The sequence below is a fragment of the Atractosteus spatula genome, chromosome 4 (genome assembly GCF_055471065.1).
Source record: "Atractosteus spatula isolate fAtrSpa1 chromosome 4, fAtrSpa1.hap1, whole genome shotgun sequence".
Classification (NCBI taxonomy): Eukaryota; Metazoa; Chordata; class Actinopteri; order Semionotiformes; family Lepisosteidae; genus Atractosteus; species Atractosteus spatula.
The window spans coordinates 69,098,184-69,220,079 of NC_142709.1; the positions used below are offsets into that span (position 1 = coordinate 69,098,184).

Consider the following 121,896-nt stretch of genomic DNA (forward strand, 5'->3'; position numbering starts at 1 on the left):
TTGTTTTGAGGTGAATATTTTAATTATCCCATTTTCCAAATGTACTCTAGAATGAGAAATAAACTCTTTAAAACCACTGGTTGCTGCAGGTTAATGTCGCCTTATTTCCCTTTCACTAATGATGCCACTGGGTTGTATATGTATATTCCAATAAACAAGAAAAAATAATTGTTGTTTTACATATAGCACAATGTATCAATCAAAATCATTTCTGTTCCCACCAGGAAGAATCAAAACCTCATTATCAGTGGGCACTTTGTATTATGAGCCATATTAATGAAGCTCTGCAGTGTCTTCCCGTTAATGCTCATGCACAGATAATAAATTTTTCATTTGTTAACAATTTATATTCATTAATTGTGTTCAAGTTAGTTAAAAAGTACATGTGCCATCAGGTTAAGGTTTTGGGGTTATCTCCCACTGCTTGCGTATTTCACATAAACATTGAACATTGTTGCTCTTTCTTAAACTAATTGCGCAAAAAAACTCATGGGTTATTACCTCAATTCCCACAGTTCCCACAATTCTGTAATATATGAGGCTGTTCCTTTTTTCCAATGCACCTTATTCCATGGATGAATACTTTCACAGATTTTTAAACAGACAAACATTCAAAAACATTGTAGGAGTGGAGCAAGAAGGAAGCTGACATTGCTTAATTTTAAAGTGTGGTTTAATATTCCTCTCAACTTCACTGCAAATCACTGAAACAGATTTCATTTCTTTAGCAGTATTACATACTCCACATGGCTATTTAAACTTTAAATAGTAGGCAGGTAGGCTGAGAGGTATTGTTACTTTGCAATGATAAAACTCTGAGTTTAAGTCATATATTTGCAATAATATGCCAGGAGCTCTGTGTTATTTGAGTTTAGGATTAGATTGTGAAAAGACTTGATCAAGAATCTGCATGAATGTGCGTTCAGAGATGAATTTAATTAATGCAAGAGCAGTGAAAGATACGACTTTGCCAGAATGAGTGAAACAAGGTCGCCTGGTTGCCATCGGCATGATTGAGGGTGGCCTGTCTATGAGAGACAAGGCTGAGACAAAAAGAGGTTCTGCCTCAACAATCAGAGAACAAGTCATAGGGAAATCGCTGGAAGAAAATCTCCAGACAGCGACAGACTTTTCTCATCTGCACGAAATGCATCTGCATGTTTGGAGGCCATTCAAGGGTAACAAGTAGACAGCTAACATATAAAATCTATGTCTTCCGTTGGGCCATAGAACATCTGAGGTGGCGGCAGCAAAGCTGGTGAAGTATTTTTTCACTGATGAATGCTGTTTGGCAGATATGCCAGTAATCCGCTTGTATGGAGGTGTTATCATGCATGTTATGCTGACTTTTACCTTGGTTCAGGCCTACTGCTGTGGTGTGGTGTGAAATTGTGATGATGTGCCAACGGTTATCCCCTTCCTGTCAGTTCTCAAGGAGGACATAGTGCTCATACTACACCGGTACCACTTCAAGAAAACAATATCAGGCTCCTGCCATGGCAAGCTTTTTATCCAGACCTGAAAGACATACAGTACAGTAGACTCTCTGTGCTCTGTGGAACCAACTCACCAACAGTATTAACAGGAGATACCCTTGCTATATATTTAAACTATACTTGATTTAATCCACTTGACCTGGGTGTTCCATATCCTTTGAGCATTAGTAGGTTTTAAGGCATTCAATAAGAAAGCAGGCATAGGTACAGTATACTGTTTTAGTGTCATCTGTAATGTCATGGTCTTACAGTCATTTGAATTCTACATAAAATAATGACTGCTGCTGTGCCTGGAGAAGCAGTTCTATTTTCCAAACTGTCACTCTTGACGTTTGAGGTAACATTAGGAAAAGTTACAATGCTGTAACATTGTCCTACAGCAGATCTTCCAATCCACAGCATGAATAACACATTATCATTGCTCAGAGTCATATTAAGCAGCATGCTTGGCAGCTTCTATTTCCCACCATGTTAAAGTTTGGTGACTTAATTCAGTGACATAAATATATGCATTAATGGAAATAATAATCTCTTGATTTTTTAATGACTAATCTTTATTTAGAGATTGTAATGTAATGTAAATAATGTACGTAATGTACAGTATGTTATGTATGAAGAATTCACATTGACTCACATTGAGATCCGAGCAGGGTGCAATAAGAGCATCCCAGTTAGTGCAGTCAAGGCTTTCAAGTGTCAGGACTTGATTCCAACCATACTTTGTTTTCACAACAGCTTCTGCTCCTGGCTTGTAGGCAGGAGGAAACAGGATGGTATTATGGTCAGCAACACCAAGACCAGGCATAGAGAATGACCTATAGTACAGTATATGCACCAGGAAGAGAGCCATAATATCTGTCAAGGATTTGTTTGTGGCGTATAACACTGTTAACATACTGGTGATATTGTAAAGCACTTTCCAGAGAGCAGTGATTAAAATCACCTAAAATAAATTGAGGGGCATCAGCAGAGACGGAATCCAACTTATGAGTAACACTGATAATGTATTCAGATGCCTTATTTGCATTGGCGTAAGGATAGATATACACTAACACAAAAAAAGTTGCAGGAATTTGCGTGGTAAATAGTATGGATGGAGAGACACAGCCAAGAGCTCTCTATCTGACACACAGATTGGAGTTCCGAGACCATCAATGAACAAGTCCTGGTCAACAAATCTGGTTGTTTAGCCATGTCTCCGTAAAAGCTAGGATAGATGTATCCCTGTACTCTTGTAGATACTGTACTTGATGTTCACTTACTGTCCAATTTGTTCTGCAACGTGCGCATATTACCTTAATGCACCGGCGGTATAAATTTCCTCTTTTCTCTTAAGTCTTTTCTTATATGACCTATCTTATTATATTATTGCTTTATTATATTATTATACTGTTATATAAGGTATTTTCTATTAGTTACAAATAGTCTTCTGTTGTGATATACTTTATCACTGTTGTATGACTTTTAGACAAACCTGACCAAAGGCTAAAGATATACAGTGTGAATACCAAGTGTTATGGATGTAGTAACAACTATAATTTATAAATATGTGCTGTTGAAGTCTTTTTTTACTAAATAAACAGATTATCCTTATTGGTCTTCACTCACTAACTTTAATGAAGGAGATGCAAATGTTAATACATGACAGTTTCAAAAGTTATTTGAAAAGAGTGAAGCAGGGAGGGCAAGAGGAAGAGAGAGCACAGTTTTAGTGCTAGCGCAGCAAGATGTCAAACAGAAATCTATTAGTTGACAATTTAAAGTGCTACGCTACTTGTAAATTTAATTAACAGGATTGAATTAAAATACCTTTTTGTCACTTATTGAACCATTTCACATTGCCCCAATTGAGTTTTAATTAGGCTTTTTCATCATTCTTTGTCATCTTAGATCCCATGGGATCAAGGATGATCTCTTAGTCCAAATCTTTTGATGTTGTTCTTGAGGGCTCATTCTAAGCTTCTTCTTGTACATCCATTCCTCAATTTATGAACATCCTGTTTACAGACTTTCATGACAATGAAGCTTGCATTTTCCAAACTGTTTATCACAATTAGAAGAGATCAAGAAAATCTCTTTCAAGAAGAGATTTTCATTTCAGCAAACGTCTTAGAGCCAAACTGAAGATGTCATCTTGGTAGAATGACTTCCTCCTACACACTCCCAAAACATAGTTTCTCAGTGCATCTGCATCCTTAGAATGTGATGTGGAGTGGAGTTAGCTGATGAATGATCAATGCGGAGTGAATGTACTGTAACATTTGTTCTTGGTTACGTATTCCTGGATTTAATCCGAATTCTCAATAGTCTCTGTGGAGTTGTTGAGTAGTGCCGATTATATTTGGTAACTAAGCGCTTAGGGTTAAGCCATGAGGAGCTCCCATACAGTAGGTCTCTGAGGAGACAAGTGAACGTGTTACTGCCAGTGGTTGTGGCTTTGCAATATTCTTCAAAGGTGACTATTAATCAACTGATTGTTAATTTGATTGGAATAGTTTGATTATCCCATCATACAAGAGGATGGTTGATCTGAGAATGCTACATTTTGTTTTTGTATTTACTAGCCAATGTACAGTATTAAGTAAATTCAAGACTTTGCATCATCTTGTCCTTTCCATCAGAGAAGACAGGTTTGGAAGGCAAAGTTAGCCATACCTGTAGCTGCACTATCTGAAGAGGAGAGATTTGTGCCAGAACTAAAGTGATTACTGTATGTCATCAGATGAATATAAACCTTTTAACTGATGCTGTACATGATACTGTTCAATGGCTTCCTTATGCTCTATGCATATTTTGTGGCTGCCTTCAAAAATCCAATTCATCATAATGAGAGTATCAGGAATATATTTCAGCTGCTCCCTCAGTAACCTCCTGTAACATACAGCGCACAATTCCTAGAGAGTGGGAAAATGTGCTCAGCTATGGAAACAGTAGGGATGTTAATGGGTATCCCATAGTGACAAGGATTTCTCTGGTATAACCCATGTTGGATTATAAATTCCAATGTATTTGGCATCAAATTAAAAAAAACAAAATATCAGTAATGTCTAACAGAGTCTTAATTTTTTTAGGAACTTAAAATGTTTGTTCCATTTAGTAGCTACATCTCATTATATATCTGTACACAATTATGAATGTAATGGGTGTCTTTAAATTAAAGAGCTAGAGCCCAGTCAGCCAATACTACTATTTACTTTTAAGACAACTAAGAGTAAATGTGTCTTTCTTCTTCTTACCCAGCCTATGATTTCATGTGTTATTCAATTTCTAACTTGAGCCCAAAGGGGTAAATTAATATTATGTATTCAGCTATGTATGCAGATTTTCTGACACATTCATAATTCATGAGATAATAATTAAAATTCAGATGTTTTAGTGTTTAGGTTTGCCAGTATGAAGTGGTGGTTTTGCTGTAAGACAACAGCTACTGTAATCAAATCTACAAATTTTGAACAATACAAACAGATATGACCTCAGGTAGAAGATTATACATGCAATCATTCTGCTGAGACAGAAATCGAATCAAATAAACTAATCATTTATATGCTTATGACATTTCAAACTTTATATGCACAAAGTTATCAAGGAAATATTTTCAAATTTCATGTTAATGTAAAAATACTGCATTGTTTAGTGCTACAGTGTATACAAACATATGAAAGATACATTTAACTTTTAACACTACTAGCCTGAGGTTCAAAGTACAGAAAGCTTAATGACATACGGTATGCACACAGATTAGAAGGTAATTGAGAGTAAAAAGCAAAGGTGAAGACAAGCTATAATTACTTTAGAAAACCGCCATTAAAACAGAGAAAAAAATGCTTCTTTATTCAAAGAGCACAAATTATACTGGAAAACATTAGAATGGTTTCGTAGTGGTACATGGAGTTTATTTTGCTCTGCATAATAAAATGCAATTAGAATTTATTTACTGTATAATATACAATGATAACTTGGAAAGTTGCCTATAATGTACATAATAGAAAGTCCATTAGACCTACAAGTAAGCACTATAATTTTAAGATGATATTATGCTTTCATTGAGCTTCATAGAAAAAAGCATTTTGGAGTACACTTACTGTAGATTAACTAAAGATGTAAAAAACAACTCACATTAACAAAGCAAAAGAAGCTGACTAAAATGTGTTCACCCAAGTTACTATTGTATGAAAAGTATGCATTTCACCTAGTTTGGGAAGATTGTTTTTTAAGATTTAAAATGTAAACATGCTCAGAAAAAAAAACATAGAACGTGTATTTTTCAGATCATTGACTTAAGAAGACAAGAAAGGTCATTAACAAGAAGAACCATTCAGCCAATCTAGCCTGTGTGGTAGTTAGTAGCTAATTGATCTGGGGATCGTAGGATCCAGCTTTTTATAAGCCTGGGTATCAGCTTGAACAGCGTGGCTGGGTAGCTACAGTAGTTCCGTACTCCCACAGCCTTTAAATGAGATTTCATCCTATCGCATGTCACCCAAGCCGTTCATTAAACCACCTGCCATAGTCTACAATCATTAAAATCTAGCATCTGAGCCATATATTCTTCAAACAATGTTTGATGTCCCAGTTGGAAGTTGGAAGAAATCAAGAGGTTTTTGCTGACCACATGACCTTAATTACATTTTGTTTTGCTCCTTGTGTAGAGAAGTGTATCGGAAAGTGAGCTTATGTAAAATTGTTACTGCAGAGGTTTGGGTCAGCTTCATTTTGTACTTGCTGTTTGGTCTCAGATCTGTTATATCAGTTCTGTATGTATCAATACCAATATTGACCTATACCAATATATTGGTGTACTGTACTTATATTCCAGTTTTTAAATTGAAATGTAATATATAATGTTTCATTATCTGTGGACCTGGAAGGACAGACATGACTTTTTGTATACCTAGATTGAAAATAGATTGTATCTACAGTAAAAAAAATCTGGCAGTCTTCGGAATTTATTTATCTAATTTATAATATTTCTCTCATTAAATCTTATGGCCCGAGCATAATTTTTGTTTGCAATGAATAATGTTTGCTCAAGTTCAATATTTTACACATAAATATGTGTGTGTAAAAGAGATTCAGATTAAGTCTGTCAAGCCCTTTAAGAATGAATGCATGAATTTCCTATACCTACAGTATATGCTTCTTCATTGTTTTATTGTCATATCCAAATGTTTTATTATTCCTCCATTTTTTATGGTTGTATTTCGCTGCATCAAATCAGAACTGAAATACATTGTCAGGAAACCACAAGATGAATGATGCACAACTCCCCTCACCCCACTTGGATATAAACCTGCCCACCAGCTGTAAGCACCCAGCAGGCTGGAAGACTGCAGCGAAACAGTACATCAGTTGCATTGCAGGGGACATCGGAAGACATACTGATGTAGTAACCAAGACGTCATGACACCTGAAGAAGGCTTCACAGCCGAAACATTGTGTTTTCTCTCTTTTCAGCATGGAATTAACGCATTACTTGTCACTTGTCTTATTATTTTGAAAAGGCAATGACGGGTTTGACAATGATGTGTGTTTCTCTTTTATGTAATTGAGATTTTACGATTCTGAAAAAGAGCCTGGATAGCGTGGATAGATTAAGAAAACAGCATTATAAGAATGACACGTCAGAACACTATGTGTTCTTATATGGGCCCCTATGCGTTATACGGTAATAACCAAATAGAACAAAATGTGCTCAGTTCTGTGCTAAGCTTTTTACATATTTTCATCCGTCTGTCTGTCAAGATACTGCTTGAGCTGATTAAAAAACTACTTCTGTCACATCTTCTATCACTCCAGTAGACATCCTTAGTGTACTGTCCTTGAACAGCATGAGTACGCTCTTTATGGTTTGCCAGTTAGGAAAGAAGGATTCTTGAAAATATTTGCTGACCTGCCCCATCACTTTCAAAATTCCCAGAGATTATGGAAACTACCCTTACCTGCCCAGACCTGTCCTGCCCGTCTAGAACAGATGGTTAATTATTGGTGCTGTTCCAATAAAAACACTACTTTAATTACTGTGGATTCATTTGCACACCATCTGCATATTTAATGACACAGCACAAATTTCACATTTTGTGTACTGTGTTGCTGTGTTGATTTAAGGAATATTTTTTCTAAACACTTTCTAACACAAACCATGTAAGACATGAAATTGTAACTAATACCAGATATTATCAAAGAGCTGTCGAAGTTCGTTATGAGTGGCTTTAAAGATGGAAGTGTTTTGTTTTCCTTTCATGCAATTTTAAAACTGCCAGTTCTTATTTTCTGTTATCTAAAGCGCTTCCTTACTGCATAAAATGAAACATTGATTCCTCATTCGGAAACAGGACTCGTTTGAGCTTTTTGTGGTTATGCTGGATATGGGTGTTTCCAAGGCAGGTTTCTCAATGTTTTCTTAGATTTGGAGGACTATAGTAATCCTTCACCGTAATGTGCTGTGTTTCTGTTAGTCATGGTCCTGGGTTGTGAAATTACAGGACAGAATTCAATCACTTTAAAGTGTTGTTTGGGGCCCACCTATGGTTCACCCATTATCTCAAACATAAAAGTAGAATGTGTTTGCTGAGATTCTTAGAGGCTTCAGGCAGAGTTTCCTTTATCTTACTGTTAGTATAGCGGTGCTTTATTACGACACAGTGGGCTTCCTAATAAAACCCAGAATAACGGCAAGATTCTAATTAGCAGAGACAAAAAGTCTTGAAGTACCATGGAATAAAATTCTTTTGAAAAACACCTGAAATGGGAACGGCCATTTCAATTTAAACATAATAGCTCTTGGACAAAAACCTCCAAATATCTGGTCGTTTTGCACCACTAAAAAAATCATCCCTCACAATTTTAAACTTTATTTGACAGTCTTTTAAATAGGCACTCTGAAAGCTAATCCAAATCTTTGCAGACGTCCTGCCAATACAGCTATTTGTTTTGCTTTGCACTTTGGCATATGTTGTCTGGTGTTATCACCTGAACTGTCTTTAATCCAGTCTGAGATTATGCCAGTAGAAGCCCTTTTGCTCGGGCAACTGAGCTTGAGAAGGTAAGGAGATGTTTTAACAGTGCAGTGCGTTAAAGATATGACATTTCTAGTTTACAAGTGATGTCAGTGAGATGTTATCAGAAACGTATCCTTCAGGAACAGTTTTCATAATCCTGTTAGATGCGTACTAATAGACAATGTTGTCTTCAGACCATCACCCCTGAAGAAAAAAAAATCAATACAAGATATTGCTCTGGGTGGATAATTTGATTCACTTCATAAGTCTTAAGATGGTTAATTCTCTTGTGGAATTGATCCTCAGCAAATTTAAGATTGATAGCCTTTGCCAGGTCATTCGATTTTTTGGGTCTTCATAATTACACTAATTATGCTCATTCTGTTATTGTGGTGTCATACAGTCACAAAGTTTTATTATTAGGAGTTGAGTAGCAGAAGCCCATAGGGATTAAAATATTTTTCAAACATTTTACGGCTACATCATACAGAAAACAGAATTTCATGCTCTGTCTTTAAATTTAGGAAAGTGATAATAAGAATACATTCAGAAATCATAAAATTACAGGTCTCATATAAAGCATTAATAATATATACGGTGGCTTTAAAGGTCTATACTGTAATTATATTTATTACCACACGCCTAGTATTAAATAAAAGTGCAGTATAGTTAAATATAGTTACTGTATATATAAAATATATTTAGAAAATAGTCATCTTTTTGTAAAATAAATAAACTGCTGACAAGAAGGAGCGACCAGCCATTCCTATGTAAAAAGTGCTTAACAGTACATGACAGAGCAAGTTGAAATTGCCAGAACAAGTTATTTTTTATTTCTTGTTTTGAAAGGGTGGTTTTACATGGAGTGACCCAACAGACACAGCAGTCTGAAATGGAGACACACGGGGCTGTCTTCACCTGAATATTTGTGTAAAAGGCGATGATCCTTTTCAACAACGCGCTATGGCCATCCTGTGGCCAAGGGCGTTTGTTTTCATTGTGTCAGATTTTCTAAATGGAGGAAATAATTTGCCTAATTGCCAAAACCGAATCCCATTTTTTTTTTCCGGTCTGTTGTCAATTGCGGATATTAAGATAATGGCAAGGTTAGCATTAGAAAAGCAGATGGCTATATCATGCCAAAAAATACAATTAAAAAGTATGTGATAGATGCTAAAAGTGACATAAAGCCTTTTAGATTTCTTCTTGACTGCTTTGATCGGGCTTTCTGGAAGCTCTCTGGGATTTTGTGGAGTTTCAAATTCAACCTTTAGATTACTATAGTTCAGAGGTAAAGATAGGGTGACCTTGTAAGGGTTGCTCATAATTATTATATTATAATTATTAATCTTATTCAAAATCCAGCAACCAGACAAAGGTTTTCTGTACAGTGTTTGTTATGTATTTAGACCTTCATCAAGATAGAAATACAATACATCAATTAATACAAAAGAAAAAATATTCCGATTTTCATTTGCCACATTACTATCTACTGCAGTTTACTAAGGTGGGTTCAAGTCTGCTTTTTTAGATCATTAAAGTACAAGTATTTCAGTCTTGAAATGTTATAGTTTTATATAGCCAGAAAGCACAGTTAAATTGCAGTAAAATACAGTAGAGGTACAGTACTGTAAGTGCCATTTAAAATCAGTAGTTTTAAAAAGATCTCATCTAAAAAACAGAAGTACTAAATAGCAATTTGATTAAACGTATGTGAACGAACTGTATATAATTTCTTGTCTGCAAATAGTTCTATGTTGTACACACATTAAACAATTCAAATGATTTGTTTCATGATATTTCAAATTAACTTCCTTCAGCCAGGTAAGAAAGTTAATACAAATCCAGAGCAATAAACTTTTAAAGCTTATTTCATCACTTAAACACAAAAACATTCACTATGGCACAGTTTAACATTTTCTTAAACCCCTAAATAAATCATACACACAAATAAGCACATATTGTGTTATTTATTTGGAATAAGGAAACAAAAATTAAAATGTTAATACGAGAGCTCCTTATTTAACACAAAATTTTTGCATGACAACCCATCTGTGCTACCTGAATCTCTTAAGGTAAATTCTTCATTAAGGAAATAGACATAAATCTTCTTCTTAGCTTGCGTGCAAGCTCTGCTCTGCTTTATTGATTTCCAGTGTCTGCAACTGCAACATGGAAAAACCATGGAGAACTTCCTGCTCTCCCTTTGCCTCAAAGAGGTCATTGTTAAAGGCTCTAACATCATTTGGCCAGGACCTTGCTAAAGGTTAACATCTATTAGTCAGACGTTCGACAAGCTCCACATGCTGCAACTGATCAAACCGTGATGACACTCAGATTCCTTGATTTTTTTTTTACTTTTTGAGAATGGTGTGCTCTGAGTGCTGTGGCGCTGCATATCCGATAACTACAGTGTTCTCTAGGGACAGTGAGGGGAAATTGAAACACAGAATACAATCCAGTTTACAACACTCAGATGTATCCTGGGCCCTGAGACTCTTTTAGAACATTAAGCAGAGGCATGAAGGCAGTGCTTCCACTGCTTGTAGTTTCTCCTTTTGCTAACATCGCTTGTTCTGGGGAGAGCTTTGAGTCTCAACAATGGAGCTCAGAAACCTTTTCTGCATGCCCAGTGACTGTAATGAGCTGGTCTGAAAAAGTATCTGGCTATCATATCTTTCCTCGTGGCTTCAATCTGCAAAATCCTTCCCAAAACTGATTTGCAGATTTCTGTGATCTAAAGCTGTTCCAGTGTTCAGCTCGTATTTCAAAGGGTATTTCATAAATGCACTCATAAATATGATTTTTTTTATTTATAGCACAATCATTTACATAAGAGTTTAAGAGCCAAATTACACACTCTGCAGGCAGTTAATGTTTACTTACGCCATATCTCTGTATGTGCAGTGTATTTTATTTGTAATGTATGAATTAAAAAATAACTCATTTGCATTTTCAATTTTATTTCTAATTACCCCCAAACACTTCAACTGTCATCAATCAAGATAAAAAAGTTTTGTTGTAGACACAACAAAAAGAAAACACCAAACGTTAAATTCATTTACACATGGATAACCCATAATGACAGTTTTGAAATATCTCGCTCTCGCAGCTTATCAGAGCTCATTTCAGTGTAGGAGAGCAAATCAACAACACAGATTTGTGATTTTGCTTCCATGCACTTTACTCATGACTTAGATTTTGGAGTTTTCATTTTTTAAATTAATTTAATTGAAATAATGTAGTCACTTGGAACAGTTTATCATATAATCATGATACTGTTGCCAAGCAAGAAAATAAAATATAATTCAGTAGAGTACAGTTTTAGAAACAAATTCTCATACATACTGTCCAAGGTTTCCCAGCCCTGGTCCTGTATGCTCACATATATGCTGGCTTTTGTTACAGCCTAACTCTATGTTCTACAATTGAACCCTAATTAACTTATTAACAGGTTTAATTTGAACTGTTTGTTTTCGGCTCTTAAAGATGCTGGAGGCTGCCTTCTAGTTGTTGCATTTCCCCCATTGATCCATCCGTTTCCTAACAGCTTCTCCCAATCTTCCCATCGAGGGGGAGTCAGAGCCTATCCAGTAATGGATGGATATGCCCTGGATGGGATGCCAGTCCATCACAGGGCAGACACACAGACACAAACATTGACACACACACTCATATATAGGGCCAATTTTCCCAGAAGCCAACCTACCAGTATGTGTTTGGAGTGTGGGAAGAAACCAGTGTAGCTGGAGTAAACCCACACAAACATGGGAAGAACATACAAACTCCATACAGACAGCACCACAGCTCCTGAAGTGAACCCAGGATCCCAGAGCAGTGAGGCAGCAATGCTACTTACTGCACCACTGGGCTGCCCTATTGCATTTCATAAGTAGCATAAAAGTCTAAATGTTTGAGTAGAAAAAAACCTGCATGTGTTCCAATCAAGCAACTTATTGGTTTGATATGGCTTCAATGAGGTAATTGAGCTCAGGTGGAATGAAACCAACAGGTATGTGAGTCTCCAGGACAATGACTGGGAACCCATGACCTGGAAGACTGTTTGTGATAAGTGCTTGCATTAGTCTTTTCTTTGCAAGCAAAGATTCTGGGAGGCTTCATCAGCTGTTCCTTCGATCAACCTCAAGGTATGAAAGTCATATAATAAATTCTCTGAATGTGGTCTTATGGAGTCTGCAGTTTGTTCTATGATCTAGCTTCTTTATTCCATTTAAGGATTGTGATTGATAAAACTAGAAAAGGGTAAGAATACCTGTATTCATGATTTATAACGTTTAGTCTGAAAGTCTAATTGTCTGTCTTTTAACCTTCAAGATGACATCTGTGTAATTGTTATGGCACAGAGTATTGAAGGTGTGATCTAAGCAGAGCATTATAAAACTTCACCATGACCTCTGATTTGTTTTCTGCAGTGCAATTCCTTTCCCACAGGCACCTACACGGTTCTGCATGATGCAGGTTACATTTAACGGGCTGCATTCGTATTCACAGCATGTTACACTTTTCCATTTATTAGAGTAGAAATTTTGTTTGCTATGCATGAGCCAATTTCTGTATTTTCACTGAAATCAGCTTGGATTTATTTCTCCAGGTCCATTTGAATGGGTTTGTGTGGGTTGGTTTTTTGGGGGGTTTCGTTTTCCTATGAATGTTTTCATGCACCTCTGTATGCCAACTTTGAGAGCAGTGTAGTGTATGATTTAGCCCTTGTAAAATCCAGAACACTGCAGTGAAGGTAATGCTTCACCTTGGAGGGGATCTGTCAGAAACAGGTATCCTATAAAGAGGACAAGAATTAAAAAAGTGACAGATGCCTCTCTGAGACTTTAGCATCTTGATGCTTAATTTCTACTAAACGTACATCTGCGGAAGGCATCGTGACATTTACATTGACCGCTGTTTAGATGTGGAGTTATAGATTCAGACAGCTCCAGATTTGTCCCACAACAGACTGCAGTGGTTGGTGAGTAATTGTAGGACAATGCTTCAAAACAGTTTATCTTAAAGGAGGCTGACAACTGCATCCCTGCAGCCAGGAATGATAAAGGCAAATTTTTCCTCTTTTCATTCAAGACCATTTTAATCAGGGGTGCCTGTACAATTTCCTGGTCTGTTTTGCACCACATTTAAGGAAACTCCCTAGTCTAGTACCAGGTTGTAGTGCAATATTAAATATTTATCTGGTGTTTTTCTTCTCCATTTTGGAATTGAGTTTACACGCCCAAAAGTTTCATGCCTAATGTGGAAGAAAATACAAGAGACCATCATTGTGAATCCATTTATAGAGATTCTGCAACTAAATAACAATAGACTGGCATTGATTTGTTTCCTTTGTAGCTTGCAGGTACACAAAAACGCTTGCTGGAAATCAAAAACATCAAGCTGTACATTGTCATACAATATGTGTGTGTTTCTGGGCTACAGAACCGTTTGAACACGCGCTCGTGAATTTCAATTAGCTCACATATCTGTTTAAAAGCTAAGCCCATTACCAGGGCTGTGTGGCTCTGTTCAGCTGAAGAGAAAAAATGATGTCCAGTTTGACGGCTAAAAAATAGTGATGTCCAGGAAAGAATTTGATTAAAACTAGAAAAGGCGTTGATGATCCTGTAAGCAAAGATAAAAAGACATAGAAAATTAATAAAGAACTCCTTCATTGTCCAGTTTAGACATTTAATTTCCCATTTTATTCAGTGAATGTCCTGTCTCTGCCTTACTATTTTTAATCTAATGTTCCACATTTAAAAATGGTTTAAATGTGTAATTCGGTACTGCAGCTAGACTTTATTGTAAAATTGTTGCCTAGTTTGCATGCATTATAAAAGGGCTTTTAAGCTTGTCTCATGCCTGAGTTTGGAACAGAACCTGTTCTACAGTAAAATAAAAAGGAGTAATAAGGTCCAGAGTCTTATTATAGACTATATCTGCATCCACTAATTAAGGCTGTATTGTGCTAATGGTGATTTTCTTGTCCCGTCAAAATGATTGTGTTATCAACGTGGTACAGTGTCTGAACATTTGAACTTGGCTCAGGTTTCAGAGGCAGACTTTAATATTGCCACTCACATTAGAAAGAAGAACAGAACGTTCTGATAACAGATTAGGATCAGAATTCTACCACCACAGCAGTTGGGAAAAGTGGCCTGTTTCACTAAATTGGGGGTAATTATAAGCACATCCATGTCTAAATAAGATTAACGAAAAAGTGTTAATTAAAAGTCAAAACAAAGTAGAGTTTTTTTACAAGCTTTGCTTATTTCGTTTTTAATGAGAACCACCTGTTATTCTCATTCATTTAAATTCCCCTTTCAAAGTAAATTAATCCTCTATTCCATCACACAGTTCTTTAAGGGAATATTTGACTTTCACTAATGTGTTTCATTTGCATAGTATTATATGAAGATAAATGGCAGAAAAACAATGTGTGATTTTATTAATGTGCTGTTAAATATCATTTGTTTGATATCAAAATATCCCAGGTTGTAATTCTTAAACTGGAGCTTGTGTTACACTATGGATTAACAAAACAACAGTAAAATAAGTCAAAACAACCATACTGTATATTATTTATCTGACAATAAAACAAAGAAAATAGTTGCAATTTCTATGTAAATTCTTGCATGTGTACAGACATGTACAGTATAAGCTGTGTTTAACAACATTGAAAGCAGATGTGTCTAAGCAGGCTTCTCATTTTGCATTGTGAATATAAGCTCGAAGCTGGCTGTCACAGAAGGCCTTTTTAATGCTCATCATGGGCACAGTTAGCTCTCACCAGTGAAACCAGCACATATACAAGTATGTGTCTTACTAGCAACACCAAAGCAGGGAGTCAGTTTCTCCAGCCCTGTGAAACAGTGAAAGCTGTTCATTCCCATAAAAGTCATATACACTCACTAGCATTTGAAATCAATTTCAACAGATCATGGTTGCAAGAATGACTGTTTCAGCATTCCTGATATTATGACAAGCAAACTACTTTAATTCTCACAAAAAAAACAATACATTAAAACAGTACAACAAAGAAATCCAATATACATAACGGATAATAAACACAATATATGATCTGTGTCTGAATTGACTGACAGAGGAGTTTAGGCTGCAGCTTTACCATCTTACTACGTTCCAGCACCTGCAGAGAAATACTAACATACAGTACCCAGAACCTAAAATTTACTGTTAATAGAGTAACCTTCTCATTAGGTCAGGAAACACAAGAGACGTTGTTTGCCCTATTTTGTAGCCCTGGAAAGGCCAGAACACAACAAGGGGAAAAAAATGATCTGGCAAGCAGTTGTTTCACGAAAATCAATTTCCTGAGGATCTGGCACTGAGACAGAGCTGAAGTTCAGAAGCCAGAGTAAAATAAACACGCTGTCATTGCGGGGTGAGTTAAAATCCTGCTGTACCTTCAGCTCATTTCTAAGAGGACCCCTCCACTACGGTTCTCCTTTCTAGCTTTCTTGTAGAGACATTGATGTCTGTTGTTTTGTTTTTATTCAGCTTTTTTTCATACTCAGCACCATCTATTCTGTGAATTTTGCCTTGGACCGGGAAACAAAAAAGTCAAAGTTAAAAACAAAAAGAAAATTAAAAACAGTCCCTAAAGGAGGTTGCATAGTATCCTTTATACTGTAGCTGACCTCAGTCTTCCAGTAATTTTTTAACACCTACCATGTCTGACCAACAGCCCAGATCTCCTATGTATTAGAGTCAGGATAAAAAGCAAGAAGTAGGTGGGGAAGAAGAGGCAGATTTGAACGTGGAGTGGGTAATTTTATGACATTTCCTTTAGTACCCTGAGCTTACATTATTTGATATTCAAGTGGGAGCCAATTTCACCATTGAATATAACATTTGTACTCAAGATGTGTGCTAATGGATTGGAACTGTCCTGTGCTCATACCCATCACATTCAGAAAACGCCAGCGAGCTGCTGTGAACTAGGCCACTGCTGTGCTCATACAGTACTTGGCTCTTCTTCTTCCTTGACTTTCTAAGCTTCCGAAACTCCAAAGGAGCAGCTGAAGAGGGCACAGTTCTGATGGAGCCAGCACATACTAAAATGTCATGTTCCCACCTGACCTTCACAAGTAATACATTCACAATCAATGGACACCAAATTATAATTTATATCAGACTAAAAGACACAGTAATGGAAGATCTCATTCAAACTGATACAGGGAGATTTGTTTTTTCTAGGTTGGGCATTACATATTTCATTCTTCCAAACATACATTTTTAAGATGCTAATGATTTAATTTATACTGCTCCCACGCAAAAGATTAGAGAACAGCAGCAGTATGCTCCATGCTTGGTAGTAATTACATCACTGGAAAAGTCTAGCCATCACGAGTCGAAGCAGCTCTAAACGAGATGTGAGTAGTGCTTTGACATGTCTTTGACATGGCTTCCTGTTTTTTTAATTTGTAATTATTTGATTCAATGATCACTGGTTTTAAACTCTTGAGGCTGTCTTAACTGACACTTTAGCCAGGTATGCTTTTATTGTACTGTTGCTCTTAAGATGCCTTAGGAGCACATGTGCCAACACACATGACTCACAGATTTCCATTATTCTTACATATTACATGCTTTTTTCGGTGTGTTTTTTTGGCCAAATTGTTGTGATTTGATGAACTTGTTCACTAATATGACTCTATACCCTATAGTTGTTTGTACCAGCAGAGCTATTACATTTTCCTCCCATTTAAATAGCCATTGTGGCTATCAGCAGGAGAGGTGTGCAATGTGTCTGGTGTGTGATAAATTGTGTTTGTGTAGTAAGCGCAATGCAAAGCAGACCTTGAAAACTACCAAGCAGCTAGATCAGTTTATCAATCTCTTGCCAGGAGCTGATGCTTTGTATTTTGCACATAAACATAATTTATCACCTACAGAAAAATTCATTTCTCTCACTGCCAGATCTATGGGCCACCCAAATCTAATTAAGAAACAAATTGTGATGACAATGAAAAAAAAATGTAACTGTTTGTTATCTCCTACAGGCAAATTGGCAGGCTCTTAGGCTTTTCTTCTAATATAGTCGATCATGGAAGAAAACAAACTTGATTTTTAAATTAGGAAATGTATGGTCAGGAAAGTCACAGAAATGTCGCAGATTTTCTGAAACCTCGTAGGCTTATTTCCTCCTCTTCTACATCTCGTGCATACGATGAAGTCAGTATGTGGTTTGAAAAACTCTTGCCACTGCATTAACATTTGCTGTCAGTGTGTGGTTTTTGTATTTGTTTCATACCTAGGCTGAAGCAAAGACTCAAGGGGTGAGCTAGTACAACATGTCACAGCAAGGAGCTTTTTTCTGTTACTGTTAGTTCCACTGAGGCAGAACGCAACCTGTAGATATATCCATTCTTTAAGATTTTTATTGCCCTTTATTTTATTCAGAATCAGTGTAGCTTTCACAGCCTTGTCAGTTGTTTGAAATATCGAAAATGTTATCTTTTTTTTTTTGCATAGCCTTGCATGTAATGAAAATGCACAGCTGGAATAACAAAAATATAAATTATCTGCTGATCTACAGAAACAAAAGAAACCAGCCCATCCCAAGCTCAAGATGGAATCAGTATTGCCACAACCGATTTATTAATTGAATTTAATTGTCACATATACTTCCCATATACTGGTGCTTAAACTTGCACAATTTGATACACAGTAGAAGCTTTAGGTGCAATAGGAGGTATTGAATAATAAAGTCCTCATGAAGTGTCAGGTGTTGTCATAGACCTTCCATTAACAAATCAGCAAAATAAATTTATGAATGAGGGCATTCTCATTTAAATACCAATATTGTCCTTCCTAGGGTAATTTTGAGAGCTGTCTCAACTTAAGGCTCTCAATATTTTTTGGTGCTTGTTATCATTCTGTCATGTTCTTTCATAATCCAAATCTCCTGAAATGCTCCTTTACTGGCAGCAGAGTCTTTAGGGGCTTTTTAAATAATCAGTACTGCTTGAATAATTACGTACAGTACCTAGATTTAAGTGTGGGATAGCAAGGCATTGTAAAACTGAAAGATAGCTTTCATTTGCAGCCTTATAGAGTCCTGGGAGACAATAAACACTGATTTGACTTTTCTGTTATTGTTTCATTTTACTCTGAAGTATCACTTACCCATTTGAGTGCAGTGTAGTGTAGGTATCAGCCCACAGGCGCAATTCGCTTTTAACAGCACAAATGAAATATTGTCCTTCCTTGTTCGTCTTTTTACGTCTTCCTTTTCCATCCCAGAAATTTTGTTGATTATGTTATGGAATCAAACATTGTATTTCAGAGAAAGAAGAAAAATATTCACACATTAATCCAAAGAACAGGATTAATGCAAACAATAACCAGATTAAAGCCGCATAGTGACAGAGTGGTTAGGATTGCTGCCTCACAGCGCTGGGGTACTGGGTGTATTTCTTGGTGCACTATATGTGCAGAGTCTGTATGTTCTCCAATTGTTTGTATGGAGTTTCCTCTGGATGCTCCAGTTTCATCCCACAGTCCAAAGACATACCGGTATGCTAATTAGCTTCTGGTGTGAGCGTGTCTGTGTCTGTGTCTGTGTGTGCCCTGCAATGGACTGGCGTCCCATCCAGGGCGTATCCTGCCTTGCTCCCATTGCTGGTCAGGACAGGCTGTGCTTCCCCACAGCCCTTTATTGGATAAAGACAATGGGTGGATAACCAGATAGGGGGGAGTGTGTGCATCAGAGACCACTTAATCATATATAAGATTGAAATAGCTCAAAGTATGATGTAAATAAGAACAGTCAAGAATATGCTGGGTAAACAAGTGACCCCAGCAGGGGTTTCCCTATGAGTCTGTACTGGTAATGTCAACTATGATAAAAAAAGCCCCCATACTCCTGCCTAGAAATGTACATAATACACAGTATACAGTATGAAAAGGGCTTGTAACAAAATTATTGTACTCACTTTCCCTGCCACAGTGAATGCAATTGCTTCACCTCTTTAGTAAATGAGGCTTCACATACAGTACAATATTGTGTATATCACTACATATTTACAGAAGGAGGCTGTCGAACAGTAACTGTATCAATAAGCAACTTTAAAAAGGCGGGCAGAGTAAATCAGTTCACTGGTATAAGCAACTTAAAACAGAGTAGCTTAGATTGGGGGGTAATGCAACAGCTGCAAAGGCAAGCCTCTTACGGTACTGGTGTATTGTAATTAAATCTCTAACCTGAGACTTCAGGATCAGATCCAGTGAGTTGCAAGGGATAGAAATGGATTGTGCTGTATTGGACAGGAACAGCAGAGCGTTATCTGCATGGAACAGCTATGTTTGTGAGGTTTCCTATCCAAGCGCTTTGTTGGTGGGTATGGAGATTGCAAATGCTTGGTGTTCAGGACAAGTTCAAATAATTACAATGAAAGAACATCGAGGATTCCTGCTTTCCCTGCCAAGTCAAAATGCTGACCAGCTCTGCAATCTACGCCAGTTGATAAAGAATTGCTTAATAACACTTAATAACACTTTCGAGATACAAATCTGCTGCTACTGTTTACCTTTACAAAGCACACATTCTGAATTGTAAAGGATTATTATACATTCATCACTTTCTATTGATTGTGTGCTTGGAGAAGCGGTTTTATATATATACGACAATCAAATAAACCTATTACTCTATTTTTAACATCACATTTATTAAATATCAGTCTTTTAATAACTTATAATTAAACTGACATGTATGCCTGAAGGCAGTTAATAATATTCTGATTTGACATTTGGAAATGTTTTTTTTTTATTATTTTTTAGTTGCAATTGGATACCCTGTGTGACAGTATTTTTAAATTAAAACGAATATGGTTCTGGAAATTCAATTTTGGGATCATGCACTTACAATGATAATTACATACTTTAGTTAGTACTGAAAACAGTCTGATTTTCCAACTCATGAAGTGTATCTTAATGTGTTTTTCCTCTTAATTGTTTTTATTAATATTTGGAGTACTTCATCAGTCTCTACATGCCTATTGGGTCCCCACAGTTGGCTTTCGGTACTATAAAAACAAATGCTATTGACGTTTTACATTTTCATATATTGCCTCAATAGTTTTACAACTCTGTGTATCAGCCATATCGCAGTATCACCATAATTACAAATACTAATCTCATATACAAGTAACAAATTCATTACAGTGAATATGCATAGTTTCTATCCTAATGTTATTATTTAACGTCTGTAAAAGTTCTACTGTTAATATTGATCTCCTTTTGATTGATTTTATTTTCACTTGTAAAGAAAAAAACTTTCCTTTTCTAATGCTGATCATTAGAAGTAAGGAAAATATGTTCCTTCCAATGGTCTCAGAAAAAAAAGCTGATTTTTTAAAAAATGTAAACATACACTTTTAGACTAATTGAAACCAACACACGCTTTCCACATTTCTAAATCGGAGAATGATCATCAAGAAAATGCAGCATCAAGAGAGGCCCAGCTGAGACAACCTGTAAAACAGCTTTTCTGTCGAGAAGGAAGATCAGAAAACAGCGATATTAAGCCCATCTAGGATAAAACTCAGGGGACAACAACTTACAGAGGGAGGCAACCAATTTTACAAAATAGGAAAGGTTTCTGATAAGGCGATAAAGTGGCAATTTTAGGTTAATCTTTTCATTAATTTCCAAGGTACAAGGTAAATCCTACTCACTGGTGCCCAAGGCAAAGTGCTGCTAAAACTTGAAAGGGTCTTCTATTTTCATAGCGATTTTAAAATCATTGCTGGCTTGGTAGGATTTTGATCATTTTAGGGTTTTGGCTTGGAAGAAAGAAATCTTTACTTCCACCCATGAAAACTTGGTTTTATTTAGCATTGTAAATAATTAACTTGCACTTGCATCTTCCTGTTAATTTAGCAAAAGTGACCTGCTGCTACTAATCAGTATGAGAGGCAGTTTTAGTCTGATTAAGCATTGATGTTATGACTCAAATGAATCTTCAGTTCTGGATATCAGAAACTTATCGGCTAAGGTTCAGCTAGGTTATATGTCATCACCAATGAACTAATTAACCACTAATAATTAAGAACTGTAAGTACTTGATCCACAAGTGCTTTAGAAAGTTTTGACTAATGCACATAGACCTTTAAAAAATGATCAAATCCTTGATCCCAGGGGTGAGGGATAAGCGCAGAGCTGGCTTTCAAAAAGACCTGAAGTGTGAAAAACGGTTTAGCACAAAATCATCCAATCGGGTCATTGTTCAGTACTGTGCTGGTTGTTTGTGTTCTCTATCCATAGCAACTTGAGCCCAGTGATTGTGTTAAGACATTTTTTTACAATTGTTTTATTTTACTTACTGTTTTTTTTTGCTGGGGTACTGTTGCTTACTTGACAAGTCAATACATTTACAGGCCCATGTTATGCACAAACTGTTTTTTATTACAGTTTTTATAAATACATTGAGGTCTCCAAATATTGTTTTCAAATAAAGGAAGAATTACATATTCAACATCCATTGCATTATCATACCTGAAATCTAAACTTGAAAGTAACCAATTCATAAATATTTAAATACAAGGATCATGTAGTAGTGATCACGTTATTTAGGGAACAATACAAAGAAGAACAACTATACGTTCATAAGTAAAAACTGCCTCGATTCAAGCTTGGTATTATAAAGCAAGTATGAAAAAAGCAAGTCCCATCTTGCCCTGACCTGTGGGTTTTAATCCTGTTTGTTTTATAAAGAACACTGCACAGACTGCGCCTTTCAGACAAAATAGAATGTGTAATGTTGGGCTCAGTGGATTTGTTAATTTAATTTAATACACATTACTTTAAAGCTCAAAGCTCTATTAATAGGATAAACAAACTTTACTGGTGATTAAAAGATTCAGAAATTGACCATTTGATTCTGGGATATTTTCCTGAATGAAGACTGTGGAGAAAAAATGTTCTTTTAATTAAATGGTGTTTTCTGTCATCATGACTTGTTATTGATTTTCTCCAAAGAACTAGATAAATAAAATACCATGCATCGTTAGAACAAGAAGGCTACCATATAATCTACACCTACCTGATTCTTACTTAAGGATCAGAAAGTCTGCAGCTCATTGTACAGTATACTGAAAAGAAAATGTTGGACTCAATGGGACATGCATTCTTTCATGAAGGGATGCAATACAATGACCCAATTAGATGTTTTTTTTAAATTCTGCTTTCAACTACATAGCAGAAAGTGAAACAGACGGATAAACTGATGCACTGATTCACACTTCCTAGAGAGACTTAAACTAAAGTTCAAGCTCATTGCTAGTTTGGACATGTTGGTGCTTTTTTTAATGCCCTTACTAGAATATTGATGCTCTGATTACATTTCTAAGAGAGTGTAGGGCCTCATTCTCCACTGTGTCCCAACTGCCTTCTAACAGTTGTTGGAAAAAGAAATTAACAATTCGTGAAATCTGGTCAGACACCAAGTACTTTACATTTATTTAACAGAGAAGTACTGTACTGTAGGTAGGTCTTAACTGTGCAGGCAAACATGCATGGCATACCAACACATTATATTTCTGTGAAGTTTAATGTGGTTGTTTTCTTGGCAAAGTAATCAATGTGGGCCAACAATGAATTGTAGTAAAGACAAATTAATTGATCTTACATGCCTGCATTCCTATTGACGCAAGATATCAAAACGACAAACGTTATTTGGGGGCTGAAGTTAATTTAGTGATTATATTCTATTATATCAGAAAGTTGATGGCCTATGGAAGAAAATGCATTTGTTGGACCAAACAAAATTGTATACATTCATGTCAATTAAATACAGTAAAGTACAAGGAACTCTCTAAATTAAATGATCCTGCCATTCCATTTCATTTTCATGTTGGCTGAACAATACACATGCCAACTTCTTTAAATTGCTAAGGCCTTTCAAACATCTGAAAATAAACTTTTTTTAAAATAAGATTAACATTCTTACTCTCAATTTTTAATGTTAAATTTTTTTAGGTATTTTGAACATGTTACATTTTTTCCACAATTAGATTAATGGTCGGTGTAACTAAATGTGTATTCATGGTGTTAATTATCAATACATGCTTAATTTGAGGCAAACAGTTTCCCAATCAACCAAATATATGTTAAGAAGATTCTTAAATGAAGAAACAAGAATACATTAATTACTTACTGGCAACGTCATCCAAACATTTATTTTCAAATATATACCAAAATTACATTAAGAATGTAAAGCTTGCAAAGTTCTACAACAGGAGTACAACTGCAGCTTGTAAGCTTCTTACAAACATGGGATAAGCAACCTGATACACAGGGTTATAATAATAGTGATTGCAAATGGCATGCTTTTTTCATACCGCACCTTGGTTTTGCTTATCTGGGGGAACAAATTGATCTGGCTCTCAAGATGAAGAAAGTGTCGGACAGATACGTGTATCTATTGGTTGTTCTCCAATTCCCATTTACAGTCATATTAATGACATAACATTCTGTTTGTCTCTTAAAATCTCCTCATCTTCATCATCTGTGTGACCTTCAACATCCCAGCTTCTAAAAGATGAAAGCATAAGCAGAGATTTAGCAACATTACTGGAACAACTTAAAAAGAAGGCAAAGACTTACAGGCACTCCTGAATAAAACATGAACACAGCTAAGCATGTATAAATATTTCTATACTACAGCATGAGAACTGTTATTCTTTTTCATAGTTGGCAACAGTATTTTTAGACTTTTTGAATGGTTACTTTAAATATTGCTGTTTGCAAGGTTGCAGGGACTACTTCACCCCTATTTGCTAAAGCAGGATAATAAACTCAGGTCCTCAGGGGCCACAGCCTGTTCTGGTCTTCACTCTTAACTTTGCTCTTTCTTGCTTCATTGACCTACTTATTAGATTAATGAACATTTTATCCTCTCTAGTGTTTCGCAAATAGCTCTCAAATCAGCAAGTTGGATAAAATGACACTAAAAATTTAATATGAAATGAAAAAGACCCTGCAGAATAAGACAGTTGGATTTTGATAACAGTGAACCTAAATTTTAGCAATCTTGCAATCTACAGATTACAAAATCTCAACTATCTAAAAGATTTTAGGTAATTTAAATAAACGTAATTATTATCAAATCATCAATAAAGGAAACAAGAACTCTCGTAATCAAGCAAACTTTTATAAGAAAAAAATTAAAAGACTATTTTAATCTTTACAAAATACCTACTTTGTAGAAAAGGTCCTCATATGGTTCTGTGATCTTAATCCATTTTGACTCTGATAGACATGTGGATCATGCAGTGATTTTATCACGTCTAAATATATTAAAACAAAGAAGAATTTTATTCACATTGATAACAAAAAATAGTTTACCTCAAAGTAAAAAAAAAATGATTTTGTGGGCTTCAAAAGAGTCTAAATACTGTCAAAAAGCCATCATGAATTCATAATCTGATTCATTGATGTTTTTTTAAATTGCACAGTGATTGCCAGTTTTGACTTTGCTCTTAAGAATCTACAGTATCTGACAGCCTAAATACAAGACTTTGAAAGGGAATTTCATTAGTCTGTACTGAATCTTCAACCATTCCAGAAAATTATTCACATACTCCAGAGGAAGATATAAACTGCCAATAAGCACAATTAACCTTTTATTAAAAAATATCACACAAGCTTCCCTGAGGAAAGCATTTGGGTGTTAAACCATAGTACAAAGAACAACTATGTCCATAAAAAGTTAATTCAGTGCACATTTGCTTTTAGAAATAACTTCACTTATATTTAAGTATATTTAAACATAATACATTCAGGGGGCTATAAATGGATGAGAGTTCTTTGTTAGATAGTTTCTCCCTAAAGAAGATTGTTCTACTGAAGTTTACCTAAAAATCATGATGTATTCCTGTCTCAGGAATACATCATGGAAAATTTACCATTAATAGTGAAACATTAATTAGCATTAAAAAGAAATATTGACCAGTGATAAAACAAAATTTCAATGGGGCTTAAGTCAGGTGAGCAAGGCATAGCTGACACATTTAGAAAGAAAATCATTGTTATACAAGGTCCACTGCTGGAGAGTCCACCTAATGTGCTTTTCCAAAGCAAAGGGAATTGTTCTTTTGATAACTGGGAAATACTGTATTGTTCGTTCTTGATTTTCAAAAGGCTAAATCACCTCATCACTTGTATCCAATCAACTTTCTCATTTATTAGGCGATTTAATTAATGCAAATCAAAATGACACCTAAGACATTTAAACACTATTGAAAATCCCTGTACTCTAGTGTTCTAAAATCATACATGCATTAATAATGACATACACCCACACCTCTTTTTACAAATGTTCTTTTTATGGAAATTCGATACTATGATTTGTTACCCGCATTTCGAATAACGAAAGCCAACTTTCGAAACTACGAAGAAGTGATACGAAGAAAAAATTCTAAACCTCCGCCAAATGTAGAGTGAAGGGAAAGGTGTCATAAGACTTGTTTCATAATGAGTGTACGCATCACATTCCACTAACTAGTGTGGGTGAGAGCGAGCACAGAGCCTACGGAGTAGCCTGAGAGAGATGTGCGATGCAGTTCACCACGTCTTGCTTCGTGTGTTCACTATAGTGTGTGCTCTTACTTACGTTACATTATTACGAACCCTAAAGGTTTTTAAAAAATGAAAATAGTGAATGTGTGTGTAATTACACAACAAGCAAATGAAGTGGTTAATATACAGTACTGTACTTAGATATGATTAATGATGTCTAACTTGGTAAGCAGTGTTTTTTATACTAAAAACACAAACCACAGCATGAATGTTAGTATTGTTAAACAATCAATTAATAAAAGTAGGGCTGAAATTTTGGGGTCTGGAACGGATTGTAATTTTTCCCCATCAGAAATAATGGAAATAGGTTTCTCTTTCTCTACAACTTTTTGCTAGCGTTTGATGCATATAAAAACAAAATTTGCGGGTTCTTGGGAATGCAGCAGGGAAAGGCTAACTCACTGGCTAGATTTGTCTCATGATTTAATTCTGTTGCACCGCTAATTCAAAAGCTGCTGTTAACAACTTTGGTTTCATCCCACTCTGCTCTTCTTCCTTCCAAGACCCTATTGGCCAGACAGAATTGCAAATAAGCAATCTTGAGATCTTGAGACCCTATTGTACATTGCATTGCATTTTGGAGTTGCTATGATCACAAGTCTTACAACAGTTCCACTGCCTATGTCTTTGGTATAATTAGTTGTGGATTTTTATGTGTTCTATGAAGAAATAAAACAAAGTATTAATCCTCCTTATTCCTCTTAAATTTACAATCTGTAATATAATTACCTTTGTCATTAACAAGCATTCTGAATTCTTCTTCCAAGCTTGCCAGTGCATTCTTAGCAGCTTCATCTTCTAGGTATGGATCGTCATTCTCTGTACAATCAATGGATTCGATTTCCAAAATTTCAACTGCAGCTCTGGAAAGTGGCCGTGTATCTGCACCAGCTGATCTAGAAGACTTAGATTCTTTCTTCGCAGTTGAGAACCATTTCTCATTTTCCACTGGAGTTCAGAATGGCAGGCATGCAGAGACAGTTCAGCATAAGTATAGACTTGTTTGACGTTCCTTTAAACCTCATTAAGTCTGTTAATATGGCACAGCTGGGGCATTTATTCTGTTTTGCAGTGCCAGAATATGGGGAAAACTCAGCTAATTCTCCATAATTTTAGTCATTTTACAGTATATCACAAAACGGCATGCCTTCATAGGAAATACACAAAAAATTTACCAATTCTGAGCATTGTTTAGAAAACAAATAACATGAAAACACAGCTATTTATACCATGGCTTATAAACATTATATCCCCAAGGGCTTTAGCAGTAACTAGAGCAGACAAGTCCTACAAAATATTAAACATAAATTTTCTTTGCAATTTAAATATTCCTTTTCTAATTCCTAATAACTTCTATTCCGGCTGTATTAAAAATGTTAACATTTTTTTTTTAAATCTAAGAGAGATTATTAATTTTGACTGAACCTGTTTTATTTTCACAGCAGTGGCTGAGTTCAGGCACTTGAAGTAAGCCCAAAATTTGATTTGTGATGAAAGAAATTAGACCTGTCACAGAATGAACGGATTATTTTTACAAGCCTTTGAGTGATCTGCAGAAGAACAGACTTACCTTGGAAAGGGTCCTGCATTATATAATGTATTATTTTTTAATAGAAGAATCATTGCCAAGGGATCTATTTAAATCCAAATTGCATACTAAATTAGTTTGAGGAACAGCTACTATACATCTGAGTTCCAGTAGCCCCAAATGTAAATGAATAGCTGCCTTATTTATAAAAAAGGGCTCTTTAGTTCTTAAATATTAATGTCTTTGTGGCCTTAGGAATATGAAAAACTCTATCAACAGTGAATTAGGTGTCTCATAAAGATCTGCAAGGGTATACTAAAATTGTATTAGGTAGTAATTCTTATTATTAATTAAATTCTTAAATTATAAAATTTGGTTTTAATTGGGAAGAATCAATAATTGTACCATTTCACCAAGAAACCTGTAGTTAAGTTATTAGTATTTAGTTATGTAGTTAGTTTTTCTTTCTCTACAAACATTATGAGCTTTACTCATACACTAAATATAGTATATAAATTACTTACTGTAAATCAGTCATCATACTATATAAATCAGCTGTTTTAATACATTAATCACCTGCCATATTTGTATTAAAATATATAGGGGATTCTTTATTGGCTCGACTACTAAAGAAGCTTAGTGCAAGCACAGGTTGAGACGCATACCCAAGCCATTACCTGACTGCCATCAGGACCCACGCATCAGTGCACAGATGGTTGAGCACCTCCAGGGTTAGCTGTCAGGGAGGCAGATGGGTTTGCCACACAAGCAGTGACCCTCTCAATAGCTCCAAAATATATACTGGTTGGATATCCAATACTGTCACTATTCTTATGAACTTCACATTGTTCATTATTGTTAACCAACTGTGAATATGATGGTGAGTCTTCAATGCAGCAGTTCATACTAGGAGCACTCCAGCCACAGTTCTGAGAAAGGTTTCATTTAAGTACATATGAAAAATGTAACACTGTATTTATAGACCCACTATGGGGAAGGAATTAATAAGCTAAATGCAATGCACACTCCCTCATTACTCCTGACTCATCAAAAATTATAGTGTACTTTCATACTTTCCTACTGAGCTCAATAGTAATAAAATAACCCCATTGAACAAAGGTTAAGTTAAAAATGTTAAATGAGAATTTAATTTCAAATTAAAGGGTGCATTCCAGTGAAATTCATTTGCTGCCTAAGCTGAAGCTGTTATTAATATTTGCAAAGCAGCAGGTGACACTGATTTTCAAAAATTATAATGAATAATAAGAGAACGAGATGAGTTTTACAGACTGAAAGCGTTCAACATAGTGAACAGTTGCTTGAGACACAGCAAGCAACACAGAATATAAAGAAAGGAAAAAGCATGATAAGAATGTTTAATTTCCTACCTAGCAATTGCTGTCGTTGTGTAGATGAGTCTGGTCTAGCAGCATAGATCAGTTGCTGAGGACTGCTTAATGGTCTGCTCCAAACACTGCCAATTACACTGCTGACAACTGACTCATCGGCTTGTTCTGTAAAACTGCTGCTAGGTCTCCAGTCCTCTTTTCCAACTGTTAAACACACACATACCTGTTGAGACCCGTTTGTTTTTTTTCCCAGGTAATTTAACTGCACATGATCTATGCTCTGCTCATTCACCCTCTCTCCGACTACATTGCCCTTTTAGGAACATGTAAGCTATCTGAAAATAATATGGAAATGAAAATGGAAATGAGGAATTTGAGATCAGTGATGTGTGTCATATAACGTAATAAAATGTTTTCTTTTCCTCAGATTTTAAAGCCGATAGTCATTTAGCTCAGCTACCACATACCAGCCCAGATTTTACATTTAATTGAATTGATATCCTAGTTTAATTGCTCCTGAAGCATGCCAGGTCTGAAAATGTCATACCACTAATCAGAGTCCCATAGTTATTCTAAAGACAGCAGAACATTTTTCAGTGGACATATACAGTATATATATACTGTATATGATCCTCCATAATCTGATGGCTCCTCTTTAGTTTGTGTCTCATTTCCCTATAAAATATTTATACTATTACACAAAACTGTTTTTATCAATACAGCACTGGATGTTTTCAGTAACTAATATACTATAGAAGGCTCACATTGTCAGTAAGCTACAAGGAGTTAAAACTTCATGATGCAGTCAACAGGCATTGATTTTACACAATAGACGTGTTATGTTACTTCAACATATTATTATACTAACTGGATATAAACAGGCAAATACAGTATTTATTTTAAAAAAACTATATCCCTGGCCTTATCGACTTCTACAAGCTGACATGTTGTAATTTAAACTTTACACAGTTAAGACCATTCTAACAATCATTTGAAAATAAGTAGAATATATTTTTCTTTCTTTAAAAAAGAAAGAAAAAAGTAACTATCAAAAGAAAATAAATCAATAGTTCTTTTCTGACTTGCAGAATCCTTGCTTTTTATACTGTGGGATGAAGCATTGAAGCATTGCGAGTCTATTCAAACCCTAAGATAAGTAAACACACAACCCAGTATCAACACTTGTATTTAATTATCTGAGATGTAAGATATAGATGTAAGATCCTGCATTTTGTAGTTATCTGCAAACCTTCAAGGTCATTACTTAGAAAAGTGATTGTACCCTAAGTCTTATATACTATTATCTATATCGCAATAAGAACCTGCAATAAGAACCACCATTAAGCAGTATACAGATTAATACTTAAGAAGCCATTTTTAACACATTAATTAATTACAATATAAAATATAGCCGTCTGGGTATGCAGTTTGGCCCTCAACTTAATTATTTATCTAAAAACAACAGCACTGCAGTGTCCTTCAGACATTCTTGATAGTGTGTTTAAACTTCTGGTCACATAATATTTACACTTGCATCTGTTCATGTTGACTGTATGCTCAGAGGTAAAAATGAAAAACATAAAGATTTTGGTACAACCAGGGATTTTAAAACAAAATCGGGATGGGTTTGTAAACAAAAGGTTCCTTCAGAATAATTCCATTCCCTAGACCTGGATATTCTACAGCACAAATTATGCTTTTTCTTTCATTATTCCTTTTTGTTTTTATGCCGTACAAATATTTTCCCCACTGTCTTCATATAATTAAAATACAACAATTTCAGGTTTATGCAGTTAATTTTAGCTCCATTTAAGCTTAAGATTTCCTTCCAAGAAGTACTTCATCCTCCATAGCAAGTACTGATTGTGAATGAGATCTAACTATGGGAAAAATTGTACTTGCTTTTGTGACCTTTTAAAAAGTCACTTTGATCAACAAGACAATATAAAGTATTTTTGTTTGAGTTTAAAATAATTTTGTTTCACAGGTGCCTTTTCTATAACTTCAGTAACATCACTTTTATATTGCATCCTTACAAAAATGCTACATTTTTAAAACCATTTAAACTAACCTGCACGCAGGCATTCCTCATTTCTACCAGTTTCCAGTGAAGTTTGAGGAGGAAAAGGATCAGGACAAATACTTTCAGGTTCCAGGCCTAAAGTAAGAAACCCATTCAAGCCACAATACTGGTCTCCTTTCATCACTGTTCTTTGAGCAAGACTGTGCAGTGCCTACCGGGAAAATTGAAAATGCATTAGTAGGTCATGTATACTGGAGCTTAGCTGGTCACCCTGTATTGCTTTTTTAAAATCGAGCTCATGCTGTAGCCTCTGAAAAAAAATGGAAAACATCAGATCGGACCATTCACATGCTAGTTGACATATTTAGTAATATTTAATATATTTAATAACTTAATAAATCATTTTGAAGTAGCTGTGAGAGGAAATAAAAGATAACTTTTATTACGTTTCAAAGAAGCAGAATATGTTTAATTTTTTAACATCTAAATACCTGTGTTCTGGAGGTAGTATGAAAATGGGGAATAATTATTATTTTTTTGCCAAAGGAATATAATTTCTTAGATGCAGTACAAGTCTAAGATGACAACTGTCTGTGATCAAAAATGTAATTTTACACATTTAATAAATGTTACTTTTTTCCCCTTGCCTTGCAAGAATTGTATCATTAAAACTAACAACAAGTGTTACTTTGAAATTACATTCTCAAATGCTTTGGGATTTCAAAGTAGTCTGCACTGCAGCAAGTAACAAGATATAAAATTAAATTATTTAAAGAAGAATTATCTCTAATTAATCATTTTTTGCATCGTTAAAAACCTGTGAAATGATATTCCATGGTTCTGAATAGCTTATTGTTCACTACTGACTTACTTTCTCACTCATCTAACAAGCTGACATTGCCATAAGTGCAATTAGAAGTACAGTATGTGAATTTTGACCCAGACACGCGCTTTTGTCCTGCTTTAATGCAATTATACTTTTTAAAAAATGTTTAGCCAATTGTTTCATAAACCCCTTGTGTGCATCTAAGTGGCCATTAAAGCCCATTGAACACAAATTACTAGAATAATTAGTATATCTTTAAACCATTTTGCAATCTGACAGAGGCTACAGTCTGCAGAAGGGAAATTAACCTTTCATTTTAATCTTTTGTGCTTTTGTGCAGCACTAGTTCAACATTATATTTAATGACCTGAATATTTTATGAATATTTTACCTTAGATGGTTGTAATGTAAGGCCCAGGCCTGTAGGATTGCTACTCTCAAACCAGTGATTTGGGTTGGATCCATTCTCTGAAGTGGATGGTGAATCTTCAAAATGCATGTCTAACAAAAGTGATGCTGTCTGAGTACAAGTATGAGAATTCACAGGTGAACTTTCAGTTTGCTTTTCTGTTCTTTGTCTCTGTCTTTGTTTTGGTTTCTGTGGATATTCATGAGCCCTTCTTTCCATTTTAGAAGAATCCTTCAGAGGAGTTTGTCTTGATGTTTTAACAGAAGCTACATGAAAAAACATAAATTAGATTTATTACATGACCTATTCATGCTCTTGCCTTCTTAAAGTGTTAAAAATATATTTTGGAAGGGTTTACACGAGCTATTATTAAAGCAAATCCAGTTTATATAACATTTAGCTAAGCATCAACACAAGAGTTTTGATTACGCCTGTCACTAAGACATTAATAATGGTTAAATGGTCTTCAGCTTTTTGATAATGTAACATGAAAGTATATTTCTCTATAAGATATAAGGTAATCAATAAAGCCATTTACTATATACATGAATATGGTCAACGGCAGTGCACAATTAGGCTTTATTGCCACAATAGGTTGTCTGATACTTTTGCACTGTGTGGAAATTGCCAATTTACATCATTGCTTTTGTCAACTTAAAACGCTTCCAGATAGTTGTAAGGTTTTCTAAATACCTGCATTTCTTGGTGAGGGACTTGTCCTATCACCTGAAGACAGAGGTGTTCTTTGCAAGGATGGAGTACACATTTCAAGCTTCTTCAACTGTTTAATCTCTTTGTTTCCTGTCAGTTCTTCAGTTTCCAATAAGCCATGCAATTGTGGTGAGCCCCCCCCAGTCCTTTCAGCTTGCTTTCTTCTTGGGGAACAAATCATATACCGAGTGACGCTTTGTGACATGTTACTCCAACCAAGACACATATTTGAATCTAAACTATTGTAGTCTTTCCTTAGATTTAAAAACTAAATACTTACTGTACATGCAGCCCAATTCTGTTGATTAAAAACGTGTTTTTTAATCTATGTAAAAACAAGGCTGTACAGACATTCAGCTATCAACTCTAACACACTTATCATCAATACCTGCAGTTATTTTGTTTTTACACGAGTCATGTATTTCACTACAAAATGAAAATAAATGTTTAAAGCCTGCTGATAAGCTTGAAGTGGTTTCACATTAAAGTGGTTTCATTCTAAATTCTGCCTGTTGAGTCTGTTAATACTATTAAACACCAAACACCAAAGAAAATCTTTTTTTATTCCTTTACCCTTGAGTACCCCTTATTGAAAGTTATCTTACTCTTTGGAATCCTCTTCTTGCACTACACAATAGGTTCTTTTCTCCAAATGGTCTTCAAGCACCTGAAACATGAACATAAAACATGTGTCCCAATAGCCTATCATTTGTCACGTAGCTATAATTTTAATGTACATATTTCTCTCTTGTATCAAAAGTACTTCTATTCATTTTCAAATTGTCTTAGAAGCATTGATTGGGATGTCATCTTTATTATGTATGAAAACTATATAAAGGGATTTGTACACAATAACGTCTTACATCACATGGGACCAGTTAGAAATATACTTACCTCATCTAACTCCAACATACTTAAGCGTGATTCTGTACGCTGAATATATTGATCTATCTTTTTTTCTGTAAAAAGCGAAACACAGTATCTGTGTATCTCCAGCTCTTCAGCTGCAAAATGAGAGAAAATATTTTAAAGTCAGAAAACCTCAGTGTAATCAAACCCTATGGACTAAGGGCTATGATGTAAAGGGTGAAGTTAGACTGCTTTGAAAATATGTCCACTTAGAATATGAACAAAGCAATGAGCAATGAAGGTCAAGAAAACGTTTTTGTTTACTCTGCCCATTGTGCTGAGAGTTAAGTTGCTATACTTCAGGTTTAAGAACATGGTTTAAGTACACCACATATACAAAAAAGATAATACATTACATAACTCGTAACTCAAAAGCCATAACACATGTGATTATTGTTTATTCACAAGCTTAAAAGACAGGGATTTTGCCACTTCAAGTGGTCACAAGCATCTCTGTAGAGAAATCTGACAGGTCTGTAATTTTGTATAATTTAAGAAGGCAAAAAAAAGTCAAATGCCAAGAGCAATGTTAAATAAATAAAGCACCAGTTTACAAAAATGAATAATAAAAACTGTGATTGCTTTCAGGATAATCATGTGTGTGTCAACACTTTCATTCAAATACAAATTTAATTGAAACTGCTTGTCATAATTTTAAGAGGTGTCAGGTACTGGAATGCGTGACAATATGTCAAAAATACAGTTTGGTCGTCCCCCAGTTTTCTGATGGTTGACCAAAATCTTATCATACAGTCTTTGAGAGACAAAATATGGATCCTCTCCAAAAGACGTTTAATTATGTCTGGTCAAGGCATACTTGTGGGTACTTTTTTTTCTTCCAATCACTTTTTTTCACCTTTTACCTCAAAAAAAGAACAATACATTTCAGCAGGGAGATTAATTGAAATATGATGTAGACTTTTGACATGAGCAAAACAGAACATGACCTACAGTAAAGTACTGTATTGTTTTTAAGAAAATTAATTTAACCTGTCAAACTTAAACCTTCTTCATCTATCAATCTCTTTGAATCCATTGGAGGTCTTTGAAATGAAGTGACAGAAGACACGGCTTGATATTGTTCTACTGGAGTTCTGGAAAGAAAATAAAGGTAGGAATTTATTTAAGTGCTTCTAAAATTAATTATCTTGTTTTTTGTCTTTTGTAACCCCCAGATGGATAGAGGACATCTGGCACTTCATTATTAGGTATTTCAAAGATTAAAACAGACTTGAACCATGGGTTTAGTCAGAATATATATGAATGAATTGGGATAACTTAGAAATATCTGGACATAATGTATACTGTATTTATAGTGGTGCCGTTCATGCATAATGGCTCCATGTTTCACTCAGGTATGTGCAGTGGTGAATTACATGTCTTCCCCTACATGTAAAGCACTTTTGAATCTTTGAGAGTGAAAAGCACTGTATGAATGCAAGGAAATAATATCAGTAATTACAGTACTTCTCATACATTATCTCCTGTAAAATAATACATACACTGTGAGGTCTGTATTTTCAGACTTTTTTGTCCAAAATGCTTTAATACTGTTTTCTAGATGTTATTAATAAGATAACATCCTGAACTTTCTAAACATTAGAATTCAGAGTATGTTATGTGCAATGAACCCCTAAGGCACACTATCAAAAGTGGTGATCTTCCACACCACATGTTCTTCTGCATTCAATACCATGTTGCATTTTAACTTATTTAATCAATTAGGTTGCACATCCTCAATGTAAGAAACATTACATGAAGAAATGCTCAAAAACCCATATTCTGAAACAATTATGTAACTTAATAAACACCACAAAATGCAAAGTAAAATTAAAAGCAAAAGCAAAAATCTAATCCTAAAATCATTTTCTATGAATATAGCAGCAAAAAATGTGCATTTTAATCTTTTTTTTTCATACTGCTTCCAATAAACACTTCACAATTCCATATATTCTGACTTGTTATGATATGAAGGGATGATCTGACATGCAGGCAAGATGTCATGGTCAAATTATGGGACAATTACCGAGGCTTTTTGTACACTGAGGTTTGTGCCTTGTATATTGCACTGTCCAGATCCGAAGATTAGCACTTGTCTTACACTGCTGATTTTCTCTTGCTGTCAAATGAAGGTTTTCTACTGTCACTGCAAACACCACACTTCCTTTTGTCATGTGCTGGGGATTTGTCATCCGTATCGAAGGCTCTTTGCTAGACACTTAAACAGCAGAGCCTCAAGCTATTCTGCCCTACTTCTACAGCAAGCTGTGCTTCCAAATGTGTACAATACGGGAAAATGGATTACTACATTGGAATAAAGAAATTAAAAGGAAATTGTTTATCATATACCATGTAAAACATATGTAAAAAGGCCTAAAATGTACAAAGATTACATTAAGAGACCTGAATACTGGGATAACGACAAGGTTCCTTACTTATTATGTAAAAGTTGTTTTATGGTATTAGCTTTCTTCATTTTTATACATTGGTAGAACACAACACAACATATAAGAATATAACCATAAGCAATGCAGTTATGTTACTTTTGACAGAGCCAATGTTAACTCTCCTAAAAACACACCATATGGTGGAGTTTGGACAACTTTTAAAATAATGCTTAATTTTATTACACAGGTTCAAAAGATTATCATTAAGATTTACAACTGAAATATATATATTTATAGACCTTACCGTCTGTGTTTTTTCAACAACAGCTTTTCCATATAGCTCAAACTGTGTTCCCTAAACTCAATATCAATTGGTTTTCTTTCTTGCACAAGGTCTGCTTGAACTGCAGACGCTTCTGTTGACACTGAAAACAATGACACAAATTTAGAATTTTGAGTTATTAAATAAAGCTGGACTACTCTGTATGGAACTATGTGAAACAAGATCTGGCCAAATACTGTATATCACAGAAAAGTTAAAATATAGAATTACAAATGTCAGTGCTTGCTTGAAAACATTTTTACTGACAAACTGACAGCACTATTTATTTTATGGTGACTGGCAGATTGAAAATTTTACTCCTACTATGTTCAGCAAAGAATTTTATAATGCTTCTGCAATGGGCTTTAGAACACTCAGTGAAGCTAATTTCCTCCACTATACATTTTCCAACAATCACCTTTTGAAATTCTGCTCAAAAGCTATTTACAGAAGCAGTAGGCACAGTAAATAAAATCCAAGGAGAAACAACAGAAAGCAGAGATCATAAAATAGCGTACACAAGAAAATGGAACAAAAATAAAAATAAAAATGATATACAGTATAAGCCACCGGGCCTTTCATTTTTTGCAGACTAGTTCTGATTTCTACAAGAAAAACTGCTGCTTTAAATTACATGTGCATTAATTGCAGATTTCCACATGAAACAGCACTGTTTCTAAACTAAGTTCTTGGAAGTAAGCATTTCTACTTTGGTGCAGTCAAATTCTCCAAAGACAGGAGTCATTACCTAAAAATGCAAGTGTGTTAAATTTATCTCCACTGCAAAAGTAAGCAGTTTTACCATACAGTGGGAGTAACAGAAAATGATGCAATAACAGAATTTCTGTAGCCTGAGAAAAATTCACAAGCTATGATTTCTTTTTAACTAAATTTCAATGGATTTGAAGTCAATGTTTATGGAATTCGCTTTTATAACATGTATTTAATTCAAGTTTATATATTAGCTATTAACAATATAAAATTTTATTTCAGTATCACCAGGATATGATAAAGGAACAGGAAAGCTTCATTTCAGAATAAATCAAAGGAACATTAAAGGAGAACTGCAATAAAGAAATACTAATAATTCAAAATGAAACAATACTGTCACTGTCCATGAAGGCAAGAAACATTTTTGATTTAGCTACTTTCTTTACATAAAATATGAAAACTGTATTATAGCTTTATTATATGATCTTCTTTAAGCATTATGGGGAGATTATGCACCCTTAATCAAAACAGTGGAACACTGCAGAAAATGTACACTGAGAATATACTGTGAATCAGAAGAAATCTATCAACCTATGCAAATTTGCTATGTCTGCACCAGGAACATGGCAAAATATGTTTTTTGTAGCTGCACTGACATTTTATTGAACAGACATCACATAGGTAAACACATTATACTGACTGACATTTATCATCAACCAGAGGATTGATCAATTGAGGGTCTACTAATGTATAGCGCCACTAGGTGACTAGAGTGTTTGACCACCTTTGAAAGCTGTCCATACATGTGCTTTCCTGCTGGTATATTATCATATAAGATTATTGTTTCTCAGGAAGAGTAATAACAAGCGAGGTCCCAGGACTTTATAAATGCAGTGCCTACTACTCATGGTCTCCCAGACATTGACAAGACTGTAACATTATGCCAAGTTAGACCCTGCTGGTTGAGAAGAGTGCAGATGGTGAACAATGCTGTGCTGACAAAGTCCAATCTCCTACATACTGATGTTACCACGGTATTTTCCTCTTAAAAAACAGGGTCTTTTTGTTTTTAACAGGTTCAAACATCTCCACGCCTGTGCCCAATCACCTCTCTCATGAATGAGTTTACTTAGTGCCCACGTAACAAAATCACAAAATTTAATGTTATCTCGAGTCAGTTATGATCAATTAAACAGAATGATGGTAAAAAAACTTTAATCGATATCCCAAAACTCCTTTTTCTAAAAATATCAATGTACTGTATGAATACAACAGAGGTTTCTGTTGATGCTCCGTATAGTTTGTTGTTTTTTTAGTCAAATAATGAGGTTTTTTAAGTATTCAGATTGTATTGTTGATAATGAAGTTCAGTCTTTGCACCTATTGTCTGTAGTGGTTAATCCTTGTACCTGGGAGGGATTCCAATGGTTTCCAATTCTGATTGTTCCTTCCATTACTAGCTCTCCATTCCATTAGTACTTCCTGAAAGGAGTTTGCAGATTCTGCCTCATCAAATGCACCACTTAGTAAGGACTGGGTCTCATCACTTGTGTCAGGATTTTCAAATTCCTCCTCAGGGTCTAAGGTTAAAATCTTAAAAAGCAGCAGTAGTAAGACTGGATGTACTGTTGAAGTCATTGGAATTTTAAAATATTACACATACTATACATAAACACGTATATGAACATACTGTATATACTGTAATAAACTAGGTCAGTCCTAGAACAAAAGAAACAATAAAACATTACAGAGCAACATAAACTATTTTTCTCGGTGTACAATGAAGAGTTCATTGGTGTACTGGAGTTACAGCTAAGTATAAAAGATTACAAATGAAGTTCTTAAAATCTAAAACAAAATCTTTTAATGAAAGTTAGAGGAGAGTATTTTCATGTAGTGGTTAGTGTATGACCATCTTTGGTATGACAAGTGTGGAGTTACAAGCAATGTACACGCATTGTGATACAATGGGAAAGTAGTGCTACTATGGTTTTAAAGCCAAGTTCCTAGCATAATGCCTTGAAAATGTATGAGTTTCTCATACATGTATAAATACGTGTATAAATAATTATACAAACTGCCTGACTAAAATTTTACATCAAGGCACTGACTAGTTTAAAGTCATTCATTAGTTTGTTCATGCAAGTTGAAACATTATCAAATTTATTCCCATGAAATTCGGTGCTTGGTGCACCCATCATCCCGGTCATTGTACAAATTGTCTCTTTGAAGTAATTATTTTTAAATTAACATTATTATCAAATGCAAATTGGTGGAAATTCCAACTTCTGTAATGCACTTCAAATTAGCAGAAAGACCCCTACAAACTCATTAATATTAAGCCTTAATTTTTTACCTCATTTTGTTATAGATAATAGTAAATGACATTTCCACCTCTAGCGTGTGAGCACCTAAATTATTAAAAGTCAGCAGTATATTTAAGTTTTAAACTCTAGGAGGAATCTGCATGGTGTTTGAATACAGAACATACAGTATGACAATATCTACTGGTTTATGTATTCACTGACCTAACATAACTTGTTATAATGATGAATTTTTAATCTAAGCAATTGGGTATCTGCTACATTTTGAATCAGTGACTGTGTAATTACAAATTTAAAATTAAATGAAAAAGCAGAAAAATACAACTATTGGAGAAACTTAGATGCACATGTTAAACATGAAAAAGCAAACAATCACAATTTACCTTAAAATGTTGCACTTTTTAAGTTCCCTAGTAAAATCTATACAACATGCTATACAAAGGCATACAACAATGTTTTCATCTACATTTAAAAATTACAGTTTGATCTGAATTTTTAATTTTATTACATTAAAAAATCTTCCCTTTTAAAGCTTGCAGTTAAAGCTGCATTGGGGATAATCCCAATTTAGGAAGCAGAACCTGCACTGGAAACTAAAACACAATAATGTGCAAAATGTTGAGAGAAATCACTATCTATTTACTACTTCAGTGACCTCACTTACCTCAGCATTTCTATTAATTTCAGGTGACGGATTTCTTACAGGTGGCTGCTTGCCCATTACGGCATCCTTCTGTTTGGTTTTCACAGCTGATTCTTCAGGATCAATTTGTTTCTTAAACTGACTAACAACATCTAATGTGCTGACGGAAGTCTGGATCTCCATCTGTTAGGTGAGCAATAAAAGATATAAATTAAAGATTGACTTCTGCATCCTTCGAGGCCATTTAATTACAATTCAAATTTAACCCGTCAGTGAATGTAATAGTCTTGTTATCTTGTAATGCAGATTAAACAAGAGTGTTGTTTATTAAACTTTAAAAGTTAATAAACTATAAAAGAGTTAAAAAAGAACATTAATATAAACTTTGTGTACCATCCAATAACCAATGTTTGTTTATTACTGTCAAAGAAATTTACTTAACTTCACCTGTTAAAAATAATTAGTTTGCTAGACAATTTGTGGGAACAACTGCACTACAATGTCCATTTAAAAAAAAAACTTTTTTTATAAAAAAGAATACCATAATCAGTTGAAAGTCTAATGTTATAAAACATAAAAAGGAGCATAAAACAAGAACAAGCCATTCTGCATATTCGAGTTAATACACTACATGATTCTACTGAATTCAATTAGCCTGTAGAAAGTGGCCACGTATTAATAATTGTCCGTAAAACATTAAATTAGGGGTTGCAAATGGCATTTCTGAATTCTTTATAAATGCTAGTCAAGTACTAATAGGGTGATAGAAGTGTGATAAAACCAAGTTCTAACGTACAGTAATTGCATGTTAGTAACAAAATCCTAATCCTGACCATAGCCAGAACCAACGCACCTAACCCTGGAATTACTGAGAAGTTAGTTCTTACCATTTATAATGCTTCATTGATCTTTGAGTTAATTATACATGATTGATCATATTTTGACTGAGATAATTAATCATTACTGAGTCTCTTTGAAATATAACTGTGAATTTCAGATCTATAACTAAGTAGTACCTCATCAAAATCAATCTGAAATTTCAAGTTAGCAATATCATAAAGCCTACATGTGCCAACGTTTACTGCAGCTACTTTAAGAAAATGTTAAAACCTAAGAAAGATACCCATCTATTGAACACATCTTTTTATTATACTATAGTTTTTTAGATAATTTCTGTTTGTATTTAGTAACCGATTCTATGTTTTACACATTAAACAAAGTGTCCTTATTTTCCTAGGTTATTTTCTTACATCTGTAAATTCCACTTTTTGGTATTAGGGCACAACACAAGAATGTCAACAATAATTTCTCTAGATTTAAAAATGCTAACAATAAACAGCAGTTAAACACTTGTATATGGCTTTTCCAATATTTCCGATACCCACGGGGCAAATACTGTCAAGCCCTAGCAAGACATGTTAGTCTTAAAAGTTGGTAATCTAATACTATATTTTAAGTGTCAAAGACATCATTGCTTGCAATCATTGATTACAATATTGTCATTAAATAGTGCAATGACTAATAAAACAAAAATAAACAATAAAATTAAATACATAATTAAATGTTATGCATTTAAAGTTATAAATTGTAAAGTACCAGGCATAATCAAATCCATTAAATTCATTGTTCACATTTCCATTTTCCTGAATTTCTTGATTCATTTAAACCCTGCCAAGGTACAAACTCAACTGTAATTGAGTACTTGAAAGCTAAGATAATAAGGTATAAGTAATTAAAATATTACTGTAATATGTACAGTACAATGAAATTGTGCTTAAAAAGTTATGCTCAGAACCTTCCATTTCAATGACCTAAAAACGTAAAATATAAATAACCACATGAATGCCTTAATACAAATTCTGATTGGATTTGTATTTCTTACTATAAGCAAAACATATTGTTCATGAAAATTAATCAAACATGACCAGTTAAAATCTTTTTCTTTACCTATAGGCCTGAAATCTGTCTTTCACTGATACCTAGAGGTAAAAAATAAAACTTGCAACTAAACATTGAACTGCATTGAACTGACAAAATATTGCTTTGGCAATATAAAAACACACATAATTTAAAACACATATTTTGTGTACTAACTGAAGGCAATACTGTATAAGCTGCACAGTAAATACATTCTTATTGGAAGTCTGGCCCACAGTTTTATGTCTAGTCTTTCTAGATTTAATTACCTACAAACATACAGAGATGGACTATGATTTTAAGTTACACTTTCGTCCACAGTGCTGCATCATTGACTCAAAGTTATCATTCGCCTCCGAAAAGAAGAGTAGGTTGAAATACCTGCCCCAGGAGTTAAAGCTGCTTGTCAAACTGCCACAATTGACATGTCTGAAGCTCCAAGACCGTGCTGTGGTCAAGCTGAGGATCCCTTCTGAAGTTGTATGGGCTACAATTGTATATTTTACTGAATTTATCTTGTCTGGGTGCTCTTAGCTGAGCACTGAAGATGCCCAGAGAGCCAAAAAAATTACCTGTTATAATGAACATCATTCCAGAATGGCTCAACTGGCAAATTTGCTTAGAGGTGGGACAAATTACGAAACATAGATCAGCTATTGTCAGGACTAAGATCGAGTATATGATTAGTCACCTAAGACCATTCTCTGAGCAGTGGTGCCTGAGATTTGTTGGTTTCCAGTGAGCTTCCAGCATCATTAGCAAGACATCCAATATTCTTTCAATTGATGCCACCTCTTCTGCAAGCACTGTGAAAACTTGCACTGTAAAAATGGTGGATGGTTTTGACATGTACGTTTTTCAGAACATGCTTCTCCTCCCTACTGCTCTAGTACACAGTTTTGCGAGTTCAATCACAATTTGTGATTAAAGAGAATTAGGTGGGTGTATTGCTTTAGGTTTTTAAACCATTTCAAAGTATGATTTCAAGATTATAAATATATAGTTCATTTTCAATTAATTAGGAGGAGAAGTCTAAAATGTTCTAGAATGTGGATTATTGTTGTACAGTTTATTCAGTTTTGATTTAAATTAGTTTTTTTCTATACACGGCCAATTTGGACGAGCCAATTTTTGTTTTAACTATATCAGCTCACAGCCATGAATCCCCATGTCCACACACAGGGGAGAATGAGGAAGAGTTAGAGAGACTCCTTCAACTAACCCATGTGGCATCACGCGGGGCATGTTCAGCGCGGAGGCAGAGCCCTTTTCTGAGGGTGACGCGTTGCCTTGGCCAGCACAGCTGGGGCAGTTAATTTTGGAATAGCCACAGCTGGGGAAGTAGGTTGAGAACAGACTGAACACTTCCCCGGAAGAACCAACTAGCAGGACTAGTCATGAAACCCCCGCAAAGAGAGCGACAGTCCCAGAGGTGACTGTGAAGAAAGAGGCGTAAGGCCATCTTTTTTTTTTAGTTTTTTTTTCTCCTCCTCTTCTGTCCCCACTGTGTATCCTTATCAGGACAGGCTGAGCTTTACCTCCCCTGTCACGCCGTGTATGCTCACCGGGGCAGGTTGAGTGTTTAGGCCTCGCTCTCTTTTTACTCCAGCCAGGACGCCACTGTTCCACACAGAGACTTTTTTCTTCCTTTTCTCCTTCTCTTTTTTTTGTTTTACTCCCTTTTTTTTGACCTCACGCCGGTGCCTTCAGCCCTTTGAAACTGGGCATTGACTTTTACCAGTGTTCACCGTGCCTCCTTCCAAGAACCCGCATTGTTACAGTACACACAGCTTCGAGCTAATCATCTTCTAACACATCTCAGCCCTCACTGGAGGTCCGAAGCCAGCTGGAGAAGAGGGGCATCCCTCACTAGCAGCACTGCATGCCTGCAAGCACTCAGGAGGTCACTGTGAGAACCTGACAAATCCCACCATATCCAGTCAATTGTGCACCACTGCTTGAGGAATTCCAGTCAGTCAGCAATCAAGATGACCCTGACTCAAACCTATGGCCATAGAGGTCAACCTGTGCAAGCATCTTTACCAGTTGAGTTATATGGGGTTTGGGGGTATTTTTGTACTGGGGGATCCTTTTGCATGCAGACAGCAGTACAGCTTAACGCTTTTTTACCCAGACTAATCTCTTTCCTGTAAAAAAAATGAGATTCTTAGATTTTTCTTCATTGTCAAATCAAGACTGGATTATTAATGAATGCACTGTCGTCTCGTTACATAAGCAATTTTGTAAATAGGATACTGAATATGGCCTCCTTATTGCTGTCAGAATACATTTTTCACATTTGCTTCACCTCTATTAAATATCCACATGTCCTTGAAGCATTATAATCAGCAGAATACTGAAAAATATATGTTAAGTGAGAGGGAAAACAATTCATATTCATGTTATTTTTCAAGATTCTTGATGACTGAAAACTGTTCAATTTCAACAAAAAAGAAACGTAGGTGCACTGTGAAAAAGGTTATAAATTTAGGCCATGTGATACTTTCACTGACTGACTGCTCTCAGCATGAACTTAATTCTGCCATCTATGTGCCTGAATTTCAAACTCAGTGGAATCCACATGGGGTGTAAGTATATAACCTTTCACATCAAAAACTTGTCATTCATGACTGGCAGCAAGGATTTGTATTCTTAAAAGAGCAGTCTTTGTATGTATAAAAAATAACCTATCTTTAATTCACCAAAATGTCTCCTGTTAAAAGTATGCAACACATACTGTATATGGATAAATAACCTCATACCTATTGCACAGATACAGTTCACATAAAATCGCATGGTTCTTTGTGAAAACACACAAACAGTATACTGTGGATGCTGTATATCTTGTTTTATTTTTGCTGTGCAAGTACTTTATGGACTGGATTTCTGGACTATTTTTCAGACAAATGGAGCCCATTTATCCTGAGTTGAAATAAAAAGGCTAAAAGTGTGCCAGGTAATTTGTGTTGGATTTTATTGGCATGTTTAATGATGTTGAAAAGCAAGCTGGAAGCAAATCAATGTGACCACAAGAGATATGATTAGGTATTTTCACTTAATGGTATATACCTTTTAATGTGCTTTATCATAAGACATAAAAAAACTGCACGCACCATTTCTACAAATACCTGTATCTCTCTACAAACTCTGACAGTATCTATTACAGTTGAAAAGGCACTTTATGCAATTTCTAGAACATTTCCATGATTAATTGCAGCAAAGGTACATGAGAAAGAAGAAAAGAACATTATGATTATTACATTAATTTAAAGCAAATTGCATCACTACCCTGTAAAGCTTTCAGTGATGCTTAATCCAAGTACTACTTTTTGCCAATAGATGAAGCTGAATGTGTGCATATGTGCTGATTTTATTTTGTTGTTGCCATTGGTTGTTGTTTTGAAAAAGGAAAACAGAAAGTTATGACATATAGTTAAAGGAGTAGAATTTGAGTCAAACAACGTTATGTGAAACTGCTGCATGTACAGTACAATGCACTAGACTTTATTTCAAATTCTGTGTACAATTTTTGTTATCACATTGCAAAAAAGATACTGCTATCATGGAGCCAGCCCAGATGGGAGAAACTACATGCAATCGTGGTCTTAAAGAAATGTCCTACTCTGACAGACTAAAAGAACAGAACCTTTCTAATCCTGAACAGAGAAGAATACAAGGGGAGCTGAGCCAAACATTCAAAATTCTTAAAGGCACTGACAACGTCAACCGAAGTGGCACTCCCAAGCATCTACAAAGTATTTATAATACACAATTCCTGCACCCATTTATTGCTCTACATCAGTTAGGTTGATCCATTTGGGTGTGTATTAAATCAAGCAGTCTAAATACATAAATTCAATAGCAATGTGAACAGCACACCTAACCTGCAGTATTCACACAGCAATGTAACAGTGGTTGGTGTTAATTATAATGGCTAACAGCAGTGTAAGCATTTTGGTTCAGATTTGAAATCCAGCCTTGAGTCTACTTTAGTAAAATGCTTACTAACCTAGCAATGTTAAGCAACAGTGCTTCAGCAAAAGGTTAAGACAGAAAGATTGAACCGCACTTTAAAATGCTGGATCAATTTTATTTGACAAACATGATTCATCTGACTAGCATGACATTCAGTCACAGATACAACCTTGTTGTTAACATTCTCTTGGAGTTATCAGCATTAGGTTAAAGAGTAGAGACATAATACATATGTTTCAAAATACTATTGGTATTTAATGTTTCTTATATATACTGTCTTCCCATTTGCATGCAATTTTTAATTGCAATAATTATAACATTAAACAAAGAGCAAAAAATAGGGTTGTAAAGTGCAGTTTTTGTTTTTAAAGAAAAATTAAACAAAAAAATACAAAGTCCAGGTTTATTTTTTTATAGTTGCCAATGTCCATTGCAGGGTACACATGCAAAGTATTTGATGTATATATGGATACTGTGATGACAATTTTTTTTTAACTTTACAAAGGAAAAGAAAGCGAGGTAAAACAAAAATCCTCACTATATTTAATTGTTCTCATTGTATTAGAAATGTATATGTTTAAATACTCACTGTACTGTACATTAAAACCTCTAAGATATAGGATTCAGAAGCTCAGACCAGATTAATTCTTGGGTTGCCAATGCACAAGTGGCCAAACAAAAGGTACTACAACACAGAATATAATAATTAAAGTAAAGCGTACTGGAAAATGTTTCGACATGAAGTGCAAGATATGCTAGCAGCTCTGTATGTTCTGCAAAAAGATGTAGTGTTTCTTGAGTTTCATATCACCATAATAGTAACGTAGTGTGCTGTAAACTGGCAGGTTTTGATAAAACCAATTTTTTGCCAAAACATTAAATCTGAAACAATTAGACAACTGGAATGTATAAAACCTTTTTATGTTGCAGTTTCCAAAAAGTATTACACTTTTATGAAAAATTCATTAGTTCTTCTGTCCTGCAAACAAATTATTACATGTACTGTATCTTCACCATATCTAGTTTTAGAAGTTAATATTTTGTGACCAGTTAATTTTAATGTGAAAATGGTACTGAGATCTTCTCTTCTGCATGCTTTGTGAAAACAAGAAAACCAGAAGTCATTCTGTTGTCCTAACTACTGTAATTATGACTTTGAGAGTTTGTCATACCTGAATAGGTATCAATCTGTGGAATTTCAGTGCCCCCTTCTGGTGGAATCTGGCAAAACACCCAATGCAGTAATCTTCTCCACATTCCACACACATCTTCAAACGAGCAAAAAAAATCTTCAGAAGATCGTCTTAACAGTAAAACTGAAATAATATATATAATTCTATATCATCCAGAATAATAAGGTGCACATTTTATATAAAAATATAGCTCTAACCTAAAGGGACCTAATTATTTCTAAAGACACAAAATACTACTTAAACTCAGGAAGAGCTAAATGAAATAAATAAGAAACAAAAAATACAATACTCTAATATTCTAGCTTATCATAAGCACACAACCCTATCCATTACAGAAGCTCTTTTGGGACCTACTGATGTTTTGTACCACCTCTGTGTACTTGCAGTGATATGCCCCCTTTGACAGACTTCATGTTTGGCAAGCTAAATATGGCAGCCTGTTTCTATTCACTGTTAGGAAGAAACGCAGCCTGATTTCACAGCTGTGGCCATAATTGACAGAAACAGACAAGCTTTATTTTGTGACATAAAAAGGAATAAATAAGGATTAATTCATTCAAGCTACTGTGTTAATTTGTCTTGGTTTATTCAAGGTTTGCGTGATTCTATTGGTGTAATAAAAAACTTGTTTAACCTTGTGCTGGTCACATTCTCAATAGAATTATCTTTCCAACTATGTGTTTTGTGGATATGAAACAAAAGACTAAGTCATTATCTGCATACCTTACAGGAACAGCAAGGTTGTTACCAGCTCCGTTCACTATTACAAACAGCAATGAATATACTGTTATACTCTCACTTCAGTGGCGTTCTTGGAACATGAACTTGGTGACTGTAATTGAAATCAATGCCTTGTCTCTGAGTTTAACTGTAAATGTCAATGAGAAACTGAGAACTAACGTCAAACTTACCATGCATGCTCTGTCTATAAATAACTTTGCCATGAGCTGCTCAATTAACCTCATTGAGCATGAATGGGCTATACGTCCTAGTGCATGGATTTCCTGGAGCTCTCTCTTAAGATTCTATGCCAGGAATGCTTCATTTTCCCCAGGCAAATATTGGAAAAAGGAAAATGCTACTTTAAATTTATAAGAATATTTGCACCATGCATAAGGAAAAATGCAGCTACAGTAGATAACACATTAAACCCATTTGTATATTACCACTGCTTCCATATAAAAAAACAGGTGCTGGTAAACAAAGGCAGCAATGTACTATAGTCAAATATTTGCATATTTAACATAAAATCTAAACTGGACTGATTTTGAAATTATAATTATAAGATATTGTAAGATCTTGAAATTATGAGATAGGAAAAATACATTTTCTTTTATCTTTATTATCAGCTTGTCTTTTACAAGATTGCCTGTTAAATGAAAGAAAAACATACCACAATTTCCGCAAACTGTAATTTTCAAACAGTCTCATCAAATAAATAACACTGTCCATGATATCTGTATGATGTAAGGTCTGGATACATTGATCTGCAAATGTCGTTTGTACATTCTCTCAATTTATTTTTTACATAAAACATTCACGTCTCACCACAGGTTTCCTGATTTATATGCTAAACAATCTGAGACTCCTTGGAAATGCACAGGCAGCTGTTAAGTGATTTACTAAACTGACACCTACCACCCCAGCCTTTCTTGATTCGCACTGTCCACAGTCTTTTCCCTTCAGTTTAGTTTTTCGACTTGGTTCCAAACTCACTGATGTTTGCTGTTTTGCCATTGTTTTCTTGAACTCTGCAAAAGCAACATTAAAAAAATCAAAACCTTCACGAAAATAACTTGCTTAAATTACATTAACCACGGTTATCGCAAACAGCATTTTTCTTTGCTTGCACAATGCCTATTTCAACAGTACAGAAAAGTGACATTTTTAATATAATACACATACCTTCAGGTTGATCTTTGAGAACTTTTACCTTCATTTTTCCAACTGAGAACTATAACGAAAAGAATAATGCACATACATTTGTACTTAATTAAAATATTAAGTTATTAGCAAAGCTCCATTGTTAATTGTGCAGAATATTACAAACAAACCAGAGTGTCTTCTGTTTTTTACTGTAATTTGCTGTTGAGCAGTTAATATGATAACTGAATGATATCAGAATGATAATAATACATATTCTTCCTTAGCAAGGAGGAACTAGCATTGAAAAATATTGTAATTAGATATTAATTAGAAATTTCAAGCATTGTGCTGCAGCTTCACATTTTAGGCCTTACTAACGGTCCTGGTAGTTACTAAGGATGAAGAGACTACATCCAGAACTAATTGCTACAAGTTGACCACAAAAAACATACATTTCTGTGAAACTTCACAATTAACAGTAGCTACAGGGTGGGAATTCCAAACTACAGGGTTACTTCAACAAATTAAAACAGTTAATTATTTTTCTGGTATGTAATTACACATTATTCACATCATTACTGTATATGAAACACCTTGATGTCCCAGCAGCCCTACATAATTAGCTGAGCACTACTAGTGTTGGATGGGACTAGGGAAATCTAAGTTCACCATGTTGAGTGTAATCAGAAATGGTCTTGTCTATCCTCAGGCAGAAAACAAAGCTCTGCTGCTTGTGCTTTTGGCATGCAGACTGCAAAAAGGCTTGTCAGATACTTTTCACCAGACACCAACAACATGATACCAAAACAAACCATGCCAATACATTAAAACTTTGAAGAACATCAGTTGCAAACAAGAGGTAGCCATTTCATTCGAGGATCTCATCCATCTGTATGATGAAGGAAGGCAGGGTATCAGCTTCAACAACATGGCTGTGTAGCTTTTTTCACACTCTCACAACCTTCTGTGTAAAGAAGTGCCTTGTGTTCTCTGTCTCAAATGTACTGCTCCTTAGTTCCCACTGTGTTCTCTATGTGTTAATTGTTTTACTCTTGATCCTGAAGAAGTCCCTGGGTTTCCTCACCTTTTGAAAACTGTTCTCCTTATTTTGTGCCGGTTCTTGGGTTTGATTACTCAGTTTACCAGCTTGTCCTGACTTCCAGTGATATACTTCTGAATTTCTGAAAGACAGAATGATATGTACTACAGAATAGAGTAACAGGTAAATAATAGTGATTTAAGTGGAGTAGCATCAACTACGTTTCCTGGAAATATAGAATGATTTTACTTCCTTTGTCATTTTATGCAACATTCCATATTTAAGGATATTTTGAATGCCTTAGATGGAGAACTGTACATGGCAAAACATGACATCCACAGCTTTATGAAAATACTTTAATACAGATCACCTTGTCCTTAAGACTGAGAAGACATGGATGAAGCCAATTAAAGATATGGACCACAGTGTTTTATAGCCTTACAAACATTTAAGACATATTGAATATTATAATACTACTTTAGATTTAACCTACTGTAGGAAGTAAATGTGTATCAATCATACATAAGGTCCAAGTAAATTAATGTTTTGGATGGAACAATGCAGGACTAGCTCAAGGGAAAGCAACACACAATGGGATGGGAAATAAAACACAAGGATGAATAATCTGGACTAATTTAGGTTGAAATCTTAAAAATGAAAAGTCCCTGCTTGCACCCCAGCTCCATCTTTTGAAAACTCTATACATGCTAGAATATATTAATGTTGTTCTGTATTCAACCAGCCTGCATAACCAATGCAACCACTGCTTCGGGGAGATAAAAATCATGATTTAAACATACAACAATCACAAATAATCCAACTCATCTATTCTAAAAAGAAATCTAAAATCTAAGGCAAATGCTTTAATAAACAAGTATATCTTCTCAACATAGACCATGGACTATGAATTTAATATTTCCAGTCACTGAATTCCTAACTCCATGACATTTTTGCAGTACCATTATTCAGTATTTTTCTAAATTATATATACTGTATGTATTTAACTATTATGTGCATTTTTCACTACTTTTTGCATAAGCAGTTTCTAAATATATCTTCATCACATTACACTGTGTAACTTACATGCAATGATAAATGAATTTCACTGAACAAAGCATATGTGTTATGCTGAAATATAAACTTATCTTGGTATGCATTTCCCCATGGAATTCCCATGCAATTTATTATGATTGAGCATGTGAGGTGGAATTATTGTACAATGTATTATGATTGAGGATGTGAGGTTTATAATGTGATATATGCACTATCCTCTACAGCAAGCAAAATTTCATTAAATAAATTATGCCATTGTGTATTTTGACAATATGCCCTCAAACGGGTTCTTCATAATCCACAGCATGGTAGTCTTTGGGTAAAAATTATAGCCTTATTAATGCAGGGGATTTTCAGAAAATAAATGTACAGGCCAGAGGGTCTTGAACGGTGAATGTGGAGAGCTACAGGGTTGTCAAGTTTGCATCCAAACCCAGGTCTCAGTTATCTAATAGAACCAAGTAATGCCTTAAATACTGAAGACAAGGATGATATGTAATATGCATCTAATTAAAGATACTTATAATCTCCAACATCAGTGGCCATGTTTATCACCCACCTCTTAGCTAGTTGAACATCCCTTGAAAAACTAAAAAGTCTGACTTTCTGCTGATCTGTTCCTCTGTTTTGTGTGCAACCACTATGTTCTGCACAGCCAAATGCTCAAATGTTCATAAGTGAGGCATCATTTTTAATATGTAACAGTATACATATGTAACAGTATGTTTAACAGTATATGTGAGCTGAGAAAGCCAAAAAAAGGATTAACATTATTTGGAGACTAAGTTTCCCTTTTGTATTACAAAAGTCTATCTCTAGAGACTAGAGAGCAGAAAGGGACATCACAATTTGTGTGAACTGGTGAAACCAGCGGTTTACAACAACATGGCAACCATATAATACTTTCACAAAGTTCAAGATTTTGTGCTTAATTAGAAATTTGTAAAATTTTGCTATACCACCAGTGAATTTATTTTGTTACTGAGATTCCCTCAGTTCCCTTTTAAGAACAGAAAAAATGGTTACAAACAACAGAAGGCCATGCAGCATATAAAGCCTGTTTGGTAGCTATAATTTAAAATCTAAACTTGAAGCTCGCTTTTTTACTAGGGCTTGTGTCTGATAGCTTTACAGCTTATCCTGTATGTTTTTACTTTTTATAATATTTTTTCTTTCTCTCTTCTTTACCACTATGTACGACATCCTTGGGTATTCAAGACTAAAAAGATTCAGTTCTTTAATCCTGTCAATGCAGGCCATACCACTGAGTCCTGGAACACATCTGGTTGCTGGACTGAATCCAGAGCTACAACACTTTCTATAACATGATGACCAAAATATATTGTACAAAATATTGTACAGAATCTTAAAGAAGCCTCATTAATGCAATATACAATTTTAATATAACTTCCCTTGATTTTAATTTCTACCCTTTTGTCCATATATCCTAACATTTTGTTTGCCTTTTAATTGTTTTTCTACTTAGTCTACACAATGTAAACAAAGTGTGTCAAACACTTAAGTCTTTTTCATAAGTAGCCTATTCTATCTCACTGTTTCCCATTTTGCATGTACAGTTTGTTTTTCCTACCTGAGTGCAAGATCCTTCACTTGCTTACATTAAACATCAACTTCCAGGTGACTGCCTAGTCTTGAATATTTATCTCAATCGTACTGAGTTTCTTTTGCTGTTTCTATGTTTGCCAATCCACCCATTTTGTTTATCATCTGCAACCTTGAGTAGGTTAACTGAACCAGAATCTAAATCAATGAAATAAATTAGGAAGAGCAGTAGTCTTAGGACAGATCCCTGTGGCACATTATTGATTACATCAGCCAAGTTTGAACACTACCTCTTACCTGTTCTCTCTACTTTCTATTTATTAACTAATTTTCAGTCCAAATACAAATATTGCCCTCAACGTCTACTATCTTTAATTTGACAATTATTGTTTTATGAAATCTAGATACACTGTCCACTGTATGCTCTGTCCATGCATTACTGTTGTTGTTCAAAGCACTCTAATAAGTTGGTCTGACAGGACTTACCCTTTCTTTGTTGACTGTTTCCAAGAATATTCTTTCAATATAGATGATTCTCTAGTTTAGTTCTAATAATTGTTTCCATATCCTTACATATAACAGAAATCACATGTATCTGTTGATAAATACTTGGATAAAGTTACTAATTGTTGTTACTCTTCTTGTGGAAGGACATTGCAATAGCAATTCTGCAATGTGTGGGTGCTATTCCTATGTTGTTTGAATATTGGAGTTGGTACAATATAATTTGGCCCTGGAGATTTATTAATCTGGAGTGCTTCTAGCACCCAAAACACTATAGCCTTTTCTACGCTAAAACTATTTAATAAAGAACTTCATCCTTCCACTGCCTGAGGCATGTTGTTGACTTATTTTTCAGTGAATACCTGAGTGAAATACTCATTTAGTACATAAGCCATTTCTCTTTCATTTCTCATTGCTGTCCTAGATACATTATACTTTTTTTTCTGAATGCTTATGTTGCCGTTTTAGTACTGAAAAAATGTATTATTAATTTTAGTATCCATTGCATTATTCCTTTCCATCTCTCGCTTCACCTCCCATATCCTTTTTAACCTGTAGTTAGAATTTATTGTACTCCTTTCCTAACTGGATCCTGTGTTTTTTAATCATTTTATAAAGCACATTCTTCCCATTATATATTTCCTAACTGATTTGTTGAATAAATTGGGATACAGTTTTTAGCTTTTACTTTACCCACTGTCGGGATAAATCATTTTTGTGCTCAAATTGTTATCCATATCTATCCTATTCCATTCTTCTTGTATTAAGCTGTCTGATTCCTTTTGTGCATTTAACGTTCTTATACCGTGCTGAATTACAAACAAAATCTACATTAGGTGGTCTATAGCATACTCCACACATTATACCTATCTAATGTTGCAATTTACACATATTCATAATGATTAATGTGTATTAATATTTTTCCATTTTTAATTTCACATTTACAAATATAAGTTTTCATTATGTTCAGTATGTTCAGTAGACATACTGTATGTGTGTTGTATAGCTTTAAAATTCCTCAGCAATGTTCAGTGTTAAACCTCTTGTGATTTCACTTTCATTCTGCCTTACAGCCACATACCAAGAAGTGATAAGTGCCTTTCAATAAAACATGTTCTCTTGCAGCTGTGATTCTCTGCTAAAGGTCAATAAACTCTTCAACACAAGATTCCAGCTACTGGTTCTTGGAAAAAAATGAATATATACCTTCTCAGACTCAATAAATCGTACCTGCGAAGAAAATATTTAATGTTCTGAATGTGTGTATATAAATGAGAAAAAAAATCTTAATCACAATATTTAGATTAATTAAATTATCTTCATATCAACATCATTACTGTACAAAACCAGTGCACTTCCCCTAATTGACCATTTTCAAAAGCTATACTCAGAACATCATTAAGAAAACAGTGTTAAATTAACACAAATTAGTTAAGAGTTACTTTTATATATTGAGTCACTTAACCATATACTTTGAGGCATTAAAAATGCAACAAACGCTATTGGTTCCAAATGTACACGAGTTACATTTTTTATGTGACTCTGTATATTTTTGGACCATTAAATTACTGTTGTAATTTTTAAGTAAAAGCTTTTTTAGTAAAACAGCCTTTAAAAGTATTTAACACATCTGAACAAAAACATTTAATATTGCTGTACAGCTATTACAGATTCAGAAGAAAAAACATACTGTGAGCCATCTTGTAAAATTTGTGAAATATGACAGGTGTTTAAATGTCCACCCATCCATTTTCTAACTGTTTCATCCAATTCCGGGTCACAGGGGAGAGGGAGCCTATCACTGTGAGCCACGGGAGCAAGGCAGGATACACCCTGGGCAGGACGCTAGTCTATTGCTGTTGTTTAAACATGATCAAGTAAATACTGTACAATTATTAAGTCGTTTAATACATCTCTCTCCTCGTAGAATGTACTGTAATTTGACTTAAGAAAAGAAAGTAGGCAGCCTGTAATGGAAGTTTCATCATCAGATTATATCCACTATACAGTTAAATATTGACATGCTACTAATAATGAAAATAGCAAGAATTAATGATTGACTGCATTTGTATAGTTCTTTCTATCCCAAAGGAACCTAAATCACTTGGGGATTGGTTGCTGTAGCACCTATCTGGGTAACACATGGTCCTTAACACTGTGTTCTGTGTGTTGACACTCAAAAGCACTGCTCACAGTGTTAAAGGTACTGTACGCATAGGCTGCTGTTCAGTTGGTTACAGATGGTAGACCAAATATCAGACATTTTCAACAGTCCCTTTAGTCAAAGCATGGCTAACAATGTAATCTTGATAATAAAGCTCTTACATATTAAAATAAATAATCTAAGACTTAACTTAAGCTGTGGATTAAATTTGGCTTCAGTGAGTGATATAATTACTGTTGGAAAGACTTTCTCTGCATTTTACAGTTTGAAATGAGCTATGCACATCTAAAGCAGGAAAAGTCAAATACCAGCCCTGCCGGTGTATTTCCATGTGGGATTTCAGCACAAACAACTTATTTGTTAGAAGAACCATTGGTTAATTCATCTCCGTAATTAAGCAGCTGTTTGTACAGAAAGGCTGCACTGCAGTAGACTGAAAGGCCTCATGTCTCGTGTTTGTTCACCTCTGTTCTAATAGTATATTATTTGGCAATAAGAATATGACTCATGAGGTTGTCAAAAGATGCTCGTCCAACACATCTTCTATTAGAAATGGAAATTTAGTTCCTTATGGAGCTGCTCTTAGCTTCTTAAATAACATTATTGGCCAGAAAGCAGTGTCAGTAACTCCTAAGAAAGAAATATTGTATAAGAATCTGAGTTCTGTATGAGAATAGTAGTCTAGCAGGCAACTCAAACAGAATAATTCTAGACATATGAGTAGGGAACTGCGTCAGCATGCATAGGCTTCAAAGGAACAGGTAAAGGTTCATTCCATGCTGAAAGGTAAAGAAAAAAAATATTACTTTTCAGTTTTGAAGAAGGTCCACCTGAAGAAGACACCCCAGTGAAACTTAGTGTTTCTTTTCTTTACCTTCCAGCATGGAATGAGCTTTTACCTGTTCCTTTGCAGAATAATTCCAAGGCATTTCCACTTACTTTCTTTCCTCTTTTTCTCTGCTCATGCTCTGTCTTAGCTGCTGAAGTCTACTCTCCATGTCTTTACTCTCAAGCTCCAGCTGTACTGTCTCAAGCTTCATCTCTCCAAGATTCCTGAGGTGGGAAAAATAAGAGGACGTTACACTCTCAATAAATAAAGATGTGACAAGTTCATGTAGAAAACTGAGATTTAATCTGGCAACGTGTAAAGTAACCCTTATTTTTTCCTGTTCCAAGTTAGGTTTGACTGAGTCAATATAAAAGTGATTAAAAACTTATGTAAACTACTTATTATATTATACCTACTACAAAATAAGTAAAAATATTTAATAAATTCCATTGCTTGATATTACTTTAGCTGTCAAATACCCAACTACACAAAGAGGCTTAGATTCACTTTGATTGAAACACAATGGAAAACCCACACTGCTGTTACCTGGCCTTTAACTTCATTGACTTAGGCTTGTTTGTAACAACCACAAAATCATTTAAATTCATGGTTCTTGTTGAAGGAATGCTTTTCCCAGTGTTGACCAAGCTTCCAAGACACTTTTTGCCCTGCAATAAATATAACAAACACATTTTTTCACAGGACAAAAAACTTGACTCTAGACCTACAAATTCATATTATCAATTAACAGGAGCAGTGACGTAAATGCCATGTTTAACTTTAATAAATTAAGTTATATACAATTAAAAATAATTCATCATTCCGGGTTTTTATCATCTTTCCTTTTTTACGTATAGAACATAACCTTGCCTTTTCACATTTGGAAAAAATAGATGAAGAGGATGTATTAACAACAGAGTACCTATTACACAGCTGTTAAAGGTGAACCGTGTAATGGGCTGTGAAACTTGTGTAAACAGAAGTAAATCTGTTTCGATATACTGAGTTGACTTCAATTGCTCATGAAAAACCTGGGACAATTTGTTTATTACAGCATAAAATTTGTTCTGTGTGAGGATGTGAGGATGTGAGGATTTGAGGATTTGAGGATTTGAGATTGTAGTAAAATCTGCAACAGAAAAGCAAGAACATATTTTATGCTTCAGTACAGCCTACTTTGTTATTGTTAGATTAGCCATTGACACATGATTGATACTGTATATAGTGGCTGATTATTCAAAGCTATTTTCCAAGACCAGAGGTACAGTATTTTCGTTCAGAACCCGAATAAAAAGCTAGGATTCAAACTACTATTGTAGTCTAATATGCATGTCTAGAACCATATTTTCACGTGATAAAAAAAAACACATGCTTGCAGAGGTGTATTAGCTACTATCTAGGAACTGCACATACTGTATGAAATAAGCTGAGACGAACAAACGATGTTAAAAATTACGCTTTTATCACAGAAATACCTTACTCTGACTCAGCAATTTTATAATGCTGTCCAAAGTCGAATCGTTTTTGTTCAAACTTAATAAATGTGAATAAACTGAAAATAAATGTATTACATATTTAGCGAATTAATGAAACAGCTTACAACCATAAAAGCAAACGTCACAATACACAGGTCTTTAAAACTATATTAAATGTCATGGTCTATTACCTAAATACCGTAGGCTACGGTATGTCCGTTTTCATAATGAAAATGATTATAATATTCTTGCTTACACAAACAAAAAGCAACAAATACCGTACCTTCAAATATCTTCTGCGCCAACGAATATTGTTTATATATATAAATATACTCTGTTTAAACTATTTCCCTCGCTTTCTCCCTCTCTCACAGTATTAACAAAGTGCTTTTCTCCTACGTCAATGTGCAACAAGTGTTGATGAGTAGGACCGCTTGTGTATTGGTGGCCATGGAAACGGTAAATCTCGCGAGAGCCTTTTAACTTCTTAATGGGCACTTTTTGTGACGTATTTACTAATAAAAGTGGAAAAGAGGTTTTACACCTGTGACGGATGGCCAATAGAACTGTTAGATAACTTCTTATGTTATTGCTAAGATCACAGGTAACTGTTGGTAGGCTCCCTTGCCTTGATAATTAGGGCAAGACACAAGAGTACAAGTGATGGCATAGGTTAGGAAATTCGGGATGAAATCAAATGCTTTTACAATACAATTAGAAAATAACTAGAGAATATGTGGATGAAAACACACCTTCATCTGCTAAATTACGATGTCGTTCAATCTCACAAAACACAGCAGATATCCTTGAATCCCAGTTTTGTTTTCTTTTGTGGTTTTTTTTTTCTTAGGGGGCAGGGGCTGGGTGTTGCTTTGGCCATCTTTAGATTTTAGTGCCATCATTGTGCTGAAAGGGACTATGGTGAAATGAACAAGTCGCTCCTCAAAGCAAGTGATGTAGGTGTGTGAAAGTGAATTTACCAAACTGTCTCCTAGCCTACGTATAAATATATATTCTTGAGTGGAGATAAAAGGCCTAATGATTTTTCCCCACTAAGCAGTTAACAACAGGTCATTGACATTGCATTATATCTGCCATGCAACGATTCTGAAGCAGCACATCCTGATGTAACCATTTACCAATCAGGAATTCAGCTCACACTGCATTAGATTTAGATCATTAGGCTTTGGTCACAGTTAATGCTCTTTTAAATGACAGGCTATTCAAACACACATTGAAGAAGATTTTGAGGTGTACCTCATTTGGGATTAAATTAGTGTGTGTACTAATGAAATCTAGTAAAAGCTCAAATAAAGAATCATGGAGACGTACAAGAGTAATACATTTAAGGAAATATTATTGAGGGTATATTTAATTCCATGTAAATGCAAGATTTCCTACTCTGTAGGGCATTCACTCAAATTAATGCAAGACCTTTCCGGATTTGGTGCCCAAAATGGCCACTACAGCTGCATGCTCAGGTCCTGTGTTTTGCTATAAAGGTCAGTGTCAATGTATATAATTTTCATGGAAGTGCAAACACCAGAAAGGATGGAGTTGTGATGAACCAATGCTGGGGTGGCAGGTTTTATCACATCAAGAAATAAATATATAAGTCTTTGAGTGTACATACAGTATTTAGCAATAAGTATGTGTGCATTTTGCAAATGTGAACAAAAAATGGGAAAAAAATCAGAAGTAATAACGAATTAATATCTGTGGCCAGACTGATTTTTTTTTCTTAAAAAATAAGCTGAAGCTAAAGTAATAAACACAGTCTGATGCTTTCCAGGCAAACCCAGGGCTTTAAGGAGCTCTGTGTCCTCCTAGTGATTGGGTGCTGTCTTCCAGACTGGACGAGGAAACCTTCCCCATCAGTCACTCTTGGCTCAGGCTGCAGCTCAAGGATGTCTAATTTGTATTCAAAAAAAGGTTTCGGATTTTCTATTCCATGGCAGTCTTGCAAAGCTTCCCTCTACTTCACCTCTAAAAAAAAAGATGAGGCTGATTTCTCAGAAGGGTGCCAACCTTTCTTGCGCTGTGATAGTACAGGAACCCACCTCTCAACAGGCAGAGGTCAGATCACAGCTTGACACAGCGAGCAGGGATTCAAGCCCACACCCCTACGATGCACAAGGTTAAGACAGTCTGCTAGCATCCTTCTTTCATACCTGCTACTTAATCTTATTCTCTCACAGCACAAAAATGCAATTCTGTCCTGTAACTTCAGTTCCAGCAGCCAGGAAACTACCAAACCATGCTGCAGCATACTGATGAGCCAAAAGGATTGGATAGGACTGCAATAATATGGAACAGCAGCTGAAATTCAGCCCCTTGAGGAAGAAATCTAATAAACATCTAAATGTTTCTGTGACTGGAAAATGTCAACGGATAAAGGTACTTAAATGGCGAGCCAATTGAATTATATTAAAAAAGAATAAATTAGTAAAATGTCTAGGATTCTTTTTTTCTATATATTTTTGCCGTGTATCAAGTAATGTCATAGGAAAGGCTTCTCAGATGCTTCTTTCCAACTTTGCTTGAAATGGTCCCAGATGCTCAGCATTTAATATCAGCATGTCGACAGCTACACCATTTTTCATCACATGTGGCATAGATGAGGGAATATCTCTTTCTTACCTGATCATCTAAAACACAGCTTTTGTTTGTTTGTTTTTTCATCCCACGTTGGTCACAGGAAGTAGCCAAGTAATTCATTTTGTTAACGTTCTGGGGCATGTTGTCAAGTCTGAAATATTCAGACGCGCAGTACATTTCATAAAGATTAAGATTTGGATGGAATGAATCATTTAACTTGAAAAGCTCCCCAGTGAAAGGTTTGTTTTCCAACTCCACCCTCCGGAGTTTTTTTCTTGATACTGTACCTTGTCTCCACTAGGGCCCATAAAAAACTTTCCTGACAACAGTAGTCTCTGGCTACTATGACAGAAAACATATTGTATTTGATATGTGAGAGCCTGGCAGTACGTCCTGTTAACCTCAATATCACATATTTCATAAGCTATTCAGGATACACCCCCATGCCTGCTGAAACTCTCCGGTCAGTGTTTCAAGGTTAAAGAGTCCAGCGTCTCCAGCCGGCTAAACCAGAAAGCAGAAAAATGGGCAGCGTCTCCTCTTCTCCTTGAGCCACGAAGTAACAAGTGAACTGATGACCTTTTCAAGGAGAAGCAAGAGTGCTTTTATGACAGCTGACTTTTCAAAATGTGGGAAAGGGCCTCAGAGAAGCTCAACAAGCGTGAAACTTCCCATGAACGTTAGCTGGCAGTTGACAAGCAGAATAAGCCCATGATGGGCCCTTCTTTCCCTGCACTTTTCAACAGCCAATTTCTGGAACACAGGGAGTGGAATGGAAGCGTACGCTGCTGATAATGCCATCATTTGGGATGGCTGCAGACGGCCATGAAGACCAGGTCTGTTAACTTGCTTAAGCTGCTCTTCTCTCTGCTCTTTCTTTTCAGAGCCCTGGGACGCTCTGGGACGAGTGTCTATAACAAGAAAAGAGCTTTACTACTGGCTATGTTTGCGTGTGGAAATTCCAAATGAAATGTTTCGTGTCAAGCTTGCCGAATAATCAAAGCAACTGCTGGAGTAATAACTGTGGCGTCTTGAACACATTCTCGTATTCAGCAATTGAGATGACAGCTCCTAGCCCTTAAGAACAAGGCTGTTAAATGGCTGATGCACTGGACCGCCAAGCTGTCAGACTTGGTTTCTATTAAGTATTTTCTGATAATGCGGGAGCTGAGCATGAAACACTCGATAAAGAAAATAATACATGTGAGATATCTAAAGGCATGCCTTGAATTCTGAGGAAAGCTCACTATGCAGGAAGCTTACATGCCGAAAGCTTACAACCTGAGTCAATTACATAAGTCTGTGGGAGGTTGCAAATCATCTTGCATTTAAAAGACCTGTGCCAAGATGACAGATACTAAATGTACAGAAATCTTAATGCTCTGTTTATCCTAAAATTTGCCCATATCTGTGCAACACTCCCTTTTGGATGAAGGTCAGAGGTGTTATCTTAAAATCCACACTGTGAGATTCAGACTTGTGCATTCACTTCATCGTGCAACACAAGATGGAAGTTTTCCTACTCTGGCCATGTCATGGTAGGCAGATTTGTGTTGAAATGCTGCACATAACTGCAACTTCATGCGTCTTTCTTCCTGCTGTGTTTCTCTTGCTCACACTGCCACCTATAGGAAATCTTTTGCATGGAGGAGGTTTTTCAGACCACTGCAAAAGCTGGTCAAGAAGTCAGAAATTTCATTAATAATATCTGATGGCTTCTGAATTGTAAAATGTTAATGCATGCATTGCAAAAGTGAATCAAGTTTTTTTTTTCTGTGTCATGGGAGTGCAAGGATTTTTACATAATTTTTAACTAATAGCTATTATAATAACCTATAATACTATTTTTACATTAGTATATTTTCCATTTATTGTTCTTACCTAAGATATATACAGTATGTGTCCCACTCTTTTTATTTCCTGTATTTTATTTTTTTATAATTTCTTGTATTCTTGTGTTTCTCTTATATTAGGTTACTGATTGTTTCTTATGCATTTAGCTATTTCATTACATACAGTAGCCCACTGGATTGTTAGATTGTTTTGTCTCTTTTCCCATTATGTTGCGTCTCTTGTTTTCCAATGTATTGTTTTAGTGGTCAGCACCTAATACGTACAGTTTACTTTAATGAGCTGAAACACACACATGCTTGATTTACCACAGTACTGCTGTCAGGTTTTGATTGGCGGATTTGGATCACATGATCTGGGGTACTGTATATAAACCCACCTGTGCCTTAGGCAAGAGAGAGAAGACAAGGGAAATAGTGGAAAACAAGCCTACAGCCAGAGGGCACCGACAGCTGGCCTTGAGGGAGATATTATGTATAAACACTTCTGCGCTACAGGGAAAAATGGGAAATATTCACTCTTTTGTGTACAACCAGGCACTAAATGTCATAATTGTAACATTTTCTGTGTATCTTTAATTTGCCTATTGTCTGTAGTATTTCAAAGTACATTTTATTCAATTTGGCTTAGGCCAGAAAATAGTCTTAAGGCTAAAGTATACTAAAGAGTTAAAGTTTGATTTGACCAAATCCTCTCCAACAGTAGAATAAAATTCAAAATGGTCAATCCTTCTGTTCTTCTTGTGTTTAACTCAAATTTTTAGTTTTTAGTTTAGAGACTCTAATGAGTTCCTGTTGAATCTCTACTGCAATGGTTCTACAATAATTTAAAGCCCAGAAGCCTGAAGTCTGCTGAAGGTTTTGATTAGCAACAATCATGCTATCAATGTCTTGAAATCTGCCCTCTCCTGATGGGTTGCCCACTTGGCACCTTTTGGGCCACCAATTGGCTGACACCATTTTATACCCTGGACTTCATTGAGAAAGGCCTGCACTGGTGGCACTGTGGTGAGCATTTCTATGCTTTTCCTGTTTTCTCCCAAGTACTCCAGTTTCTTCCCCATCCAAAAAGTAAATTGGTTTGGTTTGAAAGGGATTATTTACAGTAGCTTTTCTGGGGATGTTGTAGTTGGGGAATTTGCTTACCAGCACAGCTGGTACTGGGCAAGGGATTATACTGTAGAGAAGCAGAACCAAATGAGCACGATAGGTTGAATACTCTCTTCTCATTTGAGGCCTATCCAGTTTTCCACCAAGACTAAACCAATGGCTTTTTCAGAGTTCAAACTTATATCCTCCTGATCTTGTCTTCATCAATATGTACAGAACTATGTTTCCATAGCATGCATCACATTAAAAGTTCAGCTACAGTGTGTTTTTCCTAACTTATACTAATTTAAATTAAACATAACCTAAAGCACAAAATGCAGATCACCCTTTAATTTAGTCCTCAGATCAAAGAGCAATACAAATTGAGGGGTTACTGTAGTTTTAATCGTTCTAATATTGTGTTCTGATTATGAGTGGTTTCTGGTTTAATGCTCACCAAATATTTTGTCAACACAGCACTTATACAGAAATGATTAAATACAGGCTTAAACAATTTTAATTTCATGGAAGAACACACAAAGACCACACGATTGAGTGATAGATAGAACACTTCATGCATTATTAAAATGTAATTGGAGAACAGGGTTATCACCTCAGGAGAACACTTCCATTTAGCTGAATATGTGAAGTACTTTTTCTGCTGTTTTTCAAAAACTTCAATATATCTTCCCTTTGAGGTCATTATGTTTGAGTGCGTCACTTTCTTCATAAACACAATTAATCCTAAAATTCCTGAATAAAATGTATAATAGATTTTGTAATTTTTTCAAGAGGATTGCATTAGGAGGTTTAGTGGATTGGCAAGGCTGTTTATTTCTTAAAAAAATACCTGCTAGCTGTTTTGTTGAAACATCCATCCATTATCAGAAAGCTAATTATTCCTGGTAAGGGTCATGTGCAGGCAGGCCTGTAAGCACAGGGCACAAGTCAGGAATACACCCTGGACAGTCAGTCAGAGGGCACACACACAAGCACGCAGAGGCAATCAACAGACATCAATTAACCGAGCAAACGTGTCTGAAAGGTGGGAGGGAAAACTGTATATACAGAAGGTGCCTGAAACTGGGACCAAACTCAGGACATAAGAGTTGTGAAGCAGTACCACTAACTACACTGCCACCTTATAAGAGTATAGGTTCTTGATTTCAAATTTGTTTCATTCTCTTTTGTTCCTATGCGGTACTTTACTAGGAAGGTACAGTATATGGCCAATGATTTTTGACCTTGCAACAAGTTCAGTTCAGGATTCAGTTACGTAAAGAGCTCGGCTGAATTAAAAATTTGTCAGTGTGCTGGATGGGGAACCCCTGCAAAAAAGTGTAAATTACTCATTTATCACCAAGGCAAAGTGCACGTCACGATCGTCATCCCTCCTCTGAAGGGCGCTCCGACCCTTTCGTATTTAAGTTGATTATGTGCACCTGCCCCCTGTTTTGTCCGTCATTATTTAAGCCCGGCTCTCCCGCTGTTCCTGGCTCAGCACTGGGAGATGGATGCCCGGAAGTCCGCCTACCAGCAGGTCCAGGAGAGATCCGATGGCATCAGCATCGGCTTCACCCCGGCGTCCTGACCATTTGAGTCCCGGGCTGGTTTTTATTCGCTGATTTATTCACTGTTCCTGTTCTGGACCCCATTCCGATTTTTAACCTTTTTTGTCTCGGATGGATCCCCCGCTTACTGGATCCTGGACTGCACTCTGGATTCCCCCTTTAGACTGTCTGGACTTGTTGGCCCCCCGAGCAACAGATCACCCTCTTCACACCCCCCTGTCCATCAACCTGTCCTGATCCTCTACTTCTTCTTTTCCTGTTGTCCATCTCCACTTACTCCCGGATTATACCGTCTGCACAGGGTCCTGAACTACGCTTCACGGAAGCCTGGACCGGCTCCCGTTATAGTGCAGGTCAGTGTTTTCCATTCTTAGGTGGGTAAATTCAGTTCATCTTTCCACTTGTTGGAAGAACAATTTTGCCCCAAACCATTATCATAGGATGATCCTTGTTTTGTTTTGTTTTTTAATAGTGTTCTAAACATTATAAGAATGCACTTATTCAATTGGCATCGTGCAGCAGTCAAGCCTGCAGTGGTCAAGTGGTCAGTGCTTCAATGTCCTCATTGCTTACCACAAGAAAAGACCAGTGAACCAATCTGGAAATGCACAGCTGCACAGAATGGGTTTTGTAAGGAAAACATCTCATGTTGTTTACTCATACCTTAATCCAGTGTGACCTTATTCTGAAGTTTAATAACTGTTTCACTTTCCTGCACTGCAATAGGTTGTAGTAAGGAGACGCTCTTGGCAGTTCGCTGTAAGATGCACTGCAGTGGACTCGAGGGAATACCATGTTTAAGCAGGATTCATGCCTAGTTGCAGTACAACAACTAATTGGGCTAAAAAAATATTTTTATAATGAGTGCTGGTCATTTAAAATCACACCACATTGTAGTGACTCACACAGTTATTGGGATGTCATAAATTCCACACAAAGGTCATTTTTAAGGATGATACTCCCATTAAAATGAACCACACTATGATTAGGCTCATCTCTCTCCAAGCTAATCTTTTGAAAAGATTCGAGATGGGTGAAATACTGTTCTGCACCAAAGGAGTACCTGGAAATTTGTGGGCTTCACTCTCCATGTGGGAAACTGCTGTTTTAACCTTCAGCAAGGTAATCTGCTCAGATTATTCTAGTAAAATGCTGATTCATTCAGATTACTCCCATGATATGCCCAGCAGTACAAATGTAATGCAGTGCATGAAAAACAACTAAATTTATAACAATAATAATCTACATTATGAATATTTTTTGCAAAACTGTTTTATTGAGGATTCACAACATTGCCTTGACCCCTTTGAATAGAGTTCAAACTGATTGCCTTTTGACCACACACTTCAATCAACTTAATGAGGACTGAATCTTTTGTTCAAAACCCTCTTTAAAGCTATCACATCGTTATACTGCTACTCTATTTTCTCTGCCTTGCCATAGTTTGAATAAATCAGATCTTAATAAGGCTCATCACTTTATTCTAGGCTCATTCATATTGGGGGGGGGGGTTTCAGGAGAAATTCAACGGTCTTATGTGTATTAATGAAGACCATGACCACTCATCATAGCAGAGGCGACTTTAATAAATGGAAAAAAATGCAATGTCTCAAAAAAATACATGTTCACTGGAGTCAAAAACTGCACCAGTATAGATTCCTTGAAATTGGATAGACTTTCTTATCTTCTTGGCAGGGGTATCTCAAATACATAAATATACAGATTTGTTATTCTTTTAGGATCTTGGATTTCTGTTATAGTGCTAAAGTATAATTTTCTGTATACTGTATGTGACACAACGCAACACACAATCTAGCACCCATTCAAATACCCAGCGTGCTTTTAGGAGGAAGCCAGCACACTCAGAGAGGACCCATGTGAAAACTGGGAGAGCATGCAAACTCCACATAGGAAATGCAGCTCAGATTCAATCCCAGGACCCAAGAGCTATGAGGCAGAAGTGTGGACTACATCACCACGCTGCCCAGCTCAGCATCACAGTCAGGCAATTCCAATGCCTGGATATGAATGTCACTGTTCTTTACACATCTTACCTACTTCCACCCACATACATATTATGATCTCACTTCATGCTTTTGCGTTTGTAAAAAAAGTTGTTTTCACAACCCGAACACATCATTAAAGGTTGGGTTACAAATATCCTTAAAAATGAACCATTCTGTTGATCATAGCTATAAAGATTTTATTCTTCCATACAAGACATAATAATATACGAGGAAATAAAGAAAAGCATGTTACAAAATTAGAGAAAAGGCTTTTAGATTTGTACAGGGACTTGGCTTTCCTACAAATTTTGAGTTATACTTTATAACTTCAACTTTTTGGCGGACAAAAAAAAAACTAATTTGAAACCTGACATGCCGGCAAATGTTTTATAAAGGTCTTTCCAAAAAAATCGGCTTTTGAAAGATGTTAGTTCATTTATGTATGAAGAATAGCTGGAAGCACAGTTTTATTTTTTAAAAATCTTAATTTTAGAAATAATTAGGAATCGATTTGTCCAGATACATGTCTGTATATTGCTGCCCTGAAATAACTTGTTTCCTGGTAATCACAGTCTTAAGTAGAACACTCCCTGACTTGAAGCAATTTCCCCCCTGAAAAAAATAATCAGGTTCTATAACAAGACTTGTGCCCTGTTTTTTTGCCAGTGGATAAAACAGGCTATTATTGAATTCTCTGAATGTGTGGCTCGCTGCCTCATCACCTAATTCCAAATAAAAGCTGTTTTATATTCCAGCCACACTGGTGAACTTTCCAAATTCAACACAAGAGGCCCTTTCACAAATCTAAGCAATCACACCCAAGCCCTTACGGATCCTTACAGTTAACTTCAGGTACATCATTAGAATTTGTATTGTGAAACCATCCTTCTTAGAAAAATCCATTAATACTTTGTTTTCTGCACTACACCTGTTCCTTTACATTTGTTGAAAGTGATGGCATTCACTGAAACAAATTTCCCAACAGCGGCTGAATACCTAATTGGTGAACAAATTGTTTTTTTTCTTTCCCTGTCAGAAAACAGCATGAAAAATCTCGGTTAAAGTCCTCACAAGTGGCATTCTTTTGACTTTTCAAAGACTTCTGACAAGTGATTTGTGAGGTCATGCAAAGTATTTGAAAATCTGCACCCTCAAAAAAGGTTTCCTACAAGGTTATCGGAAAATGAATGATACACACAGATAATGAATAGAGGGGACTCGTAGGAATCTATAGTGCTGTATAGTTTGGAATCCAGGTTTTTAACAGTCTGAATGTAGTTGTTCTTTTTCATATCGACTGCTAATTCTTTAGCAACCCGCAAGTCATTACAGAGCAAACAAAACACTGCAAACACTGCACCTGAGAAAATAATAATTAGGACATTCTTCGGGATTTGTAGTACTTCAGAATCAATAACATTTTCAAGTCTGACTAAGTCCTTTAATCCATATTTATTAACTTTCATCACCACTACCCACTGTTTTGCCTCCATATACATTAAGTATCCATCTTTAAATAGTTTGTTTTTTATAGTACCGTTGAAATACCATGAGATTTCTGGAACAGAACATCTGTTTTTATTACACAGAGCACGGTTCTGAATAACATAGTGACAAACAACAGCTATTTCAGCCAAATGGCTGGTAAACGATACATTGCATTAAAACTCGATTTTAAATTATTCTCCTCAGCTCTCACATATTTTCACGCACATGCAGGTATTTACGTTATTGCAACTTCCACTGCAGAATGGGTGTTTCATTTCAAAATGTTAAGATGGCATTGAATACCATTTAATGGTTTACGGCAAACAATTGCTCAATTTGTATCTTTGTGGATATTAAAGTTGTAATTGTGAAAAGCAGTTGGAATTAAGCGATCTTACAAAACGTGAGAAGAGAATAATCTTCTTCCTAAAGGTTCCAAACACAATTCACTCTGAAAACACCATGTTTTATGTAGTGCTGGTTAGGTATGGCAATGATAGGGATTCTTGCCTCACAAACTGCTACAGCTTTAATGCAGAAGGATACATGACTCAACAGCACGGGATTTTTAACATCTGCATTATGAGTATGCCAATCATGAAGTGAATATGGCGTAAGGCACCTGCCATGCATATCCTGCCTAGAGGCACACAGCTCTGGTGCAGAGCTAGCAATAGAAAGCACAACGATGACATAAGTAAACTGCTGATGAGAGAGCACTGGCCATATGTGCGTTCCCCCAGGTTGCTGAACAGTGACAAAACAACAAAATATGGAAGTCAAGCTTAAAAATATGACAGAGCGCATCTTGCACATACTGAATTCCTTCCTTGTTATAGCCAGTTGTTTCACAAGTGTATATAAAGCAGGTGGCATCCAGCTATGTGCATTAATCATTGTTGAGCCCCTCAAGTGAATTTACAGCATCTGAAAAAAGCAGCCATTTTGAAAACAGCAGCACACAGGAAATTTGCAGCTACTCATACACAGTAGGTGGTACTGCTCCTTGCCGAGGAACAATATTGACCAGGAAGGAGCTCTGTAGTGACCTTAATGCACATTGTTTAGCTCCCAGCAGCTTTTAAATTTGTTTACACCACACTCTGTGTGGTGGTGGGAAGCTTGGAGTCGATTGTGAGCAAGCTGCTAGAAGTTATTCTCTTTGTGAGATCTTTACAATAGCAGGATCCAGAAAAATGGAAATTCATACTACCTCAGGCTGGTTTCCTTTTAAAAACAAAAAAGAAAAACAGTAAAAACCATTCGCAGGCACTCCCAATGCATTTTCACTGTTCATGGGGCTAAAGAGCCAGACAGCAAAGCAAAACACAATAATTAGGTAAATGAGGAAACATTAGCTATGCTGTAATTACAATGTATCTGCACTGCAACAAGCAAATAAAAGAAAGACACAAGCAAGTGTCTTAGAAGCCAATTATTATTAATAACTTTCTTAGCAGACTCTCTTATACACAGTGACTAAAAATTAATTCATTTATTTATTGTCAAATTAATAAATTGACATTAAGGATGGCTCAGACTGGGGGGTCACAGCAACGACTGCATAAACAAATGAAATGGTAAGAATTATAACATGAAATGTTGTTACAAATAGGGGATTATGAAAATATAGAACACAGAACATACAGAAATAGAGCAGATGAATCAATAAGAAAGAATAAATAATCATAACCCTCAACTCGAAAAGACATACGAAGAATATATACTGCACTCGAGCGGTTGGTATAATTAGAGGCATCTGGGATCTTTATTCTCTGACACAGCTCTGGTGAAAAAGTAAGAAGTCAGGCACAATGGGTTAAACAAATATTTATTAGCAAAGACTGTTACGCAAACTAAACAACACAGTACAAAATACAGCATACAAAATACTTTATTTACAAACAAATTGCCCCAAAGGCCCACGTCCTTATCAACTCAGTAGCTAACAAGTGTTCAGTGATCCTCAATAACACCTACACAGGCCAACGACAAGAATAAGCCTGGCTTCTAAATTTAACAGAAGACAACCTACAGTTTAATCTCGCCCTATAACCTTCGATGCCACAAAGTGAATGGGAAGCCTATTTCCCTATTGTAAAAATACATCCATTAATCAGGAGAGACCATTTTAACCTAGGAATTCACTAAACATGGAATTCTGAGTGTCCTGAATAAACAGAGTGGCAAGTTGTCCTCACAGGATTCAAATACTTAACGGAAATCTGGTCTTTACGGATGATCTTGACAAGGAAGTCTCACCTTGCACAATCTTTCTTCTCTCTCCTTTTGCCTTTCCGTCTCTTTCCACTCCTTTTGCGTGTCTTATGGAGAGCAAGCTGGGGGATGGGAAAAGACAAATTCCAAATGCAAGAAATTGTATATGGCCAATACAGTGATCTGATCTTCTCCTGTCTCCTTCTCTCTCCTGGACTTTTTACAAAGTTACATCTTTGGCTTGTTTTCAGTTTTAGAAAAAAATAGTATAAACCATAACTATTAGTTATTAGTTATAACTATTAACCATAACTATTTAAGCACTTTGAAAAGCCACCTTTAAAGGTGCTATATAAAATATTTTTATTATTATTATTATTATTATTATTATTATTATTATTATTATAACTAGCTTATTTATATTTATGAAAGAAAACATTTTTATATTGTGTTGTAATTACATGTTTAAGGGTTGTATGCAGACCTTCACATGATTTAAAATACCACAGAGCTGCTCTTTTTTTTTCCTTTTTACATATTTTAGGCAAATCTGGCCTGTATCATTGCTTGTTTCGAACACTTAGGAAAATTCACTGTAGTGAGGTTCTGCTGAAGACTATATTAATAATACCATATATTTTAACAAACAACAATTTGTATTTTTAAAATGTTTTTACATATCTAATTTACATATGTGTAAATATGTGAATATTTGCTGCATGCTTGGCTCTTCAAGATTTCTTTTGAAATCTAAAATTAAAGATGTATTGTACTATTACAGATAAAAAATGCTTTGAAAATGTACATTGTATATTTTACTGTGCTAAAATATCAACTTACCTTTAATTAAGCTAGCCATTAAAATTACACCATTGGTATGTTTTTCCACCCAAGAGTTCAAACTTTTAGCAAAAGTTTCTGAATGTTGGACTTTTATCCATTAACGGGAACATTGTAAAAAATCGTTGCTGTTCTGAAGATATTGATTCCTTCAGCACAAAGCCCTCTCGAACACAGGGAGCGCTGGCCAATTTCAATATGCACTCCTCACTTGGAGTCGATATTGCTTTAGCAAGGCTTTTGAGTGCCAAGAAAGTATCTCCTACCAAAATCAATAAACAAACAAATGGAATCAGCTCTAACACAGACATTCTGTTCTCTCACTCACCACCCTCTTAGATTTATGTGGTGTATATCCAGTCGCTTATCTGCATGAAGATCAACCTAAAAAGGTGCTTTCCGCTTTAGATGATTCATGAGCTTCAAATACAATTACATGTTCAAAATGGGGCGGGCTTTTTTATTGCAACAGCAACCAGTCTCATATTTTTGTTGCTTTGCTTGCTTTGCTTTGTTTTACCGTCCTAATGAAGACAGGCATAACCTTCTCCTAGGCTGTCAGAAAGATGTCGCTGCCTCGTTAGTAGCTCCTCAGCTGGGGAAGGGATCTGCCCCTTTGCCTCTTCCACATTATCACATTATCACATTATCAACATTATCACTTGAGGGTGGAAGCAAGATGCTGTGTAATACTCCTCCACGGAAAGTCAGTACAAGAGCATGGACAGCCACCGCTCTCATCACGGCAGCCGACAATATCTAAATACATTTAACAGTTCAGCCTATTTGTTACTATTTGTGCATATGCACCGTGTACAGTGGAACCATATATGTGTATGTTTTACAAAAGCAGACTTAACTGTTATGCAAACCCAATGGTAAAATCTATGCTTTAGACTCATCCAACACTAGTAGCAGCTCTATTCTTCCAAACCAAGCCATAAGCAATACAGCTTTCAAGTCAGTTAAAAGCAATGGGATTTCATCTTGCCCAGAGTTATCGATATCAGTGTTTAACATCATATCAGCATAATAACATTTCTACGTGCTTAAAAATGCATGGACCACAACAACAAGCTTTTCATTCTATAGGCTCTCTGCTGGCAACATCTTCCTTTTACAAAGCTTTAGATCTTTTTAATTTTGTGATTAAGACTTTTTACAGGTTGTGTGGGTAATTATCTTTCCCTAATTTATTATAAATTTATTTTTTCTTCTGACCCTCCTTTATGAAGTTATAAGGGGGGGATTTTTCAACATTACTTCCTTGTGCCCCCCAGGAAGTAGTGACAAAAGGATTCTAGTGTTGCTAGTAAAAGCTAAAGCTTCTGTAGTAGCAGTAAAATTAAAATATTCTCCCAGGACCATAACCCTTAGCCTTCTTCCAGCATTCCTGTAAGTCTGTCAGAGGGAAAAGTAAATGTGTCTCTAAAGCAGCTGAAATCCTTATTCAAGGCAATAGAAAAGTTTCTTTAATGAACTCAGGCCATTCATATTCCCTGGTTGGCACTCTTCCCAGAATTGCTTCTTTACCTTCAATGTGGAGAAACATTTTATAACTTGAGAACTTTCAGACCTCAACTTCCTAACACTGAAGTAATGATTTCTCTCAAAAACATTAAAAATTCTGTCTATATATTTTACTGCATTTTTATTGTTATTATTAAATGGTCCAGTAGATTAAATACGTTTGGATCGCAGCCTAATTGTCTCCCATGAATACAGTCTTGAAATTGCTTAAATTGAGTCCAACTCTGATTATGTGGTATGAAAATAATGGTGCAGGTTTCAGTAAGAAAAGGGCCTTTGTTCTGGAAATTGATCAGTTAACTATAAGCCACGATATGAAAACACTACAAATGGTGAAATTATGGTCGGCGTTCAACAAAATAATTGGAAAAAAATATTTAAAAAATAACTTGTTAGCCAATAAAAATTCACAAAATACAGTATTCACGTCATCTTTATTTGCCAAGTATAAATGAATATTAGGAATATATTTAATAATGATTAATAATTCCTAACACTTATATAGTGCTTTTCTGGACACTCCACTCAAAGCGCTTTACAGGTAATGGGAACTCCCCTCCACCACCACCAATGTGCACCATCCACCTGGAAGAATACATTTCTTAATGTATTTATAATTCTGACATTTATCTGTGTTGTTGTTTTTAAGGCCGTGCACCACGGGGGCTTGGTGGTGAAAGCCGCTGATTCCAGACGGGGGTGCCTTCCGTGTGGAGTCCGCATGTTCCCCATGCCCCGAGCACCCACGTTCCAAAGACACGCTGTCAGGGTCAAAATAAACCTTACCTGGGATAAGGGGCTTTATGACAAAGGACGGGTGCTAACAAGATTGCAAGCTGCCCGCATTCCTGGTCACTCCGTTGAAATGTCAAAAGCATTGGCTACTTTCTGCTTTGTGTCAGACTCTCATATTTAACATTCGGTTAGCAATTGACATTTCAGTGGGTTCTGCAACACTGCTTGCGCATGCATCTCGTAATGGTGGAGGTCAGAAAGACAGCGAAGACGAAAAGGATGACTCAAAGATCATCACATGTTTCAGGATGAACCTGTAATACCTAAGGATACTTTGCTGTGGGCTTGAGAGGACTTTCCTTTCAGAACCTGAGGTTTAAGAGAACGCTGAAGATTTCCGACAGGGTGTTTCTTTGGTCTTGCAACCCCTCTGGCTTTGAACACTGACCCCACTCTGCTTGCTCACTCCATTAGCAGACTTCAAGGCTTCGACACTGATGAAAAACTCGCTTTGGGTTTCCTGCGCCAAAAGGACAATGGAACTGCAGTAAATGACTCCTACTAACACGCAGTAACTACTGTTTCCTGACTGCTCTGCATGCGAATATTACTACATGTTTGCTACAATCTGAACAGTCATACAATTTCAGCTGCAGGAACAGCCAACAGTGAAGGAACAAGTGATTCGCTTTCCTTTTGTTTTCTGTTGTGTGAGGTGAGGGATGATGAAATTGATGAAATTACATCACACCCTGATTTAGAACGCATGCCTCAGGGATGTGCCATACTATTAAATCTATTAATAGAGCAGTACTGGGATGCTAACAGACCTCTAATTGGAATTCTTGTTTTGAAATGGAGCTGTGCTATGAAATAAGGTTTTGCATTCACCTCCCCTGCGACATACTGTACCTGCTTTGCTCTCTGCTGGGTTTCTTGCGGAGTGTGGCCTCCTGTTGCTCGTGGGATCGCCTGGCTCTTTGTCCTTGTTCCAGAATCTCCTTCGGAAATAAACTTCTCTCGTCAAAGGGTCCTTTCCCAGCTGTTGCACAGAGAAACACATCTCAATGTTTGGAAGATTCGACCTATTTTCAGAACGCAATGGCATCCTTCCCAGACGGTGATCTCCAGTTGCTCTAGTCCGAATGATTATTGTTTATATTACCATATGAATAGCAATACCTTGTACAATCAGTTAATAATTCAACTGTTCTTAATTATTGATGAATAAAAATCAAATTATGATATCAGATATGAGAGTTTTTTGATAATTTAAGAATGGATTCTTGGACACCTTTAAAAACCCTATCCTAGCAGCCTTGTTCAGAATTCATCATCAGAACTACACAAGAAAACAAATCTATAAAAGCATAATAGATAATACTGCAGACATAACACATCTTAACAATAATTTTCCAATATCTTTATTGAATGTTATTGTCTATTGACTTTGACGTTAAATAAATATCAGGATGGAAAATCTCACTCTCGGAAACCACTAAAATATCAGGGGGCTGTAGGGTCTTCTCATGTCCTTTCTCCCCAAAGTACCGGTGGGGGTTTATGACAAAATCCGGCTTTTCAATTTTCTCCACACGGCTGAGCTCCCCGACTCGCAGGGAGCTGAAAGTACCTGCAATGACACCACATGTAATTAGCGCAAACAAAACAGGTCAGCAGGCCAGAGGGAAAAAAGAGATATCTGCCATCCTGTGTGATACTTGAAAATGAAAAAGAAATTGAAAATAAATGGCTGCTAACATTACAATTAATTATAATCCTGTTTGTTTAATGTTGTTGAAAGACACAATTACCCATATATGTCCATATCATGTTTACCATAAAATTCTACCATAAATTTAAGTAATGTACATTTTGACAGGATAGCATTTAGAATTCACACATATATTGTATCTTACCAATAGAACTTCGCATTTCCTCATATGGTGAAAGTCTTTGGTCACTCTCTTTTAAACCTCTGCATTCTTGGTACCTTTTCCCTAAAATGGTGTTTTGCCATGGATTGGATCTGCGTAGCGGAAACATGATGCACATCAATAATAGGGAATGAAGGCTGACGTAACGTAGCGATTCTGAGCAGAAAAGTGTTTGTGTCTTTTTTGTTTTTTCCCTCTCCTTTGTCCTTGGAGACATCTGTGCTGCAACCACCTAAAATGAACCTAAAGTCTCCAGAGTAAGAGGTGACATATTCTTAGAATTCATTAGAGGGGCTATGCAAAGTGTTACCAGATGGTTACATACACTGCAAGTCATGCTAATGAATTGGATTTTCATGGACAAAGGTAAATTTATTGTAAGGAATGAAGACGTTTTAAGTGTCTGAAGGTGGCAATATATTAGTCATGGATAGCACTAGTTGATCAATTGTTGAACAGTAGTCATTCTCTCCTTTTTCTTTAAGATTTTCCTGCATCTCATTGCCTAGAAAAGCCATTACACTGCATCTGTGAAATTGTAAAAGCTGTTTTTTATCACCACAAGGGTTGCTTAAAATCAGATAAAGGCAGAATGAACATTCAATACAATGCTATGCTTCCACCTAGCAAACAGAGGATTTATGTTAACATAAAGAATTTACTTTTGTAATGAGTGAATATACAGTATATGAAAGAGTTGAAATTGCAAAGCATTTCATGTTGCCAGAAATATTAGAAATATTGCTGAAATCTTTTCATTTTTTTCTTGTGGAATCATGTAAGAGTATTGTTTGGTACTAATGTTATGTGCTGCAAAATATTATTAATAATAATAACAACAATAATTAGCTTTGAACTAATTAAAATGGCTCCCACTCCTAAAGAACTTCCTGTTCACCTTAACAAACAGGTGTATGCTGTACAATGTAAACAATTTGGCCTATGAAAACAACACATCAGGGTTCTTATTATTACATTTACTTTTTTGAAAATGTGCTTTAATTCAGGAAGACAGAGTTGAAAGAAAATTAAATTAATAAATTGACGTAAAGCTGGCTCCTTCGGCGCGTGTAACGTAAAGATCCTCGGTAACATTAATAAATCTTTTATAGTGAGAAAAACCTACAAAATGGGATGTTCCATTACATCTAATTCAGTGTCCATAGACTGGTCCAGGGAGCCATCTTCTAGGTCCTCTGAATTCTTTTCACTTGAGGTTTCTTCTGAGCCTGCATTTGACTTTTCATCTTCATGCTGTTCTCTCTCGTCCTGTAGGCATGTTGTGGGGACAGGAAGCTCACCGATGCCATCAATGCTCCAGTGTTCTTCCTAGAATTAGGCCCACAGGTTAAAGCAGAATTGCCCTAATAGAGGAATCTCTGATTCTGGTCCTAGACCAGTCCCAGTCCAGTTAGTCTTGCACAGTAGGTACCCTGCATCACGTATTTCTGAAAATTGGAAACACTTGCAGGTTATTGGCCAATTTTGCAACCAATTTGCTCCCTTGAAGGCAGAAGGATATTCGGGTATGTGTTCCAAATTTAATAAATTTTGTAAATCACAGGTTTTTGTATTAAGTCACAGGCTGAACTCATCACACATAAACTGAGCCACGCCTTTCAAAATTGATGGTTTCAAAGTGACCTAAAAAAAAACATGTATTTGAGCTCTACAAGACCAGGATTGGAGATTACCGCTCTAAATACAGTATTATATCACTCCTTCATTTGGACAGAAACACCCAAAATCTACCATTATACAAGAGCTCTCAAATACAGGACCAAAATCAAAAAGCAACTAACTTATTTAACTTGATAGTTAGGTAACAGTACAGTTCATCAAGATATAGACCTACTCAAGTCTCTTCCTGGTGGTCCAAAATCCATTAGGTTTCCTATATCCCTTTAAATCATTAATAGACTAAGGAGAAGGGATAATTTGGAGCTGTAAAACCTTAATTGGATCAATTTAACCATTCTCTGAGGTGTATGTTTTATACTATAATTTAAAAAGACAAGGAGACCAAAGGAAAACTTGGATTCAAGACCCCAAGGACCTGAGTTGGGAATGTCCAATGCAGGCTTTGATCTCATTTTCATTCCATAAACGCCAAACTTCTTGAATCACAACAGCCTAAAGCATTTGTTCATAAATGTCAGATCTTAATATTATGTTAAGAAGAATATGAAGCACTTAAAATGCAAGGTCTCCATAACTGTGAAAAGCTTATTGGTTTTATTTCATGGATTTATGGGGTTTTTGTAAAGACAAATGTATTGCTACATGAACACATGGAATAAGGAGGACTGACCTGTGCAATAGTTACAGGACAATCATTCCTTTCAAATTATTTCCAAATGTATTGTTGTCTACAGTAATCATCACTGTTTGCACAGTGAAATACCATTCCTGCTTACCTGTCCAAATATTCCTACAATTGATCCATTGATGTAGCTGACCACTATACTACAGTCCGCAGATGCAGAAATTAGAAGCAATTGTCCATTATGTACACATGTTTCAAGGTGACTGACACAGTCCACATGGGGCTGAAATCTTGTCAGCAAAGCCGGAGGTTGATTGATCACATTATCACTGGAATGAAGGCCGTACTCCTGATTGAAAGCCAAAAACAACATCATTAAAAGCTATTACATTCTTATGTGCACATTTCAATCAATAATACATAAGCAAGCTCAAATGTTAAGGGATTCCTGATGACAGACAAAGCTTTCAAACGCATAATTCACAGAAGATGATATTTTAATGTCTTATTGGATATTCTGAGGCAACAGAGCAAAAACATGCAACAGGCAAGGTTATAATGAAGACCTGATTTTGAAATGCTGTGTGACTTTTACTTTAAAATGTCTCCATGCACTTAGTACTGTAAATACAACTATTGTTATAATAAACTTATTTCACTAGGAATGATAACGCCCAAGATCAAAGTGTGATGAACTATTATGGCGCGGATATTGGCTTAACCCGCTTGGCTGAGGGCCGACCTCCTGGCCATAGGACAAGGAGGCCAGGACCCCCATGCAGGGAGACCACGGGGTCGCTGCAGAGGTGGAGCTGGGGTGGAGGTGGGATGCGAAAGTCGCACGCGAGGGAGAGAGATATCACGTTGGTATATATAGCATTCGGTGGAGGAAGGATGACGGGAGTGATTGCTAATTACTGGCAGCTGAGTACGATTGAGCGTGGTTGTTGTCATCCCTCCCAAACTTTCATTGTAAACTCCATTATTTATTACAAATACATACGCTGCTGTGCAACAGCGCTAAGTCATTTTAGACATAAGGAGTTACACCTCTTCTCAGTCATACGGCTAACAAGGGTACTTTTTGTACCACAAAACACTGGTGTATCGGGATTAATTGATATCTTAAAGCCAGCATTTCAGCTATTTACCATTGAATTGGTTCCTATATAAAGAAAAAAGAACACTGAGTAAAAAATAAGAACAATGCAAAATGTTTGGACAGCATTCTATTTATACCATTAGGTCTACTATAAAAAAGCAGTTCCAATATATTTTAATCCATTGTAGGAAGCACTTGGAAGACATTAGAATAGAAAAATCTAGAGTATTATTGCACTCTTTGAGCTGGTGACAAACCTGCTGGAAATAATAGCTTGACTTTGAAGTCAATAAGCAGGATTGGAATCCCTGCCACAATCACCCTTCCTTCCACACACTTCGATATTTAAAAAATTAAATTATGCTTAATTTCATTTACTGTATGATAGAGGATTATGAACAAGACTTTGGACACTGATTTTCTATAAGAAAGGGCATTTGAGCATTCCAGTTCTGATACTTTTTACTGTTTCAGGTCTGGAAATGTGAAATATTAGCTTCAGCCTTCAAATTTGTGAAATTCTTTCAGATGGACGTCCTGAAAAACGAGCTCTTGATATCAGCCACTCTTACCTGTATATCCCAGACCTTTACCCATCCATCAATATCTCCAGTGAAGAGGTACTGGCTTGATTTGTCGATACTCATGATAATGGAGCCCACATCCTTGTGAGCAATAAATTCTGCCACCAGACAGCTCTTCACTGTGTTCCAAAACCTCACAGTTCCTGAACCTCCACAAGAGACCAGGTTCGCACCATCTGAGACAGAGACAAAGAGAGAACAGGAGAAACAAACTGAACTGAAACTGAACTGAAATCAGCAGCTCCATCGCTGAGTTAATAAGCACTAATAATACAACATGCTAACACACTACAGGCCAGAAAGTATTGTGTTTTATGAACTAGATGCAATTTAATCTTTGCACTGAACTAGTAACATACGTTAATTTTTTTTCAGCTCAATGTAACTCGTGCATAAATGCAATAAAACCACTGTGTCTAGAAAACTAAAGCTTTGAGCACAGAAGTCACATTTTATTTCAAATAAGTTGGAATGATTAACATATACCTTCAAATTTTCTTCAGAACACGTTTTTGTGAGTTTTTTTATTTTAAACCTTCCTATTGTTCTGTCATGTTTGTTTAACTTACCTCCAGCAGCCACATTTTTCCTGGCTTCCAGGAATATCAGTCTAGTTATGTTGTAGTTACACTCAGTATCGGTTTCAGTCAAGACAAGAGAGCGGGTTCGCTTTCCTGAGTGCGTAGATGAGGACCGAGATCGATTCCCCAGCTTTGACAGGGCACTGTCTGCAGAATTAAGACCACCAGATAGATTGGGTTACAAAAACTTCAAACTGGGGTGTAATCTTCTGTATGTCTTTATAAAGAAAAAAAAATCTTGCAACTAACCTGACTTAGACTTGAAATTCCTTTTGCCGTCTGGATGAAGTTTGCGGAGAGCGTTTTCGGTGTTGTTGTTCCATATAATTATTTCCCCATCATAACTTCCTGCATAAGAAGAGCGCAGATTTTAAAATAGAGCGCACCTGTACAGCCAGCTTGTCATTCTTGATGCGTGAAAGAAGAGGTGCTTATTGTCAATAACTTGTCTTTGACTGCCAGTCATCTCAGATTTACAGTGAGGTAGTTTTTCAGGAATCAGATATGTCTAGTGCTAATCAGACGCCAGGCAGGCATCGCTTCAGTAGTCAGTTTCCGAATGAATGACAGGGATATGATGGTTCCATCTCCAATCCACAAGCACCCCCAGAGAACAGAGGTTCTGAGACAGAGAGTGTCATAGCAGTCAATGTTCAGATTTTACCATAAAGTTGTTGAACTGGCACTGTATGTGGTGACAAGGCTGGGCTACTGTGAAACACATTCCATCTCCCACCAGACTGGGGACATAAAAAAATCCATCCAGTTTCCTCCAAGTGCTAAACAGTTGCTTATCAGTGATACTACGCAAATCTACTACCTTCAGCTCCGTTCAATAAAACATAAAGTAGAAATAAAATTAAAACAGAGTTACTAAGGCCCCTGTGGCCAGGCACATATTTCTAATTTTTTATTTTCCCCCACATGTTTTTCAGTTAATTGTGCATTGTGAAAAGATAACAGAGTGATTTTAACGGCGCTGAACGGGAACAGAAGATACAGTACAGACGATTGTGAAGGAAAATGACCTTTGTACATCATTCATACTGCGCTATTAACTGACGGAACTTCCATTAGCAGCAGATTATCTCCGTCATTTCTTTTGCATCGAGAGATGGCCTTTCAGCTAAATCATTCTGTTTCAATGTAAGGGTCCAGCTCTACCAGCGCTGAGGAGCTCTAAAACCACACACGGCTGAAGAGCTCCTGGATCTCTGTGTGCGGTGCAGGTCATTCTGACAGACAAGGTGAAGCAAAGCCTTGAATGGAGAAAAGGAAAGTGCCGCACAGGCTGTCTGCTATCAGGTGCTGCATGGCCTTTTTTCAGGTTTAATGAGAATCCGCGCGCCGACACATCCCAGCAGCAAGATCTTCCCTTGCATTTTGATTCACAGCCTGCAAAGCAGATTTCGCTCCTCGCGCTAATAAACATAATTTAATTTGCAAATTTGCATAATCCAGAGAACATGCTTCTGTTCCGGGTGGCTTGTTAGTTATTCTCACTCCACTCCTATTATCCTTTGTATTCTCTGTGCATAGGCAACTCACAACAAAGCTGGAAAAGACTACCATTGCTATACACCGGACACACACATTGGAAGGCAAGAAGCCCTGCTTGGAACTGTTTCCTTCCTTATCCAGCAAGAGCTGATAGCAATACAATATAGTTTAAAGAGCATGAGGGGGTGAAATGGTGACAAGAGCAATTAATGCTCCTGTCTCTCGGAGATTAGGTGCTGGGTAATTCTGGCATGCGGCACCTCCTGTAGGGAGGCTGCATGTTCTCTCTGTGTTCATGTGGGGGCTCTCTAGCTGCTTAGGTTTCCTTCCACCTCCCTGAAACACACAGGCTAGGATAATTGGTCTCTCGAAATTGTGTTTGTGTACACTGCGGTGGACTGACATCCCATTCCGGGAACAGCCCCCCGCTTCCTGAATGGGACTGCTAAGGCCCTAACCGGGAGCAGCCTTTTCACTACGGATGTACGGAAGCAGGAAAAATGATTCCTAACCTCACAGAGAGCAAATAGATCAGTAATCAGTTTAAACAGCCAGGGAAAAACAAAGGAGCTTCTCTCTAGCTGGGGACTAAAACAATTCTCTGAAATACACAGTCATTCAGCTGCTTCTGTTTGCTCTCTTAACTCCTCTACAGGTAATTGGTTTTACTTTAGCTTCTACCGTCCATAAAAAATGTTCGTTCGTTGACTTTCAAAACTCTTTTTGTACTTCTACTTTCTTTGGAACAGAATACTTTGATAGCAAGTACCGTTGGGTTAATTACGTTTTAATTGCACATAGAAATCAGACTCCTCATTAAAATGTGCCTGTCCCTTATTGTCAAAATAAGCTGTGAGTTAAAGTCACAATAAAGCTATGATGTTATTTAACTGAAACAGAATAGCATGTATAAAAGAGAATTAAACAAAATACCAAAAATACCAAAATAAAGATCTCTAAGCATGCAAACATATCAGGGTATTTGTACTGTACTAAACAGCATCCATTTTTTTAAAAATAGAATCTGTTACTTTATATTGAACAGTATTTTGAGGAAATTGCTTCAGGCAGATGCCGAAACAGAACAATCAGGTTGAATCTTCTTTATTTTGTTTTAAAAGCCAGTGAATATGCAAATTGGAGCAGAAGACTCCCCGAAACAGTCGCAGACAAATCCCACTATTGTAGGATCTCAAACTATGTAAAACTTGATGTCATGTACACTTGCATTCAAGATGATAAACGTGTATATATATATTTTACGATAAACAAGAAACGAAGCGGCAGTGCGGAGTGGTGGTCAAGGGATTTCGTGGATTCACTTCCAGGGTGGGCTCTGTCTTCTGCAATGTTGAATAAGATACTACACTCATATCGGTCCCATAAAATGATGATTTCTATAAATGGTGTAGCTATTATTAAGGCTATTATTCTGCTTAGAATTAAGTTCAGAAAGAGGCTGCTGGCTGCTTAACTCTTTTTTTAGTCAGCTGCTGATATAATGTGACTCTGTAATGAGCTCCCAATTATAATTTTGATTGATCCATGAAATACAGCTGTACTTCTATCGACGTCACTGAATATCAAGGAGTATTCAGAGTTGCAGCTACTAAATACCAACGAACAGACTTTCTGAGTTTGTCCCATCTCCGTCTCGCCTGTGGCCATGTGCCTTTGTGCATGTTGCACATTGGAGCAGTGCGAGACTAGATGGAACCCTTTCCTTTTCTTCATCTGTGACGGTTGGACATCCTCTGACACAGAGCCAGCGGCCCACGATTGGACACCTCAACCGGATCCGCTATTCCACTCCCCGTGACACTTTAAAAATCTCATCCTGACTGTGTCTGGCCAAGCATCTCGTTCCAACGAGTGTGCATCTAATGTTCACATTATAACCCCTGAGAATTTAAATTATTCTTCATATTTAATTATTCTAAATGAGTTTGTGTTTGATAAAGATTAGATTAGGAAAGTAATTGAATACCTACTTGGACTTTCCAGCATATAAATGTTGATGTAATGGTATGAGGCTGATTAACAGCAAATCTGACTACTACCTCAAGTGTTATAGTCAATGTATATAGTCTTGTATCATATTAGCTTGCTGTCTTAATAAAACCGCATATTGTATTCTTCAAAACCATGTGCGTGCCACTGTTGTTCAGATTGAGTGGTCTCTAGTATCCATAAAATTCTCCATGAGTTTACCATTCCAGTTTCTGTTCTTTTCTATAAATTCAAATCATTGCAGTGGTTACGGATGTTTTGGATAAAGGCATCAGCCACGTGAATTAAAAGTTATTGATCATGACGCTAGCAGAATCAAACAAAAAACATAACATTTAAACAAAATGTTTAATGTGTTTTCAGGATAGAGTACCAGTACAAAACACAAAAGATACCTGTGACCAAGGTCTGTGGAGGCAAGAAAGCTGCACAGAGGATGTCATCCTGGTGCTGGAGCCCCCCTTTCCATTCGGAAGGCTTCACAAAAAACTGTGTCAGGCTGTTCAGTCGAAACACGGTAATCATTCTGGAGAGGGTAGAGATATGAGCTGTAAGGATTTACAAGATGTCAAGTGTGGAAGGATATTGCAAATGTTAGAGAAATGGATATCTGCATGGAGAGGACAGTGAGACAGGCACCAGGGCACTAGTGAAAAGTATGTGGAGGTGCATTGAAAACCAAGAACTGGAGTACCCAGCCATGCTGTTGATCCCATTACCCTGGCTTTGTTCAATAAAGGGCTGAAGCAGATCCTTGGATCAATTACATAAAAATGACCATATGGGCTAGATGGACCCAAAAGCATAGTCGTGTTTGAAAAATTCTATGTTGAACTAAATATCACATCAAGTATGCATCACAGAGATTTGTTATCAGTGCCTACAGACTCCGTACAAGCTTCTTGAGTGTGCCACCATCAGAGAGTTGGAAAGTAGAAATACACAGTTCTCGTTTTTTAATCCCGACCACTGCACAGTAAATCATGACTGGTGTAAAACAATGTCGACACACCTTTCCCATCCCAGAACTAACACTGTCCTCTTGAGTACCAAGATCTGGGAGATCTCCACCGCTTGGTCTAAACCAGCACTCAGTTTATGATGGCAGTGCCCATTGAAATCCCACACCTAGGAATTAAACAGACACAGCAACAATCTGAAAGAAAACATGTCATTTCTTTGTACCACCACTGATAAAATACCCATCCCTATTTTAAAAAGAAGCTCTATAGAGATATCTTTATTATTAATGTCATTCCTAAATGTCACCCATCCATTATCGAGAAGCTGGTTAGGAATCACAGCAGCCTTGAGGAGGCACGGGGTGTGGGGAGTGACTACAAATCAATACGAGTCATTTCACAGCTGCCCGGTACTGCCAGAGCTGACGTTTAAATCACATTTAAAAAGAGTAACCTGGTGAAATACAGTAGCTTCGGCAGAATATCCTGCTGAGAAATATCGGAGAGAAGGTGAAGCTGACAACCCTCCAGTGTCTTTTGGGAAGATGCTGCTGCATGAGGGACGGATGACAACATCTTCTACACTGACCTTTACCATCCCATCTGTGGCTCCGGTGAACAGCCTGGTACCAGTGGCGTCAAGCGCCATAGCGGAGATCTCAGCATTGCCATGGCACCTGGTGAACTGCTTAATCTTCTGTCCTGTATCTATCATCCAGCAAGTAACGGTCGAGTCAGCATCAGAGCTTATTACCTTCAAAAACAATGAAGCAAAGAAATGCACTTTCATTTTCCTGCAGCAGGATCATTTAGGGATCAGAGCAGTTCACTTTTGGGGTTACTTCAGTTGTTGCTACAATAATTCATTTAAACTCTGCTCTGCAAAAGTTTGTCTTTTGTTTTGGTACAATAGGTTTTGTAGCAATATAGTACTGCCACATTCCAACAATGCACATTCCTAGATTTATTTATTTCTATAATATGTCATGTAGAGAGCTAACAGTTTTACCCCTGCCTTTGTTGCGGTTTTACACTTCTGGGAAAAGAAAACAACTGAACTAGTTCACAAAATGAGCTGGTGAACTTACCACTGTTTGACTTGGTCACTAGAGTGGAAAGTCAATCTTCTAAGACATTGTGACAGGGATTCACAGCACATTACTCGCATTGCCAGATCTGCTACTGGTTGCAAAAATGTTCTGTCCTACATTTAGCGGGGCAGAAATACAGATAGAAACTCACCTGCTTAAACACTGGATTGTAGAGAACACAGCTGACAGGTTTTGCATGGCTTGTGACTCTCTGGCCAGTTTCTTGTTTGACTTCTAGAAGCGTAATCTGGTTGTTGAAGGTTGTCAGAAGCTTCCCGTGCTCTTCATCAAAGTACAGTACCGTATGGAAGTCTACACATTTGGGGAAAATGCCAGCTATGCGTTGAATGCACAGCTGATGATGCACATCCCAAACTCGCAAAACCTTAAAAATAGCAAAGTATGTTGGAATTTTCTTTCTTCTGAAGACCAAAACACAGCTTTCAGTTATTTTTCACATTGCAAAAGTTGTGAACAGAACAAAAACATACACAGCCTGCATCCTATGACAAGTGACTTAACTATGAGTTTAACTCAAGGTTTACTGTCAGTTATAAAAATAATAATAATAATAAAAGTGATGAACCCAAATGGCTGAAGCATAGCAGCACCTCTATATAGCACAATCATGTGGAGAAGTAACAGGTTACAAAATATTGCATTAAAGGGGATTTTGAGGAGTCCAGATTGTGCAAGTCCATTAGCCAGGACACCACAGTTAACACTAGCACTCTTGCAAACAGTGCCATGAGATATTAAATTAGCAAGTGGCTAAGATTTTGAGGTTATCATTTCGTTTAAAGGCCGACAGCTCCTACAGCACAGTGTCCCCAGTCACTTGGAGACCAGGTTTGGAAATTCAGGCCCAGAAGGAAGGGCGCCACATATCGTCTTCAATAAGGATGGCCTATATGCTACTCAATGAAACACACAATATAAACATTACTGCATGGTAGTTACCTAGACTAGCCATTAATCATTTTGAGATTCTGTTTGACACTGATTCAATTATATTACAGCGCAAAAATATTCTGTTTTCTGTGCTCAGATTAACACAGCAACTGTTTGGTTTGTGTTAGAAGGAAAAAAGACAAAAGCGAATCACCTTGTCCTTTGAAAAGCTTAAAAGTTGCTTTTTTGCAATGATGAACTGCACTGCTATGACACTGGCCATGTGTCCCTGCAGAACCCCAGTGGGCTTGGAAATCACATAAGGATTCCAAAGGCAAACTTTGTTGTCAATACCAGCAGTGGCTGTAGGGAAGCAAGGAGAAAACTCTAAAAAGGCATGTATAACTGTTTGCCTGAATTCAAGCTCTTTAAAAATATGTTATATACAGCAACAGAAGCTTGAAGTGACAGGATATCATTTTGTAATATACTGACTAAGGCAAAACATCAGAGAGAATTAAAACAACCTTAAGTTACAAACCACAGGGTGCTTCGCACATGTGAAACCAAAATGTACACGGCCTCAGTGACTTGTTGGCATTCCTGGAACAAGGGGGTCTGAGATTTGCCATCCTTACGATTAAAAACCTGCTGTTGCTTAGCATTCTATTTTCTTTGATTCATTTTCATTAGGAAATCTGTAATTAGTCCCCCATTGGTTAGGAGGAAAAGAAAAGGAGCAGGATTAATACAAAGGTTACTGATACTACAACTGCCACTGTTTATATCATTAAAGAAATCCCACTGTGACTAACAAAAGTAATTAGCACAGGAATGACTGTGGGTGAGGGTGATGTGTAGGGGGTGTTTATAGACTTCATCTTAGTGACCAAAAAAAAAGCTTGATTAAATAAAATAAAATGAAATAAAATTAGCTCTAGAGAAGAGAAGAAATGTACCAATTAAATTCATTCCTGGGTGGTAGTCGAAGTCGTTGATGCCTTTGCTGATGTGGAAAATGGTCGTGCGAAGTGGGGCGCCTTCGTTTTCCTTCCAAGCCAGCACTACGCTGTTCACAGCGCCAGTCGTGCAGGAGATAAAGGCTTCCAAATTGCCCAGGTACTTCACTGATTGAACACAACCGAGTCACCTCACAGTTTAACAACTGGATTTAGAGGACAAACATTCCCCCGGTCTGCTCGTCCAGTCTGCTTGCCCTGCCTAAGCAATTTAACTCGAAAACAGAGCTTAAATCTCAAATTGGTCATTGTGAAAAAACCCCTCAAACTAAACTTAAATTTGTTTAAAAATCATTTTGTATGTCAGGGTTACCTACTGTATGCAACACCTTTCACTGTTCCCATCAACTTTACTCACCAGTCCTACACTGCGTAACTTTTTTCCAATCAAGTTAAACACATGCTGCTGTATCTCTGGGGCTCTCATGGACAAGGCTATAAATACTAAAATAATTAATGACATAATTAAGATACTGTGGTTATGCAGTTTTCTCTATACCTACTGCAGTGTTGCCATGGTTACACAGAAACTCCCTCATTTCAGAAGCAGCATGCTAATCGTTAAATAAAAGGGAGCCATTGACTGAAAAACATTTTAAAAAAATCAATATGATACAAACTTATTAGTTTTGTGCCATAGGCGCGAGTATCAGGACAATACATACAGTATATAAAACACCCAACAATAACAAAGCCGATTATAATGAGATCACATTCCATTTCAGAAATATTTTTTTAAAGGAGGTAAGGACATTATGGTCATCTGAGAGGTACAGTGCCTGAATCACCTCTTAGCTCTGTGTGCTACTGACATAGGTTGGTTAACCATACGCTGTACTGGATCTCGGAAACAACATCCAAGTTCACACAGTACTTGTACTAGAAGGATAACTGCTAGAAGATTTTCATTTATTGTGGCAGCATGCTCCAATCAGCCAAATTGGGCCTTCACAACTATACTAGACACTGAAGTGACTAGAGAAGTAAGCCAATGGGAATATTTAAAATCTTGAAGGTTTCCATAAAACTGGAACTTCAACGTTGCCGAGATAGCCCTATTGACAGAACGGCAAGAGGCTGCTATCATCACGACCACAGACATTACCAAGAGGTTTGTGTGACAGCTGTAACAAAATTGGTTTTCCTGTCACAGTGCAGTGATTCAAAGCTGCAGCAGCACGACAAGGACAGTTTAACAGGCACGTAAGGGAATGTACTGACCAGCTTCTTTAAGCTGGGGCTCACTGTGTGAAAATGAATAAGCATGACAATTCTGCAACTTCCAGGACACCGATACTTAGAAAAGTACCTGCAATGAATCTGAGTCAATGCAGCATTGATGTTGAATAAGTATATTGTTGCGCTAATGTAGCTACCTCGTCGAACCCAGCTGCTCCTGTGAGCCCTGTGTCTCGCAATATAGCAGCTCCTGTGGCAGCCACTGACAAGCTCGGGCCACTTAATGATTATTACTGAGTCCGGATCAGCTGTGTTGGTTGGCCTCTCAAATAGCAATATTTGTGCAGTTGTGAAACAAATTCCATTCACCTGCAAAACAAAAAAATCTGGAACATGTTTTACCATATACGTGCTGTTTGAACACAGTTAAAAACTTCAACAGGTCACGAATCTGGTACTAATTACAGTAGATGGATTGCAAAAATGAAAAAGAGCCATATGTTGTACTGAATTAGTTATTTGTTCTAGAATGTGCACTCTGCCTTCCAAGATGCTGAGTAGTTACTGTACATATACTGTACATACTTAATTTCTGTCTTCTCCTTTTCTGTTAAAATAAAATAAACATTTTTTTTTATTGGTATTGAAACGGATGCATCTGTGCCACTATGTCAGTCAAGGCCACAATTTAAAGTGAATGCACCCAGATAAGGTCACAAGTTTTTAAAAATATTTTAAAAAACATCCATCCTTCTTTTTCTCTTCAGTTCAAAAATGTTTTCAGGATACAGATTTACTGTAAAGCCTGTGGCTTATGGTACTGTACCTCTCCACCAACATCTCCAAAGCTCAGCACTGCCTCATCTGCATCTCCTGGGTTGTACCAGTAGTCCATACTTATTGGTGTTTGCTCAAGGTCCTGGATTTTATATTGGCAGGAGAACTCCTGCTTAGACAGTAGGTCATAGAAGCAAATTTCTTTGCTGGTAAATCCAACAGCTATCTGTTGGAGAGTATGAAAAAAACACATCAATGAGCAGGCTGCTGCGTTCAGAGTCCTTATTATGAGCATCTTCATTCAAAGCAAAACAAATGAAACAAAACAATCTATCACATCCATTTTTAATCACCAGTCTTCCCAGCAGGCCCAAGGGTGTGGCCACAAGGCAGGACTACACTCCAGGCAAGATACCAGCCTATTGCCAGGCACACACACACACAAAGGCCTTCACTCACACTCGCAGTAAATCAGAGAAACTGATTCATCTGCATCGCAATTCTTGGGACAACTGGGAGGAAATTAGTGTACGTGTAGAAACCCCACTCAGACACGTGAACATGCATACCATACTCCATGCAGACAGAGCCAGGAACCTAGAACTGGGACACAACAGCACAGGGCCACCATTAAATTCTACCAATTCAGTTTCAAATCAGATTACAAAAATTTCAAACAATTTGAGAGTTCTAATTTAATATTTACTATATAAAGTTTTCATTCCTTCTGTAGATTTTATTGAACCAGAAGAGAAAGTTTAAGATTATTTCTGCACCACTGGGTACAGTGACACTCTGTATACCTTGTTGACATTTGGTAACAAAGCCAGACTTGTCACCCAGAGGTCTTTGAGTTTAACAGAATCGGTGGCGATGCGGATCATTTTCTGAGGCGTAAGGCTGTCTGTCCAGATTCCCAGCAGCCCCTCTCTGCTAATGGTCAGGTATCTGCTGGAGCTCCTCAAATACGCAATCTTCTGGATCGGTTCCTTGTGCGCCGTTGGGAGGAGTTTTATATCCTTCCACTGCGGAACCACGGAGGTTTTTGTATGCTCATCTCTCTCGTACAGTTCCAGGAGCAGAAAGGAGGTCAGCTTGTCCCAGGTGATAAAACCTTCTCGCGTCACATCAATTTTATCAAAAAGCTCTCCATACTCATCCTTGGTGCCTCGACCAACCAGTGAAGATGCTTTATCTACAAACACTTCTCTGATCACACACACAGGTTCCTTTAAGTCAGGTAACTAGAGCAAGAGACAAAAGAGGGCAGAGGCGCATGTAACAAAGGCGTGAAAGAATGGAATCTATAATTACCAACAGAATCCGTGCATGTGTTTACATGTGATCTTTCTTAGATCTTAATTATCAACATTGAATAAGTAACAATGTACTGTATATGAGTGTGTAACCACATAAGAAACTAATAACCCACATTATAAGAAACAATAGTGAACAAGTCCATCTACAACTCATATCTACAGAATGTGTAGTGTTATTGCCCCTTGAGGCTCTTTCTCTCATTTGCAGGTTGGAACAATCCAAGGCATGACATTCTGTTGCCCTAGCTGTGTGGTAAAAATCAATACTTTAGATGGCAAAGGAAAGGGGACAGACTTGCTGCTCAACTGTGCTTGATGCTGAACACAAGGGAAGTTAAGTATTCTCCTGTCTGGAGAATTTAATAGCACAGATATTTGCTGTAGGTGCTCCCCTCTGAACACTCACCTTTGCAGATGAAAAAGCAATCCTAGAGCACAGGGGGCAATAGCCAACAGAAGGGGCAAATGATATATGTGCACTCAGTGAGGTCTGAGTTTCAGGAAGGTTCTCCTGTGACAATACGCCAAGTCTAGGAGTTGAGAGGTGGAGCTCACCAGTGCACAATCCGCTTTGTAAAGCATGTAAGAAGAAAATAACAGCAACACATTCTAAACACGTTCTAATCGGCATTAAAATGAACAGAATGTTTTTATCTCAACAAAACCTCAAGAAATTCACATGGACTGTCACACGAACACCTTTCAACAACCTCTGGTGTAAAAGCATAATTTTATATAGTTTTAGCTACATAAACACACAATCACATTTTTTAGGCTTTTTTTTATAGGCAGGGAGACGGAGAAGTTTGTCTGAGCTTACCAAGAAAAGCATCTGCATTTTCAGGAAATCCTTCATGCTTAGTCTGTTTTCTATAAACTCAGTCTCTTTCTTCTCTCTTGTATCCATTTTGTCAGGAACTTGGGTTGCCATTGTGCTCTCATTCTCTGAAAGGTGTAACTAACCTGTAAAACCCCATACCGCTGAAACTCACAGCCACCATTGCCAAAACAATCCTTTGAAAATGCTTCATTATACAGAGTTAGACAAACTACTGAGGGGCCCTTATTTATTGTTGTGGTAAAAACAAATCTTTTCACATACTGATAAAGGAAGACCTTGCAAATGTATGGTTGAACATAAGGAAATTAATGACTTCTGACTTTAAGCTTACATAAAGACTTTTACATAATATTTCTATTGAAAATAAATACTTGTATTTGTACAGAATCATTCGCAGTTATTATCCAGAGATGCTCAAGAAACATTTTAGCTTAACAAAGTGAGATTTTTGTGTTTGTAGATGGTACCAATAGAAACAAGCATCAAGGTCACTACTGAATGTTTTCTGGATGTCCTTAGGGTCTTTTCAATGAAAAATAAGGATCACTGCCTCTAAAATGCAATAGGATCCCAGTCATCTACAAATACAATCAAGGCTGAAGGAGCACAGCAGCTACTGTTTTGCCCTTGAAAAGAATTGACGGAAAAAAAAAACATTGCTCACCAATTTCATAATATTGATTATAAAAGAAAAACCAAAAACGATGTGCTCACCTGAATAACCTCAAAGCATTAGTCAATATTAAGATAAGAAACGACTGCAAGTACATACAGTATTCAACCTTCAACTTCTTCCAACTTCCAACTGAATGCAAAATAAGTTCCTAATAGGAAAAACTATACTGGCCCGCTTATATCATAAAGGTCTAAACAGTTACATGACCAGAAATAAAATCTTTTGACCCCTTCCATTCACGGCTACTGTAGCAATCTAAAAAATAAACAATCATAGTGAAAGCATGTCCAGGAAGAAACTAGACGTACATTGATTCAGACTGAACTTCAAGCAAAGAAAAAAACAAATCTCATATGTTAAATGTGTAGCCTACCTAGAAACTACCAAAGGTTTTCACATCCAAAGACATCCTTAGAGTTGCAGGAATGTAATTTCAGCTCAGTTTTTGAAACATCTCTCTTTAAAATCAGTATCCAGCGGCGTGTGCAGGAGGCAAGTTGTGGATTAAAAGCAGCACAGTAAAAACTCTGCCTTTTCTTTTCTTGCAATGCCTTGGAAACGTTTCCTGGCAACCAGGAGTTGAGACTGTTGTGTTTGTGCGTCTTGCTTCTGCTCCATTCAAACACGGGACACTGGAGAGGTACTAATCTCAGCTGAGAACACCCACTGATAGAGAACAATGTGAGCCACACATTACATACAGTGACCTGAAAACAGCCTTCAGAGTAATGACCCGTTTTCAATGATTTTGTCAGCCCGTACAGTCATAATGTGTCAAAGCTCTTACAATTCAAAAGGTCACTGTAGAATCCACCGTCCATTGGACCGTTTTGCTACACACTGTACTGTTTGGTCTTCCTCTTAAATGTAGGTCAGTTCAGATCTGGTTTCTCTCAGCCACTGGAAGAAGAATCACCGATGCAACACCTAAAACGTTTGTTGCAGTTACTGCACTAGGCTTGTGGAATGTTTCCCCTCTCCTGCATTCCTTGTTTTCTTTAAAAAAAAATAATGCCACGCTTGCTGTAATATCTGAAACCTTTATCCAGATTTTCTTCATGGTCAAGTTCTTGATCCAGAAAAAAAAAATTGCCAGGCACCTATTCAAAACAATAAACATACGATGGTTTTCTCCTTATGTTTACGATCAACTCCTTGCATTTGTACAGTGTTTTTCCATCTCAAAGAGCTTTATACTGTAAATAAAGGATAGGACCCACTTCTTTACCACTGAAGTGCAGCACCCACCTGGATGGCACATGGCAGCTATTTTGCACTGGCTACCACGCTACACAGCAGCTTAGATGGAAAACCGAGAAACTGCCTTACCCATTGAATTAAGGGGGAACTTTAGGCAGGCTACATTGTGCAAGTAGAGGAATTGAGCCAGCAATAAGAGGTTAAAACTCATACTCTCTTACACAATGCAATTTTCTTTAATGACCAGACAAGCAAAACCTCTCATCCATTTATCTCTTCAGAAGGACAGCACAGTCTCCCCAGCCAACATACTGCAACATCGCTCAGGGAATTCTCGTCACGAAGGAAAAGCACCACCTGCTGGTCCACCAACATCAGTTACAGGACCTTCTCGGAGGAACTAGCCATGCTGGGGTTTTGAGGTTCTGACAAAACCAGACTAGATTCACAGGGATAGGGAACTCGAGTTCTTCTAGTGACAGGTTCCTGTACATGACACCCAACTTACATCAATGAAAACGACCGATTTGACTTCTTATACACTTAATAGGTTCAATTAAGTCAATAGGGCCCGAAAAACAATGAAAGCCCAAAATGCAGCACTTCGGAACCAAGGTTACCTACCACCATGTAGTTCAGTTTTTATACAGGGGGCAATTTAGAGGCACAAATTAACCTACTGTAAATGTTTTTCAAATGTTGGAGGAAACTCCAGCCTTTCAGCGCCCATATAAAACCCATGTAGACCCAGACAGAACAAACAAAAGGCATCCGAGGCGATAACTGAATCCAGGACACAAGAGCTGTGGGTCAAGAGTTGGGCCACATATTCAAAGTTATAGTATTTATACTTGTACTGTATTTAGCATATAAGCAATGCTATAAATGTATGTAATTCTATTTAACATCTCTACTGACACTGTTAATTTTCTGCAGAAGTGAGCTCTTTTAGGCACAGCCACTAGCTAGCATAACATACGGTTTATAGCCTCTTATAAATTGTATGAATTTATAAATGTAAAAGATGTCTGCAAAACTTTATTCTACAGATGTATTTCACACTGTAAACATTTATTACACTTATCAAAAACTAAATCCAGAATTACCAAATGACAGTTGTCCGAGACCCTGAACTCATTTTTTAATTTCTTCTTAAACTGAGTTAATATTCTAATGCACAAAATGGCACATTTTAGGCAACAGGCCATTAATTCATAAACCAGAATGTTTTATCAGCCAATAATAAACACATCACTCAAAAAGGGAACATCACTTGATTAAAAGGATCGGTTAAAATTTTCAACATATGTAAACTATTTATTGAACATTTGCCACCAAATATTGTTAAATACATAACTTGCATTTCTTCTTCAAGTTAAAATGTCTGAAACAGAATACCAATATTTACACTTCATATAAGGAATGTTACATGACATTAAGGCGCAAAATCTTTTGGCTTTCTTTTGGATAGAATGATAGCAATAGCAAAAGTGATGCGGAATCTTCATTGTGAGGTCATGATTAAGCTAGAATAAAGTAATACAAAAATATGTTGGAGGCTGGCAATAATTCCGTCCGACGCCCTGCCTCAGATCCATGAAGCAAGACTTATAAATTATACAGTCAAACTTTACATTTTACATATAAAGGTTATCCTATCCAACATTAAAAATTACACCTCTAAGAATTGAAGCTTCTAGGCAACAGTTTTGAAGGTCTGCAGTATCAAGTTGGTTTGATGGATAAGTCGGTTGGCGCTGGCAAACACATTTATTGCCCTATAAAGGGGGAGAAAAAAAAACTCATGTCAGCCAAGCATTTGGTCCTTCAGACAAGGTCACACTTGAAGTGTAATAAAATGATTAAACTGTTTATTGCCTACAGCAGATCGAAGGTCAAAGAGCTACTTTAGAACTGCAATATATATACACACACATAGACTATGTCTTTTTTGTACCGTTCAACTGACAGTATAACATTCTGAGAGGGGCAATTGTATCAATGATGCCAAAGACCATCAAAATGGGAGGAGAATGTGTTTACAACACTTCATCACATTAAAATGTTCACTTACTTTCCATCTTTGAAGTATGTTTTCAGTGTGTCACTGAAGCTTTTGGAGTACTTTACAAACTCCTTCTTTTGGTGTTCAAGTGCCTGCAAATACAAACATAATGTCATTACAAGATTATATTCTAATTTTAAACACCAATCTTTTACAAATTACAGAGTTCATAACCTTAGTAAAACATACATGTCTATGAAGTACAGACCAGGGTTCTACCAGGGTATTGATGATTTAATCTAGAAATTACAAGGTCACGACGAAAACCTATATAATTCTAAGGTCCGTGTTTAAATTGCATAAATACTCAAAAAGGCAAATTTTAGGTCATTGGGTCATCTCAGATAAACTACAAGATAACTGGAATGGTAACCACACATACTATTTGCACTACACAAACTTATGCGAGGTGTAGAGTTGAAAAGATGCCCTATTAAGACAAGATTTTAAGAGTGTAAGTGCTTACACTCCAGTATATTTAAATATTCTTACATGACCTCTGATCATGCTCACTTGTTCAGATGATTGTGGTGATTTTGTGTGAAGATGAATGCATTTTCTCTTATTGTACATTGTCATCTAGTGTTATCTGTGACTAGATTTTTAACACGCATTTAAGGTTATTGGGCAAACACTGACTTCAGAGATATTTTTAATTACTTAACAAATTGAAAATTAAGTTAATATTTATTCTTGTCTCTCAACATCAACCTGTATGATATTCCAAACAATAAAAACATTTACAGTTATCTCACTGATCGGATCAGTAGGTGATTAATTTACATCAAACCACATGTCGCTCTTCTTTGTAGACAACGCTATAACCATACGTTAATTTTAATTACTAAGCCACATCAAAGACTGACTGAATTAGTCAACTACACAGCACATCCTCAGCTTATTTTCAAGAAAAAATGTTTCCTAATGCTATGTTTATATTTTAATCTTCCCAAATTGTACAATAATTTTGTTAAGGCTGTAGCAGGCTTGGTGCACCAAAGCATGCCCCCCCCCCCCCATCTCTAAAATAGACAAAAAAAAGCAGAAAAATAAACAGCAAATCTTATCAAAATACTGTCTCATAGGTTAATACTCATTATGCACCACAGGAGTATTGTATTGAGTACTGTAAATGAACTATTCACCAAAAAAATCAAATGCAAGCTGTACTGCAATTCTGGTGGGGAAAAAAAATCAAATTGTGTTATACTTACCCTACGATTCTGATACTGGTATTTCTTAAAGACATTGTTCACGGTGTCAAGCAGCTCTTTTATTGCACTTGCAATGTCTCTATAGATAATAATTACATGACATTTTTTTACAAAAAGGGCAACAAATACAACCAGACACTAATTACAATGTTTAGTGGCTATTCCTTTTTGTGGCAGCAATGCAGAAAAGGCAAATTCATATTCGTCACCAGAGAAGACATTTCTTATTTATGCATTGTATTGGCTACATTTTGGAAATTTCAGAACCTTTAACACACAAAGACAAAGCTAAACACGCATAGCTTTAACAGCACAAACCTCTACCAGGACAGGATACTTTGCAAAACTCGACACACGTTCATAAACTACCATTTTAAAACTAAAAGGGATACTTTTACATTTTGCTCTACCTTACCCACAAAAACAGCTAATTCTGTAATACCATATTGAAGCCAATTTTTATGACTATGCCTACACCGTCATTAATAAATTTGCACCAGTACATTAAATTGGCATCTTTATTTTAACTTGCAGAAAATGAAATAATTTTACTAAGGATCATCCTGAAGATGTTACTCAGTGAATCATTTAACTCCAGATTAAAAAAAAACAAAGCTCATATAAAAATCCTAAGCAAAAAGAGGAAAAAAATCAATAGCAAAAACAGTCTTATGTAAGTATTAGATGAGGTTGAAAATCAATACTAACTTGATTGTCTGAAGAAATCTGACTCTGTCATTAATCTCATCAGGAATTTTGCTGAGAATCTGTTTCAGTGCGCGTGCCTTTTCATTGAGATCCTGGAACTCTTGCTCTGGTCTGTCAATCATGTACTCTAGAGCAGAACCCAGGAGAGAATGTCAGTAACTGCAAAATGAAAGCTGGGCTAAAAGGCTTTCCCAAAAGACTCAAAATGAATCCGGGTGGCTAGATTGTAAATGCTGAAGCAATCTGCCTCCTGCATGTGCAAATACAATAAATAAAAACATGTAACATCTACAGAATTTTTTCTGATCTTTCTTTATAGCATTGCCAACTTTAATCTTCAGTTTTTTATTGCTGGAAATATGGATCCAACACATTTCAAAGCGGTCTTAGAAACTGTATAAATGAAATAAAAATAATCAACTATTTTAGTTAGAATAAATTATTGCTTGGGAATAATACATTTTAAATTGATATTGCACATCTCTCAATGAAAAAATATGTTGTCACAAAGCTATCTATAGTACATAACGGAGCCATTGTAGCGATCAAAGCTCCAGGGAGAAAAATAAATATGGATGCATACAAAATAAATTTTCTATGAGCAATTATAAACATTAACTTGAAATACCCTGCATCACAAAACGGCCTAATAAAACATATTTACTCCTTTTTCATTTAAATGTTATGTCATATTAAGCCATTAAGACACTTAGGAAAAAATCTGGTACAGGTGTTTAGTCTTATTTGTGGTGAAACAGCACCATCTATGAGAAAAACCAACATACTTTAGTGGTTTAGCTGCTTCTGCATTACAGCTTCACATGTATGAAAAATCTGTTAATAGGGTCTTACAAGAGTACAGAGAAAGTGTGAGTTAGTTTTCTTTGGCAGGAAATCTAAAAAAAAAACTTGCCTTCAACATCATCAGCAGCCATGCGCAACAGAGACTCAGTGAAGTTCACTTCAACATTTTTCTTCTCTAAAATTTTCATTATAATATCCTGAGTGACACCTGGATTCTCCTTTTCAGCCTGCAATGGCATGATTTAGAAAAATATTACAGATGTTGAATTCTAGATTCAAAGATAATCAACATTTTAAATAAGATTTTATATAGTATAATATCTTGTTTTAACACCTATTAAACATGGCTCTTCAATGCATGTCCCGTTATGAGCTATTTTTAGGATAACAAATCGTCTGCAAAAGGACCTCAAAACTGTAGATATGTTGTGAAGGTAAAAATTTTAACCTGGAGGTCTGTACAGATTTAAACCAAAAGTATTCATTTTAACAAAAATCAGAGAGTCTACAGAGATTAGTTTTTATATTAATCAATGAATGACATACCTTAATGAAGGCTGCCCTCAGAGTCTGTGCCGCTGATAAATTTACTCGCTCCAGCTGCAAATTAAAATAAAAATTATGGAACCACAAAAGATTCAATGCGTTCACTTTGTGAGGAAGAAACGATAGAGAAAGGTTCTGCACAACTTTATATACATCTCCCCAAAAATCAAGGTTCATGCAGAGATCAAAGGAGGTCAAGAAGGTCCACAGATGGGCTGTGTGCTAAATTTATTCTCCTTTCATTCCCTCATAGCATAGCACGCAGCAGGCCAATACATCAGCAATTCCCTAATATTAAGATAGATAAGAGCATCACACCAGGCAGTCCCTGAATTTAATCCACACATCTTTGATTTCCATAAAGAGATAATGATGATATCAGGACTAATAAGTGATTCATTAGCATCTGCTGAGATTCAAGTAAGAAAATAATGAGTGTATTCTTTATTCAGAAAGGGGGAAAAAAAAGATGCTGACAATATCTCCCTCATCGGTCATGCAGATGGTGGGGATGCATCAGGTTTGGCGTGTGTGTTCCAACACAAAGATAAATACCTGGATTAGCTCGTTGCTTTGCTGTTCAAATGTAGGCCACTGATAATCAAAGTGGGCAGGCAATTAATTTGCATTATAAAGTCTGTAGAGGTACAGCAACTAGCTAATTATAAGGCTAACTCAAGCCTGTACTTTGGTGCACTTAATTAAAATTATCAAAAAAGTTACAGTACTATGGGCTGAGAATTGCCACACTACAGATCTGTTTTAGCTGTAGCAAGAAGCCATCATGACACAAATACAATTTGTATGACCCATCAGGGCACAGAATGGAACAGACACCAACACAGCAGTATCTTGCAGCTTGGTCTTGTGACATGCTGATACACAGGCAGGAGATAAGACAGCATTTTTGGCACTGTGCAGAAAACCACAGCAATGTATGGCTGTTTTTTTTTTGGGGGTGTGGGGGGGGGGTTAGTTGTTTATTATGTAACATTGTAATTACATAATAAACAAAGGAAGTCTCATCTGGCTTTATGATCATCTCCTATACTGCTTAGGAAGAACGAGGACAAGCTGACTTTGCCCTACCAACACCCCTGGGCAGCCCCTTGTTATTTGGCACATGATAAGGTTCTTCCAGGAGATTAGAATCAAGTCAAGGAGAAGTAAAGTATCAAGTACCAAGTCAAGGAGAGGCAAGTCCCATGCCAACACCAGCACCTGCTAAGGAGCATAATGCACTGTCCCCCCCAAAAACTAGAGGACCCTAGATGAGCCCCTCCCACTCAACCCTGGTAGCATCACTGCCTGAGGGATCCCAGTCACAGTCAGCTCATCGCCACAGGCTGGAGACATCCAGGTCAAACCTGTACTCTGAGCAAGCATCTTTACATGGGCTACCCGGGCTCTGGATGATTTAATAACAACACGTTCGGTTGCCTGATATTTTGCTAAAAACCACTGTCTACGGACTATGCTCCAGCTTTACTGAGAACATGAGACGTTACAAATGAGGGAAAGCCTATTGGCCCATCTGCCCAGGCTAAAATTAGTAGGGAAAGGATCTCATCCAGCCATTTCTCAAAAAGAAACTAGGATAACAGCTTCAAAAAGACATGGGCAGGCAGTTTGTTCTACACTCCACACAAATCCCTTTAGGGAAAGAAGTGCCTCCTGTTCACAGTTTTAAATGCACTTCGATAGTTTCTTCAGGTATAATTCAGGTTCGATAGGGCCTTCAGGTTCACGACTCACTGTTCATTTTGAACGTCACTGAATGTTTTGGCTCTCCCGTTACCTCATTGAAAACGGGGTACATGACCGCGTACAGCGTCATGGAAACCATCGAGGTCGTTTCAGCTTCATTCTTCATCTCTTCCATTGTCATCCTCGTCCAAAGCCCCCCTTTTGGTGAAAAAGTGCTACAGAATCAAGTCTCACTTCATCCACCGCTGTGTCTCTGCCCGGATGGAGTGTGGTGAAAAGTTCAGGGGCAGAAAACGATTTCCCTGGAAATGAAGGAGTGACAGTGTTAGATCGATCCCCACGTTATACTGGAAAGTTAAACGCCGTTCTTTTTCACTGTTGTTTCGCACCGCTTGAGTCAAGCTGCAGTGTTGGTGATTTCAAGTGAAGTGACGGCGGATTTGCCCAACCCCCCCCCAAATCGCACCGTTTTTAATCCAGTCACTTCCACCACGGAAGGGCAACTTTTAGAGGAACAATATAAAAAAAAAGATACGGCATACACAAACATTAACAAAAAAACAGGTTACCTTTTCATTTACGGTAACAGATTGAACATGGCTTCCTCCCAGCAAAAAAAATCTTTGTTCTAAACTTTTGTTCTGCCCTTCCAGTGTAGTGCTTGTCCTGTACAGGCCAGCAAATATATGAATATGGTCAACATTTCTCTATGGCCTCTTTTAAGAGTGCAAACTCCGCAGTTTAGACACCCTAAATATCAAATGATGTAAAGAAATCCTTTTCTAACACTCTATTATCCAGGGCACTGTTTGAAGATAGTTCAAATCTGGATGCAGGTTTAAACTGCCTGTCTTGGTGGAAAAAAAATACAATTAATTAAATGTGCCTTATATTAAGTAGCCCAAATGCATTTTATTGCCTCATTAAAATTAAGTAGTTTACAGCTAGCTATTAAATCTAATTTTTACAATCCTGGCTTCACTTCATTCTCTGTGATGTACATTAAAACTTCTCAATGACTAAAGACTTCACTTTTTGTGCAATAATTCAAACAGCTGGTAGCACTGTGTTACAATATTTCATGCATTCTTTCCCATTAATTTCAGCTTCATATGAGAACCTTCAATTTGATTGCATTTAAAAAAGCCCACACACCTCTCAATCCTTTTACATGGGATAATGAGAAAAAACAGCTCCTAGTTAATTGCTTTGCCAGGAAAGGTAATTACTGATGAGCGAGCCAAATTACACTTAAGGTGGCTTGGAGAACAATATAGAGAGGTCCAGTTTTTGAATTACCTAAATTGAAGTCATGACAATTTTATAGCACATGTTGAGAATACCACTCAAAAGCACAGAACTCCACAAAAGGTCTGTGGAAACACTAGGGCTGTACCGAAATAACCCATTTTAGATGTACTGTTGGTGACTGGACTGAAGCCTTCAAATTAAGCCAGGCCCTGAACAAATCAGGACTAATTATTTAGGGAAGATTTTGAAATTCTGTAATCTGTTTCTTCCATTACTAGTCTTTTGAACCCATTCTGCTTAAGGATTTTGATACAAGTTCTTTTAATTTTTTTAATTGTTGACTAGCCCATATACATTTAGGAAGATGTTTGCAAAGATAAAAGGGACAGTATTTATTCTACTGGAGTTTGTTGCATATTATAAGGAATGCCACTGAGAAATAAGCTATTTTTCCAATTAATCAACCCTTACCAATTCCAGTGAAACCATCACCCTTGTGTATAGAAATGAGAAACAGGAAATTTGGCTTGTGAGTTCTAATTGGGTTGAAACGCAAATCACACTGGGACCTTCAAGAATGAAGCCTGAAACCTGTTTGTATTGTGTCGTGTTCCACGTTCAACCAGAACAGTCCTCAGATTCAGCTCAACAGCTCCATTCCTGTGTACCCCACCTTTAATTAAATTGAATAAAGTTCATGCCAACTGGTCAACTACACAAACTGAAACCTCCCTTCCAGTTTATCTTGCTGTTAATTAAACGGAATAAAGTTCATGCCTACTAGTTCATTACACAGACCGAAAGTGTGGATATGTTGCAGGATGTGAAATATTACGTTTCCGAGGCGTATTTATGGCAGCAGTGTAAAGGTCAGCCTTCAGAGCTTGCCTGCAGTATTTACTCAAGTAAGTCTCTGCAACCTGAAGTGAACGAAGTATAACACTCACACAAGTCCTGTTTTAAACAAAACAAAGCCTACTACATATTTCAGGAAATGGCTGTTAAGGAAAGAGTAACACCACGTTTTTGTAAATGTATTCTCAAAACGTTTGAAGTATTCAATCCAGAATCCACTCTCTAGGAAAGAGCTTAGAATTTCTCACAATTCAGAACCTTTCAGATCTTTTGTTTTTTCCACACCATTTCAAGAAAAATACAACTCCTAGCTGAAAAACATAACCCATCCATCAGCGGTTTAGCCGTGATGAGGCTCGTTGTCACAGAACAGGCACCTATTGCTCACGTGTTCCTCACCTCAACAGAATGTGATGCTGCGAGCAAACTGATTAATCCAAGTTTTCTTTTTGTAGACCAGCCTGATGGACAACAGAATGATGCACTAATCGCTGTATACAACGCACCAATCAATAGGGAGGTCCAAGTATAACAGGCTGGGCATTTGTTTCCTCATGATAAAGCTCCACTTGTAATGGTTAATAAAAAAGGAGTCCCACTGTAAAAAATTAATCCCAGGTAATGAACGGGGAATTTCATTAGATATAAATTTTCTTGGACGTTTAATCAGTTAAGATAAGAAAGGGCCGGACGCTTCGCATGAAACATTTACCTGATCCACGTTCATTAATAGTGTTATATTTTAAGTAAAATGTAACTGTCGCCAGTTCCTTCCATTTTTGGCAGGACTGTAAGTGAACATGTCACCTTTTATGTCCGTTAAGAAGTGTGTACATTTCTCCAATCTTGAGTTCCATCTGATACAAGCCACATCTGTGAGGTGGATTTTACAGCAAAAGCAATAAACTGCTTGCTGAATAAACAAGCAATGAACCCTCCACTTCCCTCTACCTCTCTGCTTTTGGCAATGTGAACACAATGTTCAGGTGCCATCGTCCTAAGGACCTATAAATCCTTTGACCAGGTCTGGATGCTTGATGTCTGTCCAGGTTTACTTCCACTTTTCACCTTTTCACAGTCTCAGTCTCTGCCTAATTTATTCTTGTGCATTTTGTTGCATCTGCTGACATCTTTCAACTGATTGTGAATTTTAATTCAATATTAATACCGGCATGCATTTGAGTTGAATACAAAAATTGCAGTTAGGCTCTCTCAGTGCCTACGTCAATAGGACTGCTTTCTGTCCAGTTTTCTTGTCAGGGTAGGGGTAGTACACAGAGATAGAACAAAATCCCTTCATAGTTGCAAAAATAAGTTTGAATTGTCTTAAAAATATTACCAAATAAGCAAAAACAGAAAACGGAAGAAAAAAAAATCTAATCATACCCACACAGCTCTTTTAAAAAACAACATACATCACAATTTTTTCTGCACTCTTAAATTTACTGCCTTAAATGATCAAGTATTTAATCTATGCACAAAATCAGGATTGGATACAAGATAAGATCACTTTATTGGCCATATACAGGATCTTGTATTAGGAATTTGTCTTTTTCACGTACTCTTGCTCTTCATGAGACACACAGACAGGAAGAGAAGCTGGGGGTCAGAGTGCAGGGTCAGCCACTTAAACAGCGTCCCTGGAGCAGCTGGGGTTAAGGGCCTTGCTCAGGGGCCCAATGGATTAGGATTCCTCTGCCGGCCGCGGGATATGAACCGGCAACCTTACAGCCACAGGCGCAGATCCTAAGCCAGAGAGCCACCACTCCGCCCCCAATATACAGGGCAGTACTTTTTGCTGAAGACACAGGTCGGTATGTTCTTATTCCTCAAAAACATTGGAGTGGTCAGTGCTGCATATTATCAGCAGAAGAAGGGAACTTGATTGGGAGTCCTCTGCCTAACTCACCTACACAACAACTCTTTGAGCAAAATCTGGGATGTTAGAAGTGACAAGAACCTCAGTCTTATCATGGATGGCTCTGTTTCTGCACCCCAGCCAGTGCTCTGTAATGGGAATAGTTCCAGGGCCCCAGAATTTAAGAACAACCTCATATGAACAGGTGTTCACAAGGTGTGCAGTAAAATATACAAGCTTTTCCTAAGAAAGATCTTCAGGTCACCTGAAGTCACACCCAAATAATAGTCCTGATAATCAAATGTCTTCCAGTAAATAAGATTTTGTAAATGCCATTTAGTGTTGGTATTTGTAAATACCATTTACAAAATCTGGAAAAATGTTTGCACACAGTGTATAGCCCTCGACACAAGAAGATTTTGTAGCTTAAGCTGAACGTATGCTCCGCAGCATTGGAAATTGGGATACAAAAATCAAAGCTGCCAAGTATATATAGCAGGTTGTACTGGCAGGGATTTGATTCAAATGACAGTAAAATCATTCACACATCTACCACTACAGTGTAGGAGGACAGCACAGTTCCCATTATGGGAATATCTGCATACAGCTGGTTCAATTATTAAATTCCACACTGAGATAAATATTTTCCAAACTGAATGTGGGCAGATGAAATCATCCCAAACACTTACTGATGACAATCAGCTTCCCATAAAGTTCTGTATAAAGAGCACGTAACATCCCGGGCATTTATTTTAAAGCATTACTGAAAACTGCTTAGGGAATTAAAAAAAAAAGAGCTGATGTTCATTCTGGAAAGTGAAAAGACAAGAAGCCTGATGACCACGGAGTCATTTCACACACTGCTGAACCCAGCCTGAAGGACCCTGTTCGGAAACTCAGTAAGGCGAGGTATTAAATATCACTATCAATTCCTATCATATTCTCATGATTCCAAAAGTCACAAGTTCTGTGACTATTTATTTCAGCATAGCTGATACGCATGCACATATAGCTAATGACTAATGCGATACGCACAGATGCAACCCATTTTAAAGTAGCGATTTAACATCACTCTAGTCGAACTATAAATAACAGGAAACGAGATTTGACCCTGCTGTATATGTTTAATTCACTTTTGGCATTGCACTGCACTGTTCACTCTGAGGCATTCTGCCATCTCCAAAGCTGTTGCAGTTTTAAACAGAAAATGGAAAAACGGCACCTTTAGTTCAGGCTGGTAATCACCAGCCAGGCTTCACTGATCACTGCTGCAAACTTTTCCAGCTTCAAATGAGACGCGAAACTGTATCTAAGCGCGATAGCTATGACGTTTCACAACAACCAGGAGAAGAAGTATAAAACCAGGAAAAAAAAAAAACAGCTCTTTCAAATCTGTCCTATCCGCATACCAAGGCCTGGGTGGCCGGGTTTGTCCCTGGGCTGCCGGCAGGTGAGGGACCAGCCCCCCGGCTCCCAGGGCTGGGCCGGCGGACACCTTTCTAACCGAGTTCCGCGCCAACAACAACAGGCCGAGCCGAGGCCCGTAGACCTCTGCCTCACTCGGACGAGGTGCCTTTCGGTATCAAACCCGGGCGGTTCCGATTCCGGTCAGGCGGATGCTGTTTCGGGGGACGAGCTACAACCAGGAAACCTTCAACGAGGTGAAAGCTAACGATATTAATAACAACAGCATTATTAGAAATACCTATTCGCTAACTACTTCACTGGGCACTTCTAGCAGTGACAACCCATCGACACGAAGTTGGCAGAGAAAGGAGACGTTCAGCGCGGTTTTTGATATTTAGTACGTACCTGCTTCTTTCCGTCCCGAATAAGCCCGCAAACTCCCTTTTTATGCGTTTTCTTTTTTTTTTTTACCGAAGACGGAAGTTTTCTGCCTGACCAGAGACGCAGGGAGTTGAGGCGAGGTCCCAAGTACACCAACCAGAAAAAGCTTTATAGACGGCTAGGTCGGTAGTAGGAATTGTAGTCTTTGGAGAGCCTTTCTCATGCAGCGAAGATTGGCGCTTCGCGTGCTATAAAACTACAACTACCAGAAAGCATTTCGCCGCCTCCGCGTCCCCGCCCCCTCACAGTGAGTGACACTCCTCTCAGCCAATAAAGTGCACGGATGGGTGGCTCCTTGACTACAGCGGGGTTCGCATGTTATCATGCATTTCTTTGCCCCTTTTTCTTTTGCTACGCGACAGCAGCCCGATTGATCTTCACTGACAGGTTTGAAATCCACTCCTTCTCAGTTCGAAGTAACTAGAGGAAATACCGTTAGCACAAAGGCTAGCGTGTTGTGAAGGTAGGACGGGTGAAGTAGCCAATGGGTATGGAGGCAGGCGGGGTCGGGCTGTGAAAATATTTAGGTCTGTCTTGAACCTGCCGCGGCGTCCAAAAGGAATAAGCATCACCGGGAGGCGGAGTGCTACTGTAGCTTAGCATCCTTAGCAGAATAGCACTTGGTAAGGAAGGGATTTAAATGCCTTATAATGTCAAACCAAGTCCTAATTGGTTGTGCTGAAACGAATCAACATGCTGTCATTGTCGCTATCCGTTTAACTGAAGCATCGCTGTCAATGTGTGTCTGTGGGTTTTTTTTTTTATTCCGATAGTGCTAAGTTTATTTTTCTCTCCAGTTCTTGGCTTTTTGTTGTTTTTTTTTTTACTAGCTGTGCAATGACTGAACTGCCTTTTTTTTTTAGTTACCAAGAGAGACGGGTTGCGAATAGCAAAGTGGTCCTTTGTTCTCCTGATACCTGTTCCTGTGTGTGAAGTTATTTTCCGAATCTAATATTAATAATGTACGAGCCGACGGTGTGCATGACTCCTGGGTAGTTCATATTAAACTCGTGATACACGTGAATGGCGTAGAGAAAATACAACTGAATAAATTAGCTTTCCGAATTCTTATCTTCTTACATTTCACGTAAAAATCTGTGTATGTTATGTAAAATGCTGTATATATTGTGTGTATATATATATATGTTGCCAAGCCGACGTTCTCGTGACATTGTAAATGTATATTTTAAAGATTAAACGTCTTGGCATTTGTGATCTGTAGATAATCCACCTAAAAAGTAAAAAGTGAGACGTAAAATTGGGTGTACAACGTTAATACGTTAAATCGGTATATAACCACATGGCAAGAAAATATAAGATCTTCCTGAATCACACTATTGTGATGTATGCGAGTTTAAATCCTGTAGTATATGTGTCAAACAAACAGCTAGTTAAAGACTGTTTTATTCTGTTACTGTCCTTGCTTAATGTGTACGTTGTTGGAGAAATGCATCATTTGTATAGATTTTAGTTCTTTTAATTCTGGCGTGTCTCCTAGCACGGGTGTGGATTTCACACCTTCAAAAATTATTCTCACAAAATAAGCAACCAATCTGTTTACGATAAAAAAAAAATGTTTTCCCCCCTAGAAGTCGTGGATTCGACTTGAACCTTCACTAAGTGTAATGTCGTTAAAATCACTGCGCAGTTTCCGTTTTAGCGTAACAAAAACGGAACATTGTGTTAACATTGTGAGGTCTTTAATTTGCGTCATGTTAATACCGACTAAATCTTCACATGCAAGTAAGGGGCTTTTCTTCCATCTCTGCGCAGAGAGAGGACGGAAATGCCCCTGCGTTACAGAAAAAAAATATTTTAATTTTTAATTCTAGAACCATTAGTAAACATATATCAAGTCATTGATTATGGGAAATCATTTAGGAATATATTCTAGATTCTTTTTCAGATTTTTTAGTATTATTCTTGTCGTTAATTGCTGTTTTGCATACAGTATTTTAGCAATGTAACATCACAACACTTTGGTTCTGTGTATCTTAAAAGCCACCACATCCTTTCAGAGCCTTCAAGTCTTTTATTCAGCTCAATTAATCTAAACAGCAGCAGATCCAATTACTGTTTAAATCTCTGAAGCACAGCTCTCACTGGTGTCTAAGAAAGTTATTCAGGCACAGAAAAGTCCAAGGAGACATGCGTGCTTTGTTAAAGAGGTGGGTTTCTATAACCCTGGCACATTAAGCCCTGCTTTAACGACCTAAAGTCTGGTCATATTTAAAACAATGTTTGCTTCTTATAGAGATTGAATTGCCTTTTTTTATCCCCATTTCTAGTGATAAATATCTTTTACCGCAGTATGGGCTGCTTTGAAAACCTAGCAATATTCACGTATTGAGTTTCTAATAATTTCTAAAGCTCCTGTTGACCTTTTATTTAATTAATCCTGTGATTTATTTATTAATTGTGCTAAGCAAACTTTAGTGGGGCTAAGAAAATCAAGTTTGTTAGAATGTTCCTCAGAAGGGTGCCAGGAAGCAGGGAATAATACCTCCTAGCTGTTGCTGAAAAAAGCTTAACTTAATCTCCCAGATGAGCCCTTTCGTCAGACTGCCCCGAACAACATAAAATGGCGCATTCATCTACACAAACAGAAGATGGGTATGTGTCTGGAGTAAATTTATTAAACTGCATCAAATTCATTTGCACACAATTTGGCTTATTATGCTTTGAGGCGGTAGAGATGTAGCTCAAAGTTTAATTGCTTTTGCATCTCTCTGAAGGACAGTCTGTTGTCATTAGCATTCAGGATCACAAGGAGAAGGAATGTCATGGAATGGAAAAAAATTCCCATATCACTTTCTTGTATTTGGTGATGTTTTAAGTACATACAGTATATATACAGTAGGTGCATTACCATCAGTGATGTTTCAGTGTTTGTTTTTTGGTATAATCTAAATGAAGAACTAATGTTGGCCTGGAAAAAAAAGGTCAAATTTAAGGCATCCACTTGAATTAGCATTGCATGCATTAATAAATTCTTTTTAATTTAAAAGCAACTTTGTTTAACAATGACGTATCCAGCCTCAGGCATGATCATTATGTGCCTGAGTGACGTGTGGTCAGGGGACGTGTATTAGAAAGGTAATATAGAAAGTTCAAATAAAACTAAATAATTTTGAAGAGTGAAGGAATCTGATTTCCAATGTAGTTGTGGAATCAAATAAAATGCTGCTGTTTTTCAAAATAAGTTGCTGAAGAATTTCTTTTAGAAATGTAACATCGAGCAGTTGCCTTGTGCTCTTGACTTGCATGGGGAAGCCCTACCCTCGACAGTATTTCAGTTACGCGTCTGCTTGAGAAATAAATTAAATGAACCGATGCTGTAATAAAATGGTCATGCTAGCCCCTGGTGCAGAATGATGGTTTATATCGATTTATTCCTGTCTCCTTTTCCCATTGCTGAATCATGTCGGTAACGCCCGTAATGAGCAATGGGTCAGAACGCTGAAGATGGAGGTGCTTTCCCATCTTCGGTCCGATAAGATTGGTGTTAAAAGGAATGTGGTAACAAGTAAGGGAAGGAAACTGATGGGACTTGTAATAGACTGTGGATCTGTCTACACCAGCCCTCCCTGCTCCTCCTAAACTTGGGATAAGACAACTCCACTACCTCTTTTTAAATCTGTGGATCAGACCTGTCACTGTGATTGCCTGCTGTGATAAGATTGTGCAGGAGTGTACGGAATACTCTAAATTTTTTTGGAGAATCTAAATTATGGTGAAGGGTTTTTGAAAAGGTGATCAAAGCAGGTTGCTGTCAATTGACGATTGACAGGGGTTAAGTTGGGTAACCCTATAGGGGTATATATGCATTTCATTCATTACAGAATCAGAGCTATTATGATTAATGAGCCCGAACAGATGCGCGGTAGAGAAGACTGAAGCTTTTTTTTTAAGTCGGACTGAGAATTTCTTTTTACGATGAGGAAAACCTGATTGTTATTCTGTTGGTTTCTGTGGTGAATTAATAAACAGTCCATTGCTGGTTTTTTGTGCTGCTGTCGGCACTCTTGATTGTCAGATTCCATGAATAAAGAATTTTCTAGCCTGTTTTGCACTCGGCTTTATGAACATCCCAGGTACTAGGAATGAGTCCGGTATAATAATGTGCAGCACTGAAGTAGGACATCTGCAGTATGTGGGAGGATTGTAACATGACAATTCTTCATTACATGTTTGATTTTAATATACAATACAGAAAGCACATAGAGGTGTATGGATTAAGGTGGGAGTGAGCTGCGATAGGCAATTTTTCAATATGTGGTGGAAAATCTTTCTAACCTTTGACATGATCTGGTTGAAATGAGACATCTGCACAAAAAAGCTTGTATTTGCAAATTCTAATCTACAATGAGTGACACAACTGCCCAAGCCTGTGGTCTGTGTTTATGCTGTTTATCCTTTGTTGTACCTCTGACTGGAATCTGTAGCATTTACTTTCGTTTGGTGTTGTGTTAAAGTGATCCTTCCAGCTGTTTTTTTTTTTTACTTTCTCGGGACAGACAGCAGTAACCTCCCATGTTGTGACCGAAGTGCTTGCCTTAAAAACAAAAGCTGTAATTTATGCAGACAGCACAGCAGAATCTATGATAGCTGTCCTCTGTAATCCTAAAATGGCAAGGGTTGAGATTGCCTCAAGAGTCTCTCTGTCTCTAAAAGTGTATCACAAAATCCTCTTTTCCAAATCTTAAGCAGCTCCCAGAGGATGCTGGAGGCCACATTTCCACAGCTCTATTCTGCACATGGAAGCTGTTGCTGAAAGGAGGTGAAATGGAGTCCTAACACCTATCTTTTTTAACAGATCTTGGTATTTTTTTAAATAATTCTTTAATGGGTTTTCTTTGGTGTGTCTCTTTGCCATGTGGCCTTTCGTTTCTAAACGCAAAACATTGTGTTGAAAAGGATTTTTAAAGAAGACGAGTTTGGATGTTTTAGGGTTTCCTTTTCAAAGAATGAACTCTATTCAGTCTTTGTCCTGTGCTTTAAAGAGCAAACCCTTTAACCCTGACTTCAAAAGAGTAATTAAGACTGGTCGGATGTAATCTGTTCTTTTGCTTTTGATTTGTAAACAGTTTTACTTTAATGAGGATCAATGCGATTCAGACCCCCCAAAAAAGAGGAATGTGTGTGGGTTGGGAAGTGAGTAGTATCATGGATAAATCAGACTGCAGATTTAAGGTTGTGTAGAGATTTATACCTGCAAAAATGTAGAAATAATTTTTAACATTATCCTGTAGTATACGTGTCAAACAGTCTTGTTCAGAATTGTACAGAATCTCATAGGATATTGTTGCAAATATTGGATTTTATCAGCCAAGCTATGATAATACTACTGTAGGTATAAAAAATATTCTAGAACAATAAGAGGGTCCAGTCCACGCGTGTTCTAATGATCATCATTCTGTGTTGACCAAGTTCCGAAAGACTGTTTGAGTAGTTTTGAGAAGAAAAACAGGCTACATTTTATGTATAAAAGTACTAGTAAATGTTTACCTTCTCACTAAATTCTAATGATTAAAATTATTGACCTGATGTCTTCTAAATATTCACTTCTATATGTGGGCAACAGATATTCACATCATGAAATGTGCAAACGCAGGTGTTGGGATGAAAGGTGAATAATGTTTTGTGTCTAACAAGTAACCAAATGCATATGCAATAAGTTTGTTATACAGTTTCATCCTTTAGCAGATGTATCTTTCTTTAGGTCATATGTCCCTCTTCTGGCTTTAGTTACCATTAAAACAGACCAGTACGTTTCCAGACTTAGAGGATGTTTTATGTGAGAGAGGTTATTCCCTGTCAGAGCACTAAAGTCACATTTGGTGTAATTCCTGCAACAAACTTTGAGCTTTTAAATCCTTCATTCCCATATCCCTCTGTATGCCCTTGTAGCAGATATTACAGTGATTGCAGTTGACAGCTCTATATGGCAGTGCTCAGCTGTTGTTGTTGTCAGTTGAGCATGAAATAGACCACAATCAAAAGTGGCCTATGGGCAGGTCTCCTCTTTGTTTTTTCTTCTCCCTCTGTTATAACAGATTAAGAAGAAAGGGGGAAAAGATCCCAAAGACCTATAAGGAAGAAGTCTGTAAAATATGCTGTATTTGATCTTTGAGAATTCCACAAATGAAAACAGAACGCAGTTGCCAAATCCTTTGGTCCAGGAGCAGCTGGCTTGGAGGATTTGTGTGAAACTGAAAGCTTTTGCTGGCCACAGTGTTCAAATGCAGAAAAGTGGTCCGGTTTTGTTTTTATCAGCTCCGCTTAGTCTAGGTAAAATTTTGTTTCCATTCTACAGAAATCAGTGTTTGCATTTTAATTTATTAGGAACCAAGAGTCTGCACAAGGGGAGTTTTTTGAGATATGAAATCCACCTTATTAGAATGCTAGAATCTGAACCTGAAACCCCAAGGCTTTGGTGAAGATTTTCCATCATTTAAAAGGCTTCTGGTACAAGAAATGGGCTTTCCCCCTTTGTAGAAAACAAGAGCTGTTCTACTGTTTATGAAGAGCATGAAATGATCTGTAGTACAATAAGTGAATCCATAAATCTGTAGAAAAAAGAAGGTAAAATGATGCTTAGGTTCTAAGCTGGGTTTGTGCTGGCAGGGCGACAAGAACTTCAAAACTTTGCTCATTTTCTGCTGCAAAGTATTGATCGTGTATCGCAGCTGAATCCTTTAAGGTTTGGTAAAAATCAATAGGAAAAGCACTGACACTGTATGATGACATGGAATACAGTTCTAGTATAAGGGATTACAGGGATAGAACAGTTGGGATTTCACTAATACTTGCATAACATGGATGTTAACAGGAAGCTTGCTTACTCTGCAATTTAATAAATTAACTTTGTTCTGACTTCAAAATCAGGCACCATAATTTTACTTGTTTCTTTGTTGATCATAAATAATATCGAATAATACATGCCACACCTGATGATTTATACAAAAGAGCATTATGCAGGTTTGTTGAAGGATTTTTGTAGGCATTCAATATTTGTAGTTCAAAAGCATATCTTCTCGTATTTTCATTTTCTGGGAGAAAATTCTAAATTCATTTTGATGTTTTATTTTTTTTCATAAATGACAGGTGGTGTTTTTTTTCTTTTTTATCCGTTCATTGGTAGAGAGGTTTTTTTTTTGTTGTCGTTCTTTTCCAGAATGGATTAAGGATGAATATTTTATCAGCCAAGTGGATTTAATGGTTCAGTTTTCACTAACAGGCCTCTGCCTGTAAAATTCTGGATGATGTTGTGAAAGGTCAGCCGTAGGACAGGATAAGAGAGCTTCTTGTTTTCAGGTATGCTGTCTGCGCTGGTTTATTTCACAATTATCTGTCTGTTTTCCACCGGTGGGACGTCACTGATGGAAGGCTTCAGTTACAGGAGGGGAGCTCAGATTGAACTAGTGTAAACTACAAATGTTGAGGCTGCTGCTCTGTTGCAGGTTAACGGAGCCTCCAAGAACCAGGGGAAACGCTGAAGCCACTGTGGCAGGATGTTGTTCTCAGAACGCGAGATGGAGAGTAAGATATTAAAGACGGAACCGCCGCGTGATGCATTCCTGCTTGCAGAAGGATAAGAGATCGAACTCTGTGGCCTGAACGGGCAGCAAGAGAGAGCTGATAACTTCACCTCCTCCAAAGAGTGCCGCCTTACTTATTAGCGAAGGGAATGGGGGGGAGGTCGAGTGGCGTTTGGCAGTGCCTGTATTTATCTTATTCCATCAAAGTATCTTTCACTTTGTCAGAGACTCAGTGGCCCTTTTTAAATGGTCTAAATGTTGTTCTGGAGGCTGTGTGCTTATTGAATGTGAATAATAATGGGAATAAAAAATCCTGTACTTGTTTATCCTATACTTTTTTTGTTACCCCTTCTGAAAGAAAGAAGGACTATTGCAAATCTTGTAGGCCATTGATCAGGTGGAATTTAGAATATGATGTACTTATCTTTCACATAATTACATCTATATGAATATGATCTCTTTGCCCCCCCCCCCCCCGCTGTGGATATATCAATTGTCAAAACACCAAAAACAGTCTTTGTCCAGTGCCTTGAATAATTGTAACTTTTATACACATCGATGACAGCAGCACTCTGCCAGTGCAACAAACTGGTTTGCTGATTTCGACATAATGTATCATAACATATACACATTTAACATTAAAAAAAAAAAACCTCGGGCTGGGAAAATAAAGTATCTATACATTTCTGATGAGCTTACAACCAGAGTTAATCACCCTTTCACCAAAAAGGACATTATTAGAAATGTGGGTAATTTAATACATTTTAGTAATTATATGTCCTAAAACATGTTGGACATAGGTTACGTCTAGTGCCAGTGCTTTACTGTAGCAGAATGTTGTGCCACTGGGAACAATAGTCCCAGAATTTACACCATTGGCTTCAGTATTGACGGGCTGTTTAGGTGGTTTATATGGGTCATTACCCTCTTCGTGGACATAGTACCCAGGAGGGCATTAGGTCATCCCTCCTGTTTTGAAGCCTCAAATAAAAGCAAATGCTTGTGTAGCATTATGCAGAACATAGAAGTGAACCGCAAATCATCAACTGCAAAAGCGATTCATGCATTTTTAATGATCCTGTGGCTTCTATTTAATGGCCCGGTTGTAATCAGTGTCACCCCATTGGTTTTGTAGAGGACACCTGAAACAGTTTTTTGGGTCTTTATCTTGTGCATCTTCCCATGAATTCAAACACAATCATATTTCTTGTTTCATATGTCTTATTATTGTTGCAATGCAACAACAGGGACTAAAAGATGCATTCCACTGTGTTTGTAAAGGGCAAGCGCATGATAAGTAGAGACTCGGATATGTGCCCGTGCCTTGGAGGAGTTCAAACGTGTCTGATTTATGACTCGGCATCTGGGTCAGAGATTAAATAAAGCATTACTTTGATTTAAATAAAGCATCTAGTAGACATTTCTCGAGGAAAGAAACTTCATGATTCTCCTAACTACTGAGAGAATAAGAATGGCTGTTTCATAGTTTACGAAACAATCCCTAGAACGACATGATGGAATCGTCTGCTGAATACAAAGAGTTGCTTTTGACAAACACTTAATGGGGAAGTTGTTTGAAGCTGCTTTTTGTATCTTCTCTGTTCTCTTTCGCAGGTTTTTGAAGTCTCCCGAGCCATGCTTTTCCTCAGAATCTTGCCTCTGCTTTTGCTGCAAGTCATATGTGGGAAAGCAGACCTGCAGGATGAGATACTTGCCGATTTCTCTGTGAAGCTGTACCGCCAACTGCAGTCGGTGGGAAACGAAGAAAACATCATCTATTCTCCTCTCAGCATTATGGTAGCTTTAGGAATGGTAGAGCTTGGGGCCCGTGGTCCAGCTTTGAAAGAAATCAGACAAGCAGTGGGATATGGAAACCTAAAAGTGGGTGAGTTCAGCTTCCTCCCCAGCTATCTAGCCAGAATGCAGAGCGCATACAGGGACAGGCCATATTAAAATGAGCAGTCTTGCAGGAGGGAGAGAATGGAGAATCAGCAGACAAGCCAGACAACTGGACTGTCACTTCCACAGATGGTAGTTTTGCTTACTCTTCACTCGGGGCCTAAAGCAGAGGACTGTGGGAAAACTGCAGGTGAAAATGGGTGCTAATTATGGAGGTACTTGTTCTAGTATAACAGGACTCTGAGAAATAGTTTGTATTATTAGAAAAACATTTTAATTCTAGAATTCATCTGGGATTACCGATCTCTTGACAAACTATGAAATAGTTTAAGTTGTAACAGAGCCCGACTTTTTCTGTCATTTTTTTTTCTTACTGCAAACCAGGAGAGGAGCTTCTCATCTTGAAGAACCTGACTTGGGACCTGGAGGCTGATGAGACCCAGTATGTCCTGAAACTGGCAAATTCTCTCTTTCTTCAGACCGGAATCCACTTCAACGAAGACTTCCTGCAAAAGATGAAGAAATATTTCAAAGCAGAAATCGAAACGGTGGACTTCAGTCAGTCCACTGCTGTGGCCAATCACATTAACCAATGGGTAGAAAACCACACAGAGAGTAGGTGTAGATTTATTATTGTTGTTTTTGTTGTAATCAAAAATTGAGCCCAAAGAAGGCTTTAAGTTTTCAATCAAAGGTCAAAAGATAGTTTGCAAATGAGCAAGAAAGTTTGACAACGCTGAATGCCTTAGCCCTGGAGAATAACAAAACGGATAAAATCACATCTAATTAAAGCCCTGTGGTTGCGAAAACTCAATGTACTTCTTAATATGTGCAGAATTTGCACAGGAATATAAAGTAACGTACATCGTTTCTTCACAGACAAGATTCACGATCTTCTGTCAGCAGAAGACTTCAACAGCGCGACTAGGCTCACGCTTATCAACGCCATCTATTTTCGAGGAAATTGGAAAAACCAGTTTCGACCAGAGCACACCCGCACTTTCTCTTTCACAAAGGACGATGGCAATGAAGTCCAAACGCTCATGATGTACCAACAGGGGGATTTTTACTATGGTAAGTCTTCCCAGACTGTCATAGAATTCACAATTACAATGGACCCCTGTTAATTGAATGTCCCATCCAATACACTTTTCTTCTCACCACAGAAATGTACTGTATGTTTAATGAATTTGATAAGGTGTTTGATCTCCTGCGTGAAAGGTTTTTCATGTGCCCTTAACTGTTATTATAGTTGAGGGCTTCTTGTGGGTTCTAAAACTGAACCGTTTAGACCTGCATTGTACCTGCTGCCTTGTACTGTACAGTGTTTTCACAAAGCCTCCCTCTACTCCTTGTTGGAGCCTCTTATTGTGGAGAAATACTGCAATGCAGTGCAGTCTTCGAGAACAGCTAACTGTTTTGCTTCTCCTGCATGTAGACTAAAAAAAAAAACTCTCGCCAGAGAACATGAAATTTTAAAGTGTTGAATCTAAGAATTATTAAAATATATCTATCTCCAAGAGCTGTAGTACCCATGAAACATCAATTCATGCATTCCTCGTGTAATACCTACTATGACACTTTTAAGTGATTAAAATAGCAGCATTTAAAAACCTTTCAGAAAGCTGTATTGGTGTGTAATAGTGCATGGGCTTAGAATGCTGCCATGTATCTGTTGTTGAGAAGTGGTTGGCATTAGTAGCTTCTAGATTGTTTGCTGTAATGCAGTGTCCTTCACAAAACTAATTAGCAGAAGCAGTGGGTGAGCAGAGCAATGAGGCTGAATGCTGAAGGCATGCCAAGTATTGTTCATACTGATCAGGCTCCTCAGTATACAGATGCATCAAGCACCGTTCCTTCGAGACAGAATATAAATAGGTTGCACACTTACAGTGCGAAGTATGTTGAGCACATATATCACCTAAATGGCTTGTGTTCTGGGATTTTGTTTCAGATACAAGAGGCCACGTGTTGGAGTCGTTGCTTTGCAGTGTGCTTTACATTTCACATTTGCTCTGTCAGTGGATTCCAATGAAATTACAGGAAGCATTGACAAATTAACATCAGGTGGGGTCCTTAAACTAATTACATTCAATACTAGGCACTTGCCCTTAATTGAGTGTAATTAAAATAAGGACTTCAATTATTTTTTATTAAAAAAGTGCACTCTATCATGAGAGAGGGTCAGCCTTTGTTCCATGCTTATATTGATCCAGCTCATTTCACTTGCAGCTCTGCTACAGATGTCGTACAGGGTGACATCTTCAAAATGTTTTTGAAGGCGTGTGCTCAAAAACACCTGAATGGTGTGTGCTCACCTGAATGAGTCCGAGTAATAATATGCTTACATATAATGACATAAACTTAAAAATAAATGCTGGAAAGCTGAATAAATATTTCCTCCCACCTCCTAAAGTCAGGTTGACTAGATTAATTGATGTCTGTCTTGTGCATCTGTGATGCTTTCCAGGTTGCCACAACACTCAAAGTGTCTGATAAGGGATTTTTTTCAGGAAAAACCATGTGCTCCAGTACTCGAAAGTATACCATATGTTTTAATTAAGATTTTGTATGGCAATCAGATAGGTTCGTGACTGTCCTATTAATAAGAAAAGACAATGTTAAATGGTAAAACAATTATGTTAATGCTTTTTTACAGAAGAATGTTATCAGATTTCAGGAAAAAGTCCAGCATCCTGTGTTGTCTGGCGTTAGGAGATAAGCTCTTTAATTCTATAAATTGCTCTGCTTTTCCTGTGCACAGAAATAGGCCACCTGAGTTGAGTTTGTTTCCTGCATAGGTGAGTTTAGTGATGGAACGTCAGAGGCCGGAGGGGTTTATCAGGTGTTGGAAATGCCATACGAGGGAGAGGAGATGAGCATGATGATTGTTCTTCCCCGGCAAGAAGTGCCTTTAGCAGCACTGGAGCCAATTATTAAAGCTCAGCTGATTGAGGAATGGGCGGCGGCAGTGAAAAAGCAGAAGGTAGAGGTGTACTTGCCACGGTAAGCCTATGCCTTATTGCTCTTGCTATAGTCAAGTGAAAGTTTTCAAGGGTTTATTTTTCTTAAGGTGTAAAGCTAAATAGGCTTAGTGCCGTCTAATTCAAACCTAGTAAAAAAAAAATGCAGAAAACAAATTACCCTGTGATGCTCTCCGTGATTTCAGCTGAATGCTTCCTGCAGTATCTAAATGCTAATAGCTGTCACTAAAAATAAAAGAGCTGTCATTGCCCTTGATGGTTAAAGGAATGGCTTTGCAGGAAAACGCAGACAATTTGTGCAAATCAGCTTTAGAAATTCTAACAGATTGTGTGAGCAGCAGAAGAAGACAGGAAAATTATTCCATTTCTGCAATTCATACTCATTATTTCTGTTGGCAGGTTCAAAATAGAGCAGAAGATTGACCTGAAGGAAACCCTGCAAGATCTTGGCATTAAAAATATTTTTACTAAAGATGCAGATCTTTCAGCTATGACTGGTATGACACCTTTCTAATTGTGCATTTTACGTTGTCTAAAACCCCCCAGTGCCTAAGATAGTACTATTTGCGATTCATACACTGTTTGCTTTCCTGATAGCTGTGTAATGAGAAACGTGCACTTTGGTCCTGTAATTTGAGAAATGGATTATAAATTGCTGGACACATTGTGTATTTTTTTTAAAATACTGTAGCATCATGTTATGACTCAGTCAGTGGTGTATAGCAGATAACATAGTTTTATCTTTTGCCTTGTATCTCATCATATTTACCTTAAAACAAGACATTTGAAATTCTGTAGAATTGCTTATCTATGCATCATACCATACCAAGATCACATTTGCTTTAATTGAAGGTATCTTTTTAATTTTTTTCTGAATGCATGGAATAAAGTGAAAATTATGTTATTTTGCTCAGCCAGGTATTTTAACCTTTATATTTGGCCCTTTAACTACACCACAAATCAATACCTGTCACATTTTGCATTTATATTTTGTCCAGAAGAGCATTTGGTTTTTAGACTGTTTCAGACTGATGAAAGAACTTGGAACACCTGTGAGATTTGTAACTATCTTTAGATTGCAATATAACACTATCCTTGTGGCACACACAGGCGAGAAAGATCTTTTCATTGGAAAAGCTGTTCAAAAGGCATTTCTCGAAGTCACGGAAGAAGGAGCTGAAGGAGCTGCTGGGACAGGTACTTTAAACTTCTCCACTCTTTCATTGTCTGAAACAAATCTATAATTGCATTACAACAAGCAGTCTTTCATTTCGGCCACTCTGGAAGCTAAGCAGTCAAGGCCATGAATGCGCTAAGACGAATGGTAACAGTGCCCCCTTCTGGAGATACAGAGCTAAAGGTTTCATTTCTGCTAGATGAGTTTATCTTCCTCTTAAGGTAATTGCACTGAAGCACTAGTGCTTCAGGAAATGTGGAAGAAAATTGCCAATGCATTTAATTAGAAAGTCACCTTCTGATACTGGTGGCCTTTTATTGTGCTATGAATTTAAAGTATTAATTCAAATGTTATAGGGATGATTGCTCTTACAAGAACCCTAGTGCTTTACCCGCAAGTGATGGCTGATCACCCATTCTTCTTCATTGTCAGGGCCAGAAAGACAGGTAAGAGCTCTTTGGCACATTGTATGGAGTTCATGTCTCTTCTAGTGCTATTGCTGTGATGTACTTCTGTTTTGTAGGAGAATAACTGCATTAGCAGAACATTACATTTAATAACACCCAAAAAATTATGAAAGTTGGATGTATTACTAGACTGTTACAAAGCTATCGTATCGGATAAAAAGTGAGCTTGGCAGCCTTTTAATGTTTGTAAGTGCAGCTAAAAGGTAATGGATATATGTTTAATTACTGGAATTAGTACCACTTTCAGATCATTGAAACTATTATTTTTATACAAAGAATAAATGATACAGTAGGCGAAAAGAGAAACATTTACTGTAGTGGTCTGTTCAGGCAGAAATTCCTTAATATTCTTAATCTGTTTTTCAGGAACAATTCTTTTTATGGGAAGAGTGATGAATCCAGAGGTTATTGACAGCAATGACCATGACTTTGATGCATTGTAATTCTATTTATTCTGACAGTGTACAGGCACTTCGTAAATAAATTTACTGTTCCATTGTAGCTGTGTTTTATAACGTTATTAAAATAGTTGCAGTATTTTGATACTTCAAGCTATGTAACTACCAGGCGCAAGTAAATTGTATAAAAAAGATTAATGCTGTCCCTTGAACGTTTATGCCACTACCCTTTTACTCCCAAGAGACCATCCAGTATATCCTAAAGCTCCACGCACTGTAACTGTCCAGTGGCCTTACTGTACCATACATGGGCATAAATGTGTGAATTTATTTGGAATTATGAAAGTATGTTTACCATACATTTGCTGTTGTGTTTTGTATGAGATTAGATATTTATTGTAAAATGTGTAGTACTGGATTTAAATTGCTGAACAATTTAACAGTTTTAGTTTCGGTGAGATTATTTCAACTAATACACTAATAAGAACCTGCCTTATTAACAATTATCTTATAATGTGCATGTGTACGTTTCACAACTGAGGAGCAGCTGAATCAGGGGAGGCTATATTGTAGATTCCACAAATAAAGGGTCTGAATATGGTGTGTGGTGTACAAAGAGGAATATACTGTATATGCTGTTCCAACTCTTTGCACAAATAAAAATTAATGTTAAAGTTGCAGGATCTGCATGTGTTTTCTCAATTTCGCTGCATCCAACCGATAACTTAACAGGAATGCAAGAACCTAGCAAGTTAATCAAGGTGGGTAATGCAATACTGTTTTCTCCTCATCATTTTGTTCTGCTCCCTTATTTTCGGTTGCATCTTAATGAGTTTTTATGTCTCCATCAGCTGACAGACCTGCACAGCATAGCACATTTCCAACCAGTGTTTT

General features: G+C 36.9%; 4 protein-coding genes across 7 annotated transcripts; 1 reads left to right on the top strand and 3 right to left on the bottom strand.

Moving 5' to 3' along the window:
* Positions 1 to 23,562: 23,562 nt before the first annotated feature.
* zbbx (zinc finger, B-box domain containing) lies at positions 23,563 to 58,231 on the bottom strand. Its single transcript, XM_088913735.1, has 20 exons — positions 58,105 to 58,231; positions 56,893 to 57,014; positions 56,457 to 56,570; positions 50,279 to 50,375; positions 49,234 to 49,282; positions 48,967 to 49,079; positions 47,308 to 47,403; positions 40,265 to 40,426; positions 38,686 to 38,869; positions 36,548 to 36,668; positions 34,847 to 34,950; positions 33,842 to 33,951; positions 33,553 to 33,614; positions 32,930 to 33,111; positions 32,219 to 32,502; positions 31,050 to 31,212; positions 29,018 to 29,182; positions 26,831 to 27,049; positions 24,723 to 24,810; positions 23,563 to 24,055 (listed from the first exon to the last, which is right to left on the bottom strand). Exons 2-20 carry the CDS (start codon positions 56,952 to 56,954, stop codon positions 23,974 to 23,976), a joined length of 2,457 nt encoding a protein of 818 aa, XP_088769861.1. The 5' UTR covers positions 56,955 to 57,014; positions 58,105 to 58,231; the 3' UTR covers positions 23,563 to 23,973.
* Positions 58,232 to 74,121: 15,890 nt separating this feature from the next.
* Positions 74,122 to 91,894, bottom strand: LOC148836963 (cilia- and flagella-associated protein 337-like). Its single transcript, XM_088914218.1, has 19 exons — positions 91,784 to 91,894; positions 90,448 to 90,888; positions 89,694 to 89,870; positions 89,065 to 89,236; positions 87,629 to 87,796; positions 86,884 to 87,032; positions 85,930 to 86,163; positions 85,277 to 85,441; positions 84,738 to 84,853; positions 84,121 to 84,251; positions 80,465 to 80,563; positions 80,204 to 80,362; positions 79,623 to 79,810; positions 78,100 to 78,297; positions 76,809 to 77,011; positions 75,665 to 75,774; positions 75,232 to 75,378; positions 74,658 to 74,787; positions 74,122 to 74,287 (listed from the first exon to the last, which is right to left on the bottom strand). Exons 1-19 carry the CDS (start codon positions 91,892 to 91,894, stop codon positions 74,122 to 74,124), a joined length of 3,264 nt encoding a protein of 1,087 aa, XP_088770344.1.
* Positions 91,895 to 94,976: 3,082 nt separating this feature from the next.
* On the bottom strand, positions 94,977 to 106,658 carry pdcd10a (programmed cell death 10a). Its single transcript, XM_088912724.1, has 8 exons — positions 106,501 to 106,658; positions 100,816 to 101,026; positions 99,018 to 99,071; positions 98,581 to 98,698; positions 97,668 to 97,794; positions 96,960 to 97,038; positions 95,755 to 95,837; positions 94,977 to 95,458 (listed from the first exon to the last, which is right to left on the bottom strand). The coding sequence occupies exons 2-8, from the start codon at positions 100,903 to 100,905 to the stop codon at positions 95,377 to 95,379; spliced, it is 633 nt and encodes a 210-aa protein (XP_088768850.1). The 5' UTR covers positions 100,906 to 101,026; positions 106,501 to 106,658; the 3' UTR covers positions 94,977 to 95,376.
* Positions 105,881 to 121,680, top strand: serpini1 (serpin peptidase inhibitor, clade I (neuroserpin), member 1). Of its 4 annotated transcripts, none has more exons than XM_088912720.1 (9): positions 105,881 to 106,349; positions 115,692 to 115,962; positions 116,361 to 116,591; positions 116,856 to 117,050; positions 118,778 to 118,982; positions 119,360 to 119,457; positions 120,071 to 120,157; positions 120,494 to 120,583; positions 120,971 to 121,680. In XM_088912720.1, exons 1-9 carry the CDS (start codon positions 106,305 to 106,307, stop codon positions 121,045 to 121,047), a joined length of 1,299 nt encoding a protein of 432 aa, XP_088768846.1. In that variant the 5' UTR covers positions 105,881 to 106,304; the 3' UTR covers positions 121,048 to 121,680. The 4 variants fall into 4 exon arrangements, with proteins under 4 accessions (XP_088768846.1, XP_088768848.1, XP_088768849.1 ...); XM_088912722.1 differs by lacking the exon at positions 105,881 to 106,349 and adding an exon at positions 106,814 to 106,923; XM_088912723.1 differs by lacking the exon at positions 105,881 to 106,349 and adding an exon at positions 106,854 to 106,999.
* Positions 121,681 to 121,896: the final 216 nt, after the last annotated feature.

Excerpts from the sequence above, each read along its gene's own strand:
- zbbx (XM_088913735.1), bottom strand. The coding sequence starts at position 56,954 with ATGAATTTAAATGATTTTGTGGTTGTTACAAACAAGCCTAAGTCAATG. Across the intron at positions 49,283-50,278 it reads AGGAGAACAGTTTTCAAAAG|TTCTCAGTTGGAAAAATGAA; the intron begins GTGAGGAAACCC and ends TTTTCGTTATAG. Across the intron at positions 33,112-33,552 it reads CAAGAAGAGGATTCCAAAGA|AAGAAAGCAAGCTGAAAGGA; the intron begins GTAAGATAACTT and ends TTGTTCCCCAAG.
- LOC148836963 (XM_088914218.1), bottom strand. The coding sequence starts at position 91,894 with ATGGCAACCCAAGTTCCTGACAAAATGGATACAAGAGAGAAGAAAGAG. Across the intron at positions 89,871-90,447 it reads TGTTACCAAATGTCAACAAG|ATAGCTGTTGGATTTACCAG; the intron begins GTATACAGAGTG and ends ACTCTCCAACAG. Across the intron at positions 74,788-75,231 it reads TATTTTAGTGGTTTCCGAGA|CTGGGAAAGGACCCTTTGAC; the intron begins GTGAGATTTTCC and ends TCTGTGCAACAG.
- pdcd10a (XM_088912724.1), bottom strand. The coding sequence starts at position 100,905 with ATGACAATGGAAGAGATGAAGAATGAAGCTGAAACGACCTCGATGGTT. Across the intron at positions 97,039-97,667 it reads AGATTTCTTCAGACAATCAA|AGACATTGCAAGTGCAATAA; the intron begins GTTAGTATTGAT and ends TATTATCTATAG. Across the intron at positions 95,459-95,754 it reads ACATACTTCAAAGATGGAAA|GGCAATAAATGTGTTTGCCA; the intron begins GTAAGTGAACAT and ends CCCCCTTTATAG.
- serpini1 (XM_088912720.1), top strand. The coding sequence starts at position 106,305 with ATGCTGTTTCGGGGGACGAGCTACAACCAGGAAACCTTCAACGAG. Across the intron at positions 115,963-116,360 it reads ATATGGAAACCTAAAAGTGG|GAGAGGAGCTTCTCATCTTG; the intron begins GTGAGTTCAGCT and ends ACTGCAAACCAG. Across the intron at positions 120,158-120,493 it reads TGAAGGAGCTGCTGGGACAG|GGATGATTGCTCTTACAAGA; the intron begins GTACTTTAAACT and ends CAAATGTTATAG.